The sequence below is a fragment of the Panicum hallii genome, chromosome 4 (genome assembly GCF_002211085.1).
Source record: "Panicum hallii strain FIL2 chromosome 4, PHallii_v3.1, whole genome shotgun sequence".
In the NCBI taxonomy this organism is placed as follows: domain Eukaryota; kingdom Viridiplantae; phylum Streptophyta; class Magnoliopsida; order Poales; family Poaceae; genus Panicum; species Panicum hallii.
Window position 1 is genome coordinate 49,538,577 of NC_038045.1, and position 137,275 is coordinate 49,675,851.

The 137,275-nt window shown below is 46.8% G+C and overlaps 15 protein-coding genes and 2 pseudogenes across 23 annotated transcripts; 9 read left to right on the forward strand and 8 right to left on the reverse strand.

The window, feature by feature from the left end:
- Nucleotides 1–6,830: 6,830 nt before the first annotated feature.
- LOC112889591 (40S ribosomal protein S30-like) lies at nt 6,831–7,511 on the reverse strand. Its single transcript, XM_025956308.1, has 2 exons — nt 7,377–7,511; nt 6,831–7,281 (listed from the first exon to the last, which is right to left on the reverse strand). The coding sequence occupies exons 1-2, from the start codon at nt 7,378–7,380 to the stop codon at nt 7,097–7,099; spliced, it is 189 nt and encodes a 62-aa protein (XP_025812093.1). The 5' UTR covers nt 7,381–7,511; the 3' UTR covers nt 6,831–7,096.
- Nucleotides 7,512–10,969: 3,458 nt separating this feature from the next.
- On the reverse strand, nt 10,970–12,377 carry LOC112890952 (probable calcium-binding protein CML30). The gene is made up of 2 exons (XM_025957839.1): nt 11,379–12,377; nt 10,970–11,278 (listed from the first exon to the last, which is right to left on the reverse strand). Exon 1 carries the CDS (start codon nt 12,114–12,116, stop codon nt 11,379–11,381), a length of 738 nt encoding a protein of 245 aa, XP_025813624.1. The 5' UTR covers nt 12,117–12,377; the 3' UTR covers nt 10,970–11,278.
- A 25,054-nt stretch (nt 12,378–37,431) lies between these two features.
- Nucleotides 37,432–39,950, reverse strand: LOC112888891 (pentatricopeptide repeat-containing protein At5g48730, chloroplastic). The gene is made up of 3 exons (XM_025955270.1): nt 39,427–39,950; nt 38,914–39,320; nt 37,432–38,832 (listed from the first exon to the last, which is right to left on the reverse strand). The coding sequence occupies exons 1-3, from the start codon at nt 39,805–39,807 to the stop codon at nt 38,139–38,141; spliced, it is 1,482 nt and encodes a 493-aa protein (XP_025811055.1). The 5' UTR covers nt 39,808–39,950; the 3' UTR covers nt 37,432–38,138.
- A 401-nt stretch (nt 39,951–40,351) lies between these two features.
- LOC112888892 (uncharacterized WD repeat-containing protein C2A9.03-like) lies at nt 40,352–44,976 on the reverse strand. Its single transcript, XM_025955271.1, has 10 exons — nt 44,694–44,976; nt 44,381–44,570; nt 43,106–43,273; nt 42,924–43,010; nt 42,386–42,520; nt 42,169–42,279; nt 41,642–41,733; nt 41,454–41,559; nt 41,274–41,360; nt 40,352–41,008 (listed from the first exon to the last, which is right to left on the reverse strand). Exons 2-10 carry the CDS (start codon nt 44,546–44,548, stop codon nt 40,595–40,597), a joined length of 1,368 nt encoding a protein of 455 aa, XP_025811056.1. The 5' UTR covers nt 44,549–44,570; nt 44,694–44,976; the 3' UTR covers nt 40,352–40,594.
- A 1,202-nt stretch (nt 44,977–46,178) lies between these two features.
- Nucleotides 46,179–53,059, forward strand: LOC112889262 (fanconi-associated nuclease 1 homolog). Of its 2 annotated transcripts, XM_025955805.1 has the most exons (16): nt 46,179–46,410; nt 46,491–46,647; nt 47,135–47,670; nt 47,746–47,850; nt 48,681–48,930; nt 49,023–49,085; nt 49,617–49,691; nt 49,769–49,887; nt 50,009–50,064; nt 50,533–50,603; nt 50,715–50,767; nt 50,890–51,030; nt 51,113–51,336; nt 51,598–51,871; nt 51,974–52,207; nt 52,411–53,059. In XM_025955805.1, the coding sequence occupies exons 1-16, from the start codon at nt 46,288–46,290 to the stop codon at nt 52,858–52,860; spliced, it is 2,931 nt and encodes a 976-aa protein (XP_025811590.1). In that variant the 5' UTR covers nt 46,179–46,287; the 3' UTR covers nt 52,861–53,059. The 2 variants fall into 2 exon arrangements, with proteins under 2 accessions (XP_025811590.1, XP_025811592.1); XM_025955807.1 differs by lacking the exon at nt 50,009–50,064 and having other exon boundaries at nt 46,180–46,410; nt 50,680–50,767.
- Nucleotides 53,060–53,254: 195 nt separating this feature from the next.
- Nucleotides 53,255–55,488, reverse strand: LOC112889265. Of its 2 annotated transcripts, none has more exons than XM_025955812.1 (5): nt 55,250–55,488; nt 55,068–55,141; nt 54,878–54,981; nt 54,687–54,755; nt 53,255–53,824 (listed from the first exon to the last, which is right to left on the reverse strand). In XM_025955812.1, exons 1-5 carry the CDS (start codon nt 55,321–55,323, stop codon nt 53,579–53,581), a joined length of 567 nt encoding a protein of 188 aa, XP_025811597.1. In that variant the 5' UTR covers nt 55,324–55,488; the 3' UTR covers nt 53,255–53,578. The 2 variants fall into 2 exon arrangements, with proteins under 2 accessions (XP_025811597.1, XP_025811596.1); XM_025955811.1 differs by having other exon boundaries at nt 53,255–53,842; nt 55,250–55,486.
- Nucleotides 55,489–55,601: 113 nt separating this feature from the next.
- On the forward strand, nt 55,602–63,844 carry LOC112889263 (ALBINO3-like protein 2, chloroplastic). Of its 4 annotated transcripts, none has more exons than XR_003228058.1 (15): nt 55,602–56,088; nt 56,277–56,383; nt 56,748–56,875; nt 57,218–57,289; nt 58,603–58,704; nt 59,583–59,642; nt 60,454–60,519; nt 61,232–61,279; nt 61,889–62,002; nt 62,200–62,346; nt 62,429–62,484; nt 62,573–62,690; nt 62,823–62,842; nt 62,928–63,037; nt 63,252–63,844. XR_003228058.1 is itself a non-coding variant. In XM_025955808.1 (15 exons), the coding sequence occupies exons 1-15, from the start codon at nt 55,628–55,630 to the stop codon at nt 63,388–63,390; spliced, it is 1,794 nt and encodes a 597-aa protein (XP_025811593.1). In that variant the 5' UTR covers nt 55,602–55,627; the 3' UTR covers nt 63,391–63,844. The 4 variants fall into 4 exon arrangements, 2 of the variants coding, with proteins under 2 accessions (XP_025811593.1, XP_025811594.1); XR_003228059.1 differs by having other exon boundaries at nt 62,578–62,690; nt 62,777–62,842; XM_025955808.1 differs by having other exon boundaries at nt 62,777–62,842.
- A 45-nt stretch (nt 63,845–63,889) lies between these two features.
- On the reverse strand, nt 63,890–68,096 carry LOC112889264 (adenylyltransferase and sulfurtransferase MOCS3-1). Its single transcript, XM_025955810.1, has 11 exons — nt 67,731–68,096; nt 67,426–67,518; nt 67,163–67,218; nt 66,832–66,896; nt 66,651–66,725; nt 66,474–66,552; nt 66,245–66,283; nt 66,056–66,164; nt 65,480–65,598; nt 64,632–64,751; nt 63,890–64,548 (listed from the first exon to the last, which is right to left on the reverse strand). The coding sequence occupies exons 1-11, from the start codon at nt 68,029–68,031 to the stop codon at nt 64,162–64,164; spliced, it is 1,443 nt and encodes a 480-aa protein (XP_025811595.1). The 5' UTR covers nt 68,032–68,096; the 3' UTR covers nt 63,890–64,161.
- Nucleotides 68,097–68,295: 199 nt separating this feature from the next.
- On the forward strand, nt 68,296–72,007 carry LOC112889648 (zinc finger CCCH domain-containing protein 40). Its single transcript, XM_025956379.1, has 4 exons — nt 68,296–68,497; nt 69,360–69,629; nt 70,021–70,244; nt 70,921–72,007. Exons 1-4 carry the CDS (start codon nt 68,393–68,395, stop codon nt 71,813–71,815), a joined length of 1,494 nt encoding a protein of 497 aa, XP_025812164.1. The 5' UTR covers nt 68,296–68,392; the 3' UTR covers nt 71,816–72,007.
- A 1,721-nt stretch (nt 72,008–73,728) lies between these two features.
- LOC112890615 lies at nt 73,729–74,983 on the forward strand. The gene is made up of 2 exons (XM_025957476.1): nt 73,729–73,905; nt 74,328–74,983. The coding sequence occupies exons 1-2, from the start codon at nt 73,729–73,731 to the stop codon at nt 74,802–74,804; spliced, it is 654 nt and encodes a 217-aa protein (XP_025813261.1). The 3' UTR covers nt 74,805–74,983.
- A 3,258-nt stretch (nt 74,984–78,241) lies between these two features.
- LOC112889875 (uncharacterized WD repeat-containing protein C17D11.16-like) lies at nt 78,242–82,985 on the reverse strand. Its single transcript, XM_025956657.1, has 16 exons — nt 82,708–82,985; nt 82,390–82,595; nt 82,196–82,275; nt 82,000–82,104; nt 81,538–81,661; nt 81,373–81,431; nt 81,194–81,265; nt 80,325–80,392; nt 80,143–80,239; nt 79,985–80,059; nt 79,801–79,899; nt 79,168–79,305; nt 79,045–79,074; nt 78,910–78,972; nt 78,753–78,830; nt 78,242–78,662 (listed from the first exon to the last, which is right to left on the reverse strand). The coding sequence occupies exons 1-16, from the start codon at nt 82,848–82,850 to the stop codon at nt 78,606–78,608; spliced, it is 1,494 nt and encodes a 497-aa protein (XP_025812442.1). The 5' UTR covers nt 82,851–82,985; the 3' UTR covers nt 78,242–78,605.
- A 6,066-nt stretch (nt 82,986–89,051) lies between these two features.
- LOC112890617 lies at nt 89,052–92,200 on the forward strand (annotated as a pseudogene).
- Nucleotides 92,201–98,318: 6,118 nt separating this feature from the next.
- On the forward strand, nt 98,319–102,404 carry LOC112889608 (putative wall-associated receptor kinase-like 16). 2 transcript variants are annotated; one of them, XM_025956332.1, is made up of 4 exons: nt 98,319–98,525; nt 100,136–100,598; nt 100,764–100,892; nt 100,980–102,404. In XM_025956332.1, exons 1-4 carry the CDS (start codon nt 98,493–98,495, stop codon nt 102,164–102,166), a joined length of 1,812 nt encoding a protein of 603 aa, XP_025812117.1. In that variant the 5' UTR covers nt 98,319–98,492; the 3' UTR covers nt 102,167–102,404. The 2 variants fall into 2 exon arrangements, with proteins under 2 accessions (XP_025812117.1, XP_025812116.1); XM_025956331.1 differs by lacking the exon at nt 98,319–98,525 and adding an exon at nt 98,744–99,966.
- A 4,400-nt stretch (nt 102,405–106,804) lies between these two features.
- LOC112888376 lies at nt 106,805–109,693 on the forward strand (annotated as a pseudogene).
- A 1,236-nt stretch (nt 109,694–110,929) lies between these two features.
- Nucleotides 110,930–115,371, forward strand: LOC112889342 (receptor-like serine/threonine-protein kinase At3g01300). Of its 3 annotated transcripts, none has more exons than XM_025955919.1 (7): nt 110,930–111,293; nt 112,563–112,882; nt 112,956–113,091; nt 113,582–113,715; nt 113,797–113,920; nt 114,486–114,836; nt 114,947–115,371. In XM_025955919.1, the coding sequence occupies exons 1-7, from the start codon at nt 111,143–111,145 to the stop codon at nt 114,961–114,963; spliced, it is 1,233 nt and encodes a 410-aa protein (XP_025811704.1). In that variant the 5' UTR covers nt 110,930–111,142; the 3' UTR covers nt 114,964–115,371. The 3 variants fall into 3 exon arrangements, with proteins under 3 accessions (XP_025811704.1, XP_025811706.1, XP_025811705.1); XM_025955921.1 differs by having other exon boundaries at nt 112,569–112,882; XM_025955920.1 differs by having other exon boundaries at nt 110,931–111,293; nt 112,566–112,882.
- Nucleotides 115,372–116,838: 1,467 nt separating this feature from the next.
- Nucleotides 116,839–118,055, forward strand: LOC112890256 (36.4 kDa proline-rich protein-like). The gene has a single exon (XM_025957161.1). The coding sequence runs from the start codon at nt 116,853–116,855 to the stop codon at nt 117,771–117,773; it is 921 nt and encodes a 306-aa protein (XP_025812946.1). The 5' UTR covers nt 116,839–116,852; the 3' UTR covers nt 117,774–118,055.
- Nucleotides 118,056–128,726: 10,671 nt separating this feature from the next.
- Nucleotides 128,727–133,697, reverse strand: LOC112890968 (ribonucleoside-diphosphate reductase large subunit). The gene is made up of 17 exons (XM_025957855.1): nt 133,151–133,697; nt 132,974–133,035; nt 132,771–132,858; nt 132,313–132,576; nt 131,988–132,228; nt 131,840–131,916; nt 131,267–131,437; nt 131,097–131,189; nt 130,815–130,964; nt 130,648–130,734; nt 130,401–130,565; nt 130,203–130,322; nt 129,830–130,032; nt 129,603–129,752; nt 129,367–129,514; nt 129,177–129,269; nt 128,727–129,076 (listed from the first exon to the last, which is right to left on the reverse strand). The coding sequence occupies exons 1-17, from the start codon at nt 133,376–133,378 to the stop codon at nt 128,975–128,977; spliced, it is 2,442 nt and encodes an 813-aa protein (XP_025813640.1). The 5' UTR covers nt 133,379–133,697; the 3' UTR covers nt 128,727–128,974.
- Nucleotides 133,698–137,275: the final 3,578 nt, after the last annotated feature.

A 137,275-nucleotide genomic window follows, 5' to 3' on the forward strand; every position in this document is an offset into this window, starting at 1 on the left:
AAATTTAGTTGGGTTTTTTTTGCTTTGGTTAAACACCTTCTTCCTGTCTTAAATAATGGCAATGCAAGCAAATCTCACACTGGTTGTAGCTTAGGTTTCCCAAAGAAAAAAAGTGTCACTGCTTGCAATAAGTAAGAGAAAGTGTCACAGCTTGCAATGATTAAGAGAAAAAAAATTAACTTCTTGGAGGAAGATAAACAGAAGAACATGAACGTACTTCTCAATACTCTGGGCATGAACATGAATTAACAAAGTAGAACTTCTTAGAGGGAAACCCCCCTTATCAAAAGAACATGTTAAACTGAAACACTGCTGGTTCCCCCGAAAAAAAGATGTAGAAGAAACATCAAGGCATGGAGGAAACCAAGCCATGGCAGGAGAGTACACATAGATCTTGCCTATTACCGAACTGGAGATTTTTTTTTTGAAGGAAAATACCGAACTGGAGATAGACAAGATACTACCTCTCCATCGATGCGTGTACCTTCCCATGCAAGAGGCAGAGCTTTATTCTCTCCGGGCACCGTGCATCTACAAGCGGCTAAAGAGTGCTCCACCGGCCGGGCATGCTGCGCAATTGGCCTCTCTCTGCAGTTTCCCACAGCTTTATTGAACTGCACGTGTTCATGCAAGTAGAAGGCGCATCCCTTTGCGGATGCAGTTCAAGAAAGCTGTGGAAGATCACAGAGGAGGCCATCTATCCAGTGCGAGAGGAAGAAGAAGCAACACTCACTGCTAGTGTCAAGTGGGTGGAGGAGGAAGAGGGGGAGAACAAGGGCTATTTATACAGGAGGAATGGTACGGTGGTGAGAGAAAGAAGAGGGGGTAACTAGTAAGAGCAAGAGCAGGCCGGGGTTTGATTGGGTTGGTGCGAGAGGCTAAGGACCCCAATCCCAAGAAGAATATAGAACCTGAACACTACTCCAAGCCAGCCACGCTCCGTGTGTGTGTGTGTGTGTGTGTGTGTGTGGACCCAGGAGGGAGACTTTTGGGGCAGATCAATCCAAGGAGCTTTGTTCATGGCAGGGGAGACAAAGGGAAAATTCTTTAATCCACACTTGTAGCAAGTGTACACCAGTGTGATTTACTGTTGGTGGTGGAAGCTTTGTGGTTCTTTTCACGCACAAAAACATGCCTGTTCTGCGGTTAGGGACGATGCCAAAAGCGGTGGAAAGACGGAGCTTTTTGTTCCAAATCCCCGGTGGTCGATCGATCGAGCAGCAGCAGCAGCGGCAAGTGGGATACAGTTCAGCTGCGCGGAGTGACCCGATCGACGGGACAGCGTCTCCACGGGCAATTCTGAAGCGAGATTTCTGCATGGGGCCTCGGCCGATCCTGCTGGGCCGGAGGGTCCGCGTGAGAAAGCTCCCTCCCTCCCGGAATGGCGGTGGCCTGGCTTGCCTTGTTCGTTTCCGGCGGCCGGAAGGAGTGTGGGGGTGGGTGGGTTGAGATTGAACGTTCAGCCTGTTTCCCGCGAAAGGTCGCGAGGAGACGCCCGCTGCCGGCCACATCGATCCTCCTCCTCGGGGATGCCAGCCTCAAAAGGAGCAGGCTCTTGGGGATCGGCCACCAACGCGATCGCGATCTTCATCTCGGTGTCCCCAGCCATTGACTCATCCTCTTAGCTTTTTTTTTTTTACGTTTAGCTTTGTGGCTCGTTTTGTTACAAACTGAAATCTGAAACAAACGGGCCTTTACATTATACTCCCTCCATTCCATGTTACTCCGACAGCTTAACATAGCTAATTGCAAGTCATTTTAGCCGTCTGAAACGTCAAGTGATCAAGGACGGAGATAGTAACTGGATTGTGAAAAAAATCCACAGCACAAAACTGTTATAATCCAAGCCTGCAAGGCAAAACAACGTGGGACTTTAGACCTTCTCCTTCTCCAATGGTGCCAAGTCAGCTAGTTTATAGAAGTAAAATATAATATTTTGTCTAGGTGAAAGAGAGAGAATGAGAGGAAAAAGAAGAGCTATCAAGATAGTCTCGTACATGTACTCTAAGAGTACGAGATAGTCTCATACACGTATTCCAAGAGCATGTGGGGCTGATACATAGTCCTATCTATATCTTAAGTTATGTACTATGAGTTAAACCGATAAAAAAATTATCTCTTATAGTATCTCTTGATTATTATGAGCTGGCAGTTGGCTCAATTTTGGAGGAGACCTTAGAGATGACGAGGGAACTGGCATCCGAGAAGCTGAATAGCTAGTTTCCGTGGCTCCTTGTGAATTCTGATACGCTCTCCCGGGTGGACCAGCTAGCGGCGAGAATAGAACGCGTGCGGACGCGCCGCGTCGGTCCAAGACCCCCTACCACCGGCGCCAACCGTGCTGCTGCCGCGCGCTCGGGGGCGCCGCCCCGCGAAACTTGGCTACTCTCGCGGCATCGATCAGAGCGGCGAGCTGGTACGCATGGCGCAAGTGCGCGAGCTTCTTCCCCATCCCCGTTCCGAGGCCGGTGGCAGCACGGTGTCAGAGCCGGCCGGGCGGCCTCGATCGGGAAGGCGGCGCGCGGACCGGGGTCTCCGGACGGAGGGCCGCGCGCGCCCGGATCAGACGCCGGCCGGCAGTATACTAGTCGTCGGTCAGGTGGCCTGTCAGCCTTGTCAGCTAACTTACGTTGTTTGGAAGCAAGTTAGCCTGACAGTCGTGTCAGGCCGCCGCCGTCGTGGTCCGTGCGTGCATGGCGGCTGACACGCAGCGTGTGCTTCCATGCCGCAGACTGCAGCAGAGGCGCCGTTTGTTTACTCCAACCCATCGCACGGGATCGACCAATTGAAGCGTGCCAGCTTAACCAGTTGATAAGTAGGAGTTTGCACCCGCGGTACACGGTACCACGGCGACGTGCAGCGCGTCCCGCGCACGGGCCACATGGGCTCGGCGCGCGGTGCTGCCCACCCAAAGTCCACGTGATGTGATTGGGCAACCGAAAAAGGGTTGTGGGGCGGGGGTCTCGCGTTTCGTCCGCGTCCGACGCGAGGGAGTCGTCAAGCGGCGCAGGGGAGATGGACTGGACGCACGCGCAGGGCAGCAGGGATCGCGGTGGGTGGGGGAGCAGGCGCGGCCGCTCGCGTCGCGCCGCGCCCCCGGCATGGGGCGCACGGGCGCCTGCTCCTCCGATCGGGGGCACACGGTCGCCGCGGGCGGGGAATCGGTGTGATCCCGGAACGTGTCCGCGGCGGCCAGGGCAGACCCCGATCCTGAGTGGTTTGTTTTTTCAATCACAACAGGCAACCAGAGAAGTCTGCCTGCATCGACGCGAAGGCGACCAAAGTCCTGGCCCGGCAAGTTTGACGTGCACAGTGGCCTAGTGTCCGCGCCTCAGGGTGTCATCGATGGCACCCGGGGCCGGCGCCTGTGGAGCAAGATTTGCTAGGAAGGATGGAAGAAATCGTCAAGAGTTTGCCCGTTGGGAGGGTGAGCGTGTACAAAGAATCATCGCGGCTTGTCCTCGAAAAGAATTTGTCGCGGCTCCATGCTGCTCGTGCAGAGGACAGAATACGGCTGGAACGTGGCCTAACGGAGAACGGGGCCAATGCATTCGCAGACCCAAATGAGCCCACTATCCGGCCCAATATGGCTGCTGCTGCTGCTGCTGCCGGCCCCGCTAGCGAGCGCAGGCGCAGGGCTTACACTGGAACGGTGGACAGTGGACACAGGGCCTAAAACTAGAGAGAAAATCGGAAGGTTACTAAACCGAATATTTATCTAACATTCAACAGAACGATTATTTTGAGCCTGAGGATTAGTATTCGCTATTCAGATATATGACGGCTCCAATAAACTACCGTGCTTACAGTACACTCGCAAGGGAAGTTTTGTGCCCGAAGGATTGTATTTAGATGTATGATGATAACTCGAGAAAGAATGGTGCTTTGAGCCTGTGTTACGCAGCAAATCCCAAGTTCCCCTATTTCAGTAGGGCAATAGAGCAAGGCTGCGTCAGTCTGATAAGGTAGAATTAAGGTTTTTTTTTTGAATTGACAGGGAAAGTTCCAGAAGAATTTAATAACAAGAGCATTGGCAAGTAAGAGCCTGTTTGGTCCAACTCTAGAAAAATAGCTCCAATCTACCGGCTCCACTCCACGAACTCTACTCTAGGATAAGAAGTTGTTCTATCTGTTTGGCTGGTTGGCTCACTCTAGCTCCAGAAAAGGAGGCTTAAGGAGGAATAGTCTTTTTTGCCTTTTTTTCTTTTTCTTTGACTAAGTATGTAAAATTCCTCTCACGCGTACTATACATATGTAAAATTATGCATGTAGTTGTATACTTGTATATATGGCAAGTATTTCTCAAGTATGGTACACGGCACGAAGCCACATACGATGGTCGACGATGAACGTGTGCGCATGGGCAGTGCCTTGATGCGGGCGTGCACGCGTGAATCGAGCGGCGGCGGCCACAATCACAGCTCAAAGGCTCCGACACCGCTCGTCGGATTGGAGCCACCGGCTCGTCGCAGATGAGGTCGCACAGGCCGCAGCCACCACCAGCGCGCCGTGCTCGCCCTCCCGCATCCCTTCCATGCTGACCGACCCGTCGTCCAGCTCGTGCACCACCAGACCGGACGCCGACGCAGCCCCCTCCAGCGCCGCCAAGATCTGCTCCACCGGAGCCGCCGACACGAACCGCACCACCGCCGGATGGTGGTGCTGCTGCTCCGAGCCGCCACCACTACTTGCAGCCTTGCTATCCTCGAACAAGTAGCCCGACAGGTCAAACCCCCTCGAGAAGGAGATAATGTCTAATGCGTTCAGACTCTACCGCAACCGGCTGCTCCCGCCAAGCCTGTTGGAAGGGAGATCATCTCATTGGGAATCCATTTTGCTCGACAGAGGAGGCTGCCGGTGAGTCTCCCTGAGCGCCGGCGCCCAAGGAAGAAGAAAGATGTAGGAAGAAAGGAAGGGGCGCGCCTCTCCATCTTTTTTTAGCAATCCGGTACGGTATGTTGCGTAACCAGTAGCAATGGTGGGTAATTTTACCCTAACTCGATAAGGATGTCAACTAGTGTTTTTGGAGCACTCTTTGAGAAGCTCCACGAAAAATATGGAATTGGTCCCCAACTCCAGATTTTTCCTAGAGTTCCTAGAGCTAGACGTGTTTAGCCTGGAGTTCATAGAGCGGAGCTAGGAAAGTTGGAGTGAAGCTCTCCTATACACGCCAACACCTATCTAAAAGTGAGCGAGTTAGCTGATTAACCTCCAGGACTCGAACTGGGAACTTACAAGCTTCAACAACTCCACGCAAAAGCAGCTTTCATTAGCACTGCAACCAAGTGCAAAGCTATTGTACCAACATACAAGACTCAAAAATAAACTTTATTGCTTAATTTCAACCGACAGATTCATGCCACCAAAAATTCAGTAAAACCCTGCTATTCATGATGCTGCTGACTGAAAAATGCAATGCATTGAGTACATGGACAAGCACCAAGTTAAGAGAAGGATTACAGAAAGGCATATGGAGTGACAAGGATACCTATAACAACCACCTTCACATTGATTGCGTTTCACACTACTTTAACTGCAAGAGCTAAATTTACAGTCTAGAACATAGTTTTTAGTCATTAAACAGTATAATTGGCCTCAGAACACAGATGGGTTAAGGACTATGTGCACAATGATCACTCCAAACTCAGACCAGAATGTTTGCAAAGCTACTTGAGCATGGTTATTTCCTTAATCAAGTGAGGAGTAATAAAAGTCAAGCGCGGCCCGCCACACCCTATGTGCACAATGATCACTCCAAACTCAGACCAGAATGTTTGCAAAGCTACTTGAGCATGGTTATTTCCTTAATCAAGTGAGGAGTAATAAAAGTCAAGCGCGGCCCGCCACACCCCCCCCCCCCCCCCCGCCGGCGGCCGCTTGGAGGCCCCCCCCCCCCCCGCCTGCTCCTCTAACAAATCAGAGTAAACACACTCACCTGGCTCTCCAACCAAACACAGAATGGAAAAGTTCTACTCTAGCGCACTCTCCAACCAAACAAAAAATGGAGCGGCTCCATTCTTCTTACCAAACGTAGAACGGAGCGGCTCCATTCTCAGAAATTGAAATGGAACCATTCCATTCAAGTTGGCTCCCCAACCAAACGGACCCTAAGAGCGAGACCTCAGATTCCAATAAGTTTGATCTACCAGACTCGAATTTCCCATAGCTTGTGCAGAAAGATGTTCATATTAAAATCATTTCCAAATTGGATGTTTGCAATGCTGCCATGCAGGACCCAGTATGGTGCTCAATTTCAAATGACTGTAGACAATTTCAAATGACTGTAGAGAAAGCTGGGGTCTTATGCCATTTATGATACAGCTGAGTGGATGGAATGCACAAGCAACAACCTAGACAAGAATACAGAGCCATGCGAGAACACAACTTAATTTCACAAACCCTACATTTCCAAATGCATTTCACACTAATAGACTGTCACATGTGTTTTTACACTCTAGAACAAGACTTCACCAGAACAATAGCATCAACAGTGGGAGGCACAGTATCACTATTACTGGGATTAGTTCAGAAGCATAGAACGATGTAGAAACTCATCTAAATTTCACACTGATTAACTGTCACGTGTAGTTTTTACACTCTAGAACAGGACTTCACTGGAACACTAGTTTCAAATGAATACTTACCTCAGTTCCACCATTACTGTTACTCGTACAAAAGTACAGAACGATGTGGAAAATGCAACATTTCATAATTAGATCAGGATGCTTCGAATATGCCTTAAACAAATGGCAATTTCTAATCAAAGGGAGGAATTATAAAAGTAATGCAATAGCAGGTAGCCCTGAACTGATAATTCCCCACAAAAAACCTTGACAGGGCACTTATTTGCAGCAGATACACATACCAAAACGCGCAACCACAAGCACAATAAAGTTATGGGCTCAGATCATCATATCTCAAAATCTTAAACGGGGTACACATACCATCTCAAGTTCCCATCTCATCATACGAACAACGAAACTGAAACTACAAAAGGTTCTTCCTTTGCTTGCACAACGAAACTACTACCGACAAGAGCATAATCATACTGAGAATGGAAAGGAGGAACCGGGGCGGGGCGAGCCGGCCGCGGCGCCTACTTCTCGGAGGAGTTGGGACCGCGCTTCTTGCCGAAGCCGACGACGGCGGTGACAAAGCGGCGGTTGTACTGCATCCTCTTGTGCGCGCGGCCGCGGGGCTTCTTCTTCTTGTCCTGCTTCGCCACCTTGGGCGTCTGGCCGCGGACCTTCCCGGCACGGGCCAACGATCCGTGCACCTTACCTGCGCAAAGCCACACGAAAACCCCGATCAGCGCGTCAGTGCGCGAGGAAGCAACAGCCGGAGAAGAGGGTGGGAGGGGAAGAGATGGTGGTTACCCATGGCTGAGGAAGCGGTGGCGCGGCGTCGGCGACGGAGGCGCGGAGGCTGGGAGATGCGGCGGCGGCTTTAGGGACGGAAGAGGAAACCCTAGCCGAGGGGGCTGGCTTTTATAGGCGTGAGTAATTTTTTGCGTGCGGGCGAGTGGGGCTGACTGGTGGACCGTGAGGAGATTAATGGGCCTTTCCATTCTGGGCCGTGAGGATATAGATGTATATGTTCGTGCAGATAAGTGTGGACCGGACCGTAAGGAGATATTGGACCTTAAAGTTTCTCTTAGTAGGCCTAGTTTCTTTGGGCTATATTATTTTAGTCGTATGGGCCTGCTGCATTCGGCCTACTTAGTTCAAGTGTACTGGCCCATTCCATCCATCTGAGCTTGCAGGAGTTTACCGGCGCCAAGGCTCTTGCACTGGTCGGCGACCCTGAATGGACAAAGTGACAGCAGATGGTTGTGCAGTTGTGGTGTGCGCCTGAACACGCAAAATTCAAGCTCAGCCACACTGAATCATCATCGGCAGCGAACTGAATTGCGCAACTGTTCTGCTCCTGACTGCAATAAACTGCCGTCCGAAACTTCTGCGTCTGAGTTCTGGCATTAGAGAAGCATGAACACTGAACTCTCGGTCTCATGGAATATAGCAAATCTTAATCCGATGAACTGTCAGACACTGCAACGAAGGAAGAGATCGGGCAATCGCTTGGCAATGCAGGTGCAGAGCTCGCTGCTGCTAACAGTCCGTTTCGATTGGATGGAAGGGCATCAACTAGTTCTGCTTGTAGACGGCGTCGTGCCTTCAGCATCCGCATCCGCCTGCGGCGCGAGCTTTTCCGGGCCCAGTGCTGCGCCGCTGCGTGCAGCCGCCGTGCCGTCGCCGCCGCCCCGCCATTGAAGGAGAGCGAGCGAGCACCGAGGTCACTTGCAGCTGCAGGCAGGGCACGTTCCACCGCGCCACGCCACCAAAACGGGACAGATAAACTCGAATCCAGGAGCGCAGAGGATCGATGCTACGGCAGCGGGCGGCCGACGGGAGATCGTCGAGAGCAGGGGAGACGACCTGCCCACCCGAAAGAGGAGGGCTTATTTGTAATTTACAGGGGTGTTTATGAAAAAAATGGATTGAAGTTTTTCATAGACCCCCCTAATCTGGATCGCGACTATTAATCGCGATCCGAATTAGGGGGTTTTATGAAACATATCGGATCGCGATAGGGGTAAAAATGTAAAGTACGTCTAGGCCACCGGCGTAGGTCGCGCCGGCTCCGGTGACCGCCGCCACCCGCGCGGCGCCGCCACCGCACGTCAACCGAAAGATCCTTCGGTCGCGCCGGCGCCGGCGCCGGCACCGTCCGCCCTTGCCGCAGCGCCACCGTGGACAGGATCTGCGAGGAGGAGCAGCCGCGGGGGGCGGGCGCAAGCAGTGGGACGGCCTGCGTGCTCCCTATTCCTCTGCTGCGCCTCCATGTCTCCATGGTCTTCCGTTATCCCGTCTCCCCGATTTCTCGCAAGTGTCTGACTGACTGCATTTTCGTGCTCTTTCTCTTTCAGACGAAGTGTCCTCCCATTGAGATGAGCAGTTAGGAAATCAGCAAAAAATGTCTGCACCCTGTTTGAGGCTTTCAGCATTCAGATTTCAGAGTGCGTCAGATAGCACTGGCTGCTCAGTGTTCACAATCTCCATCTGCGACGGATCGATCCATTCTCCCCTTCACATCAAAACAAACATGAAGCACCTGGCACTGGCAGGCTGTCAGGAACGCGTCGCCGTTCCACCAGAGATCACCAGCTTCCAACAAGGGGAAGCACAGTGGAGCTAGCATGATACGGACAGTCAGAGCATCAGCTGATTCGCCAAGATGGAGTTCCTCATTTCAGATGCCATGTCGATGTTCAGTTGTCCACTGCACATTAGTCTCAAAGACTCAAACTCTCATATGACAGACAGGAAGGAACTGGTAATCTGTGCGCACAGAACAGCTTGTCCCAGGAAGACATCACAAGCAGATGTCACCTGACAACATCTCCGCCCTCCATCTCCTCTCCAATCAACTGATGTCCCAACGATCTCCTCTCCATCTCTTCTCTTCTCTTCTTACCTTGACGCCTCAGGATGGGATCGAACCATGCCCCCCCTCCACTTGCCTCGGAATCCAGCGCCGCGTGCGGCGGAGATGCGCTCCTCTGTCCCCGCGCTACCATTCTGATGCGCCCATTTCGTGATTGATGCCGAGCACATGCCTTTGATGCTTCTCCTGCGTCGCACGCCCGTCGCGAATCTCGCTGTTCCTCCACGATGGCTTTCGGCTCTCTCAGTCTCAGAAAACGCTGCGGCAGTGAGCTGGGGCATTTGTTATTCAGGCTTACTCCATCCATCGCAAGGTTTATGGTAGCATAAATAAAGTTTGGTAGAAAGTCAGATCAGCTTAACATTGCCTAACACCAGTATCTGTCCAGACGTCATGCTAGTGAGTTTAACTAAGGAAGTGGTATGGAAAACCCTGCAATTTCTACCACATCACTGATCCATTTGTCAACCATGTAGGCACCGGCTAGTTACAAACAATGGACATGGAGCATCATGCGTCCAATTGCATCGTCCACGGTGTGCAACATGACAACGCTTCGGCTAATGACGCCACATGGACACCAAAGCAGTAACCAGCGGCTTCGATTGGTGTCATGAGCCTGTCATCTTCAGCCATGGACGGATTGTACTTACTGTGATCGCATGGCCCGGATCCAAGAACGGGTTCTTAAACTGTGCGGAGATCTGAAGATGGAGTAAAACAAGTTTCAGTGCCGTTACAAAATGCCATCTTCATTGACCTGGCGCTGTCTTAACGGGTCTGGGGTCAGAATGAGACAACGGTGAGGTTTCTGAAAATTGTAGTGTCGTTCTCCTCGCGCTTCGGTTTACTCTGTCTGACTTCTGATACTGGAAGGATAGCGTATGGAGCTTGCAAGTTGCAGGTACAAGCCAACTGCTGCATACTAAATATTCAGACGCCGGAGCAACAGCAATGCGCCAACCCCAACTGTGCAATTAGACCGTCAGTTTTCAAAAAAAAAAAAAAAGTTCTTTTCTTGGAATATTCATTCAGCAAAGGTTTAATTTCAGAAGCAAACCAAAGGAAATTTTTGCTCCACAGGAATTTCTTTACTGTCATTGAGAAGTTACTGCTTGGAAATTCAGGGCTTCTCTGACCAGGTAAAAGCAGCACCAGCACGTCAAAGACAACATCAAATCTTTGTCCGCTGAATTCGTCAAGGTAAAAACATCCCCACAGCACGAACTGGAACACGTATGAACTCACGCCACGAAAATCCACACGACCTGCTCAGTCTTTGGGTCTTCAGGAATGGTGCAAAAAAGACACGCCTTGTACCCAAAGGCAAGAACTTTCTCTGTGTTTTGTTACTTCATGAACAGGCAACCTTACAATACGCCAATACCAACCAGAACAGAGTTGAACTGTCAAAGTTTTTTTTTTTAAAATAAACTGTCAAAGTTTGGTCTCAGAAAGCATGGCACACAGAATTGTTCAATTGCACATCAGTAATTGCTTAAAAAAGGAACCTCGAACACAAACAGAGAATAAACAAAGTCATATTCGTTGGGATTTCCATTCATCCTGTTGTTCTTTTTCCACAGATCAACCTGACAGCGAGCAAGAACTAATATTTACATACATGTCTGATGCTTGTCAGTCAAAACAGTAACCAGAACTAAAAAGTAGTATGGAATAATTAGACCGAAAAGGAGGAGGAGGAGGAAGTGATCAAGATTCAAGAACAGGGGAGAAACACCGAGCAATAAGCTACTCCAGCTTCCAACTCCCCATAAACAAATACGAGCTCCTGGTGTTAATCGATCGCGCTTCTGCTACCAACCCGATGAATCTGTTCCGATCCAAGAACAAAATAACGTTACTTGCCTTTGCAAATAAATCCGCTCCAAGTTTTGGTTATACTCCGTGTTTGATCTGTGAAGAGGAGGAGCTTAGGCCTTGACGACGGTCATCATGCGCTTGAACTCCTCGAAGCTGACCATGCCGTCGCCGTCGCTGTCGACGAGGCGTATCATGTCGCGGCACTCGGCGACGGCGGGCCTGCCGGCGCCGGCGCGGCGCAGGCCGAGGGAGCCCAGCACGGTGCCGAGCTCCTCGGCGGAGATGAGCCCGTCCTTGTTGCCGTCGAAGACGTCGAACGCCTCCCGCAGGTCCCTCTCCTCCTCCTCCTCCTCCTCGGCCTCCTCTTCCTCCGCGTCCTCCACGGGCACCTCCCTTGCCGCGCCGAGAGCGGCGGCGGGGTGCTGGTGCTTCCTCTTCTTGGGTATGGAGTCGTAGAGCTCCCGGAACTCGTGGATGTCGATGAGCCCGTCGCTGTTGGCGTCGACGCGCGCCACCATGGCGGCGGCCTCGTCGGTGGACACGGCGATGCCGAGCCTCCGCAGCGACTCCTCCAGCTCGACCGCCGTGATGAAGCCGTCGCCGTCGTGGTCGAACGTGGAGAACACGATGCCCAGGTCCGCCTCCGGGTCGGGCCGCGCCTGCTTCCTCGCCCCCTCCCGCCGCGCCGCCTCCTCCCCCTCGCTGCCGTCCTTGCCGGCGTCTCCGCTCTTGGCGCCGCTCTTGACGTCGCCGCAATTCTTGGCGGCGGCGGCGGCGCGCGAGGAGGTGGTGAGGGAGAAGAGGGCGCAGAGGCCGCCGAGGAGGAAAAGCAGGAGCAGAGGCGCCATGGGGGGAGGATGCTTTGCTTGCGCTTGCGCCTTGGGGTCTCTCCGCGCGCGTGCGAGTGTGTGTGAACGGGAGGGAGATCTGGAGGCTGTAGGAGGAAAGACGGAGGGGCGGCTGGTGGAGTCGGAGTATATGTGGGCAGGAGAGCAGGAGGCGCCGACGACGGCGGGCGGAGCGTGGTCGTGGAGGAGGTGGAGGTGGTGCCTGCCGCGGGAGGAGGCAGTTGCGCTGCCGATCGTGCGGTGACCTGGTGGATCGTGGGTGGTTAAGATCCATTTCCTTTTAAAACTAAAAGAAGTTTGCACTTGCACCCCTCACCAGATCCGATACTGCAAATGGAACTTTACATAATTGTGCGTGGGTACGCTGCAGAGATGGTACGGTATCACGGACAAGGGGTCAGAGGCCTCGACAGCATTTCGGGGATGTCCATGGGCGCGTGCGTAAAAAGTGCATCACGGGCTGGAGCGGCCGCAGGATGGTATTAAAAGAGGAGGGGGGCGTGATGGCGACGGTGGTGATGTGGTGGAAGCGCGTCGGGCGCCACCGAAAACCGCGTGAAGCCCCGCCCCCGCCGCGCCGTAAACAAAGTACACGCCGGACGGGTGGACGGGGCCCTGCTGCACGGCTGCACGGGGCCCGGCCTCCTGCAGCGCAGGCACGCGACGCACCCAGCCGCATAATTCGCAGGCCGGTTTTTAAAAGGTTAGGTAGATATATGCTATTATAATTGTTCTAATTTATTAATCCACCGTTACAATTCGTTATATTGGAATCCTATCATTACAATTCTATGTCTTTTCAAAATGCATCCTTACTTACCCCTTTATATCTTTCTAAAAAAATTTGGACCAAAATGCCCCGGTTTTCTCCTACCTCTCATCCCCTCTCTCCTTCCTTTTCATGGCGACCGGCTCTTCATAGCAGAAGGCTTCTTCTTCTCGACCTCCTCCCAAGCTATGCAGTCAACTTCTTCTCAACTTCCTCCCCTTTCCTCCTCTGCTGACGCCGAAACCCCTCATCCCCTCCTCTACCGCCGCCGATTCCTCTCCTCCTCCCCTCCCTTTCTCTACCACCGGCGCCTCCTCCCCTCCCCTCCACAGTGCGGAGGCACGGAGCAGGGAGACATCACGGCGCGGGCGCGGCCTCGCGAGCGCAGTACGCGCGTGGCACGGAGCATGGACGGCAGCGAGCTTAGCTTCTCTTTGCTCGTCGGCTGCCATGGAGAGAGGAAGGAAAGAGAGGATGAGAGGAGGAGGAAGAAGACCGGAAGCATTTTTGTCTAAAAGTTTTAGAAACGTGTCGAAGAGGTAAATGATGGTGTGTTTCAAAGAGTTGTAGAATTGTAATAGTATAATTTTAATATAACCAATTGTAATAGCAAATCTCGAACGTGCATCCAATTAACCGTTTTAAAAAACCCTGCGGCGACAAACGGTCGGGCGCGCCCGCGGCCACCGGCGCCAACGGCACTGTCTCGCCGGCCTCGTACTCCTGCCCCACCGGCCGTCGCGCCGCACGGCCTGCCGGCTACCGCTGCCGTGCCTCCGCCCGGTCGTCCGTGCGAGGGGGGCGCCGACGGGGAGCGCGAGCGGGAGCGGCAGGCCGCGGCGGCGCGTTCGGCGTCGGCTCCAGCCAGGGCGCGTCGTGCTGTCTGGTCGCGGTCGGTGCCACGGCGGCGAGGCGCGCGAGAGAGGATGAGCTTCTTGGCCATACGCACTGATGAAATCGGAAGAACCAAACCCTTGGACAAAGCCAAAAAAGAAATGTCCCCTCGTTCTCGCTGGACGATAAGACTGGTCGTGTCGTCGTGTGGCGTCTTGCCAGATGGGCGGCTCGACGACGAGCAACGAGGCTTGACGGCTTGACGCTCCCCGGTCGTCGCTCGCACACGAGGTACGAGCAGCCTCGAAGCACAGGAAGACACAGACCAGCAGCAGGTCCTGTAGACCATACGCGTGGCCTGTCTAAATGCCCAGCAACAGGCCCGTTTGGTTTAGGGGGCGCTCGGACAAGTATAAACGCCGGACAGCGACCGCTGCGGCCGTGCAGGCGCCGGGTCTCACGCTCTCCGACCGTTTCTCGGACTCGAAGCCGCTATGCAATGCGGTTTCCAAATTCCAACCTTTTGGGAGGGACTGGGCGCAGGACCAGGGTTTGGGTCTGGCAATGGCGAGCGTGCTGGGAAGAACGAGTCCGTGCTGAGTAGGAGAGCAGGTAGGTGGTTCGTCAGTCAGTGGCATGAATTCCAGTTTCCTGACCAGTTCGTCGCCGTTCTGACTAGTAAAATAACTTAAGATTCAGACGTTGACATGCAGGCGGGTGTGGCAGAACCGCTCGAATTATTCCGGCTCAAGTGCGCTATTGATCGCCGTACAACTGCAATCAGCTTAACGCACTTCAGACGGAACAATCCTTTGGTCTGTCGGGTCTCCGCCCGATTCAACCACGGTTCAGCAGGATCGAAGTAGGTTTACCTCGCACGATGGCGAGTTCACATCACAGAATAGCTCATCAACTTTAATTTACAGCCATATATATATATATTATTACAAAACGAGTTCAAGAGAAGTAACTTTATACAACCATGTTCAAACTGACAAGCGTAACAGCTTGTCTAAACTCACAGCGGAAGAAAAAGTTTTACGCGACTACACACGACGCGAAGGCGAACGCCAAGCTTAGCCCAGGGCTTGGTGTCACTCCGGAGGGTCTGTGCTGGCCGGGGACGGGTCCCACTCCACGGACCAGCCAAACGGAACGGACGTTGGCCACCCAAGGTTGTCCGTGGGGTTCTCGTAGGTTATACCTGAAACAAACATTGGCAAGGCTGAGTATTCTAATACTCAGCAAGGCTTACCCGGGTTGGGTATACTTAGCCCATAACTAGACTCATGAAGGCATTGCAAAGGCTCTGGGTTTATTTTCAGCTGAAAAGTAACAAAGAGTATGAACTATTTTCAAGTTTTAGCTTTCATTTTCTAGTTGAGTATTTATTCTAGATTAGCACCTACACTAAGCAAGCAAGGTAGTGTTTATCATTCAACAAGATTATCTACCATTAGTTCCACTTCTTACTCAATGTGGCAGAAGGGATAAGCAGTCTCAAGCTTCGTGAGAGGCGGACGATTCGAATCGAATTTAACCTTGCAAGGTAAACCTAACGCACACGCTTGGAATACCAACAGGGCGTTCCAAAGCAACCGTTTACCTTTCTTTCCGACTCGTGGACAGGCCACCACAAGCGACTTGCAGGACCGTACGCACACCCAATGTGTACAGGACATACGTCTGTAGCGCGACTACAAAACCCGTATTCCTGTCTGCCTTGCAGAACGTACTCCCACAGGTCGGTGCGTGAAAAGAACCAAATTAATCGAGTGGTGGGAGGTATGTCCACTTACCGGGCCGATTGGTTACTAGGCTTACCGCTTACCATATTTCGCGGCATGTGGCTAGTACTTTCAAAAACGTAGCCACCACTACCACACTTTTCGACCTTAAAGCTTTTATCAAAACAGACAGGGTAAACTTCCAGGTCATGATACAACACATGACCCTGTCCGTCATCCTTATAGTGGTTGCTGAAATGTAAACATGCAACTCCTATATCGCGCGAGTGACAGGAAATCACTCGACTTCTACCGGTCCTATTAGCGGAGCAACTATCCGATAAGGACTCGGGAGCATTACATTGGATTGCTAGGATTCATGCATCTAGGGTTTCACTTCAACTCCTAGACTTAATGCAAGATATAATATAAATAAGTATAGATTGCAGTGTAGATAAAATAATGGGATATGTCCGGGGCTTGCCTTCGGGAGTAGGGGTAGGGGCAGGAGAGTCAGAGATTTCCGAACTCGGGTTCGGAACTTCAGTTAGTCCTTCGACGACTTGTGTTGGATCTTCTGGAAAGCCTTGGTCTTGTCCTAAGACCAGTTCGTAATCTCCGTCGTCGAGTGTCGTTGATTCTAAATGAAATGCAACAAGTTAATAAGGTGAAATTTAAATTTGGAATTTCACGTTTCAAATATTATAATTCACCCAATTAGCACACAAACATGCATAGAATAAAGAGGGTTTAGATTTGAAACACTGTTTATAAAGATATGGTAGAATTTATTGTAATAAGAACTAAAACATTTAAATTAGATTTGAAATGAACCCAAATTTAAATTAAAAACTTTTAAATTAAAGATTATAGAAATTTGATTATAAAATATCACATTAGAGACTAGTAATGGTGTTAATTTAGAAGAGGTTATATAATAAGTTTATTGAATAATTCAAATTTGAAAGTTCAAATAAGAGGAGTTAAATTTAAATCAAGTTTAAGTTTGCAACTTAACACAAGTCAACTAGAGTTCATCAATCATTCACATTATACTTTAAGAAGAACAAAAGAACATGAAATATTAGGGTTGAGTGTATTTTACCCTTTATCATTAAATTCAAAATACATGTAGAGATATTTTATTTTAGACTAAACTCTATTAACAAGAGTCATAGAGTTTGAAATCTACTTTCTAACAAAGTTGGTTTCACTATTTTTAGATTTTTCTATGAATTGATATGAATTTTACAAGACAGGTGAAGCTCCCACATAAAATAACAGACTCTCTTCACACATCAGCCCTTAACACTTTGCAGAAAACCCCCTGGAAGAAAAGTTTCTCAAGCAATTGAGTCCACAACCATGGCCGGCGGGGAGAGGTTCTAGTCCGGCCAAATTCCGGCCGGGGATGTCGCCGGCGGTGAGGGGGAAAGAGAGGGGGAGCACGAGGAGGGCCAAAGCTACCTGTGGGTGGTCTCGGGGGGACTTGGGATGGCCGGATTTGGGCTACCCGCGGTGAGCCGGGCCAGCGACCGGAGGCGCTCGGCGGCGGGGTGGTTCCGGCGTGCGGGGAAGGGGAGGAGCGGGCGGGGAAGGTGCAGTGGGGCACGAGGAAGCTGCTAGTGTAGTCAATTTGGGGAGGGAAAGGGCGGAGGGAGAGGTCCCACGGTGGCCCGAGCTCACGGCGGCAATGGAGGAGCGGCGAGGTACTGGCACGCGCGCGGGGGAGGCCGGGGGTATCCTTTTATAGGCAAAAGAGATGACGGCGGGCTACTGATGCCATAGAGCAGAAGAGAGGAGGGAAAGATAAGGCTTAGCCGCGGAATTTGCGGCGGCGACAGAAGCGGCGCCGGCGAGCAACGCTGGCAGGGCGCGGCCCGTGGCGCACGGATAGGGCGCCAGCAAGGGGGGGTAGAGCGGTGGCCATGTAGAAGGGCAACGCGTGGATGGGGGGAGGGCAGGGGAGATGGCCGGCGGTGAGCCAGGGCGGCTCATAACTCCGGCGACAGAGAAAACAGAGAAAGCAGAGCAGGGGGGGGGGGGGCAGAGCGCAGAGAGGAAGAAGAGGTGAACTGACTTAGGGACTGATCTGTGATTTCAGAGAAAGACAGGGGCCTTACTGTAAAGGACTTGTAACTTTTAAACCAATGCTCAAATGAAGATGGTCCAAAAATTAAAAGTGCATGGTTTTTCAAACCCTACAACTTCTCTTTAAGGTTCATCTACGTTTGAGCAATAGTTTTGGAAATAAAATAGACTTAGTAATAATTTCATGTTTTATGTAAATCCCTAAGTAAAATTACTTTTGCACATACATCCTATGGTAATTTCACATATATTTTTGCAATTTAACCACAGATACTACTTTTTGCAATATAACCCTTATGCTTTTAAATTTTTTTCCTCATCTCCATCCATTTTGCATAAAAGGACCTTTAACTAATATTAATTACTTAAACATCCTTTCTTTCATAGCATTGCATACATAAAGTATATTTTTGCCAAACTTTGAACATACAAGCATGCTTAAAATCTAAGGTATGACCTAGCTAATTACCTGGGTGTCACAGCCTTCCCCCCTAAAAAGAATCTCGTCCCGAGATTCCGAAGCAGGATGGGACAAAAAGATCAAGCTCGAAGATTGGATTGGAAGAAATCGGGAAAGTTGCGTTGGAGATAAGATTCGGTTTCCCATGTTGCTTCTTCCTCTGTGTGATGGTTCCATTGAATCTTGTACATTTTGGTGGTCTCTCTTCTGGTACTTCTCTCTTTAGTGTCAAGGACTCTGATGGGATGTTCTGTATAGGTCAGATCTGGTTCGATTTCGATAGCTTGGGAATCGATGATCTCGGTGGGGATTTTAACACACTTTCTGAGTTGGGATACATGAAAGATGTTATGGATGGCCGCTAATTGAGGTGGAAGTTGGAGACGATAAGCTACAGGTCCACAAATTTCAAGGATTTCAAAGGGTCCGATGTATCGAGGAGCAAGTTTCCCCTTTACACCGAATCTTTGAATACCTCGAATAGGCGATACTCGAAGATATACGAAGTCTCCAACGTAAAACTGTAATGGTCTTCTTCGTATATCCGCGTAGCTTTTCTGTCGGGATTGGGCGGCCTTTAGATTGTTCTGGATAAGCTTGACTTTATCTTCTGCTTCTACAACTAGATCGGGTCCAAAAATTTTACGTTCGCCGGTTTGTGACCAACTCAAAGGAGTTCGGCATCGGCGACCGTATAATGCTTCAAAGGGAGCCATTTTAATACTTGTCTGATAGCTATTGTTGTAAGAGAATTCTGCTAGTGACAAGTACTTATCCCAATTTTTGTCGAATTGGAGTACACAAGCTCTGAGCATATCTTCCAAAATTTGGTTTATTCGCTCAGTTTGCCCATCTGTCTGAGGATGATAGGCGGAGCTTCGAATTAATTTAGTCCCAAGAGCATCATGGAGCTGCTCCCAGAACCTAGCAACAAATTGTGCTCCACGATCTGAAATGATCGTTTTAGGTACTCCATGGAGTCGAATAATCTGATCCAGATAAATCTCAGCATACCTTTTGGCATTGTATGTGGTATGCACGGGAAGAAAATGTGCAGTCTTGGTTAATCGATCAACGATTACCCAAATAGAGTCATGCCTCCGAGGAGTGTTAGGTAAGCCAACAATAAAGTCCATACTGATATCCTCCCACTTCCACGAGGGAATGGGTAGAGGTTGAAGGATACCAGCAGTCTTCAAATGACTGGCTTTGACTCTTTGGCAGATATCACATTCCGATACATATTTGGCTATCTCTCGCCTCATACGAGTCCACCAAAAGTTCTGTTTCAGATCCTGATACATCTTCGTACTGCCGGGATGTATAGAGAATTTGGACGAGTGGGCTTCGTCCATGATTTGCCTGCGGAGCTTATGGTCCCTGGGTACAACAATACGTTCGTTGAACCATAAAACCCCTTTAGGATCAACTCGGAAGCATTTATACTTCCCTTCTCCTTGTTTTATCTTCTGTTTAATGATTCTAATCCCTTTATTACGCTGTTGTGCTAGAACAATACTATCTCTAAGTGTGGCTTCAACCGAAAGATGGTTTAAGTCACCTTGGGAAATGATCTCTAGATTGAGCTTTCTCATTTCCCAACAGAGAGTCTCGTTGAACGCTTCAACGGACAAGCAGGAGCAATGTGCCTTGCGACTGAGGGCGTCGGCAACAACGTTAGCTTTGCCGGGATGATAGTGTACTTCTAAATCATAATCTTTGATTAGTTCTAGCCAGCGTCTTTGCCTCATATTCAAATCTGCCTGGGTAAAGATGTACTTGAGGCTTTTATGATCAGTATAGATGTGGCATTTCGTGCCCATCAAATGATGTCTCCAGATTTTTAGGGCATGAATTACGGCTGCAAGCTCAAGATCATGAGTAGGGTAGTTTTGTTCATGAACCCTAAGTGCTCGTGATGCATATGCAATTACTCGGTTGTCTTGCATAAGTACACAACCAAGTCCAATTCCTGATGCATCACAGTAGATGTCAAAAGGTTTTGAAACATCTGGTTGAGCTAAGACTGGAGCCGTCGTAAGATGTTGTCTGAGAAGATGAAACGCATCTTCGCATTTTTGATCCCAGGAGAATTTCACATTTTTCTTTAGTAGTTCGGTCATAGGTTTGGCTATTCTGGAGAAGTCAGGAATGAAACGGCGATAATAGCCAGCTAGACCGAGAAAACTACGAATTTGATGGACGGATGTTGGGGGTTTCCAATCCATCACTTCTTGTACTTTACTGGGATCGACGGATATTCCGTCACTAGAAATGGTATGGCCCAGGAATTTGACTGTATCTAGCCAAAATTCACATTTAGAGAATTTGGCATACAGGTGATGGTCTCTTAATCGCTGAAGGATGATATGAAGATGCTTAGCATGATCTTCTGGAGTTTTAGAATAGATCAAGATGTCATCAATGAAGACCACGACAAACTTGTCGAGCTCTTGCATGAAGACAGAATTCATGAGGTACATGAAATAGGCTGGGGCATTAGTGAGACCAAACGACATGACAAGATACTCGTATAGACCATACCGAGTGGAGAAAGCTGTTTTGGGAACATCACTGGGCCGAATCTTAATTTGGTGGTAGCCGGAACGAAGATCTATTTTAGAGAACACCTTGGCTCCGGCTAATTGATCAAAGAGGATATCAATGCGGGGTAGAGGGTACTTATTTTTGATAGTCACCGCATTGAGAGGACGATAATCAACACACAGCCTTAAGCTATTATCTTTCTTTTTCACAAATAAGGCCGGACAACCCCATGGTGATGCACTTGGACGAATGAAACCTTTATCTAAGAGATCTTGGAGTTGAGTTTTTAATTCGGCCAACTCATTAGGAGGCATACGATAAGGTTTCTTAAAAATAGGGGCTGTACCAGGTTGAAGTTCTATAATGAACTCGATATCTCTGTCTGGAGGCATTCCAGGTAAGTCATCTGGAAAAACATCTGGATATTCACAGACGACTGGAATATCTTCTAGTTTGACTCCAGATACAGCATAGGTGCAAGAATTTAAGGATTTTGGTTGTGGAAGATAAAGAATGGTAGGCTCATTTTCCGGGGAACCTATCTCCACGGTTCTTGAAGGAATATCTAGAGACACATGATGTTGGGTCATCCAATTCATACCCAAAAGAACATCCATCCCTTTCAGGTCTAGCACTAGCAGATCGGTTTTGATTAGATGACTACCTAGCTGAATGGGTACCATTCTACAGATTTGATTGGACAAAATCTTACCACCAGGAGTTATAATCCTATAGGCTTCATTTATATAACCGATTTCCATGCCCACTTTGGTCCCGCAATCCATACTAATAAAACTATGGGTGGCACCAGTATCAAAAAGAACAGTAACGGGGTAATGGTTGATAGAAAATGTACCCGTCATTATTGGTGCCCCTTCAGGAAGTTCGGAGAGTGTAGTAAGATTCACCCTCCCTTGTCGGACCTGCACCACTTGTCTCTTACCCTTGCCCTTGTAGTTTGGATTAGATGTTTGCCCTTGGAATGATTTCCTAGGTTGAGGGCAATCCTTAATGAAGTGGGACGGGCTTCCGCAATTGAAACAACGATTATTGTTGTTTCCTGAAGTAGCTGGCGGAAAGCTCGGCCGCAGACCTTGTTGGGGTTGTTGTCGAGTTTGGGGCAGAGGTGGTCGGTTGAATTGTGCTTGCTGGGGAGGTCGGGCTACCCATCTGCCAGATAAATTACCTCGAGGTGGAGCTCGAGGGGCATTACTCGGGACCAACCGATACCTTGGCGATTGTGAAATTGCAGGTCCTGTGGGTGCCTTCCGTTTCTTTTCAGCTCTATGAGCGGCAATGCAGTCTTCTTGAGTTATGGCCATATTGACCAACTCATTGAAATCATTGGCCTTCACTAAATTCAGCCATTCTTTGAGCTTGGTGTTTAAGCCTCGACGGAAGCGATCACATTTGCGGGCATCTGTGTCCGCATGCGGTCCCGCATACTGGCACAGGTGATTGAAAACCTGTGCATACTGTGTGACAGTACGGGTACCCTGGGTCAAGCTCAAAAATTCATTGAGCTTTCGCTCGATGAGCCCCGCTGGTATATGATGTGCTCGGAATGCAGTCCGAAACTCATCCCAAATGACCACGTGTTCGGCGGGTTGCATTGCATGAAACTGGTCCCACCAAAGACGTGCATGGCCTCGGAGTTGCTGGGCTGCGAAGAGCACTTTGTTCTCCTCTGAACATGGAGCTGACAGTAAAGCGAACTTAGACTCGATAGTCCGCAACCAGGCATCTGCGTCCAGAGGCTCATCGGCCTTGTGGAATAAAGGAGGTTGGGTGCTGAGGAAGTCCTGATAGTTGGCCGACAGAGGTTCACCTCGGCCTCGAGGTTGCTGCTGGAAATGGCCCATCTGAGCTTGTACAAGTTGATTTAGAAGCTCGGTTTGCCGGGCCATAACCTCGGCCAAGTTCGGAGGTGGCGGCGGTGGTTGCTGGGAACTACCAGGTTGTCCTGCCCGGAATCCTTCCGGGGTTCCACGAGTAGCTCCAACCATCTGAAATCAAGGAGACATCCATTGTTAACCATAATCTTGCTCCAGTTTCAGATAAGATACAATTTATCCAGCTGAAATATAATGCATATGCTCCATTCAATCTACTCACAACAGGTACACAAGTGTTGAACAAGATAACCTAAACTCAGGATTTAGATTACTATAAAGATACTACTATCTTACATCAGCACACTCAAAATGTTACAAACTTTTACCTAAAAGTACATGCCACATATACAACAAGTGGCTTTATAACTAGATGTTCTACCCACTACTTATGTTACATCTTATACATTTATTACATCTAAACCACCACGCTGTCAACTATGACTAAAAGTCATCAAAATTGCCCACTGATGACTGGCTTCCAGAGGAGGAATGATGGGGACTGACGACCGGATCCCCATGCTCAGAATCAAGTTCGGAGACTCCTTCGATCTCCTCGGGATCTTCCTCTTCAGCTTCAGGTGCTGCAGGTGCAACGGGGAGGAATCGGGGGCTGCTGCAATTCTTCAATCTGAGCTTGAGCATCATCCACTGCAAGGATCAGATCTTGAACTTGTGCCTGTAGAAATTCAATAACAGTATCCCGCTGAGTGATTATGTGATCACTCTCGTTGATCTGATCTTCACGATGATGGATGGTCTCGTTTTGAGTAGCGATTATTCCATTCTTCTCAAGTACCACTGCTTGAAGTTGGTCTGCCTGGGTGAAGTATCTAGCAGCGTCCCCGTGGAAACTTCGCGCAGCAGTAATCAGATGGCCTATCTCACGGCGTAGCAGCATGTGATAGTGGTATTGCACGCCCGTGTAACGCCTCATTCCTTGCACTACTTCTTCTGGTGGACCTTCCAGCCTATGACTTTCAGGAATTATTCTGAGGTCTCGCTCCACTTCACTAGGATCTGTTGTGGCGAACAAACCTATAGGTTGTCCTACAACTTCCTCGGGGTGTTGACTGCAAAAAGCATAAATGGCTTCTAGGGCTGCTGCTTCAATGGTGTCCATAATTCTGTAGCCCATCGTGCTGATCTCAATAGGCTGCCATTGTGAACGGAAAGGATGCTGAGGTATAATCATCCTGACATAGGCCCTATGGATTCCGTCTTCCACATGTTCGATAGCGTCGTACTGAGGGGGTTCTGTGTAATAGAAAGCCTGCAAAGATTCCCATAACAAGCGGGGAAAACCTTCCCAGTGAAGGGCATTGGTGTGGAGATGCCCTTCCGGATCCCAGAAAACATTGGAAGGTGCTGCCATCTGCGACCAGGATGCAAATGGTAAAACTTGTTATCTTGTTAGAAGAATACAAGATAAACAGATCAAGATAACCAATTTGATAACAGCAAAGGCTAGAAATCAGATGGAAAACTAAGATCCCATATAAGATACCCAACTTAAAGCTATCCTTAACTCTTCATTACCCCATTCCAAAAACAAATGGCATATCTATGAGGTATAAAATTCTTTCATTGAGAAAAGATGTATGCACGCGCTACTCGTCCTCACAACCAAAACAACTGCCGAATACATTCGGACTTACGTAGTTAGTTTCGGTGGCATAACCATACGTCTCTCACTATATATAACTAGTCGGTAAACCCTACGCGTCCTAATAGCGTAAACGTGGTTAGTGTACCTGCAGAAGAAAACACAGATATATATATATATCTCATGAACCTTTCATGGCAGCACAACATGAAAGCGTCCCCAAACATTACTGCTCACTATAAAAACAGCATCTGTACAATTACCGCCGTACAGACAACGTTAACATACGTTATCGAAACAACGTATTCACGGGGGGTACCGCAAAATGCGGGGGTATGAACAGTGATCGCCATACCCTGCGCCGAACCATATACTCCCAATATAATCAACCTAAGTTGATATATTGGCAGCATCTCAAGTAGGCCACTGCTTGAGAAACAGCGTTCGGTTCGCATCACCGACGGGAAGGCCAAGCTCCCTCAGTTGGCTGAGTATCCTTACCTTCTTACCTCCATACGTAGATGTCGTTACAAGAAGTAAAATTGAGTTGTACAAAAATTTAAGTTCTGACAGAAAGTAGTGCTGCAAGTCAGATTTACATATATATATTCTCTTATTGCCACCTGATACTTTCCCAAATAAACCCTTAGGGCTTTACGTTCTAATTACCAACCTTAACGAATCCAACGTACTTTATAAACTCATTTGTTGGCAACTTTTATCCATAAAACACTTTTTAAGAGCTTTCCCAGATGCAAGGATAAACCTACAGCTCTGATACCAGCTGTGGCAGAACCGCTCGAATTATTCCGGCTCAAGTGCGCTATTGATCGCCGTACAACTGCAATCAGCTTAACGCACTTCAGACGGAACAATCCTTTGGTCTGTCGGGTCTCCGCCCGATTCAACCACGGTTCAGCAGGATCGAAGTAGGTTTACCTCGCACGATGGCGAGTTCACATCACAGAATAGCTCATCAACTTTAATTTACAGCCATATATATATATTATTACAAAACGAGTTCAAGAGAAGTAAATTTATACAACCATGTTCAAACTGACAAGCGTAACAGCTTGTCTAAACTCACAGCGGAAGAAAAAGTTTTACGCGACTACACACGACGCGAAGGCGAACGCCAAGCTTAGCCCAGGGCTTGGTGTCACTCCGGAGGGTCTGTGCTGGCCGGGGACGGGTCCCACTCCACGGACCAGCCAAACGGAACGGACGTTGGCCACCCAAGGTTGTCCGTGGGGTTCTCGTAGGTTATACCTGAAACAAACATTGGCAAGGCTGAGTATTCTAATACTCAGCAAGGCTTACCCGGGTTGGGTATACTTAGCCCATAACTAGACTCATGAAGGCATTGCAAAGGCTCTGGGTTTATTTTCAGCTGAAAAGTAACAAAGAGTATGAACTATTTTCAAGTTTTAGCTTTCATTTTCTAGTTGAGTATTTATTCTAGATTAGCACCTACACTAAGCAAGCAAGGTAGTGTTTATCATTCAACAAGATTATCTACCATTAGTTCCACTTCTTACTCAATGTGGCAGAAGGGATAAGCAGTCTCAAGCTTCGTGAGAGGCGGACGATTCGAATCGAATTTAACCTTGCAAGGTAAACCTAACGCACACGCTTGGAATACCAACAGGGCGTTCCAAAGCAACCGTTTACCTTTCTTTCCGACTCGTGGACAGGCCACCACAAGCGACTTGCAGGACCGTACGCACACCCAATGTGTACAGGACATACGTCTGTAGCGCGACTACAAAACCCGTATTCCTGTCTGCCTTGCAGAACGTACTCCCACAGGTCGGTGCGTGAAAAGAACCAAATTAATCGAGTGGTGGGAGGTATGTCCACTTACCGGGCCGATTGGTTACTAGGCTTACCGCTTACCATATTTCGCGGCATGTGGCTAGTACTTTCAAAAACGTAGCCACCACTACCACACTTTTCGACCTTAAAGCTTTTATCAAAACAGACAGGGTAAACTTCCAGGTCATGATACAACACATGACCCTGTCCGTCATCCTTATAGTGGTTGCTGAAATGTAAACATGCAACTCCTATATCGCGCGAGTGACAGGAAATCACTCGACTTCTACCGGTCCTATTAGCGGAGCAACTATCCGATAAGGACTCGGGAGCATTACATTGGATTGCTAGGATTCATGCATCTAGGGTTTCACTTCAACTCCTAGACTTAATGCAAGATATAATATAAATAAGTATAGATTGCAGTGTAGATAAAATAATGGGATATGTCCGGGGCTTGCCTTCGGGAGTAGGGGTAGGGGCAGGAGAGTCAGAGATTTCCGAACTCGGGTTCGGAACTTCAGTTAGTCCTTCGACGACTTGTGTTGGATCTTCTGGAAAGCCTTGGTCTTGTCCTAAGACCAGTTCGTAATCTCCGTCGTCGAGTGTCGTTGATTCTAAATGAAATGCAACAAGTTAATAAGGTGAAATTTAAATTTGGAATTTCACGTTTCAAATATTATAATTCACCCAATTAGCACACAAACATGCATAGAATAAAGAGGGTTTAGATTTGAAACACTGTTTATAAAGATATGGTAGAATTTATTGTAATAAGAACTAAAACATTTAAATTAGATTTGAAATGAACCCAAATTTAAATTAAAAACTTTTAAATTAAAGATTATAGAAATTTGATTATAAAATATCACATTAGAGACTAGTAATGGTGTTAATTTAGAAGAGGTTATATAATAAGTTTATTGAATAATTCAAATTTGAAAGTTCAAATAAGAGGAGTTAAATTTAAATCAAGTTTAAGTTTGCAACTTAACACAAGTCAACTAGAGTTCATCAATCATTCACATTATACTTTAAGAAGAACAAAAGAACATGAAATATTAGGGTTGAGTGTATTTTACCCTTTATCATTAAATTCAAAATACATGTAGAGATATTTTATTTTAGACTAAACTCTATTAACAAGAGTCATAGAGTTTGAAATCTACTTTCTAACAAAGTTGGTTTCACTATTTTTAGATTTTTCTATGAATTGATATGAATTTTACAAGACAGGTGAAGCTCCCACATAAAATAACAGACTCTCTTCACACATCAGCCCTTAACACTTTGCAGAAAACCCCCTGGAAGAAAAGTTTCTCAAGCAATTGAGTCCACAACCATGGCCGGCGGGGAGAGGTTCTAGTCCGGCCAAATTCCGGCCGGGGATGTCGCCGGCGGTGAGGGGGAAAGAGAGGGGGAGCACGAGGAGGGCCAAAGCTACCTGTGGGTGGTCTCGGGGGACTTGGGATGGCCGGATTTGGGCTACCCGCGGTGAGCCGGGCCGGCGACCGGAGGCGCTCGGCGGCGGGGTGGTTCCGGCGTGCGGGGAAGGGGAGGAGCGGGCGGGGAAGGTGCAGTGGGGCACGAGGAAGCTGCTAGTGTAGTCAATTTGGGGAGGGAAAGGGCGGAGGGAGAGGTCCCACGGTGGCCCGAGCTCACGGCGGCAATGGAGGAGCGGCGAGGTACTGGCACGCGCGCGGGGGAGGCCGGGGGTATCCTTTTATAGGCAAAAGAGATGACGGCGGGCTAGTGATGCCATAGAGCAGAAGAGAGGAGGGAAAGATAAGGCTTAGCCGCGGAATTTGCGGCGGCGACAGAAGCGGCGCCGGCGAGCAACGCTGGCAGGGCGCGGCCCGTGGCGCACGGATAGGGCGCCAGCAAGGGGGGGTAGAGCGGTGGCCATGTAGAAGGGCAACGCGTGGATGGGGGGAGGGCAGGGGAGATGGCCGGCGGTGAGCCAGGGCGGCTCATAACTCCGGCGACAGAGAAAACAGAGAAAGCAGAGCAGGGGGGGGGGCAGAGCGCAGAGAGGAAGAAGAGGTGAACTGACTTAGGGACTGATCTGTGATTTCAGAGAAAGACAGGGGCCTTACTGTAAAGGACTTGTAACTTTTAAACCAATGCTCAAATGAAGATGGTCCAAAAATCAAAAGTGCATGGTTTTTCAAACCCTACAACTTCTCTTTAAGGTTCATCTACGTTTGAGCAATAGTTTTGGAAATAAAATAGACTTAGTAATAATTTCATGTTTTATGTAAATCCCTAAGTAAAATTACTTTTGCACATACATCCTATGATAATTTCACATATATTTTTGCAATTTAACCACAGATACTACTTTTTGCAATATAACCCTTATGCTTTTAAATTTTTTTCCTCATCTCCATCCATTTTGCATAAAAGGACCTTTAACTAATATTAATTACTTAAACATCCTTTCTTTCATAGCATTGCATACATAAAGTATATTTTTGCCAAACTTTGAACATACAAGCATGCTTAAAATCTAAGGTATGACCTAGCTAATTACCTGGGTGTCACAGCGGGCAGGTCTGTGATGGGCTGATGGTCTTCCAAACATTCTTGCCCACGCTAGCTTGCTTTCCCTGGTTACTGTAGCTGCCAGGGTTGTGGCCTGTGGGTCACTACTTTTGGTTCCTTTCCTTTTCCTTCTTTTCGAAGGGGAGAATACTGAAATGGTCTTTTTTAGCTACTAGTACTTTTGTTGCTTGTTGCAAGGAGAAGTTGGAGCTGTTGCCAATACTATACCATGATTTGTGATACCAAAATCATTGTGCTTGGCCTTATTTGGGAGCAATCGCTGAGCCACCTGCCCTTATCAATGGCTGCGAGCATTAGGGCGTACTAACATAAAATTTAATAATTGTTTAATAGTCCTTTTAGCCTAACTGATCTTTGGTCGTTGAGCTAAAATAATGACCAAGCTCACTAGAAGTCACTGAAAAAGCCGGCGCTGCTAGTAGTGGGACACGGCTTTATTCGCTTATACTGAGCTGAAATCTTAAGTAGCCTGGCCTTTCAGCTGATTTTCTGGATATGTCAGAATAAGCAGTTTGTTATGCGAAAGTAATCCTCACAGCGTCAGTGTCCATTCCACTAAGGAAAAAAATGCAGTAAACTGCTCAAAAAAAGATCTACCAAATCTAACTTGGAATCGCATGAGATCAGGTGAACTTGACCAGAATTGAGAGAGAGAGAGAGAGAGAGAGAGAGAGAGACAGAGAGAGTTTAAAACTGGCAGCACCTAACGGCAGTGCTACAAGTCCAGGTGTTCCGTCAGAATCTCTCTAGCTTCCCAGCCAGAGAGGGACCAGGGTAGGGATCAGATGCTTGCGGAGAGAACATATGGCTCGGCCGCCTTTGCGTTTGCTTCCAGCAACAGCCGGTTCTCCGCCGGCGGCCCCATCTTCTCCGGGAAGTCACGGATCGAAAGCGACAAGCGCAGTGGACTGACTGACCAACTGGCTGATGAAGAGGCTCACCGGCGAACGCCGGGGAAGAAGGAAATGTTCGGCGCCCTGCGTTCGCCTGCTGCTGCGTCCAAATGGAGGTCTTGGCTCCGAGTCACCGGCTGATCATTGGCATGGTCCAGTCGAAGTCACGGTTAGGGATTCCTCCACAAATCATCATTGGACCATCCCATCCAATCATCCATTCCGTCCAAGAACATTTCTTTTTTTCTTTCTGAAAGGAGTCCAAGAACATTTCTTAAAGAGGTATTCCGCTGTACAGTCTGGCGTATTCTTCTCACTTTCGACTCCAGATGGATGCCGATTTGGACATCGACACGGTCTCCAGGGGACCAATGCATTCTCGTCGGCAACTTTTACATCTGGCCTTGCTGCGAATCAGACGCCATGTTTTTCATCTTCTGATTGAGCAAAAGGTACCAGCATATGTCGCATTGCACTTAGGAAAAAACGCTCCTTTCTCCTTTTACTACAGTGGATGGATGGCTCGCTACATGGGCTGCATTCTGTCAGGAATCTTGCAAGTAGCAGTTGCTCTGGGGAACTTTCAAGTAGCTGAATTATCCTCAACGGCAGATCTCCTGCGTATGATCTGTGCCCGCACGGTCTCATGGACACTAGCAATAGAAATCTCCCCACTGTGCCGAGGTTTTGTGCATATGGTCATGCCAGTTTTCATGTATTTAGAGGAACTATAAAACTAATTGTATAAATGGAGACTAATTCACAAGAGGAATTTACTAAACCTAATCAATCTATTATTAGCACATGTTTATTATAGTACAACATTGTCAAATCATGAACTAATTAGGCTTAATGGATTCATCTCTAGAATTAGCCTCCATATATGCAATTAGTTTTATAATTAATCTATATTTAATAATTTTAATTAATACCTAAACATTCTGTGATAAGACTGCACTTTAAAGTTTAGTCCAAACGGCCCTTAGCTAGCACCTAGCTGTGTTTGTCCAGGCCCGGTTGCAGCAGCTGCTCTGTCTGTACCACCACCGACAACCCAGAGCCTGGAATGATGATAACTAGCGACATGAAGGATACGTGCAGTACCTCTGATTCCTTGTGAAAGTTGGAAGCTTCTGGGGCTCATTGAGCAGTAGGTCCCGGGCAGTACTAGAAAGCAACAAGTGGCGTTGGAAACGAGCTGCTCGCCTACTTCAGCTCAGTGCCAATCTGCCAACATCCGATGCCTGGTTTTGGAAGCAAGTAAACTCCGCCTGAGACCCTGGAAGTCTGGAATCGGAAAGGTGCAGAGTGCATTAGAAAAACAAGAAATCAGAAAGGATTTAGGGTTCATGCAGACATGCAGACCTACTAACACAGTATGGGTCAAAAAATTCAGACACATCGCAGAGTTCATGAGACAAGTACCAGCAAGAGCAACAAATGAACCGAGATGAGGCTACAAAAAGTTTGGACATATTGTCAGATATGTACCAGCAAGAGTGCAGAAGCAGGAACTATGGTGATGACTTATGAGGCTGCTCAGTGGAACTGGCCTTGATTTGGTAGCTCACATGCACAGATGCGAGACCAGAACTGCACTGAATAATGGATGAACACACACAGTAGCACCACATGATCAGAGAATCCAGTGACTCATGAGTCATACCTTGACGTTTTGCAGTACACATACAGGCCAAGAGGATTCTCCAGCAACATTTTGCTTTCTGGTTAGTGGTTACTGTAGTCACCTCTGTCAGCGCATACAGCAAGCGATCAGAACGATTAACATCAAGGCTCAGGCGGGTCTCTGACGAACTGTCGATCCGGGATGCCAGAGGACGGCCTCATCGACCGCCTCCATGGCTCCATCAAGGCCTCAGGGGGGCAAGGTCTGGATCTCCGTGCCTTACGCACGCAGGGACGGAGAGGATCGAGCACGTGCCCGGCGATCCGGGACATCTCGGACTCGTCGGGGCTCGTGCCGATGGCCTCCGCCGACGGAATCACCGACTAGCGAGGGGAGGGAACAGAAGGCCTCGCCCCGCAGCGTAGTTTTGCAGAGATGGCAAGGAAGCCGTTTGCGTTGCGGCTGCCGGCGTGGGGAGCTCGCTGCGTGGAAGACAGGATCGGAAATCTATGGCCGGCGCGGCGGCGCCATCTCTCTCTTCTCCAGCCCTCTTCTCATTCCGGCGTGGTAGGCTTCGGGGTGCCGGAAACGGCGCTCCGGCTGGCGGCTCAGGCGTGGAGTGCAGCCAGCCCAACCGCTCAAGAACCGGGGCGGGTGACCGGAGCCGCCATGGCGCGATCGCGGCCGTCGGCCGGAGCCGTTCAAAAACTTTTACACAAACCCCCTCAAACGGATAACTATTTGACATAAACCCTCTAAAATAGATCGCGATTATTAATCGCAATCCAATATTTTACAAAACCCCCCTAAATCGGATCGCGATAAATAATCGCGATCCGAATATTTGTGAAACCCCCCCTGAATAGGCCAACATTTATTCAGAAAAGCCCCTCCTAGCCTCGTGTTCGTCTTCCTCCCCGTTGCCATCCTGAAGCCAGCGACGATGGGGGAGGTAACGCCGGCGAAGTTGTCCGCGCACGGCACCCTGAAGCGCGGGCTCCATAAGTAACAACCCCTTTCTCTTCGCTGGAGCCGCCTCCGCGGCTTTCCTCGTCGTCCCCGCTTCCTCAGCTCCTCCCCATCAGCTTCATCCTTCGTACGGCCGCGTCGCCGGCGAGTCGCCCTTTTCGACACCCTCGAGCCACGCACCTCGCTTCCTCATCAAAGTCGTTCTTCCTTTTCTACTGGTTTAGTTTTCCGTCAGAACATGAACACCTGAACATCACTGATGAGTACTGAATGCTCATACAACACCACATGATCAGGTGAAATTGGAAGATTTTGAAGCTTAATAACAATGGTTCATGGATCATGATTGGGTGCTAATATATTCAAACCTGATCAATGTCACCAGAGCTTCCTGTACATTTGCTTATAAATATTGCACAGTTTCACAAGGCTATATTCATGTTCCTCTCTTGTGTTTACTATTTTTCAATCACCAAAACTTGCCCATATCTTTAACAAAAACTACTACGTTTACATTCATGATGTTTGTTTGTACCTTTTTTGCATAATATATTTTAACACCCAATCCTGAATCAATAATAGGGTCATATGGTGTTGTATGCTAATTTCTTTATTCGGAGATGATCTGAATCTGTGCATGCTAGCTGTCAAAAGCAAAGCCATGGATCATCATGGTTCATGTATCTGCCACTCTTACTGTAATTATCTGATGATCTGTCAAAAATTGTATCTATGTTTGGTTGTAGCTGCAGGCGTGAATCATTTGTGCTTTCTGACTTTCCTAATGCAGGTTGCTACTAGAAGTGAATCATTTCTGCTTTCTGATATTCATAATGCAGGTGGCTCCTTGCCATTTTCCAGGGTTTGCTTTATTCCAGAAGAAGTCAGATGTTGGAAGTTTGGCACTGAGCTGAGGTAGGCAGGTAGCTGAGTAGCTTGTTTTCAAGGCCACTTGCTTCTGGTACTAGCTGGGACCTAGTGATGCATGAACACAAAAGCTTTCCAAACTTCAATGGTGCTTGGCAGAAATGTGGGATGTCCTTCACTTGATGGACACACAGGTGCAAACCAACCAAGGTGACATGCACTACGAGGATCAAATGGTCATTAAAGAAATTGACGATGCTGTTCCGTACATACGTGAGCTCAAATTAGCAATGATACATTACCGTAGTTGTTATCACAAAAAGCATCCCATGAACTGACTTCTTTCTGCTATTCTTTCCAAGGATGTGGAACCTGTCTAAGTCAGAGAATTGTTTTACAGAGATGCATGAATCCTGCCCTGATATTCCCCATGATGGTGATGGTTATGAGAAACACTTGAAAATTTTGTTTTGCAATTGCAGGCAGAGCTATCTGGTGACATTTAACGATTAGCAGAGCTGCCGATGGGTGGTGGGTAGGGCATCACCAGAACGTAAAAATCACAATAAATGAAAGCTTTGTTTCTGTGGGTTTCTTCTTTTCAGCAAGAAGTGTTGAGTTCAGTTACTATAAGCTTCAAAACAAGCAGCACCTGCAGTCGATTCATGAGTAATCACATGGCTTTTGCAATCCCTATAGTTGCAATTGACTACCCACTTTTTACTTGCAGTTGGATTTAAACTTCCTTATGTAAAACTGTAGCGGTTTCCGTAACTACAACTTTAAATAATGAGTGAAAACAAGGAACATAATTTCATTACAGACAACTCGCTACAAAAAAATTTACACAATCACATCTGTGAATTTTTAAATTCCCCTACGATAGAGGCTATTAACAACTCCTGTTTGGATCATTTTTAGTTCACATGTGTGGAACCAACACCATGGGAAGAGAGCCCTCAAAAAAAACACCATGGGAAGAGAGCATTAGGAGATGATGTATGATTCTGGAAACTCCATAATAGGAAGAGAGCATTAGGAGCATTAGGAGCATTAGGCCCAAAATTCAGACACATCATGAGTTCAGGAGAAAGCAAAGTAGCAGCAAGAGCAGCAAAAACCGGAACCGAGATGAGCATGAGGCTACACAGAATTTGGAAGTGTGGCAGAAAGAGCAGCAAAAACCGGAACCAAGTGTGGCAGAAGTAGGAACTGTGGGGATGACGCTGCTCAACGAAACTGCTTTGATTTGGGTATCTCACATGCAGAGATGCGAGACCAGAACAGCACTGAATAATGGATGAACACATATAGCCGCGTCACATGATCAGAGAATCCAGATGAAATTTTGGGCAGGTGCAGTTGATAGATGAGCTTACCAATGACTCATGAACAATGGCTTGATGTTGATACATGTGTTACTGTAGTTTCCTGTGTCAGCGCATACAGCACGTGATCAGAAACAGAACGATTATCATCATGGACTCAGGTCCTCAGGCGGGGCTTCCTCTGACTGAACTGTCGATTCGGGACGCCAGAGGACGGCCTCCGCCGCCTCCATGGCCCCATCAAGGCCGGGCAGAGGGCAAGGGCTGGAGCTCCGTGCGGTGCCATACGCACGCAGGGATGGAGTGGATCGACGACGTGCCCGAGCGATTGGGGGAGTCTCGGAGCCGTCGTCTCGTCGCCGATGGCCGCCTCCGCCGACGGAATCACCGCCCAGCGAGGGGAGGGAACGGGACTCCTCGCCCGCGGCGTCGTTTGACACGCTGGCACGGAAGCCGTTTGCGTTGCGGCTTCCCGGCGTGGGGAGCTCCCTGCGCGGACTTCCGACGCCATGTGTCTCTTCTCCAGCCCTCTTCTCATTTCGGCGCGGTAGGCTTCGGGGTGCCGGAAACGGCGCTGCGGCTGGCGGCGCAGGCGTGGAGTGCAGCAAGTCCAACCGTCCACAAGGACCGGGGTGGGTGACCGGAGCCGCAATGGCGCGCTCGCGGCCGCCGGCTGGAGCCGTTCAACAAATCTTACATAAAACCCCCTACAACGGATCGCGATGAATAATCTCGATCCGGTATTTTACACACAACCCCCCAATAAGTTACACAAAACCCCCTCAAACGGATCGCGATTATTAATCGCGATCCGATCCAGGGGTTTAGTGTAAAACACTGGATAGTATTTTACAAATAGTCCCCTAAATCGGATCGCGATTACTAATCGCGATCCGGTTTTTTGTGCAAAACCCCCTGAATGGGCTAACATTTATTCAGAAAACCCCCTCCTTAGCCTCGTGTTCATCTTCCTCCCTGTTGCCATCCTTTATCCAGCGACGATGGCGGAGGTAACGCCGGCGAAGTTGTCCGCTCACGGCACCCTCCGACGCGCGGCTCGTTCCTCCCTCGCCTCCGCCATTGCCACTCCTCTTGACCGCTTCCCTCTTTTGAAGCTCCTTTTCGACGTGGACGTCGCAGCTAGTTGACCACGAGCCCAGAGGCGATGCCTGGCGGCGCGAGCCGCGAGCGCAGAGCTTGAGCGGTGCCGGCGAGCTTGCACGGCGCAGAGCTGCGGAACAGAGGAGCAGCCAGAGCCAGCCAATAGAGGAGGGCGCGGCGGCCAATTAAGTAGGGGCAGGCGGTGGATTATATTCCCGGCCGTAGCGGCAGAGCCTACCTGGCAGTGAAGGTCTGGCGCATGGCGACGGCCCGGCTGCTGGTGGAGTCCGGCGGTGACAGCGGCCGTGGAGCCATAGTCGCGTGGAGCCGCGCGGGGCAGCTCGCCCGCCGTCGCGTCGACCTTGTTTTATCCTTTCTAAAGCTCCTGGCTTCGAAAGTTCGAAGCATCACGTTGATCTTTCTATGACAACAATGCTTGTTTCAGAAACGAGCATCGTTATCTGGTGGTGAGAAGGTGATTGGTCATCTCACGATTTGTTGAAACGGCATCGAATTAGCGAGTTATTGAACAAGATTGGGGACCCAATTCGAGTCGCTCTTTGTTCTTTCCCTGCCGCCGGCATCAATGACCTCGCCGACGAGTTCTTCCGGCCCAGGCGGAGTCCAAGGACGAGGGACGAGGAGGATAACCATAGCATAACCTTTGAAATAATCCTCGGTCAAGTATGATCTTCGTTCTCAAGGAAATCCTTGGTCCATCCGATCCATAAGTTACAAAAGTTGCAAGTGCTTCTCATAACCATTACCACATGTCCACAAGGGGGATATCAGGGGCAAGATGCGAGTCATGCATCTCTCTGTAAACCAATGCTCTGACATAGAGTGGTTCCACATCCTTGGAAAGAGAAGCAGAAAGAAGTCAGTTCATGGGATGCTTTTGTGCTATGGATCATCTGTACATTGCTAATGTTTTGAGCTCACGTACAGGTACTGATCAGCAACCTACTGATAGTCATTTCCTTTAATGATCGTTGTTTATAACACTTTAATGATCATTTGATCATGGTAGTGCATGTCACCTTGGTTGGTCTGCAACTGTGTTCCTTCATCAAGTGAAGAATACCGCACCCTTCCATATGCATCCACTGAAGGGGATGTTTTCTCCCCGTGATCAAGTTTTTAAAATGGTTGAAGAACACAATTGTAATAGTGTGTCTGAATTCTTGAGAATTTTCAACAGTGTATATTTTCTTAACTTCCCAGAACTTGGGATAACTGTATGCAATTGCAATATATGTATGTCAGCACGTACTGAATCATAGTTGAAGTTGGAAAACTTTTGTGTTCATACAGCAGTAGGTCCCAGCTAGTACCAGAAGCAAGTGGCTTTGAAAACAAGCTACTCGCCTACCTCAATTCAGTGCCAAACTGCCAACATCTGACCGCTTCTGGAATAAAAGCAAACCTCTGAGAGTGGCAAGGAGCAACCTGCTTAAGGAAAATCAGAAAGCAGAAATGATTCGCTTGTACAGCTACTACCAAACATGGATTCATATTTTGACAGGTCATCAGATAAGTGGCAGATGCAGGAACCATGATGATCCATGGCTTTGCTTTTGATAGTGCACATGCACAGATCCTAGATCAGATCACATCCAAATAAAGAACTGGCATACAACACCACAATACCTTAATATCAAGATCATATTTTGATAGGCGCATTTCTGGTGGAAGAATGGATTTTAAACATGATTCATAATTGGGTGTTAAACATATTCTGCAAAAAACATACAGACCAACATGATCTTTCATCCATATCAAAAGTATGAAACATGATGAAAGTAAAGCCACAGCAAATCAAAATTTGTGAAAGCTTTGTTTGGATTTGAACTTCCTTTTGTAGATCTGTCGCGGTTTCCATAACCACAATTTAAAATAATGAGAAAACACATGGAACATAATTTCATGACAAACAGCTTGCTACAAAAACGCCATAACACCAAGATTTTTTTTCATGAGTAAATCTAGAACTGTATTAATAGAACAGTTACGGTTGATATATTTTAAGACATCAATTAATTGAGCACTTATTCAAACCAAAGAAAGACTGATCCAGAAATCATCTACAATTACAAAACCTTTGAAGCCATTGTTGTAACAGGGTCAAGGAGAATCCCCTTTCAGAAGAATTCCTATTCTCTTTCTAGTTTCTATGCATGACAATGATAGCAATAATGTTAGCTGACCAAAGGATCACTTAGAGTAATGTAATTTCCTAGAATTGACAGATGAAACACTAAAACATCTTTGCACCAGTCAGCATTACAAGTCATGTACAGTTGCATCAACACATCAAGTGACAACAGCATAGTAGAATCTAACCAGTTTCACCAGCATCGTACCCCTTGCTTCTACTCCCTCCGTTCCAAATTGTACGTCGTTTTGGCAAATCAAGATACATAAATTTTACTAAGTATGTAGACACAATGTATATCTAGATGCATAGCAAAATCTATGAATCTAGATTTGCCAAAACAACCTACAAATTGGAACATAGGGAGTAAAACATGTCCATTCTTCTTCAATCACCAAAATTTGCTTCTATCTTCTCCAGAAACTATTCATTCATGCCTTCATGGCATGCCCCACCTAGTACCATATAGTAGCTTAGCTGTGCTAAGATGTTCCCAGATAGCTCTGCTAATGAAATTGCAAAACTGAATTTTCATGTGCTCCTCATAAACAATCACCATCATGGGATATAATAAGGATGTTTGATTCAGTAGCATTCAAGACAACAACTCATGATTCAGAGGAATGTTTGATTCAGTAGCATTCAGCAACTCATGATGTCGAGGGCAGGTGAGATAGATGCATCTATGTAAACCAAGGCTCTGTAAGATTGATTCCACTTCCTTGAAAATTGCAGATAAAAGCCACTACTTCAATGAGCAGCTTTTGTGTTCACACCTATGTATCATCTGTAACTCGCCCATCTTTAAGATCACGTAGATACTGAACACGATGATCATCGATCCCTTTGACGAGAAACCATTTGATCATCGTAGTGCAAGTCACCTTGTCTGGTTTGCAGCGATGCTCCTTCATTAAATCAAGAACATCCCACATCTCTGCCAAGCAACCCACCCTCCCATATGCATCCACCAAACAGTTGAAGAACACAATATCCAATGTTATGTCTGAATTCTCGACAATTCTCAATACTGTCTTTATTTTCTTAACTTCCTCGGCCCTTCCATATGCTCTAACCAATGAACAGAGTGTAACACAATTGGGTTTTATGCGCTCAGATTTCATTAGTCTAAATATATATTCCATCTGTTCTAGGTCTCCTGCCCTTCCAAATGCATCAATAACTACGTTATATGTGACTATTGTCCAGGAGTAGTAATACTTCTGCATGTACTCCATCACAGCTCCCATCTTCTCATACATTTTAGCTTTACCATATGAGTCGAGTAAAATATTGTAGGTCTTAATGTTTGGGGAGATACCGGAGGCCTGGAACTTCTCATAGCAGCTTTCCATAGTTTCAATCTGACCACTGCTGCCAAAAGCTCTAAGAGTAGAATTCATTGTCCATACATCAGGCTTGCAATTTTGTGACAACATTTTCAGAAGAGTTGATTCCATCTCAGCAAACCTGAAAAACAAAACAGCATTAACTGAACTAGCTTGTTACACGTTTAGATTATAAAAAGCACAGGTTGTTGCTATCACTTACTTTCCTGCTTTCCCATAAGCATCAATCAATGTATTGTACGTGACTGTATTGGGGCGGATACCCGCATGCGCCATATCCGCCAGCAAACCCTTCACCTTCTCAAAGTCATAGGCGTGCAAGCAGGACTTGATGAGAATAGAGTACGTCTGCACATCCGGCCGGCAACCAGGGGTGTCCTTCATCCGATCAAGCAACTGGAACGCCTCGCGGAAGCGACCGCTCCTGCTGTACGAGGACACGAGGGCAGTGTAGGACTCGAGGTTTGGGGCGCAGCCCTCGTCGATCATCGCCTGGAACAGCTCGTGCGCCTTCTCCGGCTGCTTGCACTTGCCGAGCATGGTGATGAGCTTGATGTATATGCCGATGTGCGGCCTGTACCACACCTGGTCCCGCATTAGCTCGAACACCTGCGCGGCAATGGGTGCAGCGGGATTAAGCAACGTTTCATCCGGATAAGAAGGTGCGCTGCAACTGCAACGGAGGAGGTGTTTGGGGGGTCGAAGGGAGCAGGACCTTGAGGGCGGAGTCCCAGCGGAGGGCGGCGACGCGGTCGTGGAGGGCCTCGAGGACGGTGCGGGGGAGGAGGCGGCGGGTGCCCTTGCCGGGCTTGCGCTTGTCGAGGACGGCCTTGGTGGCCTCGCGCCGGAGGATGACGGAGAGCGCCTTCCGGGACGCGATCTTCCGGTTCACCTCCTCCTTCCGCCGCCTCTCCGCCTCCTCGTCATCCGCCTCCGCCTCCTTCCCGCGCCGCGCCCTCTCCTTCGCGCCGGCCGCTCCCCACGCGCGCGGCGGTTCGCGGGCCGCGGCGGAGACGGCCGCCGGCGGGAGCGCCCGGTGCCGGCGCGCGGAGGGGACCGCGATGGAGGAGGGCGCGGCCACCGGCCCGGCGGCCATTGGCGAGCTTGGCACTGGAGGGAGCCTTGCTGCGGCTGAAGCTGAACTGCCGAGCGGGAGAGATTTTTGTCTTCGCCGTGAGGCCGACCCCGCGAAGGAGAGGGAGGACTGGATGAGATTCCGAGCTCGAGTACCGCCTGCCGTGACGGCGCATGGACAGGGGCTCCGGCGGCAGTAGGATGACGACTCAACGGTCGAGATCTCCCAGACTGTTAGCACTTTCTCAATTCAGAATCTGTGGATATCCGATGGCCTTTGTTTCAAAAAGTGGGACGTTTAATCTTGTTTTAAATCAAATCTCTCTGACTTTAACCACGTTTATAAAAAAACTATTGATACCATTATTAAATCATATTTGATGTGCATTTGATTTTATATTGTAGATGTTGGCAAACCTTTCAATAAATATGTTTAAAATTAGAGAAGTTTGACCCCCTTTTTTTAATAAGAAGAGAAGTTTGACTTGGAACAGAAACATATACCGTGAGCAGGCGTTAGGCCTTAGGAATTGGTCGAGACAATCTATTTTCGGATTCTTAGTGTCTGAAACTAACAGCGCAAACATACATTGCTCATATAGTCATATGTTCACAGTACCGGTCCTCGACATTATGCTTCAACTGCTAAACTATTTACACGGCAGACTCGCCCGAGCCTCAACTCGCCGTACACCATGGCTAGCGCACGAGAACAGGCAGATACATTCCCTGAACCGCACACCAGAAGGCCACCGAGAGCAGTGACCGATAGCCAGCACCAGACAGACAACACCATATATTTCAGTTCTTCACATGTACGAGTCAAGATAGTTGAACGCATGGGCCATCCTGTACTGCATCAAGCTGGCGTAGACGCGGTCACATACCCCGACGAACAGGGACTCGTCATCGGGGCTGAGCGTGATCCCGGACACCTCACCGAAGAAGTCGATCTCCTGCCGTTTCTTGTAGTCTGCGGCTGCGCTGTACACGTGCACGAAGTCGGCGGGCTCCGAGAACACCAGGAACCTCCCGTCAGAGGAGTAGCGGATGCACCGGATTGCGCCGATGTTGCCCCGAAGGACTGCAAGGGAGGTCGACAGGTTGCGCATGTCCCAGACGCGGCAGGTTTTGTCCTGGTTCCCTGTCGCGAAGGTGCGCCCATCTGGGTGCCATGCCGTTGCGAATGAGTAGTCGAGATGGCCAACTAGGGTAGAGGTTACCTGCAAAACAACGTTTACTCAGTATTTTAGCTCTCATGTCTCTGTTCAGTAAGAAAACAGGAACATAATGCCTCCAAACTGGGCCTTGTCATTGATACAGCAATTTTGTGATGGCAAAAGACAAATGAACAAAATCTTCCATAGAAAAAGAGGAAGCCATACTGTATTAGAGATACAACAGAATAAGAAAGCTCGCGTTACTAATGCAATAACAGAATGGCGATAAAACAACAATGGTTGTGAATAAACCAATTTAGCTCAATACCTTCCCATTTCGTGAATCCACAAGAAGTGCGTCCCGATCATCTCCAACCACCGCCAAAAGTTTCCTATCCGGACTCACAGATGTGTGCTGTTTTATTAAAGAAAGCAATTACGAACAGTCATATATGTATGATGAAAGAACAAGAAATAGCTAATATGTTCCAAATGAACTGAAACTTACATTAACCGGCCAGCTATAGCGGAAGTGATTCAAGAGCTGAAATCTTTCCATGTCATATTCACGGACACCACAATCATTATTGGATACCGTAATGCACAAGCTTCCACTGCAAAGAAATATGGAAACCTTCAGATTTTTATGACAATGTACATCTTCATAACGACTGTGAAAAGTGATTTTTTTTTTACCTTGTAGATCTGTGTATATCTATGGCATTCGTTATAGCATTGTCGCTCAAAGTTGTCCTTGTACAAAATTTCACATTGCAGTCTGCTAAACCCTGTAACAACACAAAAAAGTTGCTGAGCAAGCGAGCGGCGCTTTCATTTTTTTCCCTCGATCAAAGCACCAAGATTATTAAATAAAAAAAGAAAGCCTGTTTGCAGTGAATGCATCTAAGAAATATAGAGGACAAAGATCATTCAACTTTAATATATGGAATATTATTGTATATAGGAAAACTGAAAGGAAAATGTAAAAACTATAACATAGTTAGTGAGAAAAGGGAATTCATTAATAAATACTCTCTCCGTTCCAAATTATAGGTCGCTTTGACTTTTCTAGATACATAAATTTTACTATGTATCTAGACATAGTGTGTATCTAGGAGCACAGCAAAAACTATTTATCTAGAAAAACCAAAACGACCTATAATTTGGGATGGAGGGCGTACAACCTAGGCAAATATACAACCAAGTCTTAATTGGTGCCTTACCTTGCAAACTAGTTCTCCTTGAAAACCACCAGCTACCAATAAACCCTCATTAACAGCAAGTGTGCTGACTTGAACCCCAGAGAACCCTTCTAGTAAACTGCCAGGATGCTTCTGGTGAAAAAAAAAAAGAGGAACAGACTTGCATTAGCAATGATAACTGTTTAATATAGAGACGAAGACATCGAAAAATAAAAATGAATAAGCAGGAAGGGAATACCTCTGCTGGAGCAACATGCCCTGAGAAGTCAAGAACCGTTGACAATTTGTGAGACAATGATGACCAGTGGCCTACCGTGGACTCCGACATAAAATAGACATCATGCTTCGAGGTTGCCCATAACAAATTCCTAAGCTACAGAAGAAATAGTTAGTCAGTATTGAGCAGTCATTGGGGTCATATGACAAGACCATACAGACAACATATTAAATAGTCTTCATTTCATAGCAGAGAATAAAACTGATTACTCTTTTATACCTGTAATTATCCTTTTATACCTATCCTCTTTATTTGCGGCTCTTGGGTACATTTATCGCCTGAGAAAAGTTCTTTAGGACTATGCTTTGTTGTTATTGTCAGATTTACTTGTCATTATGCATTTGTTTGTCAATTTCATCTAAAAATTGCTACCAATAAAGCAGTATAAAATCTGACAAGAAAGAAGGAAAATAGATTGTTCACAGCAACTTGTTCTCGTAAAGATAAATTACACATAATTACTGCATATCCTGCAGGGCAAGAAGTCACAATGAATCACCTGAAAATGGAGAATAGATGGCTTCACTGATCTAGTGTTGTGCTGAAATTCGTAATACTTGCTGCTCGGCTCCACTTGCTTGCACAACTAAGAAAATTGTTTTTCAAAATAATTAGGAAATTTGAACAATTGGAATAATAAAATAAACTTTGATAAATAAGCATGGATGTTAGTGAAGACACCTTATCCATGAGCTCTCCAGATTGAGGGAAGTTTTCATAGTTTTTATACTGTTCCAACCTAGCTTTTCTGTAGTCCTGCCTGGTTATGTTTAGCCTCTCCCACGGAATACCTTGCATATCCTTTCCTGCCCTTGCTTCAGCTGCTGATATGTCACTTACCCTAGTGATCTGCAGAAACATTGCCAAATATCAATAGGTTATAAACACTATATTAACAATGAGGTCTGAAAAATCTTAGGGCATCAAGCAAAATTCATCATGCCCTGATTTGTGTATCAAAATATAGAAATATTCCTATGAATATATCAAACGATTTTAATCATCGATTATCTACAGAAAGCAGATAATGGCCTTAGTCCTTGCGCTTATGCCAAAAGCATGCCCCTCCCGCCCACCCACACACTGAAAAAAACACTAAATGTTTCATCTACTGATTGAAATCCATGTTTCATGCTCTTTGGTCTAAGGCAATTCAAACAGCAGTGAAAACACCGTGTCATGTTGGGCATAGAAAATTATGCAACAAATGCATTGTACGAAAGCGACCTATCAGAGCAGATGGTAAGCCAAGTCATTATTGGCTGAAGATAAGCACAAAAAAAAAGAGAGGTAGCAATCTAGACCTACATGATTGGCCAAAACAAATCTGCTCCACAAGCCTAGTTGACATCAAGTCTCCTTGTCCCATAAATAATTCAGCAACCAAGGACTAATTGAGGAAAGTTCAACACTGAAACTCAGCCAGCAAATTAAAGTAGCTCTTTACACCATGTTCGTGTATATCACTCAACTAAGGTTTCTTTGCAATTTGGCATGCGCTTTGAAATTTAGTAGAGTTACTGCTACTATTCTCTAATTTTCTTGTATGGTGGTGAGTAACACTTTCTACTTTATTCTTACTTCTTCACGTGGGCTTTACCATGCGGTTCACCCTAATGTTAACAGCACACCCACTTCACAAAACTAGGCATAATTTATAGCACATAAACTTCTATCCTGATAGAACTAAAGCTAGTACGGGTGAAGATCTATCAATGAGCAATTTCAACGATCCGGCACGGACACGTGCCCCGACATGGTACCCGCCAAGCCCTGAACCGAAGGATCTCAAGCTCGACTTTCGCAGGCGAATAGAAAACAAGCAGGAACCTTAGGCAATCATCAATCAATCCAGAGCACAAGCAGCGCCATAACGCGCCGGCCGCCTCTGATTTGCGAGGTCCAAAAAAACAGAGGAACCCACATCCCCACCGCCGGCACAGAGGTTACACTCACCAGCGAGTACGCGTCGTCTACCTCATCCGCGCCGCCATCCCTCCGACCGGCATCGCGGCCGTGGGCCTCGCCGCCCGCCTCCATCTCCATGTCCACCTCGCCGTCCGACGCCCAGCCGTCGTGGTCGTCCGCCACTCGCCCCGCCGCCTCCGCCGCGCTCGACGCCATCCTCACCCCCCCACCGCCTTCCCTGCGCGCACCAACCAGACACCTCGTCAGATCACACACGCGACACGGCGCGCGTACGTAACCACCGAAACGTCGCGCCTCACGGGGCGCAATCAGGGGATGAGCTGGCGCCCGCGCTCCTTACCACAGAGGACAACAATAGCCGCGCCGCGCGGCCGCCCGCCCGCCCGCTCCCGGCGTGCGCCGCGCCGCCTGGCGATGAAGGAGGGGCTTGGCTGGCTGGTCTGTCGGCCTCGGCTGCGGCTGCGGCGAGGGCTGGGAGGGGACGAGGGGCCGGTGCTGTGTCGGCGGCGGCGGCTGTGGATCGGGGAGGCGGAAACGTGTGGAGGGGATGAGGGCGCGGCCGGGCTTTTTTGTGCCGTGCGGCGAAGCGAGGTTCGAGAGAGAGGCGAGCTCGATCCGGCAACGCGATGGGGTGGGATAGCGACGGGGAAAGGGGATAATTAGCTATAGCTAGGTTACGCACGGCACAGTGCGGGGGTTAACGGCGTTTTCTAGAAGACGTGACAGCGGGGACGCGGACGGGATATTTTTGCTAGGGCCACACCGTTGTGTGGGGGCCTGTATGGCGTAGTTATCGTGTCCGTTAATTACTCGTGGGGTCGATTGATTTTGAAGTGTAATTTTTTACAATAATAAATTTGGCAAAAGTGTTCAATTCATTTTTATATCATATTATTCTCTCGTTCCAAATTATTATTATTATTATTATTTAATGTTCAAAGAGCTTGCAAACCTGATTGTTGGATGAAGGAATGAACTATCTTAAGATGGAGGAAGTACCAAATAGTATGTTCGAATGTGGTAAGCATTAATGAAATTTGATCTAGTAATTCAATGCTTTAGTGTTTAGAAGTTGAAAATATGATCCACAAAGCCACTCACATAAAATTAGATAGCTAGGTATCATCATATTGTGTTTTGTAGTTAGTATACGCAAATAAAGTTTCCATATTGGTTTCTAACTAGGACATGATGTAACAGTTCACTTTCATTTTTTTATGTTGCGTACCAAATAATAAATCTCCCACAGCTACGATTGAACAACGAAACATAGTGATGGATGTGATATATGATTGCAGCTGGTGTTGTCATATTGCAGGCGTAGGTCAAAGTTAATGGCTTCCATCATTTGTAAAAAAGTTAATATGTGAGAGCTCCTTTTCATGTGCCAATATGGTACTCTTTGCTAAATTTTTTAAATATCTCCCTGATTCGTTTTTCCTATTATTATTTCCCTTCTCGCTATGAAGAAGCCAGATTGAAACGTGTAACAAAAGCTCGCTCTAGAACTAATGAGTATCAATCGTCAATATCACTTTAACTTGCAATACATATGTAGAATTATAGATAAAAACTCATCTGAAACGTATAAACACAAACAAAAAAGGAACTTGCAGATCTACTGCTACTTGAAAAATGACCAGACCCGTCTTTTAAGAGTCAAAAACAGTGTGAAAACTGAGGAACAGAATCATCTGAGCTGGCTTTGTTAAGCTGCAGGGTTCACCCCACCACCCACTGGCCGCTGCTCCAACCTAAACCGCGGCGCTACCCGCGGCGGGAAAACGCCAGAAGCCCAACCCGCGCGTTCACACCGCGGCCCGCAAAGCCCGCGACGCGACGCGACCAGTTCGCTACAGCAGGCCCAAGGAGCTCCCATTCCTTCCCGCCCCCGGTCGCGCGCCGCCACCTCTGCGCGCGCCTCCCCGCCGGCCATGCTGACCGGGCGGGAGAGCCTGGTCCGCCTCATCGGCCGGCGCCGCCGCTCCCCTCTCCCGGCCTCGCTTGCCGCCGTCCTATCCCCGTCCTCCCCGTTCCCTGCTGCCTCCACCGCTCAGGTTGCAAATCAAACCCCGCCTCCCCGAACCCCGCGAAAACGCGAAAGTCCGGTAATTGACATCTCTCGGTTTTCATTCAGGCCGACGACGGGGGCGGCTCGGGCGAGGCGGCGGGGGCCGAGGCTGGTCCGTCCTCTGGAGGAAGCGGCGGCGTGGGTGTGGGCGCGGAGTGGGTCTCCTGCCCCGTATGCGGCGAGTCCATCCGTGGGTCGGACTACTGCGTCAACACCCACCTCGGTGCGTGCACGAACCCAACGTTTGTCCTGAATATCTGCAATGTTGAGCGGCCCCTCGCATTTACTGGATGGAGAGAGTGTCGACTACTTGTGCTGGCTGGGTTTGTCCCAAAGTTCTAGTGAAATGTTGCCACGTCTCAAAACAAACAAACAAAGACCTAGAGGCCCTAGACAAACCTTCATGCTTTAATTAGCTAATATGAAATCACAAAGTCATATGATTTGGTTTTTGGCTATTCCTGTTCGTGCAACAGTGGTTTGTCAGTCAAAACTAGCTAGCCAAATGTGTATATCCATCATGCCACTTTCATTCCTTCTCTTGGTTGGTTCAGTGGGAGAACAAGCTTGAGTGAAATTTACAAATGTAGTACTGCACATTTACGAGTGCTTATGAATACTATTGCTAGTATTCTAGGTGCATAAAGAGCATGCCATACGTATCGATACTATTCTTAAGATTGACTCTCGTGTTGGTATTATCTTTGCAGATATATGCCTTACTAGAGGAACAAAACGAAAATTAACACAAAGCACCCTTCTTAATTTTAGATTCAGTAGAAAGGTTTCCGCTGAGCCTGCTTCAAATAATTTGAAAAACGAGATTAAAACAGAAAGTGAGAAACAGATTGATGAGGATTTATCTAGAGACCAAACATTCTTTTCGCTGGATATTGACATTGAGGGTTCAAAGGCTGGTGCTTCTATTTCATCACCTGGTTGTCTGAATGGCTCACTTGGCATTTCTAAGATGATTAGTACCTATGTACCTTCAAATACTCTCTTGCCAAATGTTAAGGATGCTGTAAGTAATGTTCCAGTGGAACACTGCTCTTCTAGCATGTTTCCAACAGTGGCAACCTCTCGCAGTATTGATGCATGTGCAGACTTGAATTCTAGCACCATTATAGCAGTTGACACTGTCATAGTTGGCCGGAGGTTCCATGAGGACATTGAATTGAGAGAAGATGCAGGCATTACTTTTCAGAGAGATCCTCAGAATGCTAAGGACTCTGATGCTATAAAGGTTTCCATCTTTTCCAACTAAAAAAAATATGGTAATTACCCTCCGTGTAGTGTATTTTTCTTAATATCACAGTAGGTGCTTTATGCAGCATCTGAATGCGAGGAGATGCTTGGATATTTGCCTCGAGAGCTTGCTAAAGTTTTGGCTCCTCTAATGGACAGACAGTATGTTGAATGCGAGGTGAAGTTCTCTTATTATTTTGCTAGAATGTTGTAGGATAGCCTTCTGCCACTTGTTTTTATTGTTGATTAGACATATGCAGGTGGTTTTTAATGCTTAATGCACTGCACTATGCTGACAAAACTCCATCTGTTACTATCTATTTAAAATTCCTTTTAGTTAACAAAGTAAACATTTATTGGTGATGAATAAAGTAGCCTTGGTTTGCGTAGTAGTTTCTCTGTAAAATCTCACCCAATGCCATCTGAATGGATGCTAGCTGATGGTACTGAACACAATTAATCAATTGTCAATAATCCTTTGTGAATTAGGGTCATTTAAGTGCTGCATTCATAGGCTGAGCACCTCTAAACTCCAGTAATATTACTTTATATATTTATGCCAGCAAGTTTTGGCTACTTCTCCTCAGACCCAACAGTTGTACAAAAAAAAAGGAGAGATATAGGACAGTTACTGTGCTTCATCTTTGTAAATGCAAGCAATGAGCCACTTGATTGTATCGATAATTATGGGAGATGATGGGATCAATGACTATAATTTCTGTATGTTTATTTGGTTTAGTGGTATGTTTGACAGTAGAGCAGTTTAGTGAGTTTCTTTCAAACTAGAGGGCATTAGCTCTGCCCTGTCTCAGTTAACAGACCATCAAAAAGCTTCTATACCAGCTTTTCTGATGATATTAATCACTCAGCCTGCTATAGGAAGGCTGTAATATTCCTGCCCCAAGTTTTCCTAGGTCTTTGATTATCCATTTCTATTTTGCAGATAGGCTTTTCATAGTAAGTAAATAGCCATTCAGCTGCTGACGCTTTGTTATTTTTTCTTATTAGGGATATGTGGTTGGTTTGCCTGAACAACAGCTTGGCAATGTTCCCATCCAGATTACTGTCCAGAAATATCAGAGAAATGATGATCCGAAGTATTTGCAATCCTTATGGGAAAAGTTCATCAGCACCATTAAAAGTGGAAATTTTCAGCGACCTACAAGTGCAAGATACCAGAAAAATTTTAATTTGATGATATCAGATGTTATTGCCAACCATACACATGTTTTTAGTGATATAGAAAAATCATTTTTAGGTTGTTTATTTTCTTCTTCCCCTCTCACTTAGTTCTTTAATTTCTCATTGAACATGTCTTAATTGATTATTATATACTATGTCATTTAACAGCTTCTTTTAAGTCGTTGTCAGATGATGGGCAATGCCTTTTTGTAAGGATTTACACTCGAAAAGGTTAGCTTTCCTGCCAAACAGTAATATGTAAAATTTTAATTGGTTCCTCTCTTCACCTTGCATATGCTCATACCTTAAAGTAGATTCTTATTAAATGCACTTGAGCAAGTATAGGGGATATACGGCATGCAATCAGCAGCACTAATTTATCAAAGGGAACCTTCCTCCAATTAATTTGCCCATTCTGGGCATTTTTGGAAAGGACATTCCCATCCCTGCACTGTCAAATATTTGCTACACCTTATTTTATTCTCATTCAGGTGATAAAGTTGTCAAGATAGATCCATAGGACTCAGGGCTTTCACATTTGAGATGCCACTGCTTGTATGCTGGGCGTCGCAATGATGTCTTGACTTTGTTACAAGTTCTTTAACAGAAGCGATTCATAATCAACTGATCAAGCTTAGGGCATGTGTAGCTTCAGTAGCTTGATTAAAATTATTAAAATGGAGCCTCTTACTGAAGAAATATTTTTGAAATAAGACTTACTGAACAAATAACCTTGTACTTACCTAACTAATTTTCTTACAGGGCCATGGTTCCGAAAGAGCACCATCTTGTATCGTGAGATATTAGATCTGGAGCATGCAGCAATGGAGCTGAAGTGTAATAACCTGGCATCTAAATTTTTCTTGCTATTGTGCCTTTAGCTTGTCGAATTGAAAAACTGTTTCTCTATACAGTGGCAGGTTATATCGACATGCTTTCTTGCACAGTTGATCCATCTGAATATGATATGAAGGAGATTCTTGATGTTTTAAGTGTTCCTGAAATGAAAGAAATTCTAAAGGAGCTTCAGAAGGTTTTCAATCTCTGTCTTCAATGCCTTTTATCATCAATCACACGTACACTGTTTGCCTCTTGATTAAATAGTCATATCCAAGATTTCTGAAGTGGCATTCTTATGCTATTACTTTGATCAGTCGATATATTGTTTGTCTGAGGTTCAGCCGCTGCCCAAGCATTGGCCCCTTGAAAGGTTGATTTTAAGAATCACCATTTGTTCATAAGTTACCACTTTGGAAGCTATATACTACTTTAGGATTTCATATTGGCACATATTTTTTGAATACTCATATAATAAGCGCCGATAAGTATCAAATTTGATGATGGAACTGTGGACCTATGCATAATTGAAAATATCTGAGAATGCATGGGGATGCCCCTATAACACCAAACAACAATGCACAACGGTAAGTGTATAATCCGTGAAATGATTTTACTTCTAAGGAATAGGACAACTTGATGAGGCAATATAAAACCCATCCATCCATAGTTTTTGGCCACAAGCACTTGATGAAAATAATGTCAACACAAAAGTATATTTTTTCCCTTCACGAAAAAGCATGTACAGAAAGATTTGTGCTATCTGGGTTCTTTGTTATTTGTTAGAGGAGGGATGATTTTCATTCTCTACCTTGTTTCTCACTGGCCTTCTCCCTTTTAGGATAACACAACCTGCACACGTCGACACGAGCTTGTGTGCACCCTTCTGTCTTTATATCATAATGGTACCTGGTAAAGGCTCTTTGCTTGTTGCATTCTTGAGAATTGTGGCCTCAGTATCATGAAAGTTCATCTCTGGAACATGCAGTGCATCACTACCAAAGCGAATCCTAAATTTGACAGGAACCTGTATAAGAATTTCTAAGATGGCAGATGAACTTCTGTGGCGTATCCAGGTGAATGCTTACTGCTTTTAACCATAAAGCTTAAATATTGCTTGCTCTGTCTATTCTGGCAATAGTATTATTTCATCCAACAGCTATATTTGCATCAATATGACCAAAGTACAATCATGCAGAGGCTCTTTTTTCTAAATGGCGATCAAGATCTTTCTTCCTTTCTATTAGTGGAATTTGGTGTCGTGAAGTTCCCAGACTATGCTTGCAGCATCTCCCACCGCCTTTTTCAAGAAAGAAGTGATCTGCTTGAGTATGAAGAGGTAAAATTTCAATCCCCTTTTCAAAAAGAAGAATAGTGAGCCACTCGCCAGCTGTGTTTTTAATATCTTGCATTGAAAACAGGCTATCCGAGTTGCACAAGTGATGGATGAATCCCTTGATAATAATAACATGGACTTGGTGACAAGATGCATTGATTTATCTGAGAATCGATTATGCGCTATGTCAAAACAAGAAAATGCAACTTCACCTGAACATTCCCCATCGTTCTTTTCATGCTTTTCATCTTCCTGGGTCTATTCGAAAATACTCACGTTAGGTGTCTCTGTTTATGAACGAGACCGCAGGTAAGTTGCGATAAAGCACACTAGAATTCTTTTTCCCTTAAGGTTATGTTGACATACCTTATGGCTCGTGCTACATATTGGGATGCTTTAGTGATGTAGCTGGTAGATATATGGGCATTTGACACAAGCACAACTACAAATGGCAGTTAGTTGCGCATGCATTTTCTGTTAAAGGGATCATTAAGTTTTTCCCCCAGAAAGCATCTTGGTCATTTTGTTATTCTCTGGGGATCTGTACTTCATGCCAAATGAAATTTATAGGTATGAAGATGCAATCAGGATTCTAAAGATACTACTCAGTAAAATTGCTTGTGATAGACGGCGAGGGTATTGGACACTGAGGCTATCTGTTGATTTGGAGCATATGGGTCGTCCAAATGAGAGCCTTTCCATAGCTGAAGGAGGAGTAATTGATCCATGGGTTCGTGCTGGTTCAAAGTTCGCGCTGCAAAGGAGAGTGCTGCGTTTAAGCAAACCTCCACGACGCTGGAAAATTCCCAGTTATGCCGATTATGTCAAAAGAAATATAAAAGAGGTACATATCACCCTGATTGTCATTGATGGCAAAGTTCACCTTTTGGTCCACTTTATTTTCATTCTAAACGATCTATGCTTGTTATGCTTATCCTATTATTAGGTGAATATTGAAGGAAGGCCATTAAATTGTGAGACAGGAGCAAAGAATTTATTTTATGGTTATGACGGGGAACTTTGTGGGGTTGAGCAGTTGGCTTTACAATATTATGCTGATGAAGGTGGCGGTTGGCAAGGTACCCATTCAGAAGGTGGCATTTGGATGACTATCTTTGGCCTTCTGATGTGGGGTGTAATGTTTTCAGACATACAAGATGTTTTCCAGTCTAAATTCCAGGTATATGACCTATGAACAACGCTTTTGTTTGTTGCCTTGTTGGTGGTGCACAATCATATTTTCTGCAAAGTCATCAGAACCTTGTAGTGGATTCTCATTAAATCCCTATTGATTTTGTGATAGATTGTTGGACCTTATATCATAATCTTTTACATGTTCCTTACGGCACATTTCGGTGACTTGATTTGTGTGTTCTTTTGCAGATGGCTCCCCTTGATCTGGAAACAGATGATTTCTACAAATCAAGAAAGGACCTTGCAGAATCCCAGCTTAAGAAGATACAAGATGGGATGGCTGAAGAGATGCTTATCAGCTCCTGGGAGCTGCATCAGGGGACATCCTGCCACGGCGTTAATTGGGACCGTCATTCCTTAACTGATTTACGGGCTGTTGTTGCATGCATTGGCGGCCATCGCTTGGCATTGCTCCTCCGCCATCTAGCCATTGATTACAGAAGCTGGTCTAGCGGAATGCCCGATCTACTGCTATGGCGTTTCCTTGATGAAAGAGGTGGAGGTGAAGCTAAACTTGTGGAGGTCAAAGGACCAAGGGACCAGCTGTCAGAGCAACAGCGCGCCTGGATTCTTGTTCTTATGGATTTTGGATTTGATGTGGAAGTGTGCAAAGTAAGCCCAGTTGCCAAGCGGAGATAGCTCCCTTTCAAAGTTGCACTTAGTGTAACAATTTCATATTATTGATGATTTATGCATAAGCCTTTGATTAATTAGAAGAGCAAATCTGTAACATGTAAACAGGGACATGGATGTGATGTTGTACAGAAGTAAAACCATTCTCGCCACTTATTTGGGTAGGGTCGTTCTAACAAAGCTCTAGTTGGAAAGATTGGAACTATCAGTTTTCTTCAGGTTCTTATGGTAAGCTAGCTGCTTTTATGTTCTAAGCTCTGTACTTTAGATCATTGGAAGCTGGCTATTGGTTACAGAGCAGCAATTGGCTTATTATAATCAACCAAAACTATCCTGTATACAAGCTTTGATGTACTTTCATAAACCGACGGTTGCAACAGGCCACAGGACTGCATTCAACTAAATTCTAAAAAAGAAATATCACATGAACAAAATCTTTTTATGTTCAAGACTCAAGAGGTGGCGAGGCTCGTAAAGCATATCCTGTCCTTATGAAGGAACAATCACAAGTGACAGTAAGGCACTGCAAGTCTGACAGTCACGATGACCTGAGACTGACAAGGTACAATGCTTGATACTGATATACGAACTTCACTACCCTCAGCGAGAACTCCATACACAAAAGATGATAAAATTACAGATCATCCAACAGCGTGTAGTTGTTAAAAGGCCATCTTAAGTATACTGGCTTTCCTCCAGGCCAGGTGCTGCCTTTTGATCAGATCTAGAGGAATATGGCACTAAACGCCTCCTCCATCGCTCTCCTCTTACTCAATTCAATAGTCCATCCGCCTGCTCGTGCTGCTCGCTCTGCACGTAGTCTCCTGGTCTCCTCATCATCTCCTTGAAGAGGATCTGACCGACCGCCGATTGGTTGGGGAGCCATACCTGTGGGACGAGGCTGAGCCAGCCCACCAGGGACCGCAGCAGGTGCATACTGGCCCTGAACTCCTGCCCCACCACTAATACCCTGCGAACTCCCAGCAGCCTGTTATAGATTTCAAGAGCACCAAGTGTTATCATTTATACCATAGCAATCTGTTTTTTTTATCAGAATAGCACAGCAATCTAAGCACAAAAAAAAAGTATAAACCACACCAAATCAATGCAAACTTCTCTTTTTAAGGAAAAACAGTATCAAGTTAAAGCAGTACAGAACAGAGAAACATAACAAAAGGAAAAATATAGCTTGTAGTAGTTCTTTTACATGGGCGTGAAACCACATGAAACTGAACATGGTCATAAGGATGCAAAGTGAAGATGACAATAGCATCCCTTTTGAAAACTTCATTGTGTTGTCATGACACGTGGTCAGAGAATTACGCAGGCAATATCTGAAGATGCATGACATCGATGCAAACATATACTATCCAAGGAGATAAAACACACATAATGAAGGTGGAGTGCAATTTCATACTTGGCTGAAACATAGTACCAAAGGATTCAGTTTGCTAAGGGTTGACCCTTTAATCACCAAATCATCCTCCAGCATAGGTAATATTTTTTCATCTAGACTAAAACATGCAATCAATATTTGATTATACTAGCAATTACCAGAAAACATGTTGGTAGGATGCCAAGGTGATAAAATCTTAAAGTTGTCACTTCAGCAGTCAGATCTTTTAATCGCTACCATTTTCTGATGGCGCTTACTAGAAGTTTGCCTAGTTGAGCTACTGATGGTAGTGCCGAATATTCTCCGACAGGCAGCCCTACTATGGGATTGCTGATGTAAGTTGAAGACCCCTAAGTTGAAGAAGACAATACATACTTCCACAATCTCACAAAATATTATTTCACAGGAACCATATAACTTAAAAATATCTACTGACCGTATCATCAGCGTCAGTCTTTACAGGGTTCATCCTGCTTGCTTTTAGTGCAGCCGCAAGATCTTCAGCCTATAAATTGGCCATAAAGATAAACTGTTCTCAGTCAAAATATATCAATATGTCAAAGGCTAGAGTAAGACATTTCAACTGGAATTCTGCTGCCTCCCAGAGGATCATGGCAAAGAACACACCCTTTTCGCTCGGGACAAGAATATCTGCTCTGCATTTTCCTTCTGGTATCTCGCAATTTTAGCTTCGATCGCCTCGACATCTATCCCTTCAATCAGGTTGAAAGCTTCAAAAGGAAAATCAAAGCCTGCTAAGTTTTCCCCAATAGGTATGATTCACGAATGACAAATTCATACAGGGAAAACAACTCACTCATATCCTCAACTTCTTCCAGATAATCGTTGTAGTCTTTCAGAGTAGGGAAATGTTCCTGCGTCTTGTTGAATCTGAACCCAAATCCATACAAATAATTCGAGTTAGCAGCTTGACAGAAAAAAAAATCCATTTCCCTTTGATATAGAGAACGGGAGAATTTTCCAGGCTGTGGGGCGCACATGCTGGCTACCCTGCGGCGGATGGTCATCTCCTTTGCCCACGCGTTCCCCCCGCCGCCGGACACCACCACCATCTCTTCTCCGCCGCCTTGACCGAAGGATCAGCTGCCGCAATGCCGAGGACTCGCGCCGCGGCGGGTTCGAGCTGGGAAGTGAGCAGGGTGGCTAGGGTTCGCCCGTTCGGAGGGGGAGAGAAGGGGGAAGAAGCGTAGGCCTTGAGCGGCAATTTGAGAGAAACGAAAAGGGTCTTCCGACAAATAACTCGTTTCAGTCGATCTGAGCCGTCCGCTGCCGATCGAACGGGTAAAAGGTTCCACGTGTGGGTTTAGACCTTCTTGGCCCTTCGCATCCACTGATCCACAGCACGTGACGAACGCCATGGCGCTGGCGATCCGCCTCCTCGGCCGCCGCCGGCTCCTTCCGCCGCCTCTCCCCGCCGCCGTTGCCCACCTCTCCGCTGCTACCCAGAACCCCAGCCACCACCACCACCACCCTCTTCCTTCTCCCACTCTCCCGTTGCCCCCTCGCGAGTTCCCCCCTTTCGCCCTCCAATCGCGAAGCTTCTCGTGGTACTCCCGCTCCAGCTCCGGGTCCAGCCCCACTCCGGGAACCGCTGCCGCGGACAATTCCGGAGAGGAAGCGTACACTGAGAAGGAAAGCGTATTCTTGGACAACGAGCATATCGTTGATGGCGAGGAAGATGTCGCCAGCGCTGTGGCGGATGCCGTGGGAGGTGCCGCCGGCGCCACGGCCGAAGGCGTTGAGGGAGTGTCGGGACTGGCTGTCAGCACAATGTCGGACCTCATGGACGGGTTCCATAACCTCACCGGACTGCCGTGGTAGGCTCCTTGCAGCGGGAAAAAGCTATCCATTTCCCTTTATTTTTCGTTTTCTTGTGGCAATTTGAGACCTTGCTTGGGCGTTTGAATGATTCTTGTTTGTCGTACTTTTGCACATCTTGTGAATTATTCCCTGTCATCAAGGCAGTGAGTCTAGTTTTGAGTGTAACTGTTGATCTTCATCACAGGTGGATAACGATCTCCCTTTCAACTGTGGCCATGAGACTGTTCATACTTCCTACCCTCATAGTACAGCTTCAGAAGACTGCTAAAATTGGCCAAATAATGCAAAAATGTAAGTCGTACTGTTCTGCAAACTTCTCATTACCTGGTGATGCAGCGATGCATCAGCTATCAGGCTCCTGTAAAATTATTTGATCAATATTGTTCTCCACCTCCCAAAAATTGAGTAGAAATACATTCTAAATTCCCAATGGGTTTATTTATGTAGTACCATCCAGTACAGACAACTAATGGTCAATACCCCCTTCTGATGTAGTAGTAATACAGTAATAGCATGGTAGTGCCTACTGCTTAGTATATTGTTTAACTCATATGTTACGGCTGCCTTAATTTCAAACATGCATTTGTAACGTTGGATTTATATTGTGCATTCCTCATGTGTTTCTGATTTGATTCTCCTATATCTTCTTTTTAAGTGTCCCCTTCATTACCCCCTCCTCAGCCGGGAAGTAATTTCCGTGAACAGTACGCTCTGTTCCAGAGGAAAATGAAGGAGCTTGGCTGTCCCTCCTTTCTTTGGAATTTTGCTTATTTTTCAGTACAGGTAATGATATATATACTATAATAAGATGTCCGGACTTCTGTCCTTAACATAGTTTAGTGTAGTTGTGGATCTTATGATTGATGCTACAATTAATTTTGGAGTCTATATTGTGGTGTTCCTAATCTATCTTTTCCCGTATGGTATCAAAGCTTAAAAATAGCATTTGAAACTGAACTAGCTACTTTGGAACTTCTCCTCTGTAATTACTCAACTATGTAAATTGTTTCTTTTGCAATAAAGTTCAGGCAACCCCTGGGTTGCCGTAGTTTCCCTCAAAAAAAAAAGCCGAACTAGCTTAATGTTATGTTGTGATCTCTTCTGCCCTCTCTACTTATGTTGCAGTTCCCTTGCTTTATTCTTTGGATGATGAGCATTCGGAGTATGTGCTTGAATCATCACCCAGGATTTGATAATGTATGTTCAAGGTATCTCTGTACTTAATTCTCGTCTATTCATTTTACTATTCCCAAATTTCCTGCAGAGAGTTGTGATGTCTTAAGGTCATAATGCTAGCAACCATATTTGTTGTTCATATTGTTTCTATTTTATATTTACTCATGTTCTTTGTTTGTTGTATTGTTTTGCATTTGACAGTTGATGTCTAACATTAAAGCATTCATTTGTCAGTTGCACTTATGACACAACTTATTGAAACTATAAGAAAACAATCATATTGATTTTAGCGAACGGGTGCCTAGCCGGATTGGTTAGGTAGCCTCAGTAGCACTCCTCAGGTCCTGGGTACAACTCCCTGTGGGAGCGAATTTCAGGCTGGGATTAAAAAACTCCCCTCGCCTGCCGCCACACCAAAGCACGAAAGGAAGGTCCCGGCCCGCACTCACATGGGTAACGGCGCCCCCGTGTAAGGGTGTGGCAGGGGTTCGGGGGTTTTCTCGGCCTGCGTGAGAGGTCTTCTCTTATTCAATGCTCCGGGTGTTCTTTCCCCCGCAGGCCGAGTTTTTTTTTTTATATTGATTAGATTTCAATCCTAGAATTACTATGTCGCTGTTGGCTGATTGGAATGGATAGAGTTTAATGCAGTTACTTGTACTTCACCTAGCTCTGAGAAGAAAAAAAAAAGATGTCAAAGTGTGAGCTACTGTAGTACATGATTGGTACCATGCGACCCAAGGTGTTTTAGGGCACTACTGAGCTACTAGAGATATCTTGCGTTGCATACTGTTAAGTTGCATATCTGGAGATTGCAGCAGTTACATTGGAGATTTGGAGGTGTTGAAAATTTTGGGCTGGTGGTGGAAGAGACTGTATACCTGGGGGCATGGTGTGGTGGTTTAAGAGATTGTAGGCTGGATTCAGCTGAAGTTAGTAAGCCAACGGTGCCAACATCAGGGATCCACAAAGAATATGGATGGGTGGGGTTTGATACTGCAAGGCTCGGATGCCATGTCGGCACTCAATCAATAAGTTGTATTCAGTTGAAACCTGGTATATATACAAGAAAACAAATGGACTCATGGGCAGCACTTAAGACTTGATGGGCTAAAAAGCCAAAAACAAAAACATTTCAAGCTATACGCTAGTATTGGTGGTACTATAGTTACCGTTTTCCCCAGATATATATTGTCTAATAGCAAGTGTATCCTGTTTATGAAGCATATATTCATTTTTGCAATTATTTATATTCTTACGCTGTATAGTTAACTTCAGTTTCTTTAACATAAATTTAACTTTCAGTTCCTACTGTTTATTTCTGGACTACTAAACAGGGTGGTATTCTGTGGTTCCATGACTTGACTGAGTTTCCACACGGCACTCTAGGTCCTATCTTTCCTATCTTAGTTGCTGGTCTCCATTATTTAAATGTTCAGGTACTTTTCTAGCTGATTTCTGTTTTGAAAGGTTTTGTTTACTAGTTTTCCTTTCCTACCGTATTTCCTTTTGCTGTGTAAGTCTAGTCTCTAGTACTGGGACAACACACACAGTGTAGCAAGTTAAAAATTCGTGGCTGGGTTAATTTTTCCTCTGGTAGGTTATGTGATTATTAATTTAAATTTTCATATATAATTTTTGGTTAATAATCATGCAAGCAAGTTGGTATATCTTTCAATGGCAACTTTGAGGGCCTGTTATGAGCTTAGATTAAACTAGTGCAAAGGGCTAACTCCTGTTGGATCAATCATAAGTTGGTGGTGATTTTGATTTCTGTCTATTGTTGGTCCTATGGATGGAAAAGTTCAAGAGATATTTACATCTCATAAGTAAACGTAGAGGGGAATGCAATATGTTTGGCCGTGTTCTGATAAAACCTTTTCAATGAAATCTGAAACATTCTCAGTTCTTTTTGTCACTAAGTGGCTCAGAAATGATAGTTTGCAATTTTATGAAGCTGGGTGAAAGCCACAGCCCTCAAAGGCTCAAAGAGGTCAGGCCAGGATGCTCGCACAAACACGCACGAACACAGTAGGATAAAGTGGTTTTGGTGCTGCCGAATGCTGGCAGCTTTTCTAGTTTCTCCACTATATATAACTGAATTAGAGCTACAATAAAGCTTGCGAATATCATTTAATGCAAAAAATAACTACTATAATCTGCCTAATACTCATGCTGAAAATTAGCTAGCTCTAAAGACTATGCATCTAGACACTAGCACGGACCTGGACACAGGATTATTTTCCAGCACTGGGATGAGGAACTTGTTTGTGCTAAACTGTCTGTGAGACTCTGACTGCTTGATCTGTTTCCTCAGATTTCTTTTCAGGGGTCCCAGATCAAGCACCATCGAGGAATTTTCGGCTTGCTGGCAAAGGTATGATCCATAAAACCAGTCACAGGGATACATGTAGCTAGTTGACTAGCTGTCACAAATTCTTAATAAGTTATCAACATGAGTGATCTATTGCTCAGATTTTGTTGTGAAGAACATGGATGGTTCGTCCATCAATCATAAAATCATAAAATGCCGCACTTGGGCAGTTGGCCTTGTGAAATATAACCCATATTATGTTACTAGCTTACTTGGTCCATATGGGTATACACTTGATGGAATGAAGTGTTGTGGACATGGCCCACACAGCAGTATGATGTCGTGTGAAGTAAATATTGAACTAATGAGGATGAACTATCGCTTTTACTTGTTTGGTGGCAACCAGTTGAGGTCAATGGAATACTTGTAGGTTTTGGAATAATACTAGCATTACAACTATGTTCACAGGTCATCTTTGTGTTCTTGTATTGCAGTGGATCCACCACTGCCAGATGGCATTGATATTGCATTTATATGATGGATGTTACACTGACGCGAAGAATTTTGGCTAAAATGCCTGTGCTGACTGGTTGCTATACTGACTTTCTGATATAATATAATCCAGCTATGGTTGGTACATTGAATATGCACAATACTTTTCTTAGAGCCTAGAGGTATGAATTATGTTCGGTTGGCTGCTCCCAATCTTGCTGTCTATAGTTAGGTATTAAGGATTTCCCCTTTAGTAAGGTCCATTGAAATAACTGTGAATTAATTTGGATTGACTGTTTACTTTGCAGATGTTTCCTTCTCCCTCCCTACTTTTTATATGTAAATCTTCCCTGTTCTAAAAATAATTCTTTCTTGTTTGCAGTACTATAGAATATACTTGGATGTACTGACTATCCCTTTGTTTCTTATCGCGTATGTGGTCCCCCAGGTCAGCTACTTGCATTTTCCCTATCTTCTTATTTCATATGTGATTCCTCAGGTCAGATTCTTGCATTTTGGTTTTATTTGGTTAGGAATGAATGCTGTGTACAACATGTTGAGTACCATTTCGAAATCTATTGTCAAGTTTGGTGGATCTATTTCATTAAGAAGTGTGATTTCTTAATCACTGCAGATACTTAGTATTTGCAATTGTTTCCAGCAACATGCTCTATTTGGCATATTGTTCCACTGTCACATTACAATCCTTTATGTCACAATAATGACAGATGGATGCTACCTATTACTGCACAAGCTGTCACAAAGTTAACAGAGTTGGATGAATTTAGATGTTGCAGCTTGAGGGGAAAGCAGGTTCTGCAAAACTGTGGCAGACTTGATTTGGTTTAGAAATCAGTTTTGTTTTCTCAAACACGCAGGAGAGTTGTGTATCATTGCATTAATAACAGAAGGGAAAACATACAATACACACCCACACACCCCACAGAAATCAGGTTTGGGCGCAGGGTTACAAACTAAAAGCATGGTACTCTTACATTATGATATGATGTAAACTAATTTGCACTGAAGTGTAGTCAATGATGTTTTTGCTACCCCCAATCAAAAGCATGTAGTCCAATAACACCTGTTTGCAACTTTTGTTTTAATAGAATAGCAATTCAGATGCCGGAACCTTATTATTTACAATCTTTGATTGGCAGGGAAGCTTGGTGTACTGGACTACAAATGGTTTATTTTCTGTAGCTCAGGTTAGAGCAATTGTTTCTTTTACTTGTATTATGAAGTCATTTCAATTTGGGATATTGTGAGAATCTTGTATTCTTTTTCTAGTAACGCTATGCCTAAATTTGAATATGATTTTATGGTAAAGTAATAGTACACCTCATCGAAAAAATAGGGAAGATGAGGTCACATGCCGTGGTAGAATTATCTCGTTCCTTTTCTTTCGGGTTTACCATCGACCAGTAGGCATGTGTTGCAACACCCTTTTTATGCTTATGTTGCAATAATCAATAATTAAAGGCTAAAGTAGACTAAATATGGCCTGAATGATCCTAAGAACACCTTGAAAGAGATATTAAATAACCTAGAGCAGATGGTATCATAATGCAAGGGTTGTCAAGAATCCAGAAGAGGTTGCTTAGAACAGATAGATGGCTAGATGCATCCCAATCTCTATTGCTCTTACGTAAAGCTCCGACAGAAAAAAAATGCTTATGAATTCCCTTTTTGTTTTTAATTTCCTGTTTTTATCATTTTAGCAAACCTTCTGTGTATTTTGGTTTGAACAAGCTTGATATGATGAAGTCAACATTATGTACTTGATGTTAGATTCTAATTTTATAATTAAAGTGCAGCAATTGTCCCTGAGAAATAGTGCTGTACGCAAGCTGTTGGGATTGCCAGATATTAGAGCTCAGGTTGTGCGCAGAGCAGAAAAGTCTCCTCTTGAGGGCCCTAAGATGATGCAGGTACAGCCATCTACTTTACATGTCCTAATTATTTACATTATGTGCAATTGAATCATGGTGCTGAAGTTTGTTCCACACTCCCCACCCCCACACCACAAACCCAACCACGCACCCACCGTCACCACAATACCAGACACTAAGGAATGCCCTCCTTTTTTTTTCCTTCATTCATTCTCTTCTCACACATGAATTTACAGCGGCCACTTCTTGAAGACGCTAACTTGCAAACGGAATTGACACCTTCTGATAATGGAACTGCCAGTGAGAGTACAATTCCTAATTTTGTACTGGAGAGTATGGAAGGAAATATATCCGAGTCCAGTTCACCTGAGAAGCTACTTGAAGTATGAATATTTACATTTTTTTAATCTTGGAATGTCATTCCAGAATAAATTCTGAACCATATACCTATATGTTTATCATTAGCAAGCATTACAGTATCTGGGAACTGGTCGCCGAGATCAAGCTATTCCACTGATCAGGTAAGTTCGTGTTAAGCTTTGCTGTTCACTTGTTGGGTACTATCTCCATTTGCGAACAATAGAAGTTGATGAACAATGTTACCCACAGGACAGCAGTAGAGAGAAACCCAGATCTGTCTACAGCGTTGATTGGAATGGGACAAACCCTGTTCTCGAACAGATTGTTTCCTGAAGCCTCAGAATGTTTTAAACATGCTATAGAAAAGGTCTGTTGTTACCTCAGGTGGTTTTCAGCACTTCAAAATTATGATCTGAGGCAGTAATTTAAGACTTAATGCTCTCCATTGTGTAGATTCAAGAAGATGACCCTCTTCTTGTACTTGCACTTTTCGGGGCAGGTCTTTCACATGAGCGGCAGGTAGAGTGTGCTACATTTGGACTTGGTTTATAAGAACATTAGGAATAACAGTGAACGACATAAACATCACGCCCTACCAATGTAGGGGGATAATGAGATGGCAATCAAGCTCCTGCAGAGAATAGCAGAGCTCAAGGAACCTGAAAAGCCCATCAACAAAACGTGCTACTTCCAAGGGATGGTTATTTTGGGAAGGTAATAGTCCTTTTTAGATCATTTTGTTAGTCTTCCATTGGTGTGACGCCTGACGGTTACCAACAGCCTACAATTAGTTATGATAGGGGTAGCTCGGCTCCACACGCAGCTACATACATATTGTAATTCAAGTCCATTACTGATTTTATTTATGTAGCACTGCTTTCTTATAATGTTGGATAGTTTCTGAAGGTGCTGACATTGGTTTTTGCAGTATATTATCCAGAGAAGGCCGGAACTCTGAGGCTGCCAAATATTTGCAGATGGCTACCGCTTATGATCCTTCTGTAGAAAGACTTCTGAAGGAATGCGAGGAAGGAATGGATGATCAACCGAAGTCACAGGAAAAATGACATGCTGGACCTGAAAAGATCATAGTAACAGAGATAGCATACATATACTACCTTTTGTTTTTGGACACAAGTTTGTCTGACATGAAACACTGGAATGGCGACAGCAAATCCAAGACCATACTTGGCAATAGAAGAAATAAGAAACTAGAGGGTGACAATGGCACAATTGGATTGCACACCTTTGAAGTCTGAAGATACCTCACGTAAATCTGCTGTCCATTTCACACCACCCAGTATGCTTGAGCCCCCAAGTCCCAACAGATGTCGTTATTACTTCTGTAGTCACTTGTGTTCTTGTGCAGAATATAGTCGCTTCAAATTTTGTAAAGTAAAATGCAGCAGGAATCTCAGTGATTGACTTAGGGATCAATCTCAAAATTTTCCATACACCTGATCTCATTTTACCGAGCAGTTTTGCCGTTTGATCAATCAAAAGGTTATTTTATAGCCCAAATCTTATTTTGTCTATGGTGTAAGCCATCACAGGTCTTGAGAACTGTTTAACATTCACCCCTTCCATAATATTTTTGAATAATGCTACTACTTAATTGATAATAATTGGAATTACTGTTCTTGCACAGTAGCATCTCTCGCTGCATTCAAACTGTTACAAAGATAGCTCAAATAAGACAATGGCTCCTAAGCTGAGAACAACAGCTAACCACGTGGGACTCAATCTTCTCAAACTCATCTCCACAAGCTCAGCACTATGTAAAGGTTGGACCTTGAGTAAAGCCTCATAAACACCAGTTAATTGTTACATCCATTTCGCTAGTACACAGGGAAATCAGGATCAACATCTTGTCCCCATGCCTGCAACCCACCAATGATATCCTTCGCAGAGGCAAACCCATTCTCACGGAGAAGCTGGACGGCTCTCTGAGAGTCGTTGCCCCTTCTGCACAGAACAACCAAGGCAGGCTCTTTACCCGAGGCTGATGCTGCTCCTGTTTCCTTCAGCGAGGTTTTGAGTGTGGGCAGCTTCTCTTCCAACATGGAGAGTGGGATGTTCATAGATGGAGAAATCGAAGCGATTTGGAAGTGATGTGTGGGGCGTACGTCCAATAACAGATGAGGTGCGCCATTATCAACCAATCTTTTGTAATCTCTACTAGTGATCCGGGCGTTCTCGGGGAGCAGATTCACACTTGGTGCTGTCTGAAGTAAATGTAACAGTAGATGAGGCAACAAAAATTCAAGATCATTCTTGTTATGATACACATTGCATCCATTCACATTACCTTATCGGACATTGGTGATTGCGTGAAGTTCTCATAGTCAAACTTCTGAAAATCTTGTTCTGTGAAAACTGAATTTTCGCCGCAAATGGTGCAATCTGGCAAGCTTCCACGAAGCTTAACCTGCAAAGATACATAGTCAGACTTGGTAATGAGCTATATTAAGATACTGAATTGTATAGTTATGCAATCAACCAACACAAACAACTTCTAAGGTTATTTTTCCAATCCTTTGGTCACAACTTAACAATTAAACTCTCTTTGAAGTTAAAGGTTTGTAAGGATAAGAAACAGTGGAATTTGACTGTCGGTCTGGTAACCGAAAAATTTACTACTAGGAATAGGCTAGGTACCAGCTCTCAGCAAAGGTCCCGAAAACATTAAAAGAGGGAAGTCTTGAAACCCTGTGAACAATTGCTATGTTCCCAGAATTTCAATTGTTAATCAAAAGCAAAAAAACTAAAATGCAAACACAACCAAGACATGACCATCGCAAAGATACCACAGATTAGAATGTAAATGTTCTTCCAACAAGAATAAAAGAGTCAATGTTTCTCATTAGTGCTGAGAATAATCGTGTAAAGATTACATTCCAGTCAGGACCTATTTCAATTCTTTTATGCTCAAACATGATTGCCAACATGACACATTAACACTATCCCACTATTGTAATTCATGTTACTGGTTCTGTGGTAAATATACTAAAAAGAACATGCAAGTTAAAACTAGATAGGAATAGGAGGATGCAACATTGGTGCCAACCCCCACATGGTGCAAGGAGTAGGATGCATCACAGTGTTGGACTGGTGATTTTATGAAAACTAAATTAGAGTAAGTCACATATCACATACAATTCTAATACGAGCAGAAAGTGCGTCAAAGAGTAGCATCCTTCCACATAGGGGTTCACCAACGGCAGTTGCAACCTTTATAGCCTCCAGAGCTTGTAGACAGCCAATTACTCCCGGAACTATTCAACAAAAGAGTAGTTAGTCGACCAGTGCGAAACTATGTCTAAGAAAGTAATTGACAAGGTGCTAATTACAATAACTAGAAGCTAACTATATAAACTAAGAAGCTGGAAATGAGGTGTCTACACTGATCTGTTGTAAATGCACAGTAATATCACGATATTTAGTAAGAACATCTTGAAGAAAAACCCACTGTAGGAATTACATCATCGAGCGAACCTACCAAAACCTGTAGTCATTTATGTTAAGGATGAATATGGACATGAAAAAAGAATAAATTGCACAACATTGGAGCTCCTTGCTCATAATTTAATTTCCTATTTAGGTTGAAGTCCACGTCATAAAAAGAAGTTTGTGTATGAATTTGAAGAAGGTTGACAAAAAATATTCTAATTCATATTTGTCTGCTGCAAAGTACATGTTATGGCCATGAAGGGCGCTTACAGAGTCACCTACCAACCCCAAGAACACCACTGTCTGAGCATCTCTGGCAGGCTGCCACAGGTGGTGGACTTGGAAAGAGGCACCGATAGCATGGACTTCCATTGTGATGATAAACAGTCAACTGTTAGAAAAGTCAATGAATGAATTAAAATATAAAGTGAAATTAAAAAGTACAATATCTTTGAGAAGGAAGATGTTTACCTGCCCTTCTAAACCTAATGCTGCACCGGATACAAGTGGCTGCAAAAAATAAGTAAAATCCCAGCAATTGATCATTGAATGATGCAATGAAATAAACAAAAGGTTATTGCACGTATCATATTGATGGAGAAATTTACTTAGCAACAAGCTAACATGACAGAGGACTGAGGACAGAATTCCATATCAAAGTATAGCATGCATTACTGACAAAAACAAAAAAGAAAGTTACCTTGTTCAGTAGAACACAACAATCACTGATCATATACCTAGTAGGAAGGTTGTCAGTTGCATCAACAACTATATCATATCTGTAGTTGTTTAGTTAATGTTGAAAGCAAGAGGATATCATTTCAGAAAAAAAGAAAATCATATGTCATGTCACTAATATCAGATTCTGTAAGGATACTTCCGCACAATCTCCAAAGCGTTGCACGGCTTCAGAGTATGGTGATGGTCTACCACCTTGATAGAGGAATTAATCCTGATTTAAGGAAACATATGTGGTAGTAGTGAAATAATAGCATCAAATATTATAACATTTGCTTGGTAATCAATGTAGAGAAACAGCTGAAAGGATAGACTCTTACTCCCGGCAAGCATCAGCTGCTGACTTCACTTTTGGTTGTCCAACATATGCTTCTTTGTGGATTATCTGAGAGTAGGAACAAAAACCAAGGTTAGCATTGGTAGGCCATATGACTGTTACAGGTTGAAATTACCAATTTTCACTGTGAATTATTTTCAAGATTGTTCTCTCCCAATTGACTACATTTGTAGCTTATGATTGCATGCATAGATTTCCCTTATAATTCTGTTACCAATAAGTATGCATCGTTCAGATAATTCAGAGATCAGAATAACCCAAGAAAGTGAGAACACTAGATAAGAGGGAGAAAAACCACGCAAAATTATTTCTACCTGTCGATGAAGGTTATTCAGTTCAACATCATCGCCATCCACAATGCCCAAGCAACCTAATAAGATAACAAATGCATTGCAAATGCAACAATATCAGGGAACTTGAGCCCAATAACATATTCAATTTACATATAAGCTACATAAAACGATCTCTGAAGAAGGAGAAGGATGACGCCTAAGAATCAACTTCGAGTTTCAGAAATCTAACTGCTTCCTTGTGAAACTAAAGTTAAACACAACTTCACAGCAGAGATGAACATTACCGACACCACAGGCTGCTAGGTACAATGCCACGGGAGAGCCCAAACCTCCGGCGCCGACCACTAAAATCGACGACTGTGACAGCTTTCGCTGGCCTATCAGATAGATGACAAAGCATCAGAGAATCAGTCGAAGCGAGCTTACTGCACTGAACCCTTTTTAAGCAATACACCGCACCATTGAACTGAGCATACGAGTTTGTGAATTGTGATAATACATCCGAAGCAGAAGGAGGCAGTTCTTGAAGTAACCAGGAAGCCATTACTAATGGAAGCAAGTCTAAAACATTGGAAAAGAAACAACTGACCTTTGACCCCGAAGTCCGGGAGGAGGAGGTGACGGCTGTACCGGTAGATCATGTCCGCGGGAAGACCACCGTCCGGCGCAAACCCGTTCCCCCTGCGTCTCCGGCACGCGACGCTTCCGTCGCACGAGCCGTCCACTACTCCTTCCCCCGCCGCCGCACCGTCCACTCCCTCAGGCCTCACCTCGAGCTGCGATTCCAGCAGCCGTATCCGGCCGTCGAGCTCCTCCCGCTCCTCCCGTAGCTTCTTCAGCTCCTTCTCTATCGCCTGCCTCCTCCCGCGGCCGCGGCGGCCGCCGTCCATCCCACCGCACCTGGACGCTTGGCTCACCGCTGCCGTGTCGCCTCAGCCGCCGAAATTGTGTCGCCAGTCGCCACAGCCGCCGAAATTAACCAACCGCGCGTGGGCCCGGCCCACGTAGGCACATACGTAAAGCACGGCCCACGTAGACGCTTACGTAATTAAAGGCCTGGCGAGGCCGACGTGTTTTAAAGCCCGGCCCAGTAAGAGACCACCTGCGTTAAGAGCGCGAGGTATCCAAGCCTGCTAGTGATAGCGCGTTGTCACTTCGGGATTTTGGGGTCTCGTCTTCCTGCGGCCCCTTCGCCTCGTTCCTCTCGGCTTCTCGGGGTCAGCGGCGGCGGCGGCGGAGAGCAGGAGGGGGATGGCGCACCGGCTTCTGCGGGACGCGCAGGCGGACGGGTGGGAGCGGTCGGACTTCCCCATCATCTGCGAGTCATGCCTCGGCGACAACCCCTACGTCCGGATGGTAACGCATCAAACCCTAACCCTACCTGATCGATTCGTGAGCCTTCTCGTTGGCGTGGCGGGGTCGTCGTGATACGGTGTGAGCGGCGGCGGCATGCTTGATTCGGTTTCTGCTTGTGATTTTCGAATGCTGAATGGAATCAAGGCCTAGGTTGCGCATCTGCTTACGTGTCGCGTTTTTTGAACGCGTGGGCGTCAGCTGTTTTCGCATGTACTTGAAGTTGCTGCTGCTCTGTTCTAGTTAGCTTCGATCGATGTGATGGGGAATTTGGGAATAGATCGCGATGAAGGCAGGTACTAGCTTTGGGAGTGTGCTTGCACGTTTTAATCAATAATTTGACTAAGTACCATTCTGTAAAAGTTCTCTGATTGTTGATGGTTCTACAAGAGCAGAATATGAGTTGATTTGCTTGGTTTTACCATCATGTAGGCTGTTTGTTTCATCTTGGAATGTGGTATTGCTTTTACGATCACAAGCTGAAACAAACAAGGAGCTTCTCTCCTTGGGTTGTAACAATCCAATCCACAGGTCAGGTCAGATTGTTACAATCCAACAATATGCTGCACCCTAGCTTGTGGATTGTTAGAACCTGCAAGCTGAAAGCCTGAAACAAACAGGGCCATAGTTAGCAAGATGAGACCTTAGATTTATGGAATTTATAGTAGGTAGCAAAGCAAGGATAAATAGAGATGTGTATGAGGTGAGGCCCAGGGTAGAGGATTGAGCAAAAAAAAAGGACATGGATGGGCATACCCTTGCAGTGGAACATTCAGTATTTTGCATTTAGTAGTTTTCTTTAGTATAGTATTTCATGTAAGTATTTGATTAAGTGCCTTACAGGATCTTGTTTTACAACTGGCAGTTAAGAGCAGAATATGACAAAGAGTGCAAAATATGTGCACGTCCGTTTACTGTCTTCCGCTGGAGACCTGGTCGGGATGCAAGGTACAAGAAAACAGAGATCTGCCAGACATGTTGCAAGCTGAAAAATGTCTGCCAGGTCTGCCTGCTGGATCTTGAATATGGTCTACCAGTTCAGGTCCGGGATACAGCGCTCGCTATCAATTCGAACGATGCAATTCCAAGGAGTGATGTCAATCGTGAATATTTTGCAGAAGAGCATGATCGAAGGGTATGTTTTTAATTCATCATTGAAACTTGAATGCTGGGATCCAAATACTGTATTTCTTAGGATTTTTTTTTCATTTATACTGAAGTTATTGTATGTATTCAAATACTGTTTCAATGATGGCATAGTAAATAAATTGATGGTCTGTCCTACCATATTGTGCTTAGGAAATACTAAGATGAACGCACTTAAAATATATCACAAAAGAATGCCATTTCTTTAATGCCCTATTTTTTAGATGTAACTTGCCACTTGCCTGATCTGCCATAGTTGAAATATCTTGTACTTATTCTCTGCTTAAGTGCTTATATGGTCCAGTGTTAAACTTATTTTCACTAATTCCTCTTTTATCTATGAGTAATTGTTCCTAACTAGAGTAAGTTTATAAATGTAGGCCAGAGCTGGCATAGACTATGATTCTTCCTATGGGAAGGCCTGCCCAAATGATACCATTCTGAAGCTTCAGAGGACAGCACCATATTACAAGAGGAACAGGGCTCACGTTTGCAGTTTCTATGTGCGTGGTGAATGTACTAGAGGTGCTGAATGCCCATATCGACATGAGATGCCTGAAACTGGGGAGTTATCTCAGCAGAACATCAAAGATCGTTACTATGGGTATGTGATGGTGACAGTGCATACATGATTTATAGTTTCACCTTTTTTGTGGTTCTCTCTGCATGCCAGTCAAAGATCTTATTGTATTTAACTTAAAGCTTGGCTTAAGATTTTGAAATTATGATCGAATTGATTTATTTTGTTTTTATGGTCTTGGCTCTGGTTGATTTTGTTTCAGCGCTTGCCAATTGTTACATTGTGGCATACTTTTATTTAACTCTAATGCTTCTCATCACTATATCACCATTCATGTTCATCTAGCAGAAGCTAGCATATTGTTATGTATTATCCAAATATGCATGTTACCTTTACTTTTTTCTCTGTTATAATTTTTTACTTTACTTTATTGTGATTACATGAAAATTAAGTTACTCTATATTCCAGTGATCAGGCAGCATTTGCACAGTTAGCTTGCACCTGAATTGCTCATGTGCATAGATTTATAACATGAAAAATCATCCCAACCTGGTTCTCACATCTGTTTCTTTCAAAGCAGATTCCCAGGCAAACTTCTAGTCTAGTTAAGCTAAACTCTGATGCTTTTTTAGATTGAGTTAACGAGCTGAACTGAAAATACCTTGTTACATACTGTTGGGTGAATGTATCTATTCACTTTCCTTAATTTTCAATTCTTCCCTCTGCGTTGGTTTCTGACGGAGTCTCTTACTATATGCAGAGTTAATGATCCAGTTGCAATGAAACTTTTGAGTAAGGCAGGTGAGATGCCATCCCTGACACCACCAGATGATGAGACTATAAGGACACTATACATTGGTGGACTCGATAGCAGAGTAACTGAACAGGATTTGAGGGACCAGTTTTATGCACATGGTGAGATCGAGTCCATAAGGATGGTGCTTCAACGTGCATGTGCATTTGTGACATACACTACAAGAGAAGGCGCTGAGAAGGCTGCAGAGGAGCTTGCTAACAAACTAGTCATCAAGGGTGTGCGACTGAAGCTCATGTGGGGCAAGCCTCAGGCTCCAAAGCCCGAAGAGGATGAATCGGGGAGGCAGGGGCAGGTTTCCCACGGAGGACTGCTCCCTAGGGCTGTCATATCTCAGCAGCAGGGCAGCGACCAGCCTCAACCTCCTGGGATGGAGGGCCAGCATCAACCACCAGCACCAGCATCATACTACTTTAACATTCCAGCTCCACCGGCAGCAGAGCGGACTGTGTACCCGTCCATGGATCCTCAGAGGATGGGTGCTATAGTTAAGTCACAGGATGGCGAAGGCAAACCAGGACCGCAGCAAGCTGGACAAGCTCAGCCATCAAGCAGCTCAGGACAGGGTGGCTATCCTGCGCCACCACCGTACTACCATGGTCAGTATCCACCATACTATCCACCTCCACCACCATATGGTAGCTATATGCAGCCACCTCGCATGCACTACCCACCCCAGTATCCACCATACCAGCCGATGCTAGCACCACCAGCACAAGCTCACGCAAGTTCATCTCAGCAACCAGCGCAAGCAGGACAGCAGCCACCTCATGGCCCTCCGGCTCAGGCGCAGCAGCCGGCGCCTGGCCCTTCAGCGCAGCAGCAGCCATCCCAGAACTGAAGTACTTGCAAGATATTGGATATTGCTACTGTTGTAATTCCTCTCTGCAAGAGGATATAACCCTTGTCGGTCGCCAGCTTTTGTAATTTCTTAATATGTGATTAACAGTAACACATCGTGGTATTGCTTCTCTGACTTTGAAAACCGGGAGATATACTGGATCTATCCAGAAGCAAGATTTTGTTTTGCCTACATGCCTTCTGGCATTCGAGCGTTGTGTTTATTGTGGAGATCCAGTAAAAGCGTGCCTTCTGGCATGCGAGCACCAAGATTCCTTTTCGGTTTGAGCTACTAACTCGGATGTAAAAATTGATTTTGGATACGGACAGCGGACGCCGTTTTAATTGACGCCTGTTGCTAGAAGCATCCCATGGAGCATAGGATGAACTAATAACTTTTGGGCTTGCTTAACGGTATCTCTGATGACTAATCATTCGATGAAAATCACAACACCAGTGCTGGCTGCTGAAGCAGGAGGTGACAATTTTGCAAGGAATTGAACATGTGGCATTGCCCTAGTTTTTTTTTTTTTTGGAGCGTTCTATCCGGATGGTAGCTGCTAAGCTGGGTTCTCCAACTAGCTATGACTATGAGGCTAGAGAATATCAGTCTCTGCGGATGAGAGTAATGTCCACCTACTAGCTATGAGACTAGTTAGGTTTGTTCATAGCCTTAGAAGAAAGTATTTCATAATGTCTGACAATCGAGGATATTAAGAGGTAGTTATTGTAATTCCACTCACTACCCTAATTACGTGCTTTGAAAGAAATAAGTTGTACCAACCTTTACTTTGAATATTTTCTTTGCATTTAACAACGTATATGTTAGGTGCATAATTCCAACATTTCAATTGATTAGGACAGCGTGTATGTGTTAGAATGCATAATTCCAATTTATCAATTATGCATAGCTTTTAGATTATTAATTCAAAAATCCATGAGGAGGGCGAGATGAACAATGCAGCAACTGAAGAATCCATCAGGTCTTTGCCCAAGTGCTGAAAAATTTAGGCCGACTGACAGTCAGAGTGTGAACAGAAAAAATGTTCATCAGACCTGGCTTTCAGAGACCGGCTGCCAATTGAAAATCGCCGTCAGGTAGTCATAGCTAAATTAAACGCACAGGCTTTCCAAGCCATACCTCCGATTACAAGTCTTGAAGGGAAAAGTTCTCGTAAAGAATAGAACCAAGAGTCCAACAGCAGCAGGAACCACGGGACGGAAGATTACGAGGTGGTGGTGGTGGTGGGGTTTTGGGGCATGATTTCGACTCCAAACGCTTTGGTCAAGGATCTCAATGATGCTCCGTGTCCATGCAAGGAATCGGTCCTCTCCTCCAGCTTTTGCCTTTGCCGGAATCCGGTCAAGGCCATCATCATGGCCATGGCTCTTCTTGCTCCCCCCGCGTCCACAGGAGAGCCCGTAGCCCGTGTAGCTTCCCCGGCCATCTCACATGCCGGTGGCCCAAACTCCACTCCACACTGCACTTCTCTCACCTTGCCGTCCCTTCACCTCAGCTAGTTGGAAGTAGCCATCGATTCGCGCCACACGTTTCCAGCTTTCGATTCGCCTGCTGTCTGTCGCCTTCGAAATCCAAATCTAATGAGTACTGGTGCTTGCCTTGCCTTGCCTGGCTATCATTCCCTCCAGCTTTTTGTGAAGAAACTGCAGATGGAGGAAGAAGACGATCAAGGCGAAGGGAGTCACCATTTCACCGTGCTGCTGACAATAGCCAATGGAATGCCAATTTTTACAAGGTGGCCTATAAGAACGGAATGGGCCATGAACAAGTTTAGCAAGAGCAGAAGGCAGCAGAAGTACTCCACTCTTTTTTTTAGTTGCATCACCATCCGCCACCTGCTCCACAGACATGGCCACGCCATGATCTATCCCTGACTCCTAGGCTCCTAGCACATGCGCGCAATCGTGGAGAACAAAGATAGGCCCGACCATCCTCCTCGTGGCCATCTGACGATCATCTGCTTCGTCTGCGGGCTGCTGCACCTGCTGCGTCAGCGCCGCCGGCGGGAGGCCGTGGAGAGCGTCACGGCGTTCCAGAATCAGCTGCTCAACCTGCACAACGCCGGCGCGGTGGGTGAAGGCAGCGCGTCGCATTGGCGTAGGAGGGAGCAGAGGAGGTGGTCCGCGGCAGCGTGGCGTGGTGGCGGGGGCAGAGCATGACCCCACAACAGAGGCGGCCCACGACAGCGCAACGGTCTTCCATGGTCGGGAAGTTAGCAACCTCAGGCAGGAGCCACAACCTCGTGGAGCGCACGAAGAGCCACAGCCTCAGGGCTAGTTCGGCGACACGACGGACCGATGGCATCACTGCTGTTGTGGCAGCTCTGGCCGCAGACAGGTCCGGCGCCACCATTGGTGACGGCGCTGGAGCTTTTACAGGGAAGACGGAAAGCAGTAACGGTGGATCAAATATCAAAGTTTGATGGTGATAAAGGGATGACTAAATTTTTAATGGCACGCATGGGATGGTTATAAGTTTTGATGGCATATAGGGTATTTTCTCTTCAATCTATGTAGTGGCCACCTCTGTCATCTGCCTGCTGCTCACTAGCCCTGCTTGGTTTCCTAGGCTGTGCTCACTCCTCACCTTCTTCTTCCTCACCATCCTCTCTGACTTGGTCACAGCCTTCCCGTTCAGCCCCAAGTGCCTCTTCTTCGTCGGCAACCTCATCGTCGCCTTCCTGGTTGGCGAACCTAGGAGGGACGACGATCAGCCTTCCTTGGTGAATGAGATACACGAGGAGCACGTGAAGAGGAACATGGCAATGGTCGCGAAGGCAACAACTGAAGCGGTGGTGGTGGCTGACCACAGCGCTTCTGTAGGAGTGGTGGGGCTAGGGGAGGAAGTGGAGGTAAAGGAAGAGGAAGGGGAAGAGGAGGAGCTGCACAAGAGAGTGGAGGACTTCATTGCAAGGGTGAAGAAGCAAAGGAAGCTGGAGGCCAAGAGCTTCTTCGACGTTGATCGATAACTATATCTGGAAGATGAAATTTAAAGCAAGATTGCATCCAAAAAGATCTGTAAGGCTTTGTGCTGCTATCCTTGATCCTTTCTTGTTATGTTAGTTGTCAAAGGTAAGGAGAAGGTCAGGAGATGAACCCATTCCACCGTAGGAGTTAGTGTCACTGAGGTGTAACCATGGCAAGTATTAGGAAAGGAGAGACATGGAATGTGTGTGATCTTTGAGAAAAGTACAAAATAAGAAAAGTGATGCATGGTGTGTTTCTCTTATCTTGCTTTGTGTCAAGACTCGATTGGCATGCTGCCATGATGATGATTATAGCACTTCTGTACTGGGGGACAAAGAGATTCTTTACTCTCAACCTGATGTTTATAAAGTTGTCAGGTAACCGATTATAATCACTGCAACCGATTAAGAGAGTTGGATGATGACTTGGGCGGTGACATATCATGACCCTAAAATGCCTTTTAACATCCAACTGAATCCATAATTATACTTTTAGCTTACAAATACATAAAAATTTAGTCTAGTTTTTTTGTTTAGCCGATCCTTAGAATTTACAGGCTAACTTTTTAGGTCCTTTATCAAGCCTAGTCATATGAAGCAACAACTTGGAATAGAAAAATTTGCACATGAATATACACCTTTTGCACTGCAAAGATTTTAGCACTGAAGATATGGGAGGTGTCGCATCTCCCAAGTTCGAGTCCTCAAATTTTGAAAGCCAATATTTTACATGATACGAAATCAACAGAATATCTTTGCATTTTCATGATAAAGTCTATATGAATTTATTTATAAAGATTTTTTACTTTAAAGGTTTATTGAATCTTCTTTGTGACCTTGGCATATCTATGATGTAATTCTTGTGTTTAATGACATTAAAATGTTGATGCATACTATACACTGCTCGCAAGTTCACAATTACAGTATTGTTTGGAATGTTTTTCTCAGCCGCCAACGTACCAGTACAAAAAAAAATTTGGAGGGGGTATCTGTACATATTTGTATGTAACCTTCTGAAGTTTTCTAGCTTCGTCCAATACGTTCATATGATGAAAAACGCTGCATGTGTTGGATCAAATAAAATAGGATCAATCACACGCAATGATGAGGCCCTATTTGGCAGGCTCTCCTTAAAAACGCCTCCGACTCTTTTGGTGGAGCGGCTTCTTTACTGAAGCTGAAGTCATTTTAAAAAATATTTAGCAAAACAGTTTCACCTAACTATTTAAAATACATAGAATAGATCCAATATCTATAATACATCTCTTGTTTTATTTTCTCTTTTTTCTTAATATTTCCTTTTCTTCTTATTTTTCTTTCCTTCCCTTCTGATCTTCTCTTTCCTCATCGCTTCTTCTCAGGACCTTGCTTTCTGCGTCGTTCCCTCGACTCCTCCCGACCTCCGTGCACGCCGCCGGTTACTTGGCTCCCACTCGCCGCCAGCCGCCCGGCTCCTGCCCGCCTCCGCATGCGCCGGCGGCCACTCGACTGGGCCCTGCCTCCGCGCGCGCCGCCGGCCGCTTGATTGCAGCCCGCCTCCGCGCGCCGCCTGCCGGCCGGCCCCCCGCCGCTGGTCGCCTCCACGTGCGCCACGAGCTCCCGCCGCCCGCGTCCTGCTCCCTCCCGACGAGGACAAGATGGAAATACAGCGAGGAGGAGCCGCGCGGAGCCACATTTCGTGGCTCCGCCTCTTATGTGGAAGCCGGAATGGGCTTCAGGTGCGGCTCCTGCGATGGAGCTGCTCTGTTTGTGTATAGTTGGCCAAATGGGTCGGGCCAAATGGGCGGCTCAAAGTATGGTCCGAAAAAGTATAGTCCAAGCATGCCCTACAGTTGTCATAGTGCCCGAGCCAACATGGCCCGATTGCCTGGACCGCTACCCTGACCTACAGTGCTAGCTCGAGCACGACCCGACTAAGAACCAGGCCCAACAACGACCCATTAGCAGCCCACATATTGTCACATATTCAACTCTCGCCTTGAACCCTAATATTTCTCTTCCTCCCCAGCTACCACCAGCCGCCTCTCTCTTTCTTCTCTCCCTCATGCGCGCCTGATGGCCGGCGGCCTCTCCGCGCCACCCTCCGCTCCGGCGCGGACCGCCGCTCCTCCGTCCTTCTTGCGCCGCCCTACGTTCCAGCCGCCGTCGCTCTGGCCTCGCCGTTCCGCCCTTCCCTCTGGCCGCTACTCCACCGGCCTCCCCGTGCCGCCCCTCCGACCTCCCCGCAGCGGCGCTCCGACCTCTCCGCTCCGCCTTTCGCTGCGGCTGTCGCTCCTCCAGCCTCACCGTGCCGCCACGCGCCTTCGGCCGTTCGCTCTACCCTCCACCGGCTGCCGCCCCTCCGACACTTGCCGGCCTCTCCACTCTAGCCTCCCACGGGCTGGCACGGCCCGCCGTGCTCGCTAGCCTGGCCCCGCATGATTAGCCTGCCCCCGGGCCGTGCCGGGCCGCCCGACGTGGCCCGGCACGGCCCGTTAACGTGCCTAGGCAGGACCGGGCCGTGCCAAGATGGGCCTATCTTGAGCTGAGTTGGGCGGTCCGTTTGGCCATCTATAGTTTGCCTGGTGGAGTTGATTTTGGAGCCGCTCCCTGCCAAAGGGTCGCAATGTTCATGCACGAATAGCAACAAAGATGAAAAAGCGACGCACACGCCGTGCTTATTCAGATCTGTGAAATGATGGCATAGACGTAGAAACACTTATACTCACTTGAATATTTTAAAAAATGATAAGTACTTGCAAAACTAATCCAATTATTACTTTATTTAATTAAGCGAGTAGATAATCAGGAGCAGTCGGAACCACTTGTCCCCGGGCTCGGCTAGCTTTTGCGGCAGCTGAATCGGATCGGTGTCAGTCCCACATGCCTCTGCGCCACACGACATGACACGAAAAAGGCGCACTAGCCACTAGCAGCGCCGAGGCTGATGCGATAAAAGGAAATTTAAAATGAAATTAGAAAGTGAAAAATGGTGGCAAAAGGGAGTGCGCTGATGCATGCCCACGGAGAGGTGATCGGATTAAAGTACTGTGCGTAAGTAGAATACTCCAATTGGACTTCTTTAGAACGTGGAAAGTAGAGCCTCTCCAGTATATTAAAAAAAAGGCGTAGCATTTCCCAAAAAGAAATTAAAAAAAGATGGCTGTGGCAGAGATAGTTGTTTTTCTTTCTTTTTTATGGAGAGGTAGTAGCTTTTTTTTTACTGCAATTTGTTTTGCATCGTATTCACCGAACGTCAATCTGCCTCTGACAATAAGACACATTAGCACAGTTTGCTGACCTTCAACTTCAAGAACCCATCAGAAGTAGAATCTACATGTTGCTGTTGATAATGCTCATACTTTCATTTAATCTTTTCTGTTGTTGCAGTTCAGTTCATATTCGTATACTAGTAAACAAGATTCAGCGAGAGCTTAGTTTTCCACAAGACATAACCCGAGCTGTTCCACGCGAAATTCTGCGAGAACTTTCATTTATCCTTTCACTGTAAGACTACACTGTAAGAGCAGCTAGCTCCTTTTAACTAGAGTGAACAGGGAGTCACAATTCACAATAGGTTATAACTTGAAAGTTCCATTCCAAAACCTTGCCTGGAATCATTTGTTGTACAAGCTCTAAGATACATAGTTGCTTTGACTTCATTCATTCATCAAAATTGGGCTTTCATCTCACATGCACAAAACTTCCACTAGGACTTCAATCTACCCAAACATGTATATGCCAGAGACATGTGCCAGCAAACTTGGGCTGCTATTGTGCTCGTGGATCCACAAACATTGCTTCTCAGTGCCGACGAAAATTCCTTCACTTCTGTCTGCTGAATTTTTTAGCTACCGCTGGCTCCGTTAGTGTGTCCCAGACCTGTCAAACATGCAAAACAATGTTTAATAAAGACAGTTATACATCACAGACAGAGCTTGACAGCTTATAGAGAGGAGCCTGGTCGATTACTTTTAGTTTGCCTTTGGATCCTCCACAGGCTAACCAGAAGGGATTGTCATGTGAAAATGATACTGAAAAAATAGCTCCCTGGAACAAACAAGTGTATAAGCGAGATGTTTGAAGCAATTACTTCCGACAGTAAAGAACAATTTCATTGAAAACATACAAGCTTTGGATTCAGAGACGCAATGCATGATGGCTGGTTGTTTGATAAATCCCAGAGTTTCACCTGTGTTTACGAATAGGTTAGTAACTGGCTGAACAGTATCTATATGTCATCCAACTATTGGAAGGTGCTTACCATTTTATCAGTCGAGCCTGTTGCAAGAAACTGCAAGAAAAGAAGGTACCATCAGCGATCTAGTCACGTGGACGTGTTTCTTTCTTATTTTACTACACAACTATACTGAAAAAGAAAACATACATTAGGGGTAGACGGGCTGAAGGAGATGGATGAAACAGCCTTTTCGTGTGCATGAAGAGTATATGTGGATCGGCCAGAAGAACTTGATGAAACTGTTCGCTTATCAAATGCTTGAACCATCCCATTTTCAAGACTTACCTGGAAAACAAAATCTTTTGACTTAGAGAACCCCAGACTGATTCGAGCATTAACCATACAAAACATTCAAAAAGGACAAGTGCTAATTTCATAATATCAACAAAGCATGTTCACCAGATATAACAAGAAAACTGCAGATCAAATGCCTTCGCAAAACCAACACTAGGTCATTCTTATAGGGTCCAAAAACAGTGAGTAGCCTGTATTGTTAGCATAAAGCACAGGAGATGAATCTAAACAATTTTCACTATATCATGAATCTGAGACCATGGCCTGCCTGCTAACATTACACCTATTTTCAACACTATACTCAACTCTCGACAGAACTACATGTCACTCTGACTCTATACATTTCAACTAAGCTGTTTTCTGATGGAAGATTCACTAAATGAATTACCTAAGGCTTATGCTAGTCCTTCATTTCACATGTTCCGGACTAGACAGATAACAGAGTTCAGATATGCAGAAAACAAACCATGAGTTTCATTTACTCACCACAAATGAATGTTCATTGTGTGGATCCCAAGCTAAACTTTCCACATCTGCTTCAACAGACCATTTATGGCAACTCTGTCCACCATCTTTCATATCATTCTGTAGATAAAAATGTTTGGATAAAATATCAAGAAAGAATAATCCTTAATAATCAATTACCCATGATAACTGGTACATGCATTACCATGGCAACTGTTTTATCAAATGATCCACTCAGAAGAACTTCAGGTGACTGTGGGCACCAAGCAACTGATTGAACCTGCAAACCGAGGAAGGAAACTCAATATACAGCAACACGATGTTAACCCAAAACGACAGAAAATAGGTATCCATAATCAGTGCCTTGTCATCATGATGTTCAAGTGTGACTGCACATTTGCCAACAGCTAAATCCCAAATTTTAACAGTTGTGTCTGCACTTGCACTAGCTAGAACGTTCCTGGAATTCATAACAATAAGTCATGCATCAGAGGGGCTAATAAGTGAAGAGAGGCACCATCACTTGAGCTGAAATGAAAACTCACCTGACTTCTTTGTTCCATGCAAGACCAAGCACAGAACTTCTATGACTTCCCTTCTTATACTTTTTCCCCTGTAAGAGAAAATTCATGCAGTATTGATTTAAGTATAGCTAACAAAGACTGAACATAAAGTATAAATGAGTGCCCACTTGCATATATCCATATGGGCGTCATAATATCATGAAAGAAAAACATTCTAACAATCTTGTCCTGGCCAAGTACATTCATCTAATCAGCATCATGCAGCTAAGAATTCATATGGGAACCACTGGCTTTGCTGTAATCAAATCTGATAACCGGAAGCAACAAAGCAATCACTAACCTTACTGAACCTAAGAAGAATCCAGTGTGGTCTCACTTGCATTTAAGAAGATGACCAATAAGATGAAAAAAAAAACATATTCACATGCATTCACCTAGATAAAGTAAGGCGGATCTCAAACCAGAATATTGACATGCACTCCTTTTAGCATATTTGAGAGCATAATAGCCTGCTGCTAAATGGGTTGTGCAAAGTCAAAATTGTTTGTGAATCTAGCCTAAAATTTATACCGGCAGAAACTAGAAAGAAACACCGCATGGTAAGCTAAACTCAAACGTCACAATATAAATCGAAGAAACATGTAAATAGCATCATTAACAAGAATACCAGTACTCATCAACAGCCTTAAAACAGAAACTGTGTTAGTTTGGAGAATGCTAGAAGTATTTGAGCAAGAGAATGTGTGTTTAGCACAGAAACCAGTAAAATAATCTATGTAAGGAATGACAACTCCACAACTCCAAAACTAGTTCAATATTGCAACTAGTAAAATAACAAACAGATGTATGAAAAATATAAATCTAGTTCAGTACAGGAATTAGAATCAAACCTTTTTGCCCTTTGCCTTTTTCTTTTTTTTTGAAAATCCTCCTAAAACCATGTGGGGTTGCACCTCATCAACCTGTTAAGAAAAAACAAAGATCCACCAAAGAATGTGTAAACTGTTATGCAATGAGAGGTTTCATGGTTATATGAAATGATATCCATATACGTTTCAAGCAACATTACCATATCCAAGTCCCATATTTCGATGGCAGGATCCATGGTTCCAACAGCAATAAAATTCCCTGAAATATGAAAAACACAGAGAAAGCAACAGAATGAGATGATGAGTTTCGTCTAAAGTTAGATCAGCTGCAATCCATGCAACTCAGGTGACAGTCACAGCTTTACCTTTGTCACCACCCTTCAGATTAAAATCCATCCAAGCAGTGCAGAGCGGAAAATCAGGGAGAGGAACATCATGATGCACAAACATATTTTGCTCACCGTCCTCTGTTTCTTCAAGTATGTTGACCTGTTATTAATAATAATTAGTTAACCACTAAGTTTCAAACTTGATAGCATCTAGAAGACTAGAACAGCCAGAGAAATGAGGCTGCCAAGGTGAGAAATAAAAACTAGTATGAATTGACTATATTTACTCGCTACAGCCAGCATTGCTATAATGTAAACCATGATAAATCAGTGGTCACCAAGGAGGGAACATGATAAATCAGTGGGCAACGTATCGTGTTGTATTGCTACAAGTAAGATTATATCTTTAGATTATAACCAACAAAAGAAATCAATTAAAACAGTACCACCATTATCATTTCTAGCAAAATCAGAAATGCTGCAGACTGATAAACTTGCCTGAAGAGAAAAGATATCTTCGTCGCTGTGTGCACAAACAATAAGATAATCGGTCGGCTTGATCATCTTATCTTCAATCTCCTCATCGTCATCATCGTCATCATCCTAATAAGATAGGAGGAGGAGGTGCAACATTTTGCATCCATTATTGTGTCATTAAACAACAAAAGTAAATTAGAGGAGAAAGCACAATTACGTCATTGTTCTTGAGGTAAGGGTCCATATCATTGCTGGGATAGTACAGGTCCCCCATTCCGGAGCTGAAAATCTCAATACCTAACATAATCACCACCTCACAATTCAGAATTCACCTCAGCTCAAATACCGTCCACACCTGGTCCGATTGAAAAAAAACGCAGGAGATGAGTAGATGAGAAGACAAACGCGCACCTTCTTCCTCGTCGTCGTAAGCGTCCATGTTGAGCTCTTGGAGCTCGTCAGCGACGTCGTCCACCTTACTGGTGCCCTTGGCAAGCGCCTTGGCGACAGCCTTGGCCCGGGCGGCCTCATCAAGCTCCTCCTTCTCGGTCTCGGCCTCGGCACCGTCGAGGTCCATGGTGCCAGCATCATCGTCCTCCTCGGCGTCGCTCCCGCCGCTGGGCACATATTACATTCGTGGTACCACAAACAAGTTGGTCAGTACCACTCCACTGGACCTACAGCAGCGCGCGCAATGCGAGGAAGCGAGGAGGAGGAGGGCGGGCTTACCCTCCGCCCAAGGCCATGGTCTTGATGGCCGCGTCGATCTCCTCCTGCGTGGGCGGCTCGGCGACGACGGGGACGTTCTTCGCGGCGCCCCTGGGCACCCAGGAAATCGCGGAGATCATCCCCTTGAGCGAGTCGTCCTCCATCGTGCTGAGGCGCAGCGGAAAAAAAAAATCGCAGCCTCCCTCTTGGTCGACCGACGAGGAGCGCGCCGGGAGGGACGCGGCCGGCGGCGAGGTAGAAGGAGCGAGGAGGCGTGATTGATGGCTGTGCGACGAAGGGGGCTAGGGTTTAGTTGCGTTTCTGCTTCTGTTGGGCTGAGCTGGGCCTGAAGCAATTCTCTCTCTGTGTGTGCGGCCCATGGTGTTTTTTCTGCGGAGGAAACACTTCTCTTGCCCGAAAGTGAGCCATATGAAAAGAGATCGACGGCCCATGGACTTTTGCCGCTGCGCAGATAGTCCCCGTGAGCATTTCAAGTCCCGGCCTCTTCCTCTTTCTCCCCCTCCTTATCCCATCCGGCCATCCCCTTGTTGCTTCGCGATCAACAAAGTGGAGAGAGGCTTGAGAGTAGACGACGGAGACACGGAGGAATCAATCAAATGACTACAGGAGAGGGAATCTTGATGAGTGGCGTCGGCGTCGAGCACGCGGCGGATTGCCGATTGGAGCGGGGCGAGGTCATGTTTGCTCGAGGGGAGGGGGGGTTGGCGTGCGCTGATCGGAGCTGGAGAGTAGAGAAGCAACCACGGCCACCTGCAGCGGGGACACGCGCTTGGCGCTGGACAGGCAGCGGCCATCCGACATCCCTGTCAGCTTATCACCCGGCTGTGGATGAGCTCAGGTGATTAGATGCTGTGCGTGCTTTGCATGCCGGTGCCTTTCTTTGTCAGTGCCAGTACTCTACTGCCGATTATTCAGTCTTCTCTTTACTTTTAGGGCGGCCAGGAAAAAATGAAACAGCGCCGCAGCAGCAGGGCCGCCATGGTCGCTTTCTAGGTCGGGCATCGTCCTTCTCAGTCACGGGCTGTCACTTGCCAATTTGCCATGCTCCTCTCCGCTGTCGCGGATGCCGCGAACACGTTTCCCCGGTAAACTTGGCGCAAATCTTGGGGGCGGGCATGACATGACATAATCGATTAAGGACTGATGCCTGCTGGTGATGAATTGATTCTGAACTGATCAGCCAGCGGAAATGCGGAATCAATGGGCCGTCAGTTCCGGAGACAGCAGCTAGGGTGGGCACAATTTTCGGAACCCAAACCCGATATACCCGATCACTATCTTAGGTAGAAAGTGGAGAAACCCGAATTTAATTCGGAAAATTCGAGTATTCACTACTAGTACCCGAATTACCTGAGCTTTATTGAAAACCTAAAAGATCATGGCCCAATCCACTCACCTCACCCCACAACCCAAAAGAAATTTATTGGGTTGACTTGTTGATTGCTTGTTTGTTTGATTTGTATAATAATAGTGATATTAGTGATATGTTGATCTTACTTTTTTATTTGATCCCCTTTTCTACTTGTTACCTGATGGGAGGGATAAAGACTTAGCAGATGATCGGGTATTTCATAAAAATCTGAACCCGATATTTCGGGTACCCGAAAATTCAGGTTTCCCTTTTTTCAGGTAAAGATCGGGTAGTAGTTTTGAAAACCCGAATTATACAATACCCGAATTACCCAATCCAATTTTCCTGAACTACCCGAATGCCTAACCCTAGCAGCAGCAACAACAACTATAGATAGCCCTGGGCACAATTTCCCGAACCCGAACCCCGAACCCGAAATACTCGAACTCAATCCTGAAATACCCGAAACCCGATAATTCAGGTAATTTTTCAGGTATCAACTCTGAATATCCGAATTTATTTAGGGAAATTCGGGTTTCAACTTCCGTTACCTGAAGACCCGAAATATATTGAAGCCCAGCTGCACTTTTAGCCCACTCCATAGCTACACTTTCAGCCCACTCCGTCATTCACGGCGCTGATCTAACTGGAACCCAAGCACTGATCAGAATACCTCGTATCCACTCACCTATCTTCTCCCTGCGCTCCTCTCACCTCACGCTTTCCACCGCCGCCCGGCTCTCGGTGTCAGTCTCCCTCATGTGCGTGCTCACCCACGAGGCCACAACACGCCTAGATCCTGGGCTCCTTCCGTTGCAGCCTGCCCCCCTCGGCCGGCGGCTTGCAGCTCCTGCTACTTGCTCGATCCGCGTTGCCTCGGTGTCGACCGAGCGAACGGCTGCAAGTCCATGATGTAACATTGGACCAGGTGCCGATCAAAGTTTGGTTGGATCTCTGATTTTTTTGTGTCGACTTGTAAACAATTTTTAATGCTAGTGCTCTGTTATCCTTGAATGCTTCGTATCTTTTAGCCGATGTGAGATCTCCTACCTTTGTGTTTGTAAGCTTGTTAGCTTGTTGTGCGGCTTTATTACTTACTATTGACAATTTTTTGTTTTAGTTTCTTTTTGATTCATGCAAAGATGATACAAAATCTGGAAGCACGTGTATGCGCCGATACAATCTCACAGATTCTTATGTAGTTCGGGAATACCCGAACGTGAAATTTTGGATACCCAAATTGTCGGGTTGGTTTTTTTCTTTTTGGGGTAAATTTTGGGTAGCTATTTTGAAAATCCGAAATTTCTAAAACCCGAATTATCCGATCCGAAATTTTCAGGTTATCCGAATGCCCAGAGCTAGCTATAGCACCTGACCGAGACCGATCAATCATCGTACTACACGAGTCGAGTAGGAGGGTGTGTGCTCGAGACTCCTTACATGGGCCTGCACCCGGCACTAATCAACGTTGTCTCTGGCCGGCCGTTCCATCATCCGGCCGTGCCTTTTGCCTTTCTCTTATGGCGGTGGTCAGGGCATGATCGCCTCCTTTTCTTCGTCAACTCCTGCGTCCTGGCGTTCTCCCGTTCTTCTCCCCGGCGGCCTGGCGCGCCTCCCCTCTCTGTCTGCTCCATCGCATCAAAGGCAGAGACGACGCGCAGGTCAGGCGGCGTGGATACGATCCCGAGGACGATCGCCGCACCAGAGCAGAGCAGCTGGAGGCACGCTGGATGCATGGTGCATCGTCGCCAAAGCAAAGGAGATAGGGAGAAGAAAAAAAAAAGATGAAAGGGAACGAAAAGGAACCCGTGGAAACAGGGAGATGCCATTTGCGTCGATGTGATCGAAACAGCAGCTGCACCGGGGGGAGGGGGTAGATGGATAAAATGAAGAAAGGAAACGTGATCGGTACTGACGGGAGCGACCGGTGGAGGTGGAGTGGGTGCGGTGGAATCCGTCCTCGAGCTCGAGCCTGCCTGCCTGTCTGGTCGCGCCGTCGACTGGCCATCGCGTTTGAGTTTGACCCCGGGGTGGCCCACCCGCATGCTTATCCACTCGCCTCCGTCCATCCCAACGCACCCATCCATCGACAGGGACGTCGCACGGCTGCGAGAGAAAGGAAAAGCAAAGCCAGAAAATATCTCAGGTCTCAGCCCTGGAGCCTGCCTGCCTGCACCCAATCGCTGCACCTGCACCGGAGGAATCTCCCGTCCTTGCAGCTTGCAGGCAGGGGTGGCAAACTGCAGGTACTGCTGACTCCTGCCTGTACCGCCCCCGGAGGACACGGGACACTGACGGCAGATGCCCAAAACATCACTCTGACCCTGACCTCAGAATTCAGACCTGCGACGAGTTCAGCTCGAACCAATCACCCGTCACGCGCCCAACTCACATCATCCCTAATCATGATCAAACCACCGCCTGTCTGGCTTGGTTAGCACACTACTTGTTCGTAAAAACACAAGAGTATGCAGCAGTGGGTGTGCAGGCCTGCAGGGCGCAGGAGCCGGTCAGGTTTCAGAGGGTGTTCGATGCAGCGATTTATTTCTGATTCGGATCGCATCGGACATTTGATGTCAACTAGAGAGGCTAAATATAATTTAATTATAAAATTAATCATACAAATAGAGATTAGTTAACGATATAAATATATTAAATTTAATTAATTCATCATTAGTATATAATTAGTGCAGCATAATATTGTTAAATTATGTACTAATTAGGTTTAATAGATTCGTCTCGTGAATTATTATCTATTTATGCAATGAGTTTTATAATTAATTTATATTTAGTACTTTTAATTAGTGTTAAATATTCTAGAAATTTATTTTTTATTTTTAGTCTCTAAACAGTGGCCCACCTTTCACGACGGCCGCAGCAACGTCAGTGCGCGGAGTCGGTCAGACAGGCAGACAGCCGCGGCGGCAAGTCAAAGATGGCATGAAAACACGCAGGCCCCTGAAAAGCCGGGCAATTCCCAGGCGGAGCGTCCCGTTGGCGTCCTGACTGCCCACACCCCCTGCCACCCAAGTCATGCATGCCAAGGTTGCTACTCCTACTTCCCCCCAGCCATTAGCTTGACTGGTGTATCTCACAGCTTAAAATGCTCCTCCCCATCACCAGTATATCTGCACCATGAAAAGGCCATATCATCGTGAAGCTTTTCTGCCTTCTAGTTACATGATTATATTCAGATCACTATAGTACCACTACTTAAAAAAGAGAGTATGCTATTTGATAGAAAAAATAAGAGTTTCAGTTTTATATTAATCCGAAGATAAATCATGACCATGAAGAAAATTGCGTACAGAAAATGAACGTATGTAAACATGCTCATCAAGTGATTTAAGATAAAATATTGCAGCAGCAAGATCAACCCTAACCAGATCATACTAGGTATGAAAGACACGGTTAGGGACAGAAAACCGTATGTCTCTAGGCTGACCGGAATAACCGGGTAAAGAAGACAACGGCGACGATCAGCACCTCCACGCGCTTGACGACGCCGAGTCGCGCCCCACTGACGAGGAGGAAGACGAGCCGTGGCGACGAGGACGGCGATGTGGAAGCATTCGAGCAGTCGCGCAGAGCGCTTCCCAAAAACCTTATTCGCCCTCTCCCGGTGCAGGATCGCTGAGCATGAGGTTTCGGAGACCTGCTCTCCCGATCGCCGGTGCACGCCGACGAACGGGATGAAGTAGCGTACGCGGCGGCGCAGCAGGCAGGTCGAGGCGTGTTGTGCGTCGTCTGTTGTACTCTGTTTCTAGCCGGCACCCGTGCGTATTTATAGGAAGGAACCGCTGGGGTTTTTGGCGTCCCAAAAACTAAGTCGATTACGAGTCCCAAAAATTCCGCGCGTGAAATCCGTAATAGATTCAAAGTGGCAAAACAAATCTGCAAAAGGAAGCCGCGTTCCCGCAAGGATTGGACCGGATTTTGGCGGACCATTCACGCGCACGTCGCCCGTGCCCGGCCCGGCGAGTGAGCGCGTGCGTGTGTTCTTACTTCTTTCTCTCACCTACACTTGCAAGAGCATGGAGAACATCCAATTATTTAAGTTGGATTTACTCCACCTCCACTAGCAACGTGGGACTAACTTGTTGCCATACACCTTTGCACTAATGGGACTTTGAGATTTTATTGGAATTATTTGGATTTACATAATGGGCCTTTGCACTATTGGGCCCAAATATTCCAACATTATTGTGCTCCATCTGGCGAAAGTGATAGGATACTATCATGGACACAGGCTGTATAACGTCTGATTACTAATTAGCACTGGTGCAGCAGCTACCGGTCCAAGTGGATGCATGTAACAGAAAAAAGAAGCTAAAATAGACGTATTCATCCCTCAACTATCGTCCGAGGGTCAAATTTGTCCATCAACATCAATTTAGTCCTTCAACTTCTATTTTCAGATCAATCTCATCCCTCGTCCTAGTTGGTCGTCCATGTTAACATACCACATCACTCTAGATATGTTTTCCGATAACTCAGCACTAGCAAATATCATATATGTCTCCTCCATGTATTACAAGATCACTCAAACTCCATCTATCTTATTCTCTCTCATCTTGCACTCAGTCTAACATTGAGTAAATTGGAGAGCAAACCATATTTCAGAGAAAATAAAGGATCAGTGGTGACCTCAACAATAGATGAAGGAGGGCAGAGGGGATGCAAACAAGAGATATATAGGATATTTTGGTATTGATAACTTCACCTAAAATACTTTTAGGATGATGTGGCATGCCAACGTGGACGGCCACCTAAGACGAGGGACAAGATTGATCCGAAAATAGAAGTTTGAGGACTAAATTGGTCCATTTTAAAGTTGAGGGACGAATCTAACCCTAGTTGCTCATTATTAATCACAGCAATTATATTCTCAGATGGACATGGCACAGAGCCACAGAGGAGTGTGGTTGAGGAGACCAAGAGGGGTGCGATAGCGGCGGTCCCATCTTGGATGCAGGAGACACACGCTGCAGCTATGGCGTTAACCAACGCTAGGGTGCCTGTCATGGCAGCGGTTGGAGGGAAGACGAAGCCCGGGGGGGTGTTGAAGGTCCGCTGCGCAGCGAAGAGGCTATGGCCGCCGCCGCTCGCTCGCGCTGGTGGCATCCGTGGGACCATCCGGTCCCAGCAGCAAGCTAAGCGGGTCAGAGCGCTCCCAAGTCCCATCTCTCGGGGCCCTCGGTGCGAATGCGTGATGCAGCAGGGATCGAAATGGTCAGCGGATCAGGAGCGATTGATCCTCCGATTAGAGTCTCGTGGTAAACTGTAGCATTCCGCATTGACCCAGCTTTTCAATTTGTGCTTTTTAGGGCTTCCGAGCGAGTGTGACTGCCTCTTAAGAATTTTTTCCCCATTGACCCTTTCAGTGCGCTCTCAGGAGTCCATAGTTTGACTCCTATGGTAAGCAAATGCGGCCTCTTTTCAGATCCAGTCAAATGCAGAGTATATAGCTACGCCCTCGCTCTCATGGCCGGCTCAAAGCAAATCTGCCATCGTGAGCAACCCCCCTCCCTCCTCTCTCACACTCTCACACAATGTTATTGTTGGCTGCAGGTCATCTTCAGTACACACCAGTGGCGGAGGACGCCGAAAATTTTAGGTGTGGTGGGGCTGCGGGCGGCGGCCGGCGGCCGGCGGCGCGCGGGGCTGCGGGCGGCGGGCGGGCGGGGGCGGGGGCGGGGGCGCGGGGCTGCGGCGGCGGGCGAGCGGCGTGCGGGGGGCGGCGGCGGGCGGACTCGGGAGCAGAGCTGCAGAGTGGGGAGCTGGGGATAGGGTTAGATTTCTTTTAGTTGGGCTGGGCCAGACCGAGGTATGGCGAGCGCCACATCTCGCCACACTGGACCCTCCGCCACTGGTACACACGGTTCTATTACCAGTTCCCAAAAGATAGATTTCAATGTGACGCATTAAAATAATTTTACACGATACATTGTTAACAACTCAATTGTACTTTCCTGATTATGCAGTATGTGATCGGGTGCTTGGCGCAGTCCTCACCTTGCAAAAACCTCACAGCACAAGAGGGTTTGTGCACCGGCACTGGCTGCTGCCAGGTTGCACTCAGCAGCAGCCTGTCCTACCACAGTATTTCCTTCAGCGATGCTAATGCATCTGAGGGGAATGCAAGTGGCACGGATGGCGAAAGGCACTGCAGATACACCACGGTAGTGGAGGCCAACAAATTTAGATTCCACACAGCATATTTGAACGCGACGACCTTCTGGGATGAGCACAATGGTGATTGGTGAAGTCCCGATGATTCTAAACTGGGTTGTTGGCAATGAGACTTGCGATGTTGCCAAGAAGGATACGGCGTCCTACGCCTGCCGTAGCAGCAACAGTTACTGCGTCAATTCAACCAGTCGTTCTGGTTATCTCTGCAACTGCCCTGAAGGCTACCAAGGCAATCCTTACCTTCCTGGTGATGGCGGATGTCAAGGTCTGTATTACAAACATTACTGGTCCATACATAATTCAATCTGTGGAGCTAATTGAATTGTTGATTTCTGAGATTGTGCTACCCCTTTTGTGATTTTCACAGACATCAACGAGTGTGCCCTTAGTACACCTCCATGCCCTGGGCGTTGCATCAACACACAAGGCGGTTTCTACTGCCAGAACACAAAGAATTAAAGCTTCTCACACTCTGGCACAGCGATAATATCAGTTGGTAAATCCCTCTTGTGCAGTTGCCTTATCGATTTTCTCTTGCACAGAAACGGTATCATTAACAATCTGAAAACATGCAGGCCTAAGCGTTACAGTTGTCACACTGGTCATTGCCATCACCTGCTCATATTTGATCCATGAAAGGAGGAAATTGGCCAACATCAAGGAGAAATACTTCCGACAACACGGGGGCCTGCTACTGCTGGAGCAGATAAGCTCAGGGCAAGGCACTACATTCACAATCTTCGCAGAAGCAGAGCTCATGGAGGCAACGGACCAGTTTGATGATAAGAATGTCCTTGGCCGTGGTGGCCATGCGACTGCCTACCAAGGCACTCTCAAGAACGGCAGTGCAGTTGCGATCAAACGGTGCATATCTATGACTGATGACAGCGCAAGAAAGAGTTCGGCAAGGAGATGCTCATTCTATCCCAGGTCAACCACAAGAACATCGTCAAGCTCCTTGGCTGCTCCCTCGAAGTAGAGGTGCCAATGCTAGTCTATGAGTTCATCCCCAACGGCACACTGTTTCACTTCATTCATGGCAGCAATGGCAGCCATAACGTCCCCTTCTCCACTCGGTTAAGGATTGCCCATGAATCTGCCCTAGCCTTGGATTACCTACACTCATGTGCATCTCCTCCAATCCTTCACGGTGATGTGAAATCCCCCAACATACTTCTTGATGATAATTACTCCGGAGCATCGATGATGGCACCAACTGATGAGTCCCAATTTGTCACTCTGGTGCAAGGGACCTGTTGGGTACCTGGACCCCGAGTACATGCAGACTTGCCAACTGACAGATAAGAGCGACGTCTACAGCTTCGGTGTCGTTCTCCTGGAGCTGATTACGGGCAAGAGGGCTCTCATCCTCGAAGGGCCTGAGAGCGAGAGGAGCCTTTCCATGAGGTTCTTGTGCGCTTTGAAGGAGGGAAGGCTCATGGACGTGATAGATGACCACATCAAGGGTGAGGAGAACGATGGGCTGCTCGAGGAGGTCGCCGACCTTGCGGGGCAGTGCCTGGAGATGGCTGGTGAGAACCGCCCAGCGATGAGAGACATCGCTGAGAGGCTTGACAGGTTAAGGAAAGTGATGCAGCACCCGTGGATGCAGCGTGACCCCGAGGAGATGGAGAGCTTGCTCGGAGTTAGGGAGCCGTCGGTGGCTGGCGTGGAGATGGTCAGCATTATGTTTGTCACCATGGAGAAGAGCGTTGGTTCACTGGAGTTTGGGCGGTAGATTTGAACCCATCAAAACTCTTGGCATGTGTCGGTGGCGAACACACTGGACGAAGAGTGGTCGGGCTCGGTAAGCGTTTCCAGGTGGGCTTGCGCAGCGTGACCCAAACAATCGTGAGCCTGTGCACCACAAAATTCTCGGGTGGCCCAACCTAACCCAGGCTTGGCCTGGCACGAAGCCCATCCGGTAAACCCGTCGATCATCATCGACCTTCGCTCCGCTGCGCCGTGCAGTTGTGCAACTGACGTGTGGGACCTGCACTCCGCTGGTCCAGGCGTCAGTGGCAGAACTGCACGTGTAGGAACTGCATCGGATCTCGTGTCCCCCTCGCAAGGGCGGCGAATCGATGATGCGGCCGTGGGCCCACGGCGCGCGCTGACTGGGCCCCCCGAGCTCGAGGTGCCTGGGTGGACTGTGGGCCGGCAGGGCCGTCGAAGCCGTGTGGGCTAGTTGAGATAATGCGGCCCGCCGCGCCACCGAAGCTACTGGGCGGCCCAACCAGAGCGCAAGTGCGCAACGCAAGACGTGCCGATCTGGCGGTCGATAGCGTGGATGGAGACAAGCTGGAATGGTTCAGATACCACGGAGCGTCCGAGGGTCGGTGGGCGTCCGGACTCCGGAGGCGACGGCTGGGCGGTCGTCGGTGACCATGGCGGCCGCAGCCCACGACGACGAGCGGCGGCGACGAGGGGAAATGCGAGGTTAGTCCAGGACTCCTGTTCCACTCCCAGATCCCAATCTACCGCAATCTTCCATCGTTTGCTTCTCCTACGAAATCCATTCTCTATACTCAAATCTCTTGTCAGTCCCGAATAAATCTAGGAGATGTAATGTAGCCGATTGGAATGGGACGCATCTGCTTCTAGTTGCAAGTTTTATTTGTTCGATGAGGAGGGAGAAGTATCTTGGAAAAATCGACTACACTATATTTTGTCAAGGTGGAGTATTTCTAGCCGTCCATTCCTGGTCAATGAATCTCCTACATATCAATGATTCTTTCCACATACTTCTTGCCGCATGAATCTCGATGCAACATTATTTTCCGGGTTGGACATGGCACCAATCATGCAGGTTGTTAGCCTTGATTGTTGTAGATTGACTTGATATTTGTTCTACTTGTGTCATGTAATTCACCATGTACATGAAAGCTTTTCTAGTCTAGTGGTTACAGCTTTATCCAGCAGGTCCGGGTCCGAATCCTCACATGAGTGAATTTATGGGGCTGGTTTTTAAAAAAAAAGTCCCCTCAGCAGCAAAGCTAGAGTTTGGAGTTTTTTCTAAGCCTGGAGAAGATTGCTTTTTAATGAAACATCGTTGTCAATCTTAACCCCACTGGTCTTGTTTTTTTTAATTAAGCATGCACATGTTCGTATATATGGCATCAATGATAATTGATAAGCGATCAATGTCGCCTGGAAACATTCTACTCAATTCACTTTCATATTTATCTCAAATCGATTGACTTGACTCCATGAATTGAACATGTGTGGCCTATATTTAGGCAAAAGTTTCCCCGATGGTACTTTCATCGCTGTTACTGTAGGTCTGTAGCACCCAGTTGTTTAATTCTCTGGAAGAATTGTTCAATATTTTGTCCTGAGGTGGAGGTTCGAGTTAGAAGATGCTTCACGGGATAGAAACAGCCATGACCCTGTCCAAGGGTCCAAAACCGTAGCATGTATTAGAGGGAGACCAAATGATCATCTCATTTTACAGCCGAAAAAAGGCTGCTGGCTGATAACAATAAAGCAGGCAATGGACTAGTATATATAGAGATTAAGGGGTTGTTTGGTATGGAGGGGCTTATTATAAGTCTATAAGGCTATCTCCAGCAATATTTCCCTTCCAATTACCCATATTGGGGGAAAAACACGTGGGGCCATCTCATCCTTCCCCCATCGGTAGACACGGTTCCAGCAGTGCAACCCATCCGTCTCCCCCGTACTCGCATGCGTAGAGAGAGGGTCGCAGGGTCTGCCGCCACGTGTCGGTAGCAGAATAGCCAACGCGGGATGGGGGAGAGAGAGGGCACCCGTAGGAATGGGAGACCGCGGGGTGCACCCGGATTTTGGGGGAGAAATTTGAGGTACTACTGGAGATGTGAACAGTACCAAAAATCCCATATTTTAGGAGAAATGGGGAGATGGGGGATGTTGCTGGAGATGGCCTAAGCTCCTCAAATGGAGGAGTTTTGAGGGGCTTATTATGAGCCCAAAGTGGTTTACGAGCCCAAAGTGGTGTTTGATTATAGCAGTTTATAAAAGCCCCTGTAGTTGGTAATGACCTTTCTACCTCTTATTAATACCCCTGTAGGTGAGGGAGACAAGGGTAGTGGGAGGAAAGATGGGATATTTTGATAGGGCCTATAAAAAATAAGCCCTATAAGCATCTCTTGGAGGGGCTTATGGGGCTTGTGGGCACGAGCCTCACCTATAAATATGATGGATAAAAAAGAGGCTTATTAGGGGCACACGTAGTATTGGAATTGACCCTTCTTCATCGTCTCCTTCCCAACACTCTCCTCCACGCGCAAGAAGACTCCAGGCCGCCGCCGCCACCATGCTAGCCCCTCCTCACGCGGAGGTCGAGCCCATGAGCGGGTGGGCCTCGCGGCGGCGGAGCTTAGGGCCAGCGGGGATGAGAGAAGGGAGGTGGCGGAGGAGGGGTGCAGGGAGCGGTGCGGTAGATGAGATTCGCGGTGGCGCAGGGGGCTGGCGCGGCGGCGAAGGACCATGGTGGAGCGGTGCGGCGGACGAGGTCGTGGCGCCGTAGGAGGGGTCGGCACGCGCGGTGGAGGGTCGCGGTGCAGGGGCTGGCGTGGCGGTGGAGGGTCACGGTGCAGGGGCTGGCGTGGCGGTGGAGGATCACGGTGCAAGGGCCGGGGCGTCGGAGGGTCGCGATGCATGGGGTTGGCGTGACGGCGGAGGTTCATGGCGTAGGGGGTGGGGCGGTTGAGAAGGGTCGTAGGGGGCCGGCGCGGTGGCGGAGGGTCGCGTCACAGGATCCTGACGGCGGCGGAGAGTCGCGGAGGAGGACGGTTGCGGCGCAGGAACCCGGCGTGGTGGAGACACGAAGAGATGAGAGGGAGAATGATTCAGTCAAATATGGAGGGGGAGGGTTCAGAATAGTGGGAGGAGGAAGCCCGACAAGAGGAATGAAAAACAGATGAATGGAAAAAAAAAACACATGAATCGAGGATGAGTATAGTGGGAAAATAGAGGATTGGAAAATTAAAAAAAAAGTAGAATGAGGTGTTTGGAACGCAGGAACTCAAAATACAGGAAACCAAATAGATAATAGTGATATCACTACATTAGGATTTGGAACTTTTACATTAATTGATGTCTTTTCCTTTTCTACCTCTCTTGCACGTGGGCCCCTTTATCCACGAACCGGTACTCCCTACGGCAGTCATCATCCAACAATGCTCAGCGCCGGCTCTCGTCCTGTTCAAAATCAATCTCTCTCTCTCTCTCTCTCCCGCTCCCGCTCCCGCTCTCTCGCTCTCTCTCTCTCTCTCTCTCTCTCGCTCGCTCGCTCGCTCCCTCCCTCCCTCCCTCCCTCCGTCAACGAGGAGGAAGCGGCTGCAAGTCATTGGAGGTGGCACGAGCCTCGGCAGCAAGCTGCGCGGCGGGAAATTGGGAGGCCCGCGGCGGCGCGAGATGGTGAAGCCACGAGCCAGCGGTAGCAGCTTCTCCGACAAGCGATGACTAGCGCAACAGTAGCCGGGTAGCAAGGTTGGAAGCGCCACCAGCCAGAGCCCCTCCAAGTGCTTTGTCTTCTCGCCCTACACACCCCTGCTCGGTCTGTTTCACCGGCGCGCCTCGGACTTGCGAAAAAATTGAAGTCGGACCGGATGTTTTAATTCCTGCGTTTTGTGAATGAAAGGGAACCTTTCCAGAGGAACGGGAATGAGCGTTCCTCCATTCCAAACAGCGCATGACGTCAGCACAACAAAGGATTGTGATTCCTTTAAAATTCCTTTGGAAAAACTCCAATCCAAACCGGCCCTGAAGCTTTTTTCCAATTCAATTCCAATTCTTAAAGGGAAAATTAGATCCATACCATTAAAAGATTTCTCTTTAGATATTTAGCACCAAAAGATCACAAGTTATAGATATATAGCATTATGTTTCCTTCCGTTGCTAGCATCATTTGTTTTTCTTTCTTTTGCCGATTAGCAATTTGTCAGCTTTCAGTTTTGCCTTCCGACTAAAATTACTCAGGTGCAAGATGCGCTCGTTGCCCCCCCACCCTCCCTCCGCCGGCCAACTCATGCTACGGATGACCGCGCGACAAAAGCAGGCAGCCGGCACAGTCGCAGTTCTTCAATCGCTGCACCGTCATGCCGTCAGCCGAGAAAGTTTTGTGTCTCAAGAGCTTGTTTCCTTTGATCGGTTTTAATTTTCTTGGTTTGTATTGCTCGTTCCCGTCTCCATTTTGATATCTGCGCAGGCGACGGAGAGAGCTGAGCCCTGCTACCTCCTTTTGCTCTAAGCGATGAACTGCTTCCCCCTCCGCTGTTTCAGCAGCAATGTAAGAAGGGCAAGGGCGAGTTAAGAAGGGCAAGGGCGAGAAAAAGGCAAGAGCGGCCAGCAGCGCTGGCGTCCCCGGCGACCACCTTGTTCCCTCCATTCTTTCCGTGGGCACACACTCCAACCTATTCTTCTCCATGGCATCGTCAGCCGTCGACACCTGTCTGTCCGAGGACTCGAGCACCGCGGTGCGGGCTGCGGCGAGCAAGTCGTCGGGTTCAAACATCGGGCTACTAGTTCAACGAGCGCACATGCACCTAAGTAGGTTTGGCCGGAGGGTAAAATTGGAAGCTGGCATATTGCTAATCGGCAAAAGAAAGGAAAACTGAGGTTGCCAGCGACTAAAGGGAACATAGTGCTACATATCTATAACGTTGTGATATTTTGATGCTAAATATCTAAAGGGAAATCTTTTGATAGTAAATAGCTAAAGATTAGTTCTTTTAGTGGTACGAATCCAATTTTTCCATTCTTAAACCATCCAAACACAGCTGATACGAAATTCTTTCAGTACCAATTCCAAATTCTTAGATTCAATATCTACAGCCAAACGGTGTGTAAGTGTCAATTAAAAAATATTTAGATTTGATTTTTAAGAGTAGAATGCGCCTTGTATTTCTTTAACGGCATCTCCACTTAGAGCCGACTGACCACCGGTCACGGGCGCTTGATCTTGTTAAGTGAATAAATCTTTTTCGGCTAACAACGAAGAATGTGAAGCAAAATGTGCCCGGCCTGGCGCCAGGCTCGATAAGCCCTTTTGTTTTTGCTGGGCTTGGACAGCGTGACAAGAGCCCGATATAAAAATGGAAAAAGTTCATTCAACCCCCTCAACTATTGAAATCGTCCAATTTACTCCTCTCAACGGTCTAGAAAAGCGATTTTGCCGATGTGATACCATATCAGCAATCCTTCATAGCGCCACATCAGACACAGGGGTAAATTGGACCGTGTTGATAGTTTAAGTGGTAAATATTTTTTTAGAAAATATATGCCATTAAAATTCCTAAATCTGGTTTCATCACAGAAAAATATGAAAAGTTAGTTTCATACTTCTTTCTAAAACTATGCTCTATCTTCCGGTTCCTAGTTAGAAGTTATTAGATCTTTCAAAAATGCTTTGATTAAAATTATTTTTATTTCCAAATTAGAATTATGTATTTTTCAACTCGGCTCATTTAGCTCGTCTGAAATTTAGCCTCAAACAATACAGGAGATGATAATAAATAAGTTAAGATCACTTACAATAAATAATAGAACCAACTTTTAGAAAAAAATTAAAGTATGACCATAGGATCTCAATAGTTTTTAACTAAACACTATAAATAGAGCATGATTTTAGAAAAAAAGAAACTAGTTTCATATATTTGTGAGCTAAAATGAATTTTTTGGAGACTAAACTAGATTTTAAGATTTTTAATTACATATGTCCTCTAAGAAAAAATATTTTGTAGCTATTTTTGATAAAGTCTAGTTGACCGCACTAAACTATCAATACGGTCCCATGTACCTCCTTATGGCTGATATGGCGCTACGTAGGATTGCTGATACGACGCTATTTCGGCAAAGCCGCCTTTTGAAACTACTGAGTGGGGTAAATTTAACGGTTTCAATAGTTGGAGGTGTTGAATATCCAGTTTTTGGATTGAAGGGGTAATTTGATATCTAAGGGGGTTGAAAGGACTTTTTCCTATAAAAATTATGTCTGGCCCATACCAGCCAAAAATAATTGGGCGGCCCAACTAGAGATCAGCCCGAATCTGCTTAGGACGACGAGTCGACGACGGTGACTCGGTGAGGGCAAAGCGCAAGTGCGCCACACGGGCCACGGCCGTCGCGAGGAGGCGGCCGAGAGCCGCGCGGGTGGACGGCGACAAGCTGGTAGGGTTCAAAGACCACGGAGGGTTGGCTGGGCGTCCGGCGGCGACCGCTGGCTGGACGACGGTGACCATGGCGGCCGCTGCCCACGATGACGAGAGGCGGCGACGACGGGAAGTGCGAGGTTAGTCCGGTTCTATTCCCAAATCCCAGTCTCCGGTTGACCGGTTCTACTCCCAGATCCCAATCTACCGCACTCTTCCATCGTTTGCTCCCTATACGAAGAAACATTCTCTATACTCAAATCTCATGTCAATCCCAATTCCCAAATAAATGGGAATTCCCAAATAAATGTGACCGATTGAAATGGGATGGTTCCGCTTCTAGTTGCAGATTTTGATTAGTTATTCGATGAGGAGTGAAGGATATTTTGGGAGAAGCAACTACTCGATATTTGTCGCAAGCTGTTGACTTCACCATATACTTGAGGTCGTCAGTCTTTTCGACTTTAAACATGCGTGGCCTATATCATGTTCAAGTTTCCACGATGATACTTCCATCGCCATCACTGTATGTCTGTAGCATCCAGTTGTTTGATATCTAGCGGGACTTTTCAATATTTTGTCCTGAGGTGGAATTTGGAATTGGAGGATGCTTCACTGATTGGAAATAGCCATGACCCGTCGAAGAGTCCAAAACAGTAGCATCTACTTGGCGGAGACCAAATAATCATCCCATTTTTCGGCAAAAAGTAAAAGACTAGCTCATTGACAAAGTAAACGCTGGGCTAGTATATATAGGGACTAACATACCTGTCGTATGTGCTCATCAATCAAAACAGACATTGCTACACGCCATAGCACACCATGAACTACTATTAGAAGAAGCATCTAATTGTTTGATTCTCTAGAAGGATTGTCCAATATTTGTCCTGATTTGAATGTTGGAACTGGAAGATGCTTCACAGAATCGAAACAGCCAAGACCCTGTCAAAGGATTCAATCACATAGCGTGTGTTTGGTGGAGACAAAACAACGGTCCTATTTCTCAGCAAAAATGAAAAGGCTGGCTGATTAAGCAAGCGTGGACTAGTATATAGAGAGACTAGTGCGCCCTGTGCTCAGGAAGTCATGAATCCAAGCACATATTGTGAGACGCCATAGGAAACCATGTATCACTACTACAAGAACTCCACCTACAGAGCAGCTGCGCTTCTACTGCTACTCTTCAGCCTCACAGGTGAGCTGCAATTTCAAGCCAAGGCGGTGGCTTTGCCAAGCTCCAGCTGCCCAGAGAGCTGCGGTGATGTTAAAATTGTATACCCATTTGGTATTGGTGTGGACTGTGCTAGAGAAGGATTTGATCTCGAGTGCAACAAGACTGACAATGGCCATGCCAATATAACATTTTTTGGCACCATACCATTGGTGAATATATCACTGCTCGATGGCATGATTCGGGTGAGGCACCGCATCTCGTCCATGTGCTACAACCACTTGAACAGGAGCATTACCTATAGGAATGGGGGCCTGGAACTTGGTAACCCGTCATTCACATTCTCAGAACAGCTCAACAAGTTCACAGTTATCGGCATCAACACACTCGCATACATGTTGGGCTCTACTGTGAGTTATGTAGTATTCTGTATTGATAATTTTATGATGTATACTAGGCTCTGCATACAAGAAAATTCATGAATGAGATTTATTTCTAGCGATATTTTCAATTCTTCAGCACCATGGACTAGAGAATTGTTATGCTGCTAAAAGACTGAATGTTGTTGTTTATATGCAGCAAGTCCTTGGGTGTCTATCACAGTCCTCACCCTACAACAACCTCATGGCACGGGATGAGGTTTGCGACGGTGTTGGCTGCTGCCAGGTTGCGCTCTCCAGCAACATGTCCTACTACGAAATGGATTTCAATGAACGGTACAACACCTCCAACGTAAGCATCACAAAAAATACAGATTACTGTGGCTATGCTGTGATGATGGAGACTGATGCATTCAAGTTCCGTACAACATATCTGAACAATGGAGTCTTTTGGGATGAGGATCGTCGTGTCCCAGTGATATTGAACTGGGCAGTGGGCAACGAGACCTGTGATATTGCCAGGCAGAAAAAAGATTCATTTGCTTGCCGCAGCAATAACAGCTACTGCATTGATTCGAGAAATGGTCCAGGTTACCTCTGCAACTGCAGCACAGGCTACCACGGCAATCCATACCTTCCTGATGGTGATGGAGGATGCCAAGGTCTGTGTTGCAAGTGTACATTTTGAAGTTTTGATTGATGCATATAAACACAATGAACAATTCCTCAAAAGTCAAAAAAATATATAATAAAGCATCTTACGCGCTACTTTACTTGCAGAGCGTAGCTCTAACTCTCCAAGTATCATATTCATACTCTGTATGCAGATATTAATGAATGTGCTACCAACGAACCTCCATGTGATGGCTGCATCAACACACCTGGAAGTTACTTTTGTCCAAATCAAAAGCCTTCATCAGGTTCCTCACACTCAGACTCCACAGTTCTAGTTGTTGGTAAATCACTCGGTCTCTCTTTATTTTCCCAGAGATTTAATCTGCACATGATTGAGTTGGAATAATAATGACCTGAAAACTACACAGGTCCAAGTATTGGGGTTGTAATTGTGGTAATAGCCATCACTTGCACATATGTGATCCGTGAAAGGAAGAAGCTGGCCAGTATCAAGCAAAAGTATTTCCAGCAGCATGGTGGAATGCTTCTGTTGCAGGAGATGAGCTTAAAGCAAGGAACTGCCTTCTCTATCTTCACTGAAGCAGATCTCACGGAGGCAACAAACAAGTTTGACGACAATAATATCCTCGGCCGTGGTGGCCATGGTACCGTCTACAAAGGCACGCTCAAGGACGGCAGTCTAATCGCAGTTAAACGATGTGTATTAATGACCAGCGAGCAGCAGAAGAAAGAGTTCGGCAAAGAGATGCTTATCCTATCCCAGATTAACCACAAGAACATCGTTAAGCTCCTGGGGTGCTGCCTTGAAGTAGAGGTTCCAATGCTAGTCTATGAATTCATCCCAAATGGCACCCTGTTTCAATTCATCCATGGTGACAATGGCTCCCACAACATCCCCTTCTCAACTCGGATACACATTGCCCTCGAGTCTGCCCTGGCCTTAGCTTACCTTCATTCATGGGCTTCGCCTCCAATCCTTCATGGGGATGTCAAATCGTCCAATATACTTCTCGATGAGAACTATGCTGCAAAGGTATCAGATTTTGGGGCCTCCATACTAGCGCCGGCTGACAAGTCCCAGTTCATGACACTGGTTCAAGGAACTTGTGGGTACCTAGACCCTGAGTACATGCAGACATGCCTGCTGACAGATAAGAGTGATGTATACAGCTTCGGTGTTGTCCTCCTAGAGATGCTCACTGGCAAGACAGCCTTCAACCTTGAAGGTCCGGAGAATGAGAGGAGCCTTTCGCTTCGCTTCTTGAGCGCCATGAAGGAGGGCAGACTTATGGATGTTATAGACGACCAGATCAAGAGTGACAGTGACGCCGGGTTGCTCGAAGAGGTTGCAGAGCTGGCGAGGCAGTGCCTGGAGATGGTTGGCGAGAGTCGTCCGTCAATGAACGATGTCGCCGAGAAGCTGGACAGGCTGAGCAAGGTCATGCAGCACCCGTGGGTGCCGGCGCAACGTGACCCTGAAGAGATGGAGAGCCTGCTCGGGGAGTCTTCGGCGGCCAGCTTGGAGATGATCAGCACAGGGAATTTCAGCATGGAGAAGAGGATTGTGCAAGGGCTCCTGGAGTCTGGACGTTAGAGTTGGCCCCATCATGCCATGGATTCACAGTGATCATCTTAATTCTTATGGTTATTTTTAGTATGTCTGTACTTATTTTCTGTTGGCTGGTAATGTATGTTACGTATGCATACAGTATGTCAGTATTCACATGTAGCTCCTTTGTTACTTTGCTTTTGGGAGGATTGGTGATTTCATTTGCTTGGATACATGTATATAACAGCTCTAAGGGTATACAAGAGAATATTGGATTTGCTGAGGTGTCCAATTGTCTAACTGTCATGGCTCATGGCATGGTTGAGTTCACTCACTATTGGAGTGTGGCACCATTTTGTCTTGTAAAGCCTCTGTCAAATTTTTCTCATTTGCCATTTGGCTGATTGGCATGCTGGATGAAGGATTTAGGAAGCAAAACGGGCCTGGCCTCATTATGCTCGACAAATGTGTTTCCTGGGCCCAAAATAATTTGCGCCAGAAATAATCGGGTGGCCCAACTAGAGCTCAGCCAGTGAGCGAGCCCAGACACGAACTTTGCAGGCCCGCTATGCTTCCAACGGAGGCCGATTTCCGTCTGACTTTTTTTTAAAGGCTTTAAAAAAAATAAAATTCGAAAAAGGGTGCCGATCGGTAAAAATTCGGAAAATGGTACCTCCCGCCCGAACAACGGGCGGGAGGCGTGGGGCCGGAGACCTCCCGCCCATCCAGCGGGCGGGAGGTTCCAAAACTATTAAGAGGCCCCTCCCGAGGGCCTCTTCGGGAAGAGGCCCCTGACGCATTCCGCCCGCCCAACGGGCGGGAGGTGCCTTATTTTTTGAAATTTATTTTAGAATTTATATTTTACAAACTATTTAAAATTTATACTTTTTTAAAATATAAGATTTATTCGCCATACTCTTTTGTATACATAAAAAATTTAGTTTAATTTTACGAAGAAGATTACGGTATCTAAAACTCATATGGAGATGGTTAAGCGATAACGTTTTGCAACGTAGAATCCAAATATTACTATAGTACGATACATCAAGCTATTAAAAATAAAATAGTATGATAACAAATAAGTTTAAATATACAAATACCAAGTCACAATTACAATTACAAACACACATAATGATCTATTAAAATTCAATGCGGCATATATTACAAATACACATAATGGTCTATTAAAATTACAAATATACATCCAGATCTGATACAAACTCAACGCGGCAAATATTACATATGAGCAAACAACGTTGAAATAAAATTACAACTAACCGATGCTTGATGTCATAGTAGCACTCGATCGGCGACGTCTGCCACTCCTTGATGCAACTGGAGGTCTTCCATCTGTAGCATCACCTGTAGAACCAGCTTCAGCAGAACTAGACCCAATATTATTATTTGGACAACGTTTATACGTGTGTCCACTCTGATTACATGCACTGCAGCACTGTATCCTCGGACGGAGCTCTGACTCATCCATGTCATTACGAATACGCCGTGTCTGACGGCGCCCTCTTTTAACCCGAGCTGTTCTCGAGTCTGAAATATATATATCACAGGATTCGCTGTCTCAGTGAACGATCCAACCATACGGAACCCATAGATCTCATACTGCCACGTGCTGGTAATTGTCTCCTTTCTGAAGTAATAGGAAACATGTATATCGACAGGATATCCAATATCCGCACAAGCAGCCATTTCATGAGAACAAGGTATGTACAGCAACTTTGGCCTTATGCATGAGCAGCAATAAGTTCCATCAAAATTGAGGATGCAATTATTTACAGGAGTTTGACGTCTCATGCCACGTCGTGCTCTGTCTTTGGAAGCTACCTCAAACTTAAGTTCCTGTGTACCACATTGCCGTACGTGGTGTAGCTGGACGCTAGCTGCCTTCTTAGTCATATAATCTGTCATCATTTTCCTAAAATATCTGTCAGAATCTTGCATGTATGCCTAATTTTTAGCGAACCGATTCATAAAGTAATCGGTACATCCGCGGACGATAAATTCCACAATTGCAACCAGTGGAAGCCCACGAACACCTCGCATCACCCAATTGTAAACCTCGGCGAAGTTGGTGATCATTACGCCGTACCTTGCACCATCGGCGAAGCGTGAGTGGTATGATTTATGACGCACTGAACACTCACAGTGTGTGTCTCCTGATTAATACTTAATCCCCTCATTAACCAGTTGCATAGGGATTCAAATGTCTTCTCGTGGGGTCTGGTAATTCCTCTGACCGCACAGTTGAATTCACTTAAATCTACCCCATTCGGCCCATAAATCACATTTCCTTTTCCGTAATATATACTAAAAATACCCTTCTCGGAAGATATATCTGTCAATCATTAATAAACTAGTTATACTACATATTAATACACAACGACCCTAAGTTTCAGTGATTCCTAGATTATATTTTTCAGATTTTAAACTACTCTGAATATAAATTATACTAAAAATAATTGAAAATACTAAAAACTATTCAAAACATAACTGCCCTAACAAATATTTTCTGGATTATAGTTATTTTCAAGTAATTATACGACTAGAATGATAATATACCTCCAAACCGACATGTGAACAGGGCTTCGCCGTTTGCTCTTCTCTCTTCCTCTCCTTATTTTCTTTTTTTTTCTTCTGATTTTTGCTGAATAAAATGGAAATTTAGGGACAGGTGGGGGGCTTATATAGCCAGGGGGGACCTTCCGCTCGTTGATCGGGCGGAAGGTCCCCGGCCCCACGCCTCCCGCTCGTTGATCGGGCGGGAGGTACCATTTTTCGAATTTTTATCAATCGGCACCCTTTTTCGAATTTTTCTTTAGACCCTTTTTTTTTTAAAAAAGTCGTTTCCGTCTCCCACTCTCCCGTGTCCATCGAACAGAGGCGAAGATGCTCCCGACGGTGAGCGAAACACGGCCGCGGAGCACGGGACGCACCGAAGTCCGCGAGGACACACCCGCTCGACTTGCGATGGCCGCCGGTGGGCGACGACGCCGAAGCCTACAGGGCTTGACATCGCGTGAAGGGTGGTTGGGCACGGCGTCCGGAGGCGACGGCTGGCGGGACGCGGGCGGACATGGCGGGCACGGCGTTCGACGGGGTGGGGCAGGACAGGGAGCGCCAGGTTAGGCTGGTTCTACTCCCAAATCTCAACACCGCAATCTTCTATCAGTTGCTTCTCGTACGAAACAGGAAACACCCTCTCAATCCCCCCAAATACCAATCCACCAAGGGATTAAGCTGCTTTCGTACTAAATTAAGCTGCTTTCGGTCGGCAAAATCAAGGGATTGAAATGTTCCACGTCTCCTAGTCCCCAAGCAGTCCACATTCTGTTTTAGTTAAAGTGAGGCGTCACCCCCGCAGGCTACAGTTCTTGACCTAGCCAAGCTAATTCACATCATATCAATTTTGGAGAGCGACAGCTCAGGCACTCCACAACATTTTTGTTCAATTCATGCACGATACTGCTGTTTCTTTTGTTTGGCTTTTGTGTAGATCCCAGGTTGAACAAGCGCAACGGTTGTTTTCTTAGGCGAAAGTTTTTCCTTCCACTGGGGTCACAGTAGCAGCATTTGTCAGATAATTCAATGCGCCAGGGACCAAGTCTGGTTAGTGTAACAATCTAGTTGGAGACTTGGATGCTAGTTTTGAGTTGCTGCTGCTGTTGTGTGTATGTGTGTGTTTTGTGGGGGAAAGTCAAGCGTGTTAACTAGGAATATCACTCATTAGCTTCTGCGAAGAACTTTCAGCAAGGTCATGGTGGTACAAAATTTGGCAGCTGAACTTTCAGTGTCTCATTTCATAAAATTATCCGAAGAACCGTCAGCAAGGCCGTGTTTACTATATGTGTCTTTGGTTGGCCTTTTACCCTGGAGTAGGAAGTCAGGTAGGAACAGGAAGATAGATGCTTCGCTGGCACTGAGTAGAACCGTCATGTCCCTGTTGAAGGGTTCAGAACCTTACCATATATGTAGACAATTCAGATCACATTCTTTATCGAATCAGATACCTAACACTAATTAGGTGCACTGTAGTAGATGTGGAACTGCACCGGCTGTCTTTTTACAATGGAAACTTGGACAGCAACATCCTAACAACACGAGTTACATGCATTAATGTGCTCCAGCGGTGGTGATGTTGGTCTCTTGGAAAACTTTTACCTACATAGATTCCTATTACAGATGTGCAACCTTTAATCTATGTAATTTGTGTGCCAAAGTCCTAGGCGAGGGAAATTCTTTGTCCAATCCAAATAAATTTAGGAGATGCAACGAAATGAAATGCTTTCTACTTCCAATTTTTAGTTGTTCAATGAGAAGTGAACAATATTTTGGGAGAGTCGATTTACTTCACCATAGACTTCACAAGTTATACAGCATATTGTTAACCTTTTATATAGAGTAAAGGTTGAACATGTAGAGCTGCCAGTTATAGTTGAATGTTTCCGCGATGACCCTTCCATCACCATCGTTGTAGCATCTAATTGTTTGACTCACTTGAAGGAGTTTTCAATATTTATTTCTGAGGTGGAAGTTGGAGCTGTAAGATGCTTCACTGGATTTAGACAGCCACGACCCTGTCAAAGTGCCCAAAACTGTGCTGTGCATTTGGTGGACACCATATAATAACATCATTCTGCAGCAAAAATAAAAAGGCTGGCTGATTGGGAACGTAAACACCGGGCAAGTATATATAGAGACCAATTACTCTTATGTGCTCGTCAACCAAAGCAGAAATTGTGAGACAATATAGCACACACTATGTACAACTACTACAAGACCACCACTGATAGAGTCCCTATGCTTCTGCTGCTACCCTTCAGTTCCGCAGTTGCGCTGCAATTCCAAACCAAGACGATGGCTCTGCCAGAATCCAGCTGCCCAAAGCGTTGTGGCGATGTGGACATTTTATATCCATTTGGGATTGGTGCTGGCTGTGCAATGGAAGGATTTGAGCTCAATTGCAGCAAGACTGAAGATGGCCACGGCAGCTTGACGTTCTTTAAAGTAATTCCAGTTCGGACTATATTGCTGTCTGAAGGTCAGGTTCGGATCATGAAACACATCTCAACCATGTCATACAACCCGTTGAGCAAGGAGATCGACCCGGATATATGGGGCCAGAATCTCTCCAACACGCCATTTCTGTATTCAGGGAAGTCCAACATGTTTACGGTTATCGGTGTTAACACTCTCGCATACATGACGGACAATGTTGTGAGTGAGCTCTACGTGCAGCAAGAATTCATTTATGATTATATATGGCTAGCTGCATGTTTTAATTCTTCTGTACCATGGATTGGGTATTTTTTTAGGCTGCTAATAAGTTAAACCTTCATGTTTATGCAGCATTTGATTATTGGGTGTGTGTCTCGGTGCTCGCCCTACAACAATCTCATGGCACAAGATGGGATGTGCCGTGGTGCCGGCTGCTGCCAGGTTGCACTCACTGGGGACATGTCCAACGATGGTGTGTATTTCAATGAACTGTACAACACTACAGATTACTATACCAACCGAAGCACCACAGACAGGGCAGAGTACCAGGGCTATGCTGTGCTTATGGAGTCTGAGGCATTCCAGTTCAAGACAACATATCTGAACACCACAGCTTTTCTCAATGAGCACGCTGATCGTGTCCCAGTAATCTTGAACTGGGTGGTGGGTAAAGAGTCGTGTGATGTCGTGAGGAATAGTGATTCATATGCTTGCCTCAGCACTAACAGCATGTGCGTTAATTCCAGCAGTGGCTCAGGTTACATTTGCAACTGCACTGAAGGATACCAGGGTAATCCTTACCTTCCTCATGGATGCCAAGGTCAGTATAGTAACTATACCTTTTGATTGGTGCGTATATATACAATAAATAATTCCTCAAAAGAATTTCATAAAGCATTTTACATGCTAGCTTATTCAATCGATGGAGAGCATAGCTCTAACTCTCGTAGTATCATACCGTGTATGCAGATATTGATGAGTGTGCTACCAATCCATGTGACGGCTGCATAAATACGGCCGGAAATTTCACTTGTCCACCTCCTCCATCCCCTAAAAAAAAAAGATCCTTGAACGTTGTGGCACTAGCTGTCGGTAAAAACACTCTCTCTTTTATCTATGAGACATGTTTGCACATTATTAAGATTTGTTATAATAGTAAGTTAGTAACTATCTGAAAACTGCACAGGTTCAAGTATCGGGGCTGTAATTGTAGTCATAGCCATCACCTGCACATACTTGTTCCATGAAAGGAAGAAGTTGGGCAAGATCAACCGGAAGTATTTCCAACAGCATGGTGGGATGCTTCTGCTGCAGGAGATAAGCTTAAAGCAAGGAATTGCCTTCTCCCTCTTCACCGAAGCAGAGTTCATTGAGGCAACAGATAAGTTTGACGACAAGAACATCCTCGGCCGTGGTGGCCATGGCACAGTCTACAAGGGCACACTCAAAGAAGGCAGTCTGATTGCGGTCAAACGGTGTGTATCGATGACCAGTGAGCAGCAGAAGGAGTTCGGCAAAGAGATGCTCATCCTATCCCAGATTAACCACAAAAACATCGTTAAGCTACTAGGTTGCTGCCTTGAAGTTGAGGTTCCAATGCTGGTGTACGAGTTCATCCCCAACGGTACATTGTTTCAGTTCATCCATGGTGACAATGGCTGCCACAACATCCCCTTCTCGACTCGGTTACCCATTGCCCTTGAGTCTGCTCTAGCCTTAGCTTACCTGCATTCATGGGCTTCGCCTCCAATCCTTCATGGCGATGTCAAATCATCGAATATACTCCTCGATGAGAACTATTCAGCTAAGGTATCAGACTTTGGGGCCTAGATACTGGCACCAACTGATGAATCTCAGTTTGTCACACTTGTGCAAGGAACTTGTGGGTACCTAGACCCTGAGTATATGCAGACGTGCTAGCTGACAGAAAAGAGCGATGTCTACAGTTTCGGCGTCGTTCTCTTGGAGCTTCTCACTGGCAAGAAGGCGTTCAACCTTGAAGGGCCTGAAAATGAGAGGAGCCTTGCACTACGCTTCTTGTGCGCCGTGAAGGAGAGCAGACTCGTGGACACCAGTGACAGCCGCATCCAGAATGAGAATGACATGGGGCTGCTGGAGGAGGTCGCGGAGCTTGCGAGGCAGTGCCTGGAGATGGTTGGCGAGAGGCGGCCGGCAATGAGAGATGTCGCCGAGAAGCTGGACAGGCTGAGCAAGGTCATGCAGCACCCGTGGGTGCCCGCGCAACATAACCCTGAAGAGATGGAGAGCCTGCTTGGGGGGTCGCCTGTGGCCAGCTTGGAGATGATCGGCTCTGGTAATTTCAGCATGGAGAAGAGGATCGTGCAAGGGCTTCTGGAGTCCGGGCGTTAAATTCCGCCCCTTCAAGCATGGCGATCAAAGATACAGATAGTATGTAGTTACATTGCTTTGGGAGAAGTCAATTGTGGGATTTGCTTGAATTCCACTGACGATGTATCAGTATATGTTTGCGGTAAATAGAATTTACTGCTGTCACTTTTTGTGTTTCTAGAAGAAAAATTCCTCTTTTGGCACCTCTTTTCATTAGCTGTTCTTTTTCACCTGCTCTTCGCTGGAACGGTGAATCCTGAATGCTGGACAAAGAGAGAACATCAGATTGTCTGGTGAACTCTTTTGAGCCCGCCCAGGCCCAAAGGATGATGCGCACTGGTGGTGCTGATGCTCACTTGTGGTTGCCACGCTGGGCTGGGCTGGGCTGGTATTTGGGTATTCTGTGCTATTTGGCCCATCGTACACCCATTTTCTGGGTTCACCTTTTTCCGTTTGGAGTGCAAGAGTTCATCTCTAGCATCAAATTCCAAATGCGCTACCGAGGGGTTCGACTTTGTATGTGAGCGATTTTTTTAATTTAATAGTATCGTACTTTTAGTGGTAGACGATGTTTCCGACATCGATAGCTTGGCGTATTTGTGATTTCGTCAATCTCGAGAATTTGTCGGCTCCGTCTTGCTCACAAGAATAGTGTTAAAGATGCTCATAGGGTAGGATTGAAGATGCTCAGAGAATAGAATTTGCATATATATATATATATATATTCATATAGACAAATGTGGTGCATTATAAGTATCTGAGTTGTAATGTATAACTAAAAAAATCAAATTCCAAATATGTTTTCTTGACATTCCGGAGTATAAATCCATTTTCTAGTCTCCTAGCCGCAGTCAACACCCACCTGCTACTTATAATTTAAAAAAAAAAGCTTGCCGCGGCTTGATGATCCTCTAGACCTCTACCGCCGTCGCCCGGCCGTTGGTGCCGCGCAGCGTAGGCTCCCACTCGCCCCCGCCCACCATTCCGTTCCCACCGCCCGCTCCTCCACGCCGGAGAAACCGAATCGAATAACCCCGGCGAGGCGGGCGGTAAAATCCGGCCGCCTCGTCTCACCGGCGCTGGTCATTCCAGTTGGTCCATTCCCCGCGCATAAGCTGACGCGCGGGAGGGATAAAGCGCAGCCAGGGAAGCGGAGAGGCAGTGTGCGGCAGGCAGGCAGGCAAGGCCGCGCCGCAGCCGCAGCCGCAGCCGCAGCAAAAGGCCGCGCCGAAAAGCCCCTTTCCCCTCGGCCGCATCCCCGCATCATGACGACGGCGACGCCGACCCGTCGCTGCGGCACCAGCGCCAGTGCCAGTGCTCGCGCTGGCGGGCGGCCCACCGCCACCACCACCACTGACCCGGCCACACTCCACTCGCCCCCGCCCCCGCTTGCTTCTCCGACTTGTGCACCCCCACCGCGCGCCACCTTTCGCTTTCGCTTTCCCTTTTGCGCCCCCCGCATCGCACTTATCTGCTGCTTGCCCCGGCAAGGCTCCGACGGGGGATTTGGACGGGACGGAGGAGGGCGAGAAAAGCAAAGCGCGCGCGAGAGGGAGAGAGAGAGCCGGACCGGGCCGTCAGCCGCGTGCCGGCCGTGCGGATGGGCGTGCAGGGGGAGCTCTAGGCCGTTGACCTCCTCGCGCCTGGGCGGGCAGCAGGGAGATGAGTCCCCGGAAGCGGCATGGCGGGTGCGGGTGCTGGGCCGCCGTCGCGCGGGGCCTCCGCGGGGCGTGCTTCCGGCCGGCGGCTGCGGCGGCGGGGGCGGACGGCGACGGCTCCGGCGCGGCCAAGGCCAGCCACGTCCACGACGCAGGTGGGCGGTGGATTCTTTGTCTTGTTCTTTCCTCTTTCATTTTTTCTAAATTCTGTCTTGGTTGGTGGATGGTGATCGTTTGTTTGGTTCTGCGTATTTTTGTTCCTGCTTGCTTGTTCATTTGTGGCAAAGACTTGGTTTGGCGATTAGCGCAATGTTTTGATGTGTGATTGATGCCTTGATCATCCATGGAAAAAAAGGGAAGTGCTCCTTTCTTCTATTGGGGCTCTGTTCCCGCCATTCTTGCTCGTATTCCTTGGGCTTTATCATGGATTTGATCGGATGATTTTGCTTAGTACTCCTCCATAGCTAAAGAGAGCACTGATTAGATTGGCATGGAAGGTTTGGAAGGTAAATTAAGGGTAAAGCTTCAGCCTTTGAATTGAAACTCAAAACTAAACATATGTAGGATGCTATTTGCATAGTTTGCATAAGGATCGTGTTCCCAAACCTTACTTAAAATGTGGATGTAATGGTCTAAAATCTCTAGTGGTCGACCAACCTGTCAGCAAGCCATTCATGGTGATCAGGCGCTGGTTAGAACAGACTAATACAGCATTAGGCGATGTATTCAACCTTGCCTGTTTCTCCTTAGCTAGATTAGTTGGCATGAATTTCATAAACAACTTACGTGTTGAGCATGAAGTATTATGAGCTTGAGCATAATTATTTGAATGTTGTATGCTCATCAATAAGAGGTTAAAAGAGTGTTAATATGATTGGTATACAAAATTCCCTTCCTGTCTGTCAATACTCTGTTCTCCTTACTTTTCAAACCAAGTAGCGTTATGCAATTCTATGATTCATTGTCGCAACATTTCAATTGTCAAGTGAGACTTTCTGGCCATAAGGAAACAATTGAAGCTGATTTGGTCAAAGCATGAACAAAAGTCTTTGATTCATTGGTTCCAGGAGCCAATTACATGTGATTGTGTTGCTTGCTACTGTTATGTACTTATGTTATCATATTGCCTGAAAGTGACATTCCACAAATGATTAACCTGGATAACATTACAAAGCATACGCATGATACTTCAAGTCAACTGGATAGGTTTTGTCCTGTATTAAAAGCTGAGGATGACTATGCCAAGTACATAATAGTACTTTGGGTCAATGCCTATCAACTTGTGTAACCATTTTGGATATGTGGGGGAGCCTGAGAGCGAATAGCTGTTGACCTTGGTAAATGTGTCCCATCTTATATTAGTACTGCTTGGGTAAAATTTCATTTCTCTGTGGGATGTGCTCTTACAATTTTTTTCTCTGTAGCAGCAGAGACAAGGTATCTGAATGCTAGCAATCGGGAGCTTGGTGATCATTTTCAGACAAACCATGATGGTGCAAATGGTGTTGATGCATCAATTGAAAAGAAAACACCCCCCAAGCTACTTCAGTTTACGTTTCAGGAGTTGAAATCTGCCACCCTAAACTTCAGGCCAGACAGTATTCTTGGGGAGGGTGGGTTCGGTTACGTCTTCAAGGGATGGATTGAACCAAACAGCACTGCTCCTGCAAAACCTGGCACAGGTGTCACTGTGGCAGTTAAAAGTTTGAAGCCAGATGCTCTTCAAGGTCATAGAGAATGGGTGGTAAGTATTGTATGGCATCTGAAATGTATTTATTAGTTGTAGCTATGGCTTTTAAAAGAAGTCACATTTTCAGGCAGAAGTTGACTTTCTGGGACAGTTGCATCATAAACACCTTGTCAAGCTGATTGGATATTGTATTGAGGATGATCAAAGGTTACTTGTATATGAATTCATGGCACGAGGAAGTCTTGAAAATCATCTATTCAGAAGTAAGCAATCACCTAACATGATTAATAAGTTGAGTAGACTTTTTACTACATTCATTTCCTTCTTGGACCAAACCTGTGGTTTGCTTCCCTGATAACTTGTACATTTTTCTGAGCAATCTTGGATTTTTTTTTTGTCCTCTGCGGCATCAAAAATAATTAAATTCTAACTTGGCATGACTATGGATATTCATGTTACTGTGTATGGCACGATACCTTATGATCAACAATGTATACCTGTGCAATTTAGCCTGCCCAGATTAGTTGTATATTAGGTTTTACTTGCAGTATTTGATATTACGCCTATTCATATCTTCTTAGTTAATAGACTTAGGACATCCCCTTATTTTTGGAAAAAAAATGCTTTGCCTGCTTTTTCATAAAGTTGATTTTACTATCTATGCCTAAATCTTGTTGACTTTCCTGATTGATGATATTGTTTCTGTCTTCTCCCTTTTATGAAGCTGTCATCTTACTTTGTTTAATCTTGAAGGGGCTCTTCCCCTACCTTGGCCCAACAGAATGAAGATTGCTCTGGGTGCTGCAAAAGGCCTAGCCTTCCTCCATGGAGGTCCCAAACCAGTTATTTACAGGGATTTTAAGACATCGAATATTCTTCTTGATGCGGTACTGTATCTATCAAATCTGTTTCATATCATGCTTATATAATTCTGCTACATTGTTAACTGTGGTGATTTTGCTCTACAGGAGTACAATGCGAAATTGTCTGATTTCGGTTTAGCAAAAGCTGGTCCTCAGGGTGATAAAACTCATGTCTCTACTCGAGTTGTTGGCACCTATGGTTATGCTGCACCAGAGTATGTAATGACAGGTAGAACTTTAGCTTCAGTAGCTACTTGTAGCAAAATTTTCTGTAGCTTGCTGTTACCTGCTGCGTGTTGGTACTTTACACTGTTTCTCTGAGCTTGTATATGTTCTTGTTTTCTCGCCAAATTGAATGCTAAAATCACCCTTTTTCGCTCTAAAGACATAGAACTAGGGCCATTCTGTATTTTTTATTTATTCCACCAACTATGGTTCAAACTTTCTTCTTCTTTTTAGGATTCTATGTTATATTTTTTTCTTGATATTGTGAGGGCCCTAGACATAAATAACGAATCTTATTGGTGATAGAAGTAATGTTACATATGATTGCTTGTGTACTATTATTTATCTTTCCAAATTTGTTTCACTCGCCATAATCACAGGAATTACCAATAATTTTTTGCTAATGCACGTGACCATAACCTTTTTCTGTATCCCATAATATTTTCTCCACGGGATTTGTATACCTTACCTGAAAGCTAAAAAAATAACAACAGGTGTCAGTTTATGATTCTTTCTTTAAGCAGTTAGTATGTCAAGTTTTGTCACTCATGCCATGCATTGCTGTTCAGGGCACTTGACGTCTAAGAGTGATGTCTATAGCTTCGGGGTTGTGCTACTCGAGATGTTAACAGGCAGAAGATCCATGGACAAGAAGCGGCCTACAGGGGAGCAGAACCTGGTGGCATGGGCAAGGCCTTACCTAAATGATCGGCGAAGGCTCTATCAGCTCGTAGATCCTCGCTTGGGCCTGAACTACTCTGTGAAAGGGGTGCAGAAAGTTGCTCAGATCTGCCACTACTGCCTTAGCCGTGATAGCAAGTCCCGTCCATCGATGGATGAAGTTGTCAAGCAACTCACACCATTACAAGATCTGAATGACATGGCTTCGGCATCGTTGAGGCCTCGATCAACTCAGCGCGGTGAGTAGCACATGAACGAAGAGCTCACTACCAGTTTATCAGAGTGTAATTCTGGAAGCATCATCCAAGATGAATAATGAAGCTCACTGTGATTCACTTTTTAATTACAGGGAAGGTACATCGATAACAGCCGGCTCTGCTGTAACAGAAGAGCATATTGGTGATTCTTGTGGTTGCTGGACGCTTGTTTGGTTTAATTCTATAGCAAAGTTAGCTTTGATGTTAACTGCCGATACCTGGAGGTGTGACATGCAACCCCCTGATGTCCCGCTCGGCTCAATCACACTCTGTTTGGCTGATTGCCAAAGCGAGATAACGCTGTACTTCCTCCGTTCCAAATTGCAGGTCGTTTTAGCAAATCTAAATACATAGATTTTGCTATGCACTTAGATATACAATTGTGTTTAGATACATAGCAAAATTTATATATCTATATTTGCCAAAACGATCTACAATTTGGAACGGAGAAAGTATCTGATTGCAGCATGTAATAATAATTATAATAATAATAAATGAGTAGAATGGTTGTTGTGCACCTAGGTCAGTGATCTTGATGGGAGTCGGTTGGATCAGCTGCAATGGGAGTGCCGTCGTTGTGTGAAAGTAAAAATTCTATTGCTGATGATTGATGCGGTACACTTATACAGGGTACCACAAGTATACGCGTTTCAAATTGAGGGCATTACATCAGCTAACACTGTGTTTGGTGTTTGCCTGAGGCCTGAGGGATGAGTAGTATAGACGCATAGGCTGTGCTGGTGTCTACATTTTTTGGGGGCCAAAGGTACAGGTGTTCAGATTGATCTGATCCTTTACCGTGCATTGTGTTATAAGAGAATACTGTCACCCTGGCATGACATGATAATGTTGGGCGTCTGTTTATACTTGACCAGGAAATCCCCAAGAAATCCAAGGCCGGAATAGTTCAGGCGCCCAGCTTCTGAAAGAAGGTCCTGTTGGGCACACAGCATCAGTTGCTGAAATCCAGTGTTAAACTAAACCAAGCCAAACCCTAGCTGAACCTGCACCTGATCTCTCAAGGGGGGAAAAAATCAAGCAGAGATCTGATATCCCCAGCTGTCACGCATGAACAGTCTTTGAAACCTGTGACCCCTACATTGCTGAATCCGTCCGGGCACCATGTCATGATCCACATCGTATCCATCCAGCGTTTAGCCAGGACGATCATTCAGTTCCGCCCGCTCACGGGGACGCGCCACGCACCGGTCGCTGCTGTCCGCACAGGCGCAAGCACATGGGAGCAGGGACACCGCGGCTCTCCCGAGACGACGACCTCGCGTCGCGCGGCGAGAAGAGCCCAGCGCCGGAACGCTCCAAACCCCGCGGCGGGTCACGGGCGTGCGCCGCCGTGTCCGCAGAGGACAACCACGTCAGTCTCCGCAATACCCTTGGCCGCCCGCGAAGCGTCGAGCTCGACCGGCGCGTCGGTCCCCGCGCCATCGCCTTGCCATGTTCCGGGCGAGCGAGCACGCCCGCCCGGCGGGGCAGGGATGTCAGGCTAGCTGCGGGCCTGCGGCTGCGGCTGCGGCTGCTGGAAGCGGACGCTTCCTTCCTCCTCTGCGCCACAGCCGGCCGGCCCGTGAGCCCCCGGCCGTTGGCCGCTTGCGCGCGCGTCCTCGGCTCCTCGCCGCGTGCCGGCCACCTGCGCACGGCGCGGCCAAACACCTGGCGCCCATCCCGACGGTCCATACCTGCATGCATCCGTGCGCGCGTAGCGGTTTATCCGGCAACGGGAGATGGGATTGCGGAGACGCGACCGTGGTTAGCGTTGACAAATCATGCTTGCAGGCTGGCTTGTGCGTCGACGATTCGACACCTGTCACCTGTGAGATTGCCCGTGCACCAGAGCGACGTCGACCTCAGTGTGCTAGTGTGCTCCACTTCATTTGATCGCCCAACCGTGACGCTCCTCTATAAAAGGGGACGCGAGCAGGGTGCACGGCCCGTCACGGGCATCGCCCATCGCTGTGCATGTGCTGAGCTTGAGCCGGCGCAATGGCCACCTCCGCTGCCTCCATTCGCGTCCTCCTGCTCCTCGCCGCGGTCCTCCTGCCCGGGACGCTGGCGTGGAGCAACTGCCCCCCGCCGGCGCCAGGCGGGGGTGGCGGGCACGGCCCCGGCCGCCCGTGGTACCCGGCGCCGGGGAGTGGCTCTGGCTCGCCAACGAGGCCTTCCCCCGGCTCCGGCTCAGGCGGCGGCCACGGCTCGCCGCCCCACCACGGCAAGCCGCCCAAGCACCACGGCAAGCCGCCCTCCAACTGCCCGCCCTGCAACCCGCCGTACTCCCCTCCGACGCCTCGGCCGTCGCCGCCCTACGTGCCGCCGTACACCCCTCCGACGCCGCGGCCGTCCCCGCCCTACGTGCCGCCGTACACCCCTCCGACGCCGCGGCCGTCCCCGCCCTACGTGCCGCCGTACACCCCTCCGACGCCGCGGCCGTCCCCGCCCTACGTCCCCCCGTACACCCCTCCGACGCCGCGGCCGTCTCCGCCGTACGTGCCGCCGACGCCGCCCTACATCCCGCCGTACGTGCCGCCGTCGCCGCCCTACATCCCGCCAACCCCGCCGTACGTGCCGCCGACGCCACCCTACGTCCCGCCGACCCCGCCGTACGTGCCTCCGACCCCGCCGACGCCGCCGGCGGTGCGGACGTGCCCGATCGACGCGCTGAAGCTGAACGCGTGCGTGGACGTGCTGAGCGGGCTGATCCACCTGGTGATCGGGCGGGAGGCCAAGTCCAAGTGCTGCCCGCTGGTGCAGGGGGTCGCGGACCTGGACGCGGCGCTCTGCCTCTGCACCACCATCCGCGCGCGCCTGCTCAACATCAACATCTACCTCCCCGTCGCGCTCGAGCTGCTCATCACCTGCGGCAAGCACGCGCCGCCGGGATTCAAGTGCCCGCCACTCTACGACTGATGAGCTAGGGAGATAGATCACCGGCCGGCTACGCCTACTGGCATGATGATGGGATCATGCGCAAGCTAGCAGCGTGTCTACAACTCTGTGTCGTCGTGATTTCTTTTGGTGTTCTTGAGCAGTAGTATGTGCGTTTCGTCAGGACTCGGAATCGAAAACTTTTCGATCTCCTAAGTGTGTAGCTTAATCAGTCGATGCATGTATCATGTCGCTCTTGTCTTCTGGCGACATGCAGCGGCAAGTATTGGGTTCATTTCAATAGCCATATATCATTGTGCCTAACGACTCGATCCGCTCGCTGCTAATAGCTTCACTGCAGTTGCGATTAATTGTGATTGTAACATTTATTTTTTAAGATCACATAGTACAATTCAGATACTCATAACGCACGCACACCCATCCAGCTCTATGTGCATACCTACACAATAAGCATCTTCAAAGACTAGATGGCTCTATATGCATCTTCGAAGACTAGATGACTCTATATGCACACGTACACAATAAATATATTCAAAGACTGAGCCGGCAAATTTTCGAGTACACAATAAACATCTTCAAATACTAAGCTGGCAAATTTTTTCAAATTTGACGAAATCACCGGCAAATTTTTCAAATTTAACGAAATCACCAAGGATCCAAGGTGCTACTAAGGTGGTACTGAGACTCATGTCATGTAACCTACGTTAGATACACTCGCGATTCTAACATCTGCCTGATTCCGCTAGGGAAGCGACTAACGATGTGATTTCGACTGCTACTGAAATCCACAGGGTACCAAGTAATCACAATAAAAGAAAAACAGTAAAATTAGATTAGTAGTGGTAGTCGAGTCTGATGGGGGGATTGGGGGTGAAAACCACTCGGACTGACGCCCCCAAACCGGCCAAAATCAGGACGATGCGGCTGCAGTCTGCAGATGGGCGCCTGAAAGTCAGGCGCGGCCCCGTCCAATATCGCCACCATCTTGAATCGTTCGCCGCCCCGATCGGTCCTTCTGGGACCAAAGGAATCTCCGGCGAGCGAGCTATAGCCCGCGATCCAGCGCAAGCACTTCGGCCCGCGGCAGAGCAATGGCCTTTTTAGGTGGGAGGGCCCGTGTTTCTTCTGGCTCAATACCCATCTATTCGCAAGATGACTGTGCGAGGGCGCTCTGCCATGCAGGCAAACGAAGCTGAAGCCTGAATGCAGCAGCACGTGCGTGCTCAAGATAGCGGCAAAAAATGACAAGTCGTAGGTCCAGAGCAGGATGCAATTTATATCTATTTTGAATTATTGAATCTTTCCAAAAATTTAATAAAATAAATTAGGATGGTATAAATTAATTTAGAAAGAGAAATAAACTAGGATAGGATGCCATCATAATTATTTATTTGATCTATAAAATACCATTGGGTACCCCACTTGCATCCCTAATCCGGAGGTACATGAGGTGCCAACACCTCTAAAATTGTTGCGAAATTCAGGCCGGAATTCGTGAATTACGGTCTCTTCGGACATGAACGATGCATTCAATTTTCTTTCAAAAATACAAATTTTCTTTTATGTGCATCAGCTCTAGAACTAATTGTGGCGCCTTGCGTGGTGGTGAACACCTTAACGGATTTGGAGGTCAGGGTTTTGAGTCTGCTTAGTTTATGCTCTTGGGAGTCGGAGGATGTTTTTGCGAAATTCTTACAAAGTTTACTTACTCCATTGAGTTGTGTGATCAAAGCAAGTATGAGAATATTAGTTCAGCTACTGGCAGCCACGCACACCGGCTTCTGTAGTGGAGCTCTGGCGATGGATTTGCAGTAGTGGCTGCAGGGTCCCTGCTTTTGCGGACAACTTACGTGATGGCGTCACCAAACGCAAAGTACGAGTCCGAACCGGAGCCGGGACCCATCTCCGAGACCTCTGTGCGGTTAAAAAGTCTAGCATGTTCCTAGTTGAGTTCGTCCCCGATCGACCGAGTCCGTGTCGTCGTCATACTCGTACGTGGATCAAACATGCAGGCCCGGCCGCTATAATTATGCACCCGTGTCGATCTTCCTCTGCAAACGGGGATGCCGTCGTACGTGTTTGCTGTGCGTTGCAGCTGTTCTAAGCAACAAGTTCGTCATGGGAGGAGACGCAGCACGCGCCGGCGACGACGACATGAGCCGGGAGAAGACGGCGCCGCTCTCCGCGGGTCAGATCAACCAGCTCCTCCTCGACGTGGCTCAGGAGGCCTACGCCCGGGCCGACGCGCTGACGAAGCTGTTCGACGAGCTGGAGGGGGACTTCGAGGCGCGGGCCGCCGCCGGCGGCGACACCTCCACCGCCTCCGATCTGCGGGCGCGGCTCGCCGAGCTGTCGCGGATGGAGGAGGAGCTCTCCGTGGAGTTCGAGAAGAGGCTGAGGGACCTCGACGTCATTGTGACGCGTCGGCTCGCGACGCTCTCGGCAGGCGAAGGCGACGCGGCGGCGACTACGGCAAGCAGCGGGGTTGAAGATTCCAGCGCGGCCGCAGCTGATCTGTTTGAGGACGGGAGCGATTAAAACTTTAATTTGATATGATGGTGGATATAGCTAGGCGTCGTGCACGCATATAGCTAGGATTAAAATGTCTTTTTATTATTGTAATAAGACTTTATTTTATAAGTGATCACACATTAAAATTTATTTTAGTGTGCCCGCATGCGCGTCTTCTAGATATGCACGTTCTCGTAGGTGTCATCCTCTCCAAACGCACAACGGCTTTCGTGCGATCGATCGGCAAACCATGATGATCTGAACACGGGAGGAGACGCGCACGCGACAGCCATGGACGACACGGAGCCGCCGTTCTCCATGGAGCAGTTCCTCGACGAGATGAAGGAAGCCGGCGGCTTCTTGGTCGACAGGGACACCGGGGAGCGGTTCCACAAGCTCCTCGCCGACGTCGAGGACGCCCTGCGCCCGGATGGACGGGCTGAGGGCGCTCTTCGACGAGGTGTCCGGGAGAGGCACCGTGGCGCCGCCGCGGCGCCCGTGCCCGGCCCTGTCTGCAGTTCCATCCTCGTCTCCGATCCGGTGGCGCCGCGGCGGGTTGAGCTGGAGCGGCTGCTGGACGAGGCGGCCGCCGAGCTCGAAACGCTCACCAGAGATTACATGGATCGCCATGGCAAAGCACATTGCGGCGGTGCGGGAGAGAACGCCTCCGGCCAAGGAAGATGATGAGACGACAACGACACAGCTTTGATGCTCCTACGCTGCCGCATCTAATCGAGATTTAGCACACGCATGTATAGTTATCATTAGAATTTGCTTCCGTCTATGTAATTGGTATTTCTTCTATGAATTTTGCTACAGCTATCAACGTTGTTCGGATCGATCATGAGTTTCGCTAAATTTCTCAACAACATTAGGTTCGTACGTGAGTGCGTGTCTGCGTGCGTATGGTGGTAAGTTGTGCGTGTCCTGTACTGCAGCGAACCTATTGCTGAAGCTAATTTTTTTTAAAAAAAACTATTGCTGAAGCAAGTCTTTTTTTTTGTGTTTTTTCATTACACCACCAAGTAGGGATTTGCACCCAATATTTGTTTTTCTTAATCACCAGCTACAACTAGTAGGTGGTAACTGGTTGTACACTCAAACATTATAGAAATTGGCAATGTCAATAGTATTTATTTTATGAATTTATAAGAATTTGCTAGGTTGTTTGGATCATGAGTTTCCAAATATGCACTTATACTTTGACCTGGCTAGGTAGCTAGGTTGTTTGTTCCGGTCACGTTGATAGCCCTCCAATTCATATCAAACAATCAACAAAGCTTCCTTACTTACTGCTCCTTTCATCGCTGCAGTGGCGGAGCTAGGATTTTAAAATTGAGCATTCCCGCTTTCCAAGCAAATAAATTTAAAGGTGAATTTGAAGAATGTATAACGTTGATGAATATTGAATTTATGGATGCCTAATATAGAGTGACACGAACATGAGCAGGGATGTTGATCGTGATGATAGGTCTGATATTGTACGTGGAAGGTCTACAGCTGGAGGAGGAAGACTGCAACACTATGATCATCAAACAAAGGAAAAACGGTGGAAGGAGGGATCAAAGAATCTATTTTGTTTATTACCACGTCGAAGCAAATGCTAATAAGGTGCAGTTTTATTCATCTAACGGACGTGTACATAAATGTACTGGAGGCCGTAGATCGGATTATCATGAGCAACAGTAGATCACGCTCTGGTAACAAGAGTACGTGTTTTGAGCCAGGAAAATGGGTAAGTAGCTAAGATTCTGTTTGGATCTACCTAGCTAAGATTCTGTTTGGATCCGCCTAGCTAAAATTCAGCCCTACTTTTTAGTCTATAAGGAGCTAAGCACCGGGTCTAAAAGACAAGCTAAAATTTTAGTCCACTAGTCCCCAAGGAGCGGCTAAAGGGGACTAAATTTAAAAGCTCCCTCTCCCTCTCGTTGTGCAGCTGCATTAATAACCTTTAGTTCCTCTATCCAAATAGGGTCTAACAAACATGCTAACAGTTATGGGCACCTAAATCTGTTATCATAAAAATAGAAACTTAAGAGGGAGAGTATGTCAGTGTTGGGATGAGGCACTGAGCTGCTAATTAACTCAGAGAATATTTTTTATGCAGTATATAATATATACACATGTATGCAGCTGATATATACATAAGGTATGGATAAATTTGATGGGTATTTCCAGAAATACCCAGGAATATAGCTAGCTCCGCCTGACCGGATATTCATGCTCTCCCTGATCAGCACTTATATATACACTAAGAATTTCCCATATATATAGCGACGCGACGTCAAAGCCATCGATCTCGCCTCGATCTATCATGGGATTAATCTTGGAGAGTCCCGCCGGAGATCCCGACGCCGCCGCCTTGTCAGCCGCCAGGAAGGAGCTAGCCGAGGCCCTCGAGGCGTCGGCCGCCCGGACGGAGCGGCTCGAGGCTCTGGAGGCGTCGGCTCGCCGGATCAGGGACGAGTTCCAGGCGGCCGAGGACCGCGTCAGGAGGCTGTTCCACAGCGTGTTCGCCGGCCTGAGGCGGCTCGGCGAGGACCCGTCCGCCGACCACTCCGGCCTCGACGAGCACCTGCGGGACGGCCAGGAGGCCACGGCCCAGCTGCGCGCGCTCTTCCGCGCCCATGAGGCCGTGGACAGGGACCTCGCGGCCCTGGAGTACGAGGAGCGGCTGGCCCGCGGGCGCGTGACGGCGGCGGGGGCCGTGGCGGAACTCGCGGTGGTGATGCAGTCGTTCGCCAAGCTGAAACTTGCGGCGGCCACGGCTAGGTCGGCGGCGGCGGCGGCGGACACAGATGCTTCGTCGGGAGGCGTCGAGAGAACAGCAACAATGGACCAGGATTAGGCGGATGGACAGTTACGCATAAAACGAAAATTTAGGGATAATTGTTGATTGGATTAATCCTCTTAATGATCTATAGTTAGGAAATTTTCGGTGATATGATCGGTTTATAAGTTTTTCTTTGAACCAAGAGAAATCGTACGTTGCTTGGTTACGATTCTACCAGATATGTCTTTTTGATTCCGTCGAAAATCGCTACATTCGTCCTGAGCCAGGATCGAACTCTCCATGAGATTCATAGTTGCATTACTATTTTGTTCTATTTCTATCTGAACTCTACCCATGGTTCACAATATCTTAACACCTGTATTAAACAGGGCCTGTAATTGTGTTGCGTTCTAGTAAGTGGCATGCATATGTATCCATGGGCAGCGCAACAACACTTAAATCTTAGATCAATATAATATAATGTGACATAGGGTTGTTACACCTGATGGTAATGGATAACTATATGTACCATTAATTCTTATGCAGCATTAAAAGTTGCAAGACAATTGCCTGCAAAAAGTTTTTATTTGTTACCAGTGGCTACCTAATATATAAATCATTTAGTGTATGGGACATGAAAAGTTTAAGATAGCTATGCACATATAGACACCTATATTTTGGTAGTGTGTCCATACAGATCTAATATACTGTATATAGATAGCTAAATCCTACAAGGGGTAAGGACAATTGTAGAGCCTCAATACACCTTTTCTTTTTCCTGTATTCCTCGACTATCATGAAGACATGAACACAGCTTCTATGAAAAAATAGCTAGTAGTAGGCACGAACACTTAGTAGTAGGTTGTTCTAACATAGGGGGTGGGAGCTTCAGCTTCCTTTTTCTCATAAAACGTCATCACAATCTTTAAACTGTACTAAAACTTTTTATTGAAATCCGAAACAAATTCAAAATTTTGAATCTGATAATTGGCACATGGCAGACCGTGTTGAAACACGAATCTAGAGTCAAGAGTTGTACTCGTAATCGATTTCTACTAGGTTCGTACCCGTGCGTTGCTCGGGCAAAATAAATATCAAATCCAATGATGTCATGCAAAAGATCTAAATCAGTCAAATGTTTATAGAAGATGAATATATTTAGAAGAATGTGTTTTGCACATGATGTGAGATCATTCAAACAGCTAATTTAAAAAGTAATGACAACTACACTTATTATGACTCTAGACTGAGTGTTAATAGAAAGACAAACACAATTAGCAAGCAATGCACTTCTTAAACAATAGTCTTTTATCACTGATTCATTGTTAAGTTCCAAAGAGAGAAAATAATGCAGATGTCACACATAATATTTCAATTATTCTTGCATCAACGGCCGTGTTTGTTCAGGCAATACTCAATCACCATATTAGTTGTGCTTGCGATTTTGTTGTTCCGCCATCCTATAATCTGTTGGGAATGTAACTGCTCACTCGTCAACACGTAAACGTCCCGGCCCGCTCGCCACGGGCAAATCACGTCACAATGACAGTGCAAAGGCTGCAGTGCAAAGGTGTCGGTACATACAGATAGGGGTACCTCCTATTAGGGTGTCCAGCCCGAAGAGTGCGAGGGTATCCGTAGCCTCGCCCTACGCCTTTGGGTGACGGGCCGTGCAGACCTCGCCCCGTGCTCTGACAGGTCCGGCGTCTCCATGTGCCCACAAGGATAAGGTGGTCAGGAACGGCCACCATGGGCCCGGACCCCCGCAGGGTGGTCCGGAGCCACCACGTATGGAAGCCGGACCCTCTGGGGGCCTGTTCACCTAGGTCGGCCTGGGGGTCCGGACCTCCCTACCCTCCGGGGAAGAGGTCTGGTGTCGTCACGTGCCCTTGAGGAACCGGCTGCTAAGCCAGCTCTGCCACGTGTCCGGTGGCAACCAGCCTTCTGTGGGACGCTAGCCCAACTACCGCATTAAATGCGGGTAGGTGGGGTGCGCGTGACCGGGTCAAGGCGTGGGTTGTCCACTGACACGTCGGGCAGATATGCTGACACCACGGTAAGCCCGCCTGTTACCGAGGCGGCGCGTCACATCACCGCGCTGCGGGCGCGGGCAGATGGCGTGTAGTCACATCACAGCGCCACGCGCGTGAGCAAAGGGTAATTATGGTCTGCTGCGCGTGAGCTGAGGCGTGCGCTGCTACAGTGAGCGAGGAGGCGACGGTGCGGCGGGTCAACATAGCTCCTTCGCCTGTCAGCGGGAATTGACCTAACAGTGACAGCACGTCTTCCACTGTGCGTGACACTGACAGCAGGCACTGTACTGGTAAGGTGGCACATGACCATACCCTGGTTGTTGATACGCATATCAACTTCTCGATCGAGGACTACAGGAAGGAGCTGGAGTGGAAGATCTCCGGATCTGTGGCATAAAAGGCTCCAGTATGCATATTATTTAATGTGTCGCTGGGTTCACTTGTCGAGACCCCGTTCAGTGTACGCACTCCCCTTGAGCCTATAAAAGGGAGAGTGCGCCTGTTAGAACACAGGCTCTTTTAGGCTCCCTGAAGCTTAAGTTCACTCAGGAACTCCCAAGTCCTTCAGAAGCAACATAGCACACAAGTGGACGTAGGGTTTTACGCTCCTCCGGCGGCCTGAACCACTCTAAATCCTCGTGTCTTTTCCGCGTTCATCCATCCTTTGATCAAGCGTTCCTAGATCTCCCCCAAACTTATCCTAAACTAGGATTAGGCTGGTGCATTCCGCCACCGGCTGGAGATTTCCTCCGACAAAAGGTATAGTTGAAGCAGTCGGAAATGTAGTCGGAGATGTAGTCACAGTAGTCGGAGATGCAATCTAAGTAGTCAAAGATATAGTCATAGTAGCCGGAGGTATAACGAAGCAGCCGGAGATGTAGTCGTAATAGTCAGAGATATAGTTGAAGCAGTTGGAGATGCAGTCGAAATAGTTAAAGATAAAGTGTAGCAAAAAATATAGTCGTAATAATCAGAGGTATAATTGAAGCAGTCGGAGATATAGTCGTTGTAGTCAGTCTTCCCACCAACAACGATACGTGAAGATAATACCGTGAAGCAAATCATGAGCATTCACAATTGAATCAAAAGAATAGATCATTGAGGATCCATCTGCTTGCACACGCTCTTGTAATCGCAATACAGTTATGCACCATGTGCTACGGATGCCTAGAATGCCAGCGATGGCAACGACGGGGGCGACAGATGATGAAGAGGCCGAAGACGTGCTGATGAGGACATCACTAGCATGGATACGACCATATTAGTGCATTCTTGTCCAAAGGTGAATCAACTCTATATCAAGATTAAATTTGATATATTTGAACAATTAATACTGCACTATGATTTCTGTGCATTCTCGTTTTCAGAATTACTTGACTGGATAAAGCCGTGTGTGGAAATTATATGGAAAACATGGAGGACCAAAGAAATTGATTGGGGACCAAGCCTAAGTCTTCCCAATATTCTCCACCAGACCACCATGTCACTTTTGGTGCAAGGAAAGGAAGAATCCAAATCCAACACATTTTGGATGTTGGATTCGGACTGCAGGATAGAACTAAATTGTAATAGCTGCCACAACTTCATACAGACTCCGATTGGGGAGTTCTTGGACTTCACGGAAAGCTTATAAAGTCTACTTCCATATGGATCTGGACTCATATCCATATCTTCTCCGAGGCGGCTGCAATCGTTAATTTACTATAAAGACCTTTTCTGTCCAAGGTGCTGCGTCACCTGATTTTGGCTCGATGGGGTGTGTACAAGTGGGGCCCAACAGGGGCGCATCCTAGGGTTTAGGGACGACCTCCACCACGTCCTGGTCATCCTCTACCCTCTCATATACCTCCATAGCCACCACAAACAGATTGGATTTTGTTAGATGCAAGTTCAGCTTTTGCTACTTCCTTGTAGACGCGCGTGCTGATCCAGCCGCCCGTCCACTTGTTTTCGGAACCCCACCATAATTGAGATTCGGTTTGAGACCTTCAATTACATCTCGTAATTTCAGGATTTATTCTACTTGTTCTTGCTGGTTCTTCGATTGCTTGCAGGACGAGTGCCCTAGTGGCCGGGTGTCGCGCTCCACAAGATCGCGGCAACCAAAGGAGGTGGTGTATCGGTTGCTAAGGTGCAGCATCCTTGGAAGGCTGTAGTCGGGCCGTGAACGTCGTCTCCTCCATCAATCGAGTTATTCCATACCTCTCATCGAAAGATCAGGAACAAACCCTAACGGGTACACATCACGTGCACCTGAGCTGCAACGCGCCGTGAGCCAATGGGACGCCACAGCGTGGTGTGGCGAAGGCACGGTGCGGCGATGGTGTGTTCTCGGCGTGGTGCGGCATGACTTGTTCTAGACGCGACATTAGGGTTTAGCTCAGTGAACACTGAAAGGAAGGGAGCCGGAGCCGCAATTATCGGACTTTTGCCATAGAACGCCGGTGACGGGCATGACAGGGGCAAGAGAGGACGAAGAGGCCGGAGATAGGTACCTGAGCTGCAGCACGACGTGAGCCGATAGAATGTCGCGGGGTGGCGTGGCAACGCCACGGGGACGGAACGACAAGACGCGGCGTGGCGAAAGTGCGGCACAATGACGGAGTGTTCCTGGCATGGCGACGGCGTGGCGACGACGCGACTGTAGGGTTTAGCTCACCCAATGGAAGGCGACGGCGCAACTCTGGATGGAAGGGAGCCGCAATTATCGCAACTTGAGAATAATTTAGCAACAGCGGGCGTTTTGGGCGTGGTGATAGATCCATCTGCTGCCGTAGATGCAAAAGTATTTGAAATGGTGATGGATTGCGTATCGCACGGGAGGTAAGAGGATAGAAAATTGTCACCCTTAGCCCCCTTTAGCTGATAGACCGAAGCCGAAAACTTCCTGATCCGCGCCGCGCAGCCAGTCTATATACAAAGCCCACATACCTCCTATTAATCCTTATCTCTCTTTCGGGAAGTTGGAGCGGCGGGCGATCAACCCATGAAAGAGATGGAGCTCGACGTCAAGCCGCCGCCGCAGGTCGCCAGCACCGACGACCAGCTCCGACTCGCCGAGCTTCAGCGCGCCTTCGCGTGCTTGGAGGCGCCGGTCGTGGAAACATGTGCCTTCTACGGCGAGATAATCGCAGCGATCGACGCCGTGGCCGCCCAGGTCCGCGAGCTCCGGCGCCTGCGCGCCGAGGGGCTCGGCGCGGAGCTGGCGGCGCCGGCGTGCAAGGTCGAGTGGGCCTTTGCCAACCTCTCGGTCGTGGTGAGTCGGGTCGCGGCGATGCGTGGCACCGCCGTGGAAATGGGCCGCATCTGCATTGCCCGCGACGGCGGCGGCGGCAGCAGCGAGGCGGCGGACGCCCTGGCCGACGCGCTGCGGCGCATCCACATCTGTCTAAGCCAGTGAAGCGGCGGCTCAGTTACTAGTTCATGTGTAGTCGACGAGTTGCCATCGATCGTGCCGTGAAGCAATGCAACGTGCTCATCTTATCGACTTGTAATTGCAAGCTGCAAGCAACTAACCACTTCTCAGAGAATTACCGAGTAAAAATCTTGTTATCTTAGCCATAAAAATCTTGTTATCTTAGCCATCTATGGTGAAATATTGTCCAGTCTAGCCTAATTGTTCTGTCGTTGTCACTGATGCAAAGAGAGTACTGCAAATGTTTCGCACGAAAATGCGATAGCACACATCAATAACATTGGCAGTAGTAGAAATATATACATGGGCATCAGCCCAAATAATTCAGTACAGCACAAGCGGGAGGTAGCAGTATTAAGGGACCAAGGCATTCCCAGCATGGGAATTTGTAACTCAACCTACATCACAGACTTCGTTCTGTTTATTGAACTCCAATCATCAGCCGGTTGTATAATGTTGTGGTCATGAACAAAGTGCAGTGAGGGCGCGTCTAGCTTCCGCACGCCAGGCACTCTTCACGGTTGTTCAGAGAACAGACCATTTGTGCCATCTTGGCTTCCACGTCTTCCTCTGCAGGCTTGCCATTAGCCACCTGCATATGCAAGTGGTTTTCGTGGTGAGTTATGTTATATTAAGTTTCTGGGAAAAGATTGTGAGAGAACGTATATGGGATTAAGGGAGAGGACATGTACCCCGTTCTCCTTCAAAAGTGTTGTGTCGACTGTAAACTTGATCGCATCAGCAGCTGCTCGTGTGCGTAGGTAGTACATCCCAGTTTTCAGGCCCTGACATTGAACAATGTTAAAAAAAAACCCATCATTATAGGCCCACTACAAACTGCTAGAAGATACACTAATGCTTTGATGATTCAAGGCTAAATACCTTGGACCAAGCATGGAAGTGCAGCGATGTTAGCTTCCCAAAGTTGGGTTGCTCCATATGGACATTGAGGCTCTGGCTCTGGTCAATATAGCATCCACGATCAACTGCCATGTCAACCAAAGTTTTCTGCTTGATCTCCCAGACAGTCCTGGTGCAGTAATTCATACAAACTTTTAGACACTCCAACAGTGACTGTATTCAGTAGAAAATAATGATATGAAGAATGAACTACATACTTGTATATTGCTTTAAGATCATCTGGAATTTCTGTCATCTTTTGGACAGAACCATCTTCATATATTATCTGGTTTTTCAGAGTAGGGGTCCAAATACCCATTTCCGTCAGATCATGAAGAAGATGTTTGTTAACCACAACAAACTCCCCACTGGAAGAAAACAGAAACATCAATCATATGCACATGTAAATAAGAATACAAGCACTCTAAGGAGTATGCTTCCAGACCTTAGAACCCGTCGACTGTATATGTTAGACGTGTAGGGCTCAAAGCACTCGTTATTGCCAAGAATCTGACTAGTGGAAGCAGTGGGCATTGGAGCAACAAGAAGAGAGTTTCTGATCCCAACTTTAGAAATAGTCTCCCTTAGAGATGGCCAATCCCATCTGTTAGATGGGACCACATTCCACATGTCAGGTTGAAGAATTCCCTACAAAGGAAAAGGGATAGACAATGCTTGATTAATTTTTAAGGTCAACACATAGAAATGGGCTTCGGATTATTAATATTTTTTCTATTTTTAGGATAAGAACAAACATAAAACTAAACCAAAATAAGAAGCAAAACATAATTGAAACAGAGAAATTTTGAGAACAAAACCTTGCTGACAGGACTGCCTTCATATGTTTCATAAGGACCTTCTTTAGCAGCAAGTTCAGCAGAAGCTTTCAGAGCATGATAGTAAATTGTTTCAAAAATATCCTTATTCAACTGCTGAGCCTGAAAAAGATACTATTTGTTACATCACAGCTCAGTACAGAGAGATAAAGTGCCAGCATAGAGCTGGGGGCAAAGTACCTCAGGTGAATCGAATGGCATGCCAAGTAATATGAACGTATCCGCCAAACCTTGAACACCTATGCCAATTGGCCTGTGCCGCATATTTGATCTCTTTGCGGTCTCAACAGGATAGTAATTGATATCAATAATTTTGTTGAGATTGTAAGTAACAGTTGAGGTAACCTGGCAAAATCAACAATGTATCAAAACATTTGTTGACATAGGTGGGAACCGATGATCTAAGACAAATAGGATCTGAACAAACCTCAGCAAGCTTCTCAAAGTCAAAATATCTATTTTTCGAATCAGAGCTGCCCACAAGCTTAGATGGATGGGACTCTAAAGGAACACCCTGTGAAAGAAGTTTATCATACAACACATCAGAATACAACCTTCATGATTGAATTCAGCTGAAGCACTGACAAGATATACCTTTTCCCTTACGAAGCGTGGTAAAGCAATAGATGCAAGGTTGCAGACAGCAGTTTCAGTAGGGCTTGTGTACTCAATTATCTCAGTGCACAAATTTGATGATTTAATTGTGCCCAGATTCTGCTGATTACTCTTCCTATTACACGTATCCTGCAGACAGTTAATAACCATTAAAAAAATGCTTAGAGCCCGATAGTAAAAGCAGGTAAAAATTGTCAAAAGAATCACAAGTCCAGATGCAGGAACACCTATCTGTATAGTTGGTTGTTGCCAAAATTATACCTTGTAAAGCATATATGGTGTACCAGTTTCTATCTGTGCCTTCAAAATGTCAAACCAGAGGGTCTGTGCTGGAACAACTTTCTTTGCCTTGCCCTGAAGCCAGAAAGCAAGGTTACTAAAGTAGTTCCAATTTCAATCTATTACACACAACAATAGAATTTCCAGCTTACTTCTCTCTCATATTTCTTGTACAAATTCTCAAACTCATCGCCCCAGCAATCAGCCAACCCTGGAGCTTCATTAGGGCAAAACAATGACCATTCTCCATTATTCTGGACCCTTTGCATGAATAGATCAGGAACCCATAATGCATAGAAAAGATCCCTTGCACGATGTTCCTCCTGTTAAATTGCCATCCAGAATAACAAGTCTTTTAGATTTTTGCAAGGCCACTCAGAATTTAGAAGGAATCGATTTAGTATTATTAGAAACCAAATATCAGACAGAACATGCGCATATATTGCTTGACCACAGTTAGGGAACTAAAATAATGGGTATCTATATCATGAAGAAATGAACTAGAGCACTATTTCCATAAGACACTAGCTTGAACAAAAAATTAAGAGTTGAACAACCATCTTTAAGGGCTGCTGGCACATGTAAAGAATCAATTTTAGGTGATGGAATCAAGGTGGCAGTAAGCATTATACAGTTAACTTACCGTTGCAGTTATTACAGAAAACTATGATGGCTTACTGTTTTCATACCCAAAAGTGATTAAACAACAATGATAGAGATATTACCTTCCCATGGTTCTTTCTCAGATCAAGGAACTCAAAAATATCGGCATGCCAAGGCTCCAAGTATACAGCAAACGCTCCTAAGTTTTAGAAGCGCATAAGAATTTGTGAAGACAGTGGAATTACAATTCAGAATAATGATGGAACATACCCTTTCTTTTGCCACCTCCTTGATCAACATAACGAGCAGTATCATTGAAGACACGTAACATAGGAACAATCCCATTGGACGTTCCATTTGTTCCCCGAATGTAACTCCCAGTAGCACGGATATTGTGAACTGAGACACCAATTCCTCCAGCTGATTTGCTTATCACAGCACATTCCTTCAGAGTATCATAAATTCCCTCAATGCTGTCATCTTTCATGCAGATAAGGAAACAGCTGCTTAACTGCATCATAAAGAATGCAACAGTTAATAAACAATCTTTACAACCCACGTTTTTGGATCATCTGGAGGGAAACAAGGACAGTACTTGGGGCCTTGGTGTGCCAGCATTGAAAAGGGTCGGTGAGGCATGTGTAAACCAGCGCTGAGACATGAGATGGTATGTCTTTATGGCAGACTCAATGTCTTCCTTGTGTATTCCCACTGAAACCCTCATTAGCATGTGTTGTGGCCTTTCAACAACCTTCCCCGCAAGCTTCAAGAGGTAAGACCTCTCAAGAGTCTTGAAGCCAAAGTAGTCATAATCGAAGTCCCTATCGTAAATTATCTCACTGTCCAAGCGAGCAGCATTCTGAAATTAGGCAACATAAAGCCATGTGAGGGACAATTTACAGCAAGGGCAGTGGCGAGAACAACAGATTTACTGGATATGATAAATACCCTTTAAAAAAGTAATGGAACAGTAAATTTAACCAACACAAACAGAACATCAGTATCTATACAGGTGCCCTGTCAGAAATGTGTCAGGGACAATCAGAATCTAACCTTCATGATGATTTCATAAATATCATCAGCGACCAGAGGGGCCATCAGCCCGGATCTCTCGTTGAAGTGCATGTACATGTCCTTAATCCTGCATCCACGACAGTCGCAGGTCAATTCACAACCCAATCCACGAATCCAGACTTCCTCCTGCCAGGCTGCCACTATGAATGGACGAAATTAAGCCAAAGTCAGACGTTGCTTACGTCTCCGAGAAGGACTTCTTGGTGTTCTTGTGCAGGTTCGACACAGCAATCCTCGCCGCCAGCTTCACGAACCACGAACAGAGAAAGGGGGGACAACCGACCCCACGTCAGGCCAAACAACGACAGACAGGAGAAATGAAAACCACGAACAGAGGGCTCCGGGCCGTTGTTCCTCACCGAGGCGTAGTCCGGGTGGGAGGCGGTCATGGCCGCGGCGGTCTCGGCGGCGAGCTCGTCGAGCTGGCTGGTGGTGACGCCCTTGTAGACCCCCGCGCAGACCTTCTGCGCGACGAGCACGGGGTCGCAGTGGTCCTGGCTGAGGCCGTAGCTGAGCTTCTTGAGGCGCGCCGTGATCTTGTCGAAGTGCACCGTCTCCTGCCGCCCGTCCCGCTTCACCACGTACATGTTGTTGCCGGCTTCGGGCCACCCGCCGGGCGGGGACTTCCGTCGAACACCTGGTGCGCGCCGCCGCCGCCAAGCGCTGGGTTTGAGGCGAGGGAGGTCAGAAGGGGGCGGTGGATGAGGAGAGAGGGTAGGGTTTGGGGGGAGATTTAAATGCCTTCCCGGCGCGGAAGATGCGAGGAGCAATTATGCGGCGAGGGTAGAGGATTTTTTTTTTCCGCGGTGGAGAAGAAGAGGTTTTTGGGTTTGGCGCGCGGGCGCGGAGGCGTTTTCCCGCGCGGTTTTTGGCGTCGTGGTGGTTGGTGGGGGAGGCGCGCTGCCGCCCCGGCAGGAGCCCAAGAAGCCGATGCGTGGGCCCGAAGGTCCGTTCAGCCATATAGCCCCACATGTCAGTGAAGCGACAACAGTTCCGCCGTCCGCTGCGATGGTTATGAGGTGTCACGGCTGGACAGGCCGGGCCGGGAGGTGGGCCCACGGTGTCAGTGCAACGGCGCCGTGCGCGTGCGCGAGCGGCAGGCGGGAATCGAGGAGCGTGCTGGGCAAGCTTTTGGTTTTGAGAGTTGAGACGGCGGCGTGGACTTTTTGGTGGGCCGCCGGCCGTATGATTGGTTGGTCCGGACACCGGACTGCCACGTGGGCATGCCGCGTTTCTTCCTTGCAGGAGAAGATGCTTCTGCAACTGCGATGCGAGGGTGCTCGCCTGCTCGGTGTCCGGCGGCCGTCCGACCGTTGAGATCTGAAGTTTCTGAACTCTGAAGGCCGTCGTGGGCGTCGTACGGGACGAGAGAAGCGTGCGGGAGAAGGATGTCGCGTGAATGGGTAGTCGGCCCAGTGGGCCTATCTGTCTGCTGGGTCGAGTTTGCGGCCTGCTTTTCTTTTCGAGGTGCTGGTGAGCCACCCAGCTACCCAGCTAGGGCCACGGCCAACTTTTGCTCTGGGGCTAACTTGGCCACGCCTGACGCCTGACCATTATAAAAGCTCCCCTCCGAAGAAAAGAATCACTGCAACAAATCTAATCGACAATTCAACACCCTTTTCAGTGCCTTTAAACTCACACATCTAGACACGGGTGTTGTCCTTCTTCAGAAGCTCCAATAGCTCCTGCTTGAGTTCCTGTACGTATACTCGGCCATCTAGGCCTGGATGTACATCCTCTCCCTGAGTATTGGCCTGCTCTCTGCTGACGGCGTAGTCGACCTGGATTCTGGAAGCTCTCCGGCGCTTTCCTCTTCATATTTCTCAAACTCCTGAACAACTTTCAAAAATGCAGTGCAACCAAGGAGGCTTCGCATGAAAAAACACAGAAAACAGTAGCATCTGCCATCGACAGACGACAGGATTAAATGAAGGAATTAGCTTATCAAATTGAACTCCCGCTTATGTCTTGGCTATCTGTCAATTCCGGGGCCCAATGTAACAATGAAGGACCACATTATGGAGCCAATGCCATAGCTCAGAATGAACCGGCATTAGCATCAAATCACTCCACTAACGCTATGGTTATCATGTAATAGCAATCCGGGTTAAGAACAAGGAAGAAACTAAAAAGAAAGCCAGCATTTGTACACGTACCAATGATGGTGCATATTTCGACGATGGGAGTTGGTTTTGGGTCTTTCCTCGGCGAAGAAGCGCTTGATCTTGCTGGTTCTGCGGCTGCGAGCCCAGAAGTTGAGGTGGAACCGCACCTGCGCCCTGAACCCAACACGCGCTTCCATCAGGGGCCGGGGCTTCACGGCATCAAACTCGCCACCCTGCAGAGATTATGGACGCATGCATACGCGGCATGTCATTCAGCGAAGCGGCGCGGTGCAGGAACTAGCAATCGCCATGGAAAATGCTCGATTCAAATGAAAAGTATGCTCGTACCTGGTGCCTGGAATTGTAGTGGCAGAGCGCATGTTGGACAGTCCGGATGAGGAAGGCGTCGCAAACAAATGACTGCACGGTAAAAACATGACATGATCAGCACTTGCGATCTGTTAATTCTCTAGTACTAGAGAGCCGTGTGGATTAATCGATTTCGCTTGTATGTATTCCATCAGTTAATCAGAAAGTTGTAGATCGATGAACAATCGCAGGCACATATTGCAGTTAATTGTCGATCGAGACCTCAATTACTCTTAATTAGAGGAGCTTGGCTAGTTGTTGCACAGGGGAGGGGAATATACGCGACGTACCCTCCTGTCCGCAGCGCCATGGAGAAGGAAGGAGGCGAGTCCTCCTTCCTGATGCGTCCCTTGAGCTTGCGCCTGCCCCGGCCGCTGAAGCGGCGGTTCTGCAGCCGCTGCTGCCCATCGCGGGACAGCCTCCGGCAGCAAATCCTTCAACGGCGGCGCCGCCCACTCTGCACATCCCCCTAACCCCGTCGCCGACGAATCCATAGATCCAATCGCCGGTGCCCTTCTCTCTCGCTCACTCGCCGCGCCCTGGCCCAGGGGACGCTGGACTTCTATCTATGGAGGGAGGAGAGGAGGGAGGGCCAGAGGGGAGGCGGAACTGCCCACGGTACAGCACAAAATAAACGGGCCGACGAACCCAGGGAGCCGAAAGCCCAAGAGATTCGGGGCCCACGAACATGCATCCATGGTTGTGGTGAGCGCATGGATCCACGATGGGAGGTGCTGAATCAGCATTATTTCTTTTTTTCTGAAGGAGAACAGGAGGGGCAACGTCCCTGCTGATTAAATTAAATATAATTACCTTTCAAAAAAATAAATTAAATATAATTAAAAGAAAATACAAAAAAAAATCCAGTACAAAGGAGAAAAAAAGGGTGCTCTATGGAAACTGAGAGATGATAGAGAAACAAACAGGAAATAAATCACAAGGAAGAAACCCAATTCTTCATGGTCTCTACTCAACTGGGTTTAGCTTTCAGTAGAGCAAGCTTGAATTCGGAGATAAATTTCCTTGGACCATGCCAAGAATCAAGCTCTCCACCATGCCTGCATCAAGCAGGCAGGGGGACTTCAACTTCAAACCCTCAACCAATCAATGGCATGTGCGCCAATCAAGTGTGATGCTTGTGTCAATTTCATGATCATTAGCCAATTTAAACTACTAAATTCAAACATGACGGTGTTACTACAATAGTAGCATGCTAGCAGCTCAAATGTAGTACGAGTATCCAGCTCCACTAATTAACTGGGTAAACCGGGAGCTCAGAGCGGCCCAGCAGGACGTAGAAGCTGTCGAACTCGTCGAAGTGGACCCATTTGCTGGGCCCCGTGGCCTGCTGGTTGTCCAGCACGAGGACCACCAGCTTGCCTCGCCTGTTGTGGCGGTAGGCGTAGCAAGCCACGGCGTGCATCGCGGCGTCCGGGTCCGATCCCCTCACCTCCTCGCGCTTCTCGCGGGGGCAGCCTCGGAACGCGACGGGGGCCCTGTGGCTGGAAGTCGGAGGCACCCATGCGGTAGAACTCCTCGGTGGCGAACAGCGTCCCGCCTGCGGAGAAGCTGCTTCGCGAACTCCGGCGCTGAGGCCTGGGAGTTGCTGCTTCCGGAAGCCCGTCGCCTCCGCCCACGCTTCCGCCTCCTCCCAATTCCATCCAAATGCTGCCGTGCAAAAAGACGATGGTTGTGAGAGATCTGGCCAAGGACTGACTACTATGACGATGCATATCTGGTCCAATTTATCCAAATATATGCATACATCATGAGAAAGAATTTCGATGCATGGGAAGATTTCGATAGCGGCAGACCATGACAAGAACTGACCAAGACATTCTTTTTAGACACTACCATGAACAAGCCAACATTACAGATGACAGGCACGGATTCTTGAACGAAATCTAACTAGTAAGTTCTCCCTGAACTAATTTCTAACTAATCTGATCAAGAATCCGATCGAGGAGAAAGAACCCAGTCAGTAGAATTATAACTCGTGAGAGGAAGTGA

Excerpts from the sequence above, each read along its gene's own strand:
- LOC112889608 (XM_025956331.1), top strand. The coding sequence starts at position 99,511 with ATGTATCACTACTACAAGAACTCCACCTACAGAGCAGCTGCGCTTCTA. Across the intron at positions 100,599-100,763 it reads TGGTGATGGAGGATGCCAAG|ATATTAATGAATGTGCTACC; the intron begins GTCTGTGTTGCA and ends CTCTGTATGCAG. Across the intron at positions 100,893-100,979 it reads CTCCACAGTTCTAGTTGTTG|GTCCAAGTATTGGGGTTGTA; the intron begins GTAAATCACTCG and ends AAAACTACACAG.
- LOC112890952 (XM_025957839.1), bottom strand. The coding sequence starts at position 12,116 with ATGGCGCCTCTGCTCCTGCTTTTCCTCCTCGGCGGCCTCTGCGCCCTC.
- LOC112889648 (XM_025956379.1), top strand. The coding sequence starts at position 68,393 with ATGGCGCACCGGCTTCTGCGGGACGCGCAGGCGGACGGGTGGGAGCGG. Across the intron at positions 68,498-69,359 it reads ACAACCCCTACGTCCGGATG|TTAAGAGCAGAATATGACAA; the intron begins GTAACGCATCAA and ends TACAACTGGCAG. Across the intron at positions 70,245-70,920 it reads ATCAAAGATCGTTACTATGG|AGTTAATGATCCAGTTGCAA; the intron begins GTATGTGATGGT and ends TACTATATGCAG.
- LOC112889263 (XM_025955808.1), top strand. The coding sequence starts at position 55,628 with ATGGCGCTGGCGATCCGCCTCCTCGGCCGCCGCCGGCTCCTTCCGCCG. Across the intron at positions 56,384-56,747 it reads TGGCCAAATAATGCAAAAAT|TGTCCCCTTCATTACCCCCT; the intron begins GTAAGTCGTACT and ends CTTCTTTTTAAG. Across the intron at positions 61,280-61,888 it reads GTTTATTTTCTGTAGCTCAG|CAATTGTCCCTGAGAAATAG; the intron begins GTTAGAGCAATT and ends ATTAAAGTGCAG.
- LOC112889262 (XM_025955805.1), top strand. The coding sequence starts at position 46,288 with ATGCTGACCGGGCGGGAGAGCCTGGTCCGCCTCATCGGCCGGCGCCGC. Across the intron at positions 47,671-47,745 it reads AGGACTCTGATGCTATAAAG|GTGCTTTATGCAGCATCTGA; the intron begins GTTTCCATCTTT and ends ATATCACAGTAG. Across the intron at positions 50,768-50,889 it reads AACTTCTGTGGCGTATCCAG|AGGCTCTTTTTTCTAAATGG; the intron begins GTGAATGCTTAC and ends ACAATCATGCAG.
- LOC112889875 (XM_025956657.1), bottom strand. The coding sequence starts at position 82,850 with ATGGAGGACGACTCGCTCAAGGGGATGATCTCCGCGATTTCCTGGGTG. Across the intron at positions 80,393-81,193 it reads AAAAGGCAAAGGGCAAAAAG|GGGAAAAAGTATAAGAAGGG; the intron begins GTTTGATTCTAA and ends TTTCTCTTACAG. Across the intron at positions 79,900-79,984 it reads TTGATAAAACAGTTGCCATG|AATGATATGAAAGATGGTGG; the intron begins GTAATGCATGTA and ends TTTTATCTACAG.
- LOC112888892 (XM_025955271.1), bottom strand. The coding sequence starts at position 44,548 with ATGGCGTCGAGCGCGGCGGAGGCGGCGGGGCGAGTGGCGGACGACCAC. Across the intron at positions 43,011-43,105 it reads CTGGAGAGCTCATGGATAAG|TTGTGCAAGCAAGTGGAGCC; the intron begins GTGTCTTCACTA and ends CAATTTTCTTAG. Across the intron at positions 41,560-41,641 it reads GATATACACAGATCTACAAG|TGGAAGCTTGTGCATTACGG; the intron begins GTAAAAAAAAAA and ends ATTTCTTTGCAG.
- LOC112890615 (XM_025957476.1), top strand. The coding sequence starts at position 73,729 with ATGCGCGCAATCGTGGAGAACAAAGATAGGCCCGACCATCCTCCTCGT. Across the intron at positions 73,906-74,327 it reads ACCTGCACAACGCCGGCGCG|GGTATTTTCTCTTCAATCTA; the intron begins GTGGGTGAAGGC and ends GATGGCATATAG.
- LOC112888891 (XM_025955270.1), bottom strand. The coding sequence starts at position 39,807 with ATGGCCGCCGGGCCGGTGGCCGCGCCCTCCTCCATCGCGGTCCCCTCC. Across the intron at positions 39,321-39,426 it reads GCTGGGACTCCGCCCTCAAG|GTGTTCGAGCTAATGCGGGA; the intron begins GTCCTGCTCCCT and ends ATTGCCGCGCAG. Across the intron at positions 38,833-38,913 it reads GCTTATGGGAAAGCAGGAAA|GTTTGCTGAGATGGAATCAA; the intron begins GTAAGTGATAGC and ends TTTGTTTTTCAG.
- LOC112890256 (XM_025957161.1), top strand. The coding sequence starts at position 116,853 with ATGGCCACCTCCGCTGCCTCCATTCGCGTCCTCCTGCTCCTCGCCGCG.
- LOC112890968 (XM_025957855.1), bottom strand. The coding sequence starts at position 133,378 with ATGTACGTGGTGAAGCGGGACGGGCGGCAGGAGACGGTGCACTTCGAC. Across the intron at positions 129,753-129,829 it reads TACAGTCGACGGGTTCTAAG|TGGGGAGTTTGTTGTGGTTA; the intron begins GTCTGGAAGCAT and ends GTTTTCTTCCAG. Across the intron at positions 129,515-129,602 it reads GATCTTAAAGCAATATACAA|GACTGTCTGGGAGATCAAGC; the intron begins GTATGTAGTTCA and ends TTACTGCACCAG.
- LOC112889265 (XM_025955811.1), bottom strand. The coding sequence starts at position 55,323 with ATGGTGGTGGTGTCCGGCGGCGGGGGGAACGCGTGGGCAAAGGAGATG. Across the intron at positions 55,142-55,249 it reads CGCCGCAGGGTAGCCAGCAT|ATTCAACAAGACGCAGGAAC; the intron begins GTGCGCCCCACA and ends ATTTGGGTTCAG. Across the intron at positions 53,843-54,686 it reads AGACTGACGCTGATGATACG|GCTGCTGGGAGTTCGCAGGG; the intron begins GTCAGTAGATAT and ends AATCTATAACAG.
- LOC112889264 (XM_025955810.1), bottom strand. The coding sequence starts at position 68,031 with ATGGACGGCGGCCGCCGCGGCCGCGGGAGGAGGCAGGCGATAGAGAAG. Across the intron at positions 66,726-66,831 it reads GCAGCTGATGCTTGCCGGGA|GATTAATTCCTCTATCAAGG; the intron begins GTAAGAGTCTAT and ends TCCTTAAATCAG. Across the intron at positions 66,165-66,244 it reads CATTAGGTTTAGAAGGGCAG|TTGACTGTTTATCATCACAA; the intron begins GTAAACATCTTC and ends CTTTTCTAACAG.
- LOC112889342 (XM_025955919.1), top strand. The coding sequence starts at position 111,143 with ATGAGTCCCCGGAAGCGGCATGGCGGGTGCGGGTGCTGGGCCGCCGTC. Across the intron at positions 112,883-112,955 it reads AAGGTCATAGAGAATGGGTG|GCAGAAGTTGACTTTCTGGG; the intron begins GTAAGTATTGTA and ends TCACATTTTCAG. Across the intron at positions 113,716-113,796 it reads CGAATATTCTTCTTGATGCG|GAGTACAATGCGAAATTGTC; the intron begins GTACTGTATCTA and ends TTTGCTCTACAG.